At 45.1% G+C, this 109,181-nt stretch overlaps 9 protein-coding genes and 2 long non-coding RNA genes across 15 annotated transcripts; 5 read left to right on the forward strand and 6 right to left on the reverse strand.

Annotated features, from left to right (window-relative positions):
* Positions 5,548 to 6,861, reverse strand: LOC8076348 (basic 7S globulin). Its single transcript, XM_002451257.2, has one exon. The coding sequence runs from the start codon at positions 6,784 to 6,786 to the stop codon at positions 5,674 to 5,676; it is 1,113 nt and encodes a 370-aa protein (XP_002451302.1). The 5' UTR covers positions 6,787 to 6,861; the 3' UTR covers positions 5,548 to 5,673.
* Positions 10,582 to 12,030, reverse strand: LOC110435656. The gene is made up of 3 exons (XR_002453458.1): positions 11,920 to 12,030; positions 11,717 to 11,804; positions 10,582 to 10,661 (listed from the first exon to the last, which is right to left on the reverse strand). It is a non-coding gene; the product is annotated as an uncharacterized LOC110435656 (long non-coding RNA).
* Positions 21,572 to 23,085, reverse strand: LOC8086015 (myb-related protein MYBAS1). 3 transcript variants are annotated; one of them, XM_021460900.1, is made up of 3 exons: positions 22,798 to 23,085; positions 22,406 to 22,535; positions 21,572 to 22,279 (listed from the first exon to the last, which is right to left on the reverse strand). In XM_021460900.1, exons 1-3 carry the CDS (start codon positions 22,823 to 22,825, stop codon positions 21,799 to 21,801), a joined length of 639 nt encoding a protein of 212 aa, XP_021316575.1. In that variant the 5' UTR covers positions 22,826 to 23,085; the 3' UTR covers positions 21,572 to 21,798. The 3 variants fall into 3 exon arrangements, with proteins under 3 accessions (XP_021316575.1, XP_021316576.1, XP_021316574.1); XM_021460901.1 differs by having other exon boundaries at positions 22,705 to 23,084; XM_021460899.1 differs by having other exon boundaries at positions 22,406 to 23,085.
* LOC110435662 lies at positions 26,562 to 34,859 on the forward strand. Its single transcript, XR_002453469.1, has 3 exons — positions 26,562 to 26,868; positions 33,356 to 33,480; positions 33,621 to 34,859. It is a non-coding gene; the product is annotated as an uncharacterized LOC110435662 (long non-coding RNA).
* Positions 29,700 to 31,274, reverse strand: LOC8086016 (myb-related protein MYBAS1). The gene is made up of 3 exons (XM_021461486.1): positions 30,785 to 31,274; positions 30,529 to 30,658; positions 29,700 to 30,442 (listed from the first exon to the last, which is right to left on the reverse strand). Exons 1-3 carry the CDS (start codon positions 30,903 to 30,905, stop codon positions 30,007 to 30,009), a joined length of 687 nt encoding a protein of 228 aa, XP_021317161.1. The 5' UTR covers positions 30,906 to 31,274; the 3' UTR covers positions 29,700 to 30,006.
* On the reverse strand, positions 41,033 to 42,148 carry LOC8086017 (xylanase inhibitor protein 1). The gene has a single exon (XM_002451260.2). The coding sequence runs from the start codon at positions 42,078 to 42,080 to the stop codon at positions 41,184 to 41,186; it is 897 nt and encodes a 298-aa protein (XP_002451305.1). The 5' UTR covers positions 42,081 to 42,148; the 3' UTR covers positions 41,033 to 41,183.
* Positions 50,354 to 53,120, forward strand: LOC8086018. Its single transcript, XM_002449993.2, has 2 exons — positions 50,354 to 51,870; positions 52,958 to 53,120. Exons 1-2 carry the CDS (start codon positions 50,408 to 50,410, stop codon positions 53,016 to 53,018), a joined length of 1,524 nt encoding a protein of 507 aa, XP_002450038.1. The 5' UTR covers positions 50,354 to 50,407; the 3' UTR covers positions 53,019 to 53,120.
* On the forward strand, positions 62,654 to 65,713 carry LOC8076349. The gene is made up of 2 exons (XM_002449994.2): positions 62,654 to 64,247; positions 65,337 to 65,713. Exons 1-2 carry the CDS (start codon positions 62,767 to 62,769, stop codon positions 65,395 to 65,397), a joined length of 1,542 nt encoding a protein of 513 aa, XP_002450039.2. The 5' UTR covers positions 62,654 to 62,766; the 3' UTR covers positions 65,398 to 65,713.
* LOC8076350 lies at positions 75,902 to 78,747 on the forward strand. Of its 2 annotated transcripts, none has more exons than XM_021461843.1 (2): positions 75,902 to 77,519; positions 77,832 to 78,050. In XM_021461843.1, the coding sequence occupies exons 1-2, from the start codon at positions 76,039 to 76,041 to the stop codon at positions 77,851 to 77,853; spliced, it is 1,503 nt and encodes a 500-aa protein (XP_021317518.1). In that variant the 5' UTR covers positions 75,902 to 76,038; the 3' UTR covers positions 77,854 to 78,050. The 2 variants fall into 2 exon arrangements, with proteins under 2 accessions (XP_021317518.1, XP_002450040.2); XM_002449995.2 differs by lacking the exon at positions 77,832 to 78,050 and adding an exon at positions 78,218 to 78,747 and having other exon boundaries at positions 75,906 to 77,519.
* On the forward strand, positions 79,901 to 83,046 carry LOC8076351. 2 transcript variants are annotated; one of them, XM_021461845.1, is made up of 3 exons: positions 79,901 to 80,842; positions 80,933 to 81,323; positions 82,461 to 83,046. In XM_021461845.1, exons 1-3 carry the CDS (start codon positions 79,942 to 79,944, stop codon positions 82,534 to 82,536), a joined length of 1,368 nt encoding a protein of 455 aa, XP_021317520.1. In that variant the 5' UTR covers positions 79,901 to 79,941; the 3' UTR covers positions 82,537 to 83,046. The 2 variants fall into 2 exon arrangements, with proteins under 2 accessions (XP_021317520.1, XP_021317519.1); XM_021461844.1 differs by having other exon boundaries at positions 79,901 to 81,323.
* Positions 86,573 to 87,563, reverse strand: LOC110436021 (zinc finger protein ZAT5-like). The gene has a single exon (XM_021462193.1). The coding sequence runs from the start codon at positions 87,439 to 87,441 to the stop codon at positions 86,752 to 86,754; it is 690 nt and encodes a 229-aa protein (XP_021317868.1). The 5' UTR covers positions 87,442 to 87,563; the 3' UTR covers positions 86,573 to 86,751.

Genomic DNA, 109,181 nt, shown 5'->3' on the forward strand with positions numbered 1-109,181 from the left:
TTCTAATTAATGTAAGCTATCATTAATTAGTGTATAAATTGTGGCACCAGCTGGCCACTCAACATCTTGCATTTGTTGGGCCGATCAAAGTGATTTATGGGCTACTGAAGTGGAATTGGTCGGATAGAAACTTGATACATATCTAAATAAAAAGAGATGGGCCAAAAATCGTATATAATAATAGAATGGGCTTCCAAAAAGCAATGCCCTCTAACTGGTTTGGGCCATGAACAGGCCTTGTACTATATGGACTTTTTTTTATCTACCATGTCAGCACCTAGTCTAGCTACACACATGTTTTCTCAAAAGAAAAAAAAAACTAGTCTACACTTAAGATGCGTGGCACGGGTATCTTAAGAGACTACTTTTAGATCAATCCATTTTTATGACACGGGTATCTTAAGATGCGTGGCTCTCACAATCAATTATTAGGCACCAACATTTAGAATTGTTGCCTCTGTTCATAACCATTTTTGACATCTTAAGATGTTCACCTCTAGAAATTTATTACAAAGACTGGCGTTCTAAGGTGACAAACTTTGTTAAAAGAGTTTGACCTCTCGATGTGTGACATGTGCATTTACGCATATAGAGACATAGCAGATGTTAATGAAACTAGGGAGCATGTACAACCAACATATGGCATTACATGTGGCACGAAGACAAGCAGTTAGTTGGTTAGTCCGAAGTGGCACGTGGCACGTGAAACTTCCTCCCCTTGAGCACCGCCAATGATTGAACAAAAAAACAACTCAAAGATATCCTATATGATTTATAGAAACATCTGCTTTTATGAATGATGGCAGCACAATCTACAACTACATCTAAAAATGATCCATCTAGAGCCGCGTCTAGAAATACATGTCGCTGCTTCTCTACAAATGTCCTTATCTTTAGTGGTGGCTCTAGATGCAACCTCCTCTACAAATGAATGTCTATAGGCAGCTTCATGTTCAGCCTTTCTCTAAAAATAAGTGCCGCATAGTAAAATGCAAACCTTTTTAAACGAAGTAGGATGAAGACAAACTTCATACCAAAGTTGTATATCTTTGTAGTTAACTTTTTCATTTGAATTAATTTGGTTCTAGCAAACTCTGTTTGAAGTTGTCACATTTTCAAATTCAAAGTTTCCAAGTTTTCCAAATGACCTCGGATGCAGAAAAGACCAAAATAAAAGATATATATCTTGAAAACATATAAAACATCATAGTAATTTTTTAAATTTATAACAATCTATGCTGCCAAAATTTACATGGGGGTCCTCACATATTGAAATTTGAATCATTCAAATGACCTTGGGTGAAGAAACGACAAAAACCAAAGATGTTGACAACCTTTCTATTTAAAACCATTTGTCTAAAGCAAATTATGTTTGAATTTCTCACAACTGAAATTTAAAATTTTCAAATTACCTCGGTTGGAGAAACGATAAAAACAAGGTTGCAATACTGCATGATATCCACTACTACGTAAAACTTAATCGTGGTGAGCGTTTTGGATTAACCGAGGCGGGTATCACATCCGCCTCGGTTAAAAGTTCATGATTATTCATTCTTTACCGAGGCGGTCATATGCCCGACACAGTAAATCAAATAAAAAAAGAAAAAAAGAAAAAGGTTGTACCTAGCTCTAATTGGGCCTAGATCTGGGCCGCCGACGCCACCGGGGGAGCTCGGTCCACCACCATCTAGATGCTCGTTGTCGGTCAGAGATGCTAGCCGTCGCCTGGTTCATCCCTCCGCCCCTGGCTACTCGAAAGTTGGGGGAGGTGCCATCATGGACACGCCACTGGATCCAACGACATGTGAGTGAGAACGTGAGGGAGTACTGAGAGAAGAGAGACAGAGAGGGTGAGAGACATACTGTGGTGAGGATATGGACTGCAAATAGGATCCGCCCGCTTGTTGATAGGATCCGGACATGTCCAGCCTCGTCATCGCCAGATCTAGGCACCGTTAGACTCCTACTAGCCAGGTCCAGGCGCAGCGGTTGGTCTCCTCGCCGAATTTGAGTGCCAGGAGATGGGTTGCTGTTGGTGGCACACGGTTGGAGAGGTGATGGTGGTGGCGCTCGGAGTCAGAGAGGGAGTGGTGGCTTGTAGATATAGGAGCCTAGAGAAAGGCAGCAATGTCGATGGCTGGTTGAGAGAGGGAGAGGGAGCAAAAAATGGAGTCACGAGGGAGTGAGGGATGTGCGCTCTACTCAGTGTGGAGGGAGAGGGGCGGGCTCGAGGGGTGCGTGACTGTGGCTGTGGGGAGGGATGCTGTGGGGGCTAGGGTTTTGAGCGGTTATTATATACATGACCGAGTTTTGGGCTCAGTGGGCTTCCTGTAGGCTCGGTCATATTAACCGAGATGAGCCTTATAAGTGGCCAGCCTTGGAATATGGTAGCAATTTTGGAGATGGGCCTCCCATTAAAATATTTTAGGAGGCGGTTAATTTTTATAACGGTCTTTGTAAATTGATTTTGCAAGGCCTGTTTCGTTCAATAAAAATGACCATCTTGGTTAATTTCTAGCATTAGCCGAGACGGTTCAAATACCTGTCCGCCTCCGAGCCTCTTTGCCAAATGTCTAAATTGAAAATTTTTTTCTTTTGAATTTATTTAGGGTCCTCAATACTTATTTGAAAATTAAGTGAAGTGAATACGAGTAAATGAATATGCTTTATAGACACATGCAAGGCCATAGGTCGGTCAGTTTGAGTCCTACCTATTTGTCCGTGAAAAATCACGTGACTTAATGACTAGGTCTCCTTTTTGATTAAAAAATGCTATATTTTTGTTTGATTTATAGTTTCCCGAGATTGCTGGTAAACGATTTGTTAGAGTGACTATAATCTATATGCAGCAGCATCTACAAATCTATGTCTAGGTGCAGCTACTGTAGCCAGACACCTCTATAAATGGATGATCTGTGTAGCATACGACTGCCCAGCCAGCTCTATAGAGGACCTACAGCTGTCTCTGTAGAGCATTGACGGTAGTGTCTATAATTTAGTCGTAAACAACTCATATTTGATGTGGACCTGGCAGGATGGATATGGCCAAGCATAAGTCCACGTCGCCTTGTCCATATGTGCAAGCATATATTCAACGTAGGTGCAATCTCGCGTGCAAGCATGCGAGTCCAATCATAAAGCTAGTAATTACTGATATGAAACATATGGCTGCCCACCGAGAGATCCCTTTTCACAAGAGGCAACTACATTTATTTTAGGATACACTTGCTTAATCTCAGTTCCTAACCCCCTTTTAGTCCCCGGGACTATGAAATTGAGACTAAATGTCTCTTATTTTTTAATCCTGGTTTCTATAACCGGGACTAAAAGTTATTTATTAGGTGAAAAAAAATATGGGTATAGAAATTCAAACTCAAGACTTTCCACTGCAAGCCTCTTGCCATCTCAACTCCACCACATATCTGACTTAGATAAAATGCGCTTTTCTTTTAAATTCACTTTAAAGGCACCTAGTCCGGTTTGAGACATAAATCGAGACTAGAGATACCTTTACTATGCGTTCGTGTCTCAAACCAGAAATAAAACTTCCTGCACTGACATGTCTTGGTTTCCGTTACAACCAGAATTAAATGGTGGATTTAGTCTCAGTTTGTATTACAAATCAAGACTAAAGGTCTGAGTCCTCCCTTTAGTCACGGATGTAATTTTATACCGGGACTAGAAATGTTTTGGCTATGAATGAAAGGTCATTTCTTTACTAGTGATAAGTAGTATTAACGGAATATTTGGGTTAAAAATTGAAAATATAAATTATAAATAATTTTTAGGTTGTTGAATTTGGAAATATGAAACCATGTGAATAGATTTTTTTGAAAAATACTTATATATATATATACCACGTTCTGATAAATATTGTTATAAAAAAGTTAAAGTTAGGTTTTAGAAACCGTATCGCTGTCTTAAACGGCTTCTTTTATGGGTACCAAAGGAGTATTAGACAAAGACAGGACAATAGTTAGTGTTGAGATATTACGGATTGGGGTGATTAAAACAAATGGATGTATTTGGGTTTTAACTTATTGGATTGGATGCCATAAATCACCTTAGCTTTTCCATATGAAGTCCCATTTTGGTCGAAGTAGGGCCTTGTTTAGTTGGTGAAATGAAAAAAATTTCGGCCACTATAGCACTTTCGTTTGTTTGTGGTAAATATTATCTAATTATAGATTAACTAGCTTCAAAAGATTCATCACATGATTTACAGGAAAACTGTGTAATTAGTTTTTATTTTTGACTATATTTAATGTTTTATGTATGTGTCGCAAGATTCGATGTGACGAAAAATCTTGAAAAGTTTTTGGCATTTGGGTGAACTAAACAAGGCCCGCAAATTTTAATTTGGCATCTTACTATGACACACGTGGTGGGTAAATAACTAACCACACACACACTGAAATCATCGCTTTTGTGTTGACCACCGACGAGGGGATTCATCGAAAGAATAGACCACCGACAAGCAGATGGTGATCTTGCCGGCTGCCGACGTTAAGGGTTGTTTACTTATCTCTTCATGCTTCTTTAGAAAAAGAAAACAAAAGGTGATCTGTCCGGCTTGGGCAGCTCATGCAGTACGTCATGCTCAACCGCTGTCAAGATACATGCATGTGAGGCTTGGTTTAGTTTGTGAAAAAAAAACTTAAATATTAGTATTTAATCATAGACTAATTAAATTTATAAATTGGTCAAATAATATATATATATATATATGATAATTCCTTTTTACTCTCGGCAGTAGTTACTCATGTGCATATCTCTAGATTTAGGGCGTATATAGCTTGATAAAGTGTATGTAGACGAAGTATATGATTATACTAAACTCTCTAAAGTAGTATATATGTTAATTATGCATCCATACATAGAGTATGTGATTATACTTATTATATATACTACAGAAGTGATATTTTAGTAATATATTAAAAATATGAATTTCTTCAAAAAAAATTCACATGGTAAGATCTAAAGTATCTTAATAATAAGTATATGAATATACTCAAACTGATAAACAAGTATGAATACATACGTAATGTGGTTTATTGAAGATGAGAGTAATTACTTCCGGGAGTACGGAAAATAGAAATTACTTCGTACTCCCAGGAGTAGTTACTCCCGTAGCTATATCTCTAGATTTAGAGTGTATATGATCAAACGAAATGTATGTAAATGAAGTATATGATCATACCAGACCATCTAAGATAATATGTATGTTAAGTATGTATGCATATATAGAGTATGCGGTTATACTTATTATATATACTACAGTAGTAGTATTTTAGTAATATATTAAAAAGTATGGATTCCTTCAAAAAATTTGTTGTGTTACGATTTAGAATATCTTAATATGAGTATATAAACATATACCCAAACCAATAAACAAGTATTCGTCGAAAACTGTGTACTCCCATGCAACGTGGACGTATCTTTTCTATACAAGTACTGACGTGTCCAAAATGTTCAAACTGATCCGAGTCATACCTAGGAAGGTCAACCTGCCAAACTGATAGCTGTCTGGCACGATCTGTTGGAAGCTGGAACACTCCAATCAATTTATTAATTCCCATTTCATTCATTTATTTTTATTCTAGTGGTAATACACTGCAGCACAAGTTCTTATTACACTATACGAGTACAACTCAGCACCTTGCTGCTTCAACACTAGCCAGCAAGAGTGAAATTGAAGTTGCTGCACGAAAGCCCGACGGCATTGAGGAACGTGGTGAATCCGAGCTGCTTCTTCTCCACATCCAGCACCAGCAGATGGTTCTCGAGCTGGAACCCACCGATGACCGCCGCCGGCGCTTGTCCGGCCGCCGCCTTGACGAACCCGAGGCAGGCCGTGTTGCCGTTCACCTGCACCATGGAGTTGCCGCCGAGCACCGAGTAGTTCTGCCCACCCTGCAGCATCACGTCGATCTGCGGCACGGCGTAGCCCAGCCGCGTCGGCGGCAGCTTCGTCGAGTCGTAGCACCGCTCGAACGGCGCGACGGCGGCCACCCTCGACATCCACGGGAAGTTTGGCCCGGTCGCCGCCGCGTCGAACGCGTTCACGAAGGGCACGTACACGTCGGGCCGGAGAGATGTGTAGGGCGTCGTGGAGCTCAGCGCCACGACCAGCGAGGAGCCGCCGGCCGAGGAGGTGCCGACGCGACTCTGCTCCACGGCGATGCCGGTGGCGGAGACGAAGTACCCAGGGGAGCCGTTGAACCCTTGCAGCGACGCCGTGCCGGCCAGCATCGTGGTGAAGTCGCCACGGTCAGGGAAGACCAAGGGACCTCCGCCGAAGATGGCCACGCCGACGCTGTCGCCGGTCGTCGACTTGCCGTCGCTCGGGAGGCAGAGCGCGATCTTGTTGGCGACCTTCTGCGTGCGCGCCACCTGCGCCGGGAACGACTGGCTCGTCGACGGCGCGAGACCCGCGACGCCGACGGCACCGGCAGGGACCTTTGCCTGTGGCGTGCAGGAGGCCACGGCGGAGAAGGAGACCGGGAACAGCGGGTTCTGGCCGTCGGTGGCGTTCGCGGAGAGCGTGGTCACCGTGCCGTTCTTGGAGGTGCACGTCGTCAGCGAGATGACCGGGCTGGTGAGGTCGAGGAGCAGCGGGTGGCCGTCCTTGAGCGGCGCCGTGTAGAGGGAGGTGGACGCGTCCTTGGTGACGGCGGTGACAAGGGGCTTGCCGCCGGCGGCGGCGGCACTGGCTGCCGTGCATGGTGACGACGACGCCGAGATGCAGAGTGAGATGAGGACGAGGAAGGGTTTGGGGTTCCACATTTTTCTGCCGCTTGGTTTTGAGCAGCTTTGCTTGTTTGTTTGGTGCGGTTGCTGGTTTTATGCTACGAGGAGTAGTAATCTAGTGTGTATATATAGGGCCGTGCACGTGGACTTGTCATGCAAGTTCTAGATGGAATGTTGAATCGGTCCATATGAGGTTGCTTGAGAATCGGCCTCTTGCTGTTCTCCAAGTCATCTCCAGGAGATTAGAGTGCCACCATGCATTTTGAAGTCAGAGATGACGACTGCTCGACATGCTTAGCTTGTTCCCATTTAGCTGAATTTCACTTTTCATATGAAAAATAGTCCCTCTACTACTTCCTCCTTTCTAGATCTATCTATTGTATTAACACAGTTGTACAACCTTTTTTTTTATCACCGTCAGATTGGAAGGCTTCATCACCCTCAGTTTTTATCCTGTTCATTGGTTTTGCCAAAAAAAATTATCCTCGTTGGTGATAATTAGTGGTGAGAATGGAAGTTTACGACCACCGATTTGCTATACCAGTGGTGATAAGTTCATATCACCGCAGGCTTGAGTAACAAAATGGCAACTTGAGATCACCACTGGCCTTTAGTAACCAGTCGTGATGACAGGGACGCAACGCTAGTGCTGTGGAAACCATTGTCGCGCTCACGAGGACCTCCTTTGCACCAAGATGCCACACGGCAAGCCTTGGGCGCTTGCCACAACTCACTGAGATCCAGTGTACGTGCAACAGCACCGTGGGCTTCCATCACGAAGATTTGTTGTGTTAAGATTCAGAGGTTGTCAGTGCGCTCACGTCGGGTCACTGTCACCCTAGCTCACCCGCGTCGGCTTGTTGCCCTTCCTTAGCCACCATGCTAGGTGACTGCGCCAAGATCAAGAGACCGCATGGATGCGTTATCACTAGGGCATCGCCGTGCTGAGCTGTGCACATCAGCTCTTACTCGCCCCCAACACGGAGAGGAGAGGAAGATGAGTAGAGATGTCAACAGAGAATTCCCCGTTAGATTTCAAACATCCCCATCCCCATCCCCATCCCCGTGTGGGAGAAATTCCCCTTCAATGCATGTCCCTGCAAACGTTGTTGTGGATCATTTCTTCCACGTAAAAGTAGAGATCCTATCGAACATTTGCTTGATCAATTTAATCTCCGACATCGTTTGAAATTGAAGTCATTCTGGTTTTTCTAGTAGCTTTTACTATATATCTAGAGTAATATATATCTAGGTAAGTAGCAAACTTTTTGTACCTAGAAAATTTTGAACGACTTAAAATTTAAAATAGAGGGAATGCAAGATTTTTGGGATAGGGAGGAGATGAGAAAAACGGTGGAGATGCCTAAAATAAATTTTGTAGGAGTGTATTCAACTCAACTAGTCATGAAATTCCTGTCCCATCATTATATTATGCATGGGACAAAAACTAGGATATCGAATATCGAATACACCACTCCCTCTCACTAGAAAGGTGTATACATAGGAATTAGCATGAAGCAAGTGGAGCCGTAGGAGACGTGCAATGTGACAAAAGCAGGGCCCAGAATTTGACAACAAAGGCAATACGTCTTTGGGGTCATGCAACTGCGCACCACACAGGCAACCGCGCAGCAGCAAGAGGCGACAGCAGGCATCATCATGGAAAATGAAACTAACGGCCCAGCACTGCGCAACAACTAACCAAGGAATCAGGCGGCAGAAAGCAACGTAACGCGCACTAGAAAGAATGCACACGCAACGCAACATGCATATATGCACACGCGTCACGAGAGGGAGGCATAGGAGTGGAAAACAAGCCTTATCCAGCTGACTATTGAACTATATATCGCTGAAGTCTTATTTTCTCTATCAAACTCAAACCAGATATCTTGAATCAACCGACAACTAGAGCCTTGTGTAGTTTCACCTAAAATCTAAAAACTTTTTAAAATTTCTCATTACATTAAATCTTGCAGCACATACATGGAGCATTAAATATAGATAAAAAATAACTAATTACACAGTTTACCTGTAATTTGCGAGACGAATCTTTTGAGCCCAGTTAATCTATGATTGGATAATAATTATTAAATACGAACAAAAGTATTATAGTGTCTAAATCCAAAAAGTTTTTTGATCTTAAAATCTGTTTTAAATAGACATAAGAAGCCAATATCCAAATTTTTGTTCAAATGGGTAATATATGGTTGTATTTCTTACCATATCTATCGTTTTATCACATGTATTCATCATTGCTATTTATTCAAATTCTATTTTGCGCGCTTTAGTGAGTATTGTAATGCATATTGGGGACACATGAATAAATTCAACCCAAAATAGTCACTTGTAGTATAGTAACCAATACCACAGTACCTTAGAGTGACCTGTAATATTGTAACCCATACATTTATTTTGTATTCACTCCAGTGAGTATTATGAAGGACCGAAAATGACGACCAGAGGAGGAGTGAATGGGAGCCTCAAAAAACTTTCAAAACTTTTGGTCCTTGACTCGCAAACAACTCAAAACAAACACTTACCAAAGACGTGAGATACACATGCTAACAAGTAGCAAGATATCACACGTGAAGTCTTAGGCGCTACAGTACCTCGGACAGTTCGTGTCACACCCGGATTTAAGGAACAAAACCAGACTAGCTATATGTGTGCCCAGGAAGTCCACACATACAACAACAGAAAGGAACAGTATCAGAAACAATGTTATATAGCGAAAACATACTTATAATTAACACTTACATCAGAGTATCGCGGAACGGTAACTAATCTTCAGGCTCAATCTACACAGGGACGGCTGACTGGGGGTAACATATGCCTAGCACTTCTTGTATCTTGAGAACACCTTCATGATTCCATCGCTCTTCTGCTCGACTCTTACTAGTAAACTGAAGTGGTGGGAAATAGCAAGGGTGAGCACATATCGTACTCAACAAGTATAACCAGGGGTTCATGAGGCTCAAATAGCTGACACTGGCTTGACTGCATTTAGCTTTTAATAGTGGATAGCATGTTCATAATTAAATAGCAAATGTCAAGGTAGTAGAAATAATCCATTAATCACATGATCAAGTGTAAGCATAATTAACCCATAGCATAAACGATAATCAAATGAACATAACAACTTAATAAGCTCATCGTCGGCGCAGCAAGAACCCCCAAGGCCGCTCATAACCGTGAGCACGGCTAGTATACCAGTTTTACACTCTGCAGAGGTTGTACATCTTTACCCATGAGTCATGATTTACCCTTTCGCCCGAGGTAGCTAATCTCTTAACCCCCTTCCTAGGGAGGTCGGCAGGGATCACTATGAAGCCTTTCAAAAGTTCGTCTAACAAGTTAGGGCCGCAAGGTTTCCTTTGCGCGCAGATATAGAGCCCCCCTTCCGATGGCACAATGACTCGCAGCCTATACTCATACAGACAGAGGCCACACTATACCCAAAACGGTTCAGCCCCTCCGCTCTTTCGGGTAACCTCTAACCAGCTAGAAAAGTGCTTCATACTGAGCTAAAGCCAGAGCCATTATAGCCCTTATGGTTGCACTGTTGTCCCGGTGATCACTTACAGACAAGATCTCATATAGTTATTTGTCATTCTTTTATGTTCATTGCATAGCTATTAATCATCTTACAAGATCATGGATTATATCAAGCACTAGCACATCTATACCAAATGCATATCAAGTAGGTAGCAAGGAATACAGGTAACAATCATCTATGATTTTGCTAAGGTCGACAAGGTGATAGCATGCATATGATATATATATGTAGTTATAAGTGAATAGGTAACAAGGATGGTCCCAAGTTATACTTGCCTTAAACACTTGCTTAATCCTCACATCATCAGCTTTCTGTCATCATCTTCTGATCTTCAATGCCCACAAACAGTTCTCGTCTACTCGCATGAAGCACCACGCATAGGCAAACATACAAAGCAACAAATAAAAGAAACTAAGAACAACACACCAATCAAAAAAAGAAAGCCTTAAAAGAGAGCGCACTAAACGTTACGGGTCGATGCTAAGGTTATGAGAAACGCCGAAAGCAAAACTATCGTAATAAAGAAATGACTACCTGTAGTTTTGGATAATTTAAAAGAGACAACAATGATCTTAATATGTTTTATTTAAGAACAATCATGCGTAACCTACTAATTCAAATTAGTCAAATTATATTTTAATTTTAAAAACAGAGTAGAACTTATTATATTTTATTTATGAATATATCTATTATATAATCGATAATCATATTTTAAATATAGGCATGCAAGCATCATTTTAATCAAAGTAAACTTTAACTTTTTAAAGAATATGTGAGAACATCTATTCAAATTATACATGATACGTGTTGGAGATGATCATATGTTATTCATACATAATTTTATATCGTTTATGCCAGTTAAACTTTAACTTATAAAATTACGTAACATGTGAGCACTAAAATAAGTTTATGGTATATATCGTGATTGTCTAAGCAAAATATAATTAAAACATATTCAAGTTGCTATTAATTAAATTCATGCTCACATAATTACAAAGGATAGACAAACCCATATTATTTTAATTATAAAACTAACTATAAGGATATTGAGCAATTAAATATTTAGAAATATACAGAAAACATGTGACATGAAAAACACTAGCACTAACGCGTAGATTACATTGATATGAGTCTAATGCAACTTGAACAAACAAACTCAGAGTTAAAATAAGTATTTTATAGCTAAAACAAGCTAATGTATTTTTCTCTATATTTCTAGATTTGTTTTTCTAAAGGAAAACGGTGACAAAACTTATCCACGACATCACGTATTCATGGAGCAAAAAGAAATTCTAAATCTGATTTCTTTTACCACCGATTAACAAAAGTAATACATAAATGTTGATTTCTCACTCGATCCACGTGCACTGAAAATTCTGAAATTCACCCACAAACCACAGTCCTAATTACCTTGATCCATGTGTGTCGGTGAGAGTGAAAGCCAGAGAACGCAGCGCCGGGCAGCGGTAATCGGTAACAGCAGCATGGACTTCCACCTCTGCACAGTACCACCGATCAACACAGAGGACAACAGCTTCTGCAGTGCGCCGATTGATGAAACGGAGGAAATCGACGAGCAGATGAATTCGTCCAACAGCCGAAAAATACTGTACCCGATGACGACTGCGGTGGCCAGGATGGAGCAGGACGGCATGGCTCTAGGGGAGATTAGTCGGCACCGGCGGCGGCAGATACGATCTAGGGCAAAAGCAAGAGCCTGTTCTGTTGCAAGATATATATATATATATATATATATATATATATATATATATATATGCTAGAAGATATGGGCCGTTTTAAGATCAAAAAGGAGTTGGCTTCCTGGTCTCCCTACGATAAGACGTCGGACAAATTGAGCTGCGGTCGGATGGTGGGTTTCAGCCCAAATTAGCAAGAATTTTACACAAAGTAAAAGGGAGCTTTAACAAAAGCATGACAAACTCATGGGTGAATTGGAAGATGAATCCAAATAAAGTATTTAGAGCTCATGAAAAGATATCTAGGAGCATCTAGAAATTAGATTATGCTCAGAGTCAAGTGGAAATAAATTCCAGGAAAAATGCTGAAAATAATTCTTCATACGTTTTAATAGGTCGGTTCATGGAAGGTGTACCCAAAGGAATAATTTAAAATAGAATAAAGGGATATGGAAACTCTAAATAAAAAGATTAATGATCAAGAAAGAGAAGACTTGATTATATAGAAAAAAAAACTGGAGACACGCCGGATAGAGATCAACGACTTACTAAACGCGCTTATTAAAACTGCACCCGCTCACAACACAAAGTCAAGCGACAAGCAAGCATCATCTCACATCAACAAAAGCTCATCAAGTTAATTCAAAACAAATTTGAAAATTAACATTCTCCTATAACTAAATTTGCAGTGACTCCAAACTAAACTTGGTAAATTTTATCCAAATATCAAAAAATATATTTTTGTTAATGTTTTCTACGCACAGCCCAAAATCAAAAATTTTGGGGTGTGACAGTTCGCTACAGTACCTCACAAGGCAATAGGTGAGCTACCTTTAGGAGATCACCGCCCAATTTGAAGTCAATCAATGGGAAATCCAAAAGGGAAGGAAAAAAGGGGTTTCTTGAAACCTAGCCACGAAATCAACCCGATCTATGAGCTCATGAGGAATTGGTTGATTTCCTTCGGTGGAAAGGCTCAACTCATGTCATAGCTTAAGCCAACTCAAAAAGAATGAATCAAATCAGTCTCAAAACGACGAATCGAGGCAAGAACGAGAGGGGAGAGAGCAAGAACGCGAAGAACACAAACGCGATTCACAAAAGCATCTCGCAAATCGAATTCCGGAGGACACGAGGAGGTTAGGGCCTCCATTCTCGCAGCAAAAACGAGTTCATACACAATTCTCTCAAATTGTGGACCTCTCCCACTCAAGAAGACTAGAGGTGGAGGAAAAGCTAACTAAATGGTGGAAAACAGAAAATGGAAAGAGGTGAGATGGGTTGGGGCTACTATCTCTTATTTATAGGCCTATTACACATTTTCCATATGCCCCTGGATATTTTAGAGCAAACTAGCTAGCCATAGGGGTATTCTAGTCCAACTAGACAAAACCTACATCCGATGGCCACCGCGCCCTTCATGAGGTAGCTTTGCTTCGATGCAACCTCTGCCTCCACGTGTCGTCCATTTCTCCTTGGAACCTCCACCTAGGTTTTGAAGCCCAAACCCACGAACCCCCCGCGAGTAGAGTCCTCCATGCGCTTACCCCGCCACTCGACACGTGTCACTGTCATCCTCGACCGGCTAGCCCGCCAAGTCCTCCTGAGCCTCGCTCGACTCACACGTCCATCGTCTTGACTTGGTCAACACAGTCCCTCCGATGTAAACGTGCGCTCGTCGATGTCCTAGATGTCAGCCACCGCGGCTGGTCACCTGGCCTCCTAGTCCCTCGGTCCAAGCCTCACGTCCGTCCTTCACCACTCCAAGTCCATCGGCATGGCATGTCTCTACTTGACCACTGTCTCTGAGCTCCACATCTGCACACCACAAGCCAAGAGATATGTCGCACGACCCAACTCATGCCAATGGTTAGTCACCAACTTAACCTAGGTCGTGGATCACGTTGACAATCACTCATCACAAATCGAACCACAGGGCACATATCAACCTTGTGTTCGCATATTGTAATGCATATTTGACAGCATGAACAAATTCAACCCAAAAAATTTAAACTAGAAAGTTTTAAATCTATACAATTTTACTACAACTTTATTTTAGGTCATTTATCTATAATTTTTTTAAAAAAATATATTTTTAAAATTGTTAATATTAAGATAGAAATTTGAGGCCCTAACTTATTTCAAAAAGTAGTAAATCATAAAGTTTTAGATCTTTCTAAATAGTACAACTTTGATTGATCATTTTTTTCCAGCTGAGGTAATTTGAAAAACTCAAATTGATTCAAAATTATTTATACACGTGGCAGGTTAAGAAAACCGTCCATGTAAATACATCTCTATTGGGAATTTCCTTTAAGTCTATCGGTGGTAGTACAAATCTTTTATTTACACTGGCGGTTGTCTTAAACCTATATGCAATGTCTATATGCAATGTACATAGTTGACTTGAAATGGCGATTAGCTTAAGAAAATCCCTAGTAGAGATGTACTCCACTGGTTGATCTCGTCATGAGCACATGGTTTTATTTTTATTAACGCATATTCTTCAGGAACCACCAGTAAAAAGTCCTTAGCATCGACAGAAACCATTTATGTACATGTGATGATTACACACGGTATATTCTTTTAAAACTAAAAAGAACTTGAACATATATAACGACATTACAATAGCTGTTTGGATTATTGTATAGTATTTGGCTGCTTTGCCACAGTTTGACACAACTATCTAATGTGGCCCATATAAAATTTCATATGTTGGAGTGTTGTGTTGACCTGATGTTGCTTGAAGATACTGGCCTTATCTTGTGAAAGTCATCGTCTGGATATTAGAGTGCCACGATTCAAGTCAAAGATGGCCCCTGCATTAGGTATGGCATATTCCCCTTTTTTTTGTATTTGTTGGTTGGCAAAATAACCACGCTTCTCCATGTGTGCAATTATTATTTTCTTCCATCGCGACATGGCTAGAATTAAACATGGAATGTCGTTGTCAGCTTCTACATATGATTGAGATTTTTCAAATCACATCGCTCTACATGATTCCTGCTAATTGAAAGGAAATCTAGCTATGTCTTTATTAAAAAAAAGGAAAAAACTTGGAGGGCTTTAATTTGGTAGGTAAATGGTATGGATATTTTTTTTACTGATTGTCCTAAGGGCTTCAGTGTGCATACTATATAATCCATATCTAAATACTCAATTCACTTATATTTAATGTCGATATGCCCATGAATCTAAGGAATACTTTAACTATCTATCCATGTAGGTGTTTTTTTGGTTCAAAATATCAATATTAATCCTACCTTCTAAATTCTCTCGGTCCTTCTCAGGAAACTGGGAACTTCATTGACGGAAGGAGACCATTCCACGCACTAGCATAGAGTTTATTGCCGTCTCCATCAGGCCCGTACGCCAATTATTCCATGCATGTCCACGACGCACGAGTTAATCACAAAGTTTTAGCGTTGATCCGTTCCATCTGCCAACTCCCTTCTCCTGTAGCACATTATTATCAATCTCTTGTCACACTGCGCTATTAAGTTTCTGGTGAGACATACTTTTCCCATAATTTCTCCTCCATGTTCAGATAACATTACCGGAGTAGCAGGTGAGGTAGTTCGTCCATGGCAAGCTTGTCTTCCATTGCACCTTGCCAGCACCATACCTCTCTTCTGGCTCCATTTTCGAACCTCCCCGACCGTGCTGTCATCGTCGCCTCCAGTCATGGAAATGGTAGTGCGTCGTCGCGCATTTCGAGCGGTCGGTGGCGGTGGCCTTCAAGAATCATCCCGACGGCGGTCCGAGCTCGTGCACCACCGGCGACGATGGATAACAAGAACGGGATTGGGATCGCAGAGTTCTATAGGGGAAAGAACATTCTCGTCATAGGTGGAACTGGGTTCCTTGCAAAAGGTGACAAATAGGATGTTTTTTTTCACATTCGTCTTCAATGTTTTGAAGGACCCGAAACGGCGACAAAAGGGGGTGAATGGAAGCTTAAAAATTTCTTTCGAAATATTTAGCCACTATACCAAAATCACTCCAATCCCAGACGAAAATTTCGAAGTAAAAATATCCAGACCAACTCGTGACAAAAGTAAAAGAGTCCTTGCAAAGGTAGAAACCCAACGCAATAGACGGAATGCGATTTGGAACTCAAACGATCAAACAGCGCACAAAACAATACCCGCAGACTCCACTATAGTACCCGTGGACTGTCCGCTACAATATCCCCAATAGTCTGCTACACACGGACTGTCCGCTACAGTACTGCACTGCTCTAGGCCCATCGGTGCGGTACGTCTCTACTTGACCTTCTTCTCGCAGTCGACCACTGTCTTCGAGATCCACACATGCACACCACAAGCCAAGAGACATGTCGCACACATAGTTTTCGCCATGGTAATATTAGTCACCGACTCAACCTATTGATGAATCACATTGATAATCACTCATCATAAAACGAACTACAAAGGTACTTCTCGACATTGTGTTATCCTGGCGCCAAAGTATACCATTCTAAGCTTTGGAAGCGAGCGTCAACTAAATTATTTTTCCTATTTTCTTAATTTCGTTTGCCGAAGTTAGATCGTGTTTAGTTTGTGAAGAAAAAAATTTCGCGACACTATAGCACTTCCGTTTGTTTGTGGTAATTATTGTCCAACCATATCCTAACTAGGCTCAAAAGATTCGTCTTGTAAATTTCGACCAAACTGTACAATTAGTTTTTATTTTTGTCTATATTTAATATTCTATGCATGTGTCTAGAGATTCGATGTGATAAGAAATCTTGAAAATTTTTTGGATTTTGGAGTGGAAGTAAACAAGGCCTTACAACCACACATCAAGTGAGCTGACTATGAATGTCTTATCCTACTACGTTATCGTGTATTTTAATGTCACACCAAGCTATTGTTGTCCTTGGTATTATGTTGGTGTTACGCAATGTTTCAGTCAGAGTTTTGCAAGTCCTCCCTCCAAAATACGTATCATCAATGGTTTTTTTTTCGCAAACATGCAACGGCATATACCATTAAGTAGAAGTAAGAGTTGTTATAGAGGTAAACTATTGGCCTAGGACGCGAGCGGCACTACTATGGCCACACGGAGTTAATCAGGCAACAGTACTACTGAAATCGCGCGCTTTGCTTAGTGTCTATGATACTTGGCAAACGGCTAAAAACACTCGGCAAACTATTTGCTAAGTGTTAAGGTTTGCCGAATGTCTAGCACTAAGCAAACCATTAATTTGTCGTGTGCTTCTCTTTGCCGAGTGTTTCTCAGGTACATGTGCAGTCCAACACCATGCTGCACGAAGACAGCACGGTCAGCCTGGGCACATTTTCACCGAAAACCGAACACTGAACCGAACCGAACCGAAACCGAACCGAATAGTCGGTTTTTCGGTTCGGTGTCGGTTTTCGTTTCTATACTGTTCGGTGTTCGGTTTCGGCTTCGGTTTCGCTTTGACACCGAACCGAATACCCCGAAGAACCGAAATGTAGCCAAGCCACTAGCCAGCCAGGCCTTCGGCCTTCCCCAGTTCCTAGACTCGGCCCAGTAGCCCACCTTCTCAGTCTCTCACTCTCACTCTCGTCCGTCCTGCCGTCCCCATTCCCCAACTCTCTCCTCTCCTAACCCTAACTGAGGTGGCGGCGGCGGCGCCGTGCCGGCGCAACGCTCGGCGCACCCGCTCCCGGCACCCAGGCGCTCGACACACGCCACGCCCGCGCCCAGGGTCCCAGGCGCTCGGCGCAGGGCGCACCCACACGGCCACACCCAGGCGCTCGGCGCAGGGCGGCACACGGTGGCACCCAGGCGCTCGGTGGCTTCAGCGCATCCGCATGGCCGCACCCAGGCGCTCAGCGGCTTTGGCGCACCCGCATCTGCACCCAGGCGCGACGCGTACGAGTCTACATCTTGAGCATGTTTTCTTGCTGTTAAAGTGAAGGGCCGAATGGAGCTTGTTTTCTTTACTGTTTTTTATGCCTGATGGTGCTTTGTTTTCTATGTGTGTGGTTTCTGAACTGCAAGTCTAGAGTGCTCTAATAATTGAACTTTGTATGAATATATTCTATACTGTCTATTTGCATCTGTGTAATATTTATCATCGATTGGTACTTGATGTCAATGATATCAGTTCTGAATGCCTGTGCTCTGCTGTTTCTGGCATCAGTTTGTTCGGTTTCAAACCGAAAACCGAACTTTGTCGGTTTCTGGTATTTTTGCAAACCGATCGGCGCTCATTTTCTGAAAACCGAAGTTTAGAGAAACCGAATAAACCGAACCGAACCGTCGGTTTAAACGGAACGCCCAGGCCGACAGCACGGAGCTGATCCCCAGCGTCTACGCTCAGCAGCATGGAGGATTTCGTCAGGTACATGCAGTCCAACACCATTCTGCACGAAGACAGCACGGAGGGCATGTCATTGCAGCGAGCGCGCAGTCGTCTCCATGCCAAGGCCATGGAGGAGCAGATCATCCACCTCAGTGGCATCTACGAGCCGTACACTTTCTGGCAGGCCAGGTTTGACAGCACCAACACGAAGGCACTCTTCGACGAGATGTCAGTGCAGGAGATGGCAAGAGGTTCCACTTCGACATGAGGAGCGTCAACTGGATGGACTACATCACCAACATTCACATCCCAGGGCTCAGGAAACATGTCCTCAAGGAAAGACAACAGCAGAGGCGTCACAATGAACCCAACAGTAGCCGCTTCAGTTGAGGAGGGGTCATTTCATTTGTAGCAAATCTAAAACTATCCAACATTTAATTTTTAATTGTCGTTATAGCCGTTTCCTCTGAAATGTTGTGTTTGTTTTGTCTGGCATCAAACCACCCAGGAATATGAACCATCTTTTCCACAATTCGTCAAAGTTGGAGCTCACAAACATAATTATGTTTCATTTGACGTAGATCACTACCGTAGCCAAATAAAAGGCAACCACTATCGGACTATATCATTGCTGGTTGCTTTGGAACCGGTAGGTTTGTGGTTTCAACTGATAGTGCTAGTACAACAAGCAATGCATGATAGGGACAGCTGTTCAGGCTGATAGTGATAGGCTACTTTGGGAAAAAATGCATTGCTTTTTATTATGAGGCGGGATCAAGATGAACTTTACACCAAAATTAGTTCGGAGAGATCTAAACTCTATAGTTAACAACTCATTGATTTGAGACAGTTTATATCCAAATATTGAATATAAATTCTGGAATAATCAAATTTGAGATTGTCGACATTGTCGAATCAAGACAAAGTTGTAGTACTCAATAAGATCTACAACTTTATAGTTAACACATTTTTCATTTGAGATCGTTCAAAGTGTTAAATTTGCAATATAAGATCCGTAAATGTGTAGTTAAAGGTATACAACCGCTTCAAAAATAGTGTATTTTCAGAGGCGGTCATTTTTAATGTAACCACCTCCATAAATCAATTTCGAGGGTGGACAACTGTACGGCCCGATTCAGCAAATGTAGCTAAGCCCACTACAGGTCGGGGCAGCCCATGTTGGCCTGACTAGCCCGACTAGGAGGTCATAGTATATAATAGAATCGGAACCCTAGCCCACAACACACTCTGCTCTCAAACTCGTTCACCCCTCCCTCCTCTCATGTAGCTAATTAAGGAGGCGGGTGCATCTTTCCTCTCCCTCACCTCAGCAGCACATCTCTCTTCTCAACCTCACCTACGGTGGCCCGGCCTTCCCTAGGGCAAGGCAGGGGTGCGGGCTTAGTGACACACAGTCTCGCAGGCTTCGCGGCGGATGGTGGTGCGGAGCGGCCTCCTCCGAAGGCCTCTCAAGCACGCAGCCTCCTCCGACAGGTCTACTCTAGTGAACATGCAGGCACGGTCACGGATCTCCTCCTCTAGGGCTCAGACGTCACTGTGGCCTCCTCCAACGGGTCCGCCGACAGCGCGGCGCTCCGACGAATCCAGGCATGGAGCTCCAATTGTAGTGATGGCGCACTCCTAGGATCCCTCTCGGCAGTGGCCGAGGAGCGCTTCACCTCGAGGATAGGAGGCGGATCTAGGGGGGGCGTGCAGATCCACGAGAGGAGGTGGCGCATGCGGATCTAGGGGCGAAACCCCTCGAGGATAGAAAGCCAGAAACCCTCCCCCTTTATATAGGGGAGCCTGTGACGGTTTCGCTGCCCGAGACCCAACGGCTACCGGCGACCGCCGCGGCACGTGGTTCTAGGGGCAAAACCGTCGCATCAATGTAGCGCAATCACAGTGAACGATTAAGGAAAGCAAGTAACGGACAATATGTCGCATCATCGCAAACTGCTCTTTTACCGGAAAACTAAAGATAAACTCAAACGGCCACACTTGCGCACCAGGGGGAGGGCGAGACCTCTGCTGACTGTCAAGGGGGAAGGTCCAAGCTTTTAAGCACGTGGCCCGCAGGTGTGGCCCCACACTCAAAGGGGGGAAAATTGTTGGGGATTCGACCGTGCCCTCCCCCCGGCTGCTTTGGAAGTAATAATCACCACAACTCGATCGCGGTGGCCAAGCCTTCGTACCCCTAACCTTCGTACAACAGGACACGAAGGTTCCGACAAAAAGTTAACATTGATGTAATTTGACTTTATGAGGCAGGTGTGCGAGAATCGACCCGACGTATAGGACCCCTAGAAGCGGGCACCGATCCTTCGGCCAGTGTAAGACGAAGGACATGGAGCCCCTGATGGAGGCAAGGAAGAGAACCTCGAGTGGTGGGCGCTGATCCTTCGGCAGCTGGTCGGCGAAGGACCCGCGATCCTCGGCGGAGGCAATGCGAAGGTCCGGGCTGTGTTAGGGTTTGGAGTTCTGGCAATCCGGCTTGTAAAGTGTTCATGATAGGAATTACTCAAGTTCGCATCTGAACTCTGCGTGCACTGGGCTGTCATATCTAGTACATAATCTTGCTTGTTAGTTGGTGCCCACAAGATCAGAATCATACATAGGTGCTTACTACAATGCAACTATGCAAGTATATATCTTACACCTGAATGGATGTACATGTTCCAGCAACCAGACCTGCTGGGATCGGAGTCGGACCAATGATGTGCATCCATCCATGTACCAAGAACTCTATTGGATCTGATCTCAAGAATAAACTGTGTATATTTGAGTGGAGAAATTATTAGTACGTAATAGGCAGAGCCATGTAGTTTACACGGAGTAAATGATTCTGAGTTCTGACTTTGCTTCACAAGTATTGTAAATTCCAGATTGTTGGGAATTAACACTGCATTGCAAATTCCAGATTGTTGGGAATTAACACTGCATTATTCCAGATTGTTTCATCAAAGCAGAGCTTCAGAGAACAGAGGTCGTTGATTCAGAAAAATGGGCCTTTGGGCCTCGATTGCAAGGAAGAGGATCCACTCGTCCCAGCGGGCGGCGGCCGTCGACGATGCAGGGGCAGGGCGCTGCCGATGACGACGACGAAGAGGTGAGGAGACACCACGTCCCTTTCTTTCCTGGGATATGCTACTTATATAGCTTCATTAGCGTCTCGTTTGTTTCTCCTGCAGTACGAGTGAATTAACCTTCTGTTGTTATTGTTGTTTTATTTTTTGATTTTGAATATCTGAATAATATTTGCAAATCATATAATATATAATGCTGTTATAGTGTTACTTCATGGTGAAAATAACCACAGATTCACGACAAATACATCTTGCACACTATATGCCACAAACTGACAGTCAGACACACTGTTTTTCGCACAGCGTAGTTGCATACACTTTTTTTTCGAGGAATCAACAGGGTGCTATAATATAAGAACTTCAATAAATGACGGACGGGCCGGGGGTATGTAGAGTTGCAGACTTATTCATTCACGATTCAGCGCAGTCAAATTGTGGAGCCAACATCCTTATTTCTTCAGCATCCATGTTCCAGAACACCTCAGGGCATTGATCATCCCACATGGCAGCTGTTGTTGCCGGAGTGCACAAGGGAACAATACTGCTGCATGTTTTCTCGTCTGCTTGATGAATGACCTGCGGCAAGGCAGGCGCCTGCAGTGGTGTCTCCATCTCCCTCCAAATCTGATCCATGACGAATCCATCGTCGACAGTCCGTGTGCTCTCAAGGGCACTACCTATGATGCAGCTACTGAAATTATTGTGAGTGTCACCACAGCTCATCACATCGACTGGAGAATTACTGTCAAGGAGGCAGGACGTGTATGTCGTCAGTGACGAAGGTGACATGCTCGTCTCCCTCTCTTGCGCTTTCATTCTCATGCGTGTCTTCCAGTAGTTCTTGATGTCGTTGTCGGTGCGGCCCGGCAGCCTCCGGGCTATCCTAGACCAACTTCACATGCATCGATCGAAAAATCTCAGTGTGAGTAGTTCCAGCTTCACCTAATTAAATTTCCGTGACTGAGGAACGAAACTGAAGTCTTGAAAATTGTTAATTATTGGGACGATCGAAACAAACCTGTTACCCCAGCGAGAATGGAGCTCGATGACAAGCCGTTCCTCTTGCTGCGACAAGCGTCCATGCTTGCGGCTAGGGTGGAGGTAGTTCACCCACCGCATGCGGCAGCTCTTGCCCGACCGGTTGAGGCCTGTATGAGCATGAGCATACACAGAGAGCGTGAAGCAACTACTGTGAACTTGTGAAGTGTGAAGAGGGTTGTTCTTGTTCAGACACATGCATGGTATACGTGTTGCTGTTTAATTGATTGCTAGCTTAATCTGTTGAAGGATTTCAAATATATAAAATAGAGTAGCTACCTAATTTGCTGTAGTTCCACAACCACCCCTCAAACCTGAGACCTGGGCAATGGAGTCCCAGCGGCGGTCACCGAGAAGGCGGACAGTACATACCAGTTGCATGTCCTCCTCCTCTGTCCATGGCCCCTTGCGCATCTCCTCTCTCACTGTCACCATGCTAACTTTGCTTGCTTCAAGTCCTTCAACCTTGTATTCCAGTTTCAGCGGTGGTCACTGAGAAGGGGAACCAGTCTGGCTGCTCTTCTTTCCCTTTGTGGATGTGGATTAACGCTCCAGTTTCAGATGGTTTACATCTTTGATGAACAAGGTCCAGCTTGATAGGAGTTGTGTACTTGTGTTAAGGAGAAGGAAGCCTTATTACCTGTGTATATATATGGGGCTGCAGGTGGCTTTTGCCACTACTCATTTATAGTAAGACACTCTCAATTTAATAATAAATAAAATAAACGAGGAAGCACTTGCAATGGCTGTCATTTAGAGAATCCCAGATAGCCTCATCTTATCATCATTGTGGGCTCAGAGTTGGTAAAAAGTTGGCTACCCTTGGTGTCAAGTCTTTAGTGGATACTAGTGCTGGATTTATGTATTATTTATACCTATAGCACTTCAAATACCTTTAACTTGTCCCATCATTATTTTGCCTTCTTGCAGATGCTCTCACTGAACATGATTTGATCCCACGCCACACATTGTAAACCCACAGCAGGGGGTTGCTCGTGCTCATCACTGTATTAACACAAAACCTCAGCCCTAAGGGGCCAGAGATGTTTTCCCCTGGTGAAAGTGACGTTGTAAAAATGCTTTTTTTTGTAGCAGTGCCAGGAGGGAGCAAGACAATGTACATATATCCTTGTAGTAGCTAGGCTAGACCAAAATCCATGAGAAACCAAGGATGGGAAACCAAGGGAAAGCTTCACCTTTAATTTTCTTATCTTCTTGCCAACACAAAAGGAGGGATTAACCTTATTGACCCATGGGCGAAAGCATTAGCATATCTTCCCCATAAGCATTGGGAAATGGCTTCCTTGACAAGAGACTAGCTACTAGTTATTAGGAAGTGGAGATACGGTAATGATATCTACAATATCTGTAATCTAGATTTTCTAATCAATAGTCACTATTAGAGTCTTATATATAATCTAAGGAGATCAAAACATGACCTATCACTGGCTACCTTGTATAAATCGTATCATCATTAATTTATGCCTGCATTGTTGCATGGAGAAGAAAGCTTTGAAATGACTGGTCTCTAGGGCATTGGTAGGCCTTCAAAAAGCAGGATAGACCTAATTTCTCCACTCCTACAGAAATATCTGATTTGATTTTGAAAGGTTCCCTTAATTAGCATAAAGTTGAGTATATACCATTTTCTCGCATGAGGCACATGGAACGTGGGGAGGCCATCAACCTGTAGTTGTTAGTGTTGGTGTTGCAAGTCCACCTTTGTGTGTGTGGGACGGCACTTTACAAATTTGTTATCTTGGCATCTATCCCTGCATGCTTTTGGAAACTTCAATCCTTTGTCTATTTTTTCGTGCTACTACTTCTCAGACCAATCAAGCCACCTTGAGCTTGCATGTAAAATACACCAGAGCTTGAGCTTGAAGACTGGCCCTGAAAGCAAATCTGAAAGGATGATAATATAAATGATGTATATATGGCCCTTATCGTGCAGTGAAGAATTAGCGTGTGAAATTTTATTTATGCCAAGAGAAACGAATTTACTGGGGCAGATATATATAAAGAAAAATATAAGAATGATGTATACACTTAAGATGCGTGCCAACTACATATATAGGCATGATATGAACGTTTTTTGCGAAAAAAAAACGAATGGATATGAGGAATTATTCTGTACACGTTTGGGAGGAACAGCAGGAGAAAGGGGATGCAGCAGTTGAAAACAGGTTCACATTGGCAGGCCTCAAACGCTCGGGGTCTATGGGCCATGGGCCGTTAATACTACACATCATCTGTGCGAATTTTAGGGGCTACATTGCCAAGTAGGATAGACGGATCTTTTAGGGGCTAAAAAATAAAAACTTTTTAAAATTTCTCGTCACATCGAATCTTACGGTACATACATAGAACATTAAATATAAATAAAAACAAAAACTAACTATACAATTTACTGTAAATCGTGAGACGGATCTTTTAAACCTAGTTACTCCATGATTAAATAATATTTGTCAAATAAAAACGAAAATACTACAATGTCAAAATCTAAAAACTCAAGGCTATAGTTAAGCAGGCCAAAGGCCATTACATTAAGTACAGACCTCCTACTGACGGCTGATGAAATGTATTTATTTAGTCATTTATTTAATTATTGATTTACTGTGATCTTTTATTGGAGACGGTTGTGAAAATCGTCTCGATTAATACCATTTATCCGCCATGGTTAAATTTTTTTAAGTAGTGTTTGCAGAAACCAAATAAAATTGGTTTTATTTTTTTTAATAATAGTCTGACTTATTATGTATTTTATAATTTTAAGATGGTTTGATCATATTCAAAAAATAATAAAAAGCTAGTAATAATTTTGAATTGGGAATCCTAAACTATTTTCAAATTTATTGACACCGTTTTCTCTCTCTTTATTGTTCTTTGTGGGTGCTTGTCACCTCGCTCGTGTCGTTCGTCATCGTGCACTGCCAATGTTCAACAAGGAACCAGAGCTATTGGCAGGCCACGTGGCTACAGTCGTGTGAGCTCGTTCGCTTATTTTATCAGCTGTATTTTTCTATTAGTTAGTAGTATTTTTCTCTCACAATAAATTAGCCAACGGTAATTTTAGCCATGACTTTTCAGATCAGCAAACATGCTATGCCCTGTGGTCTGGCGACGCTTTGTCATGCGATTGTGCAAACTAGAATAAAACTTAATTATACAAAATATTTGATAATATTTTGAAAAATTATCTATATTTTTTTTAAAGTTCAATTAACCTCCTAAACTATTATGAAAGTCTGATTTATATCTCTCATACCTTACGTGGCGTCACGTAACAATGACTGACGTAGAGGCATGTGAGCAAAAACCATACATTGAGGTAAATCTGATGATTTCAAGAGTTGAGAAGTCTAAAAACTTGGTTTTCTAGTTCAGAGAGGCAAATCGGACCTACACAATAGTATATAGAGATGAGAAAATTTTTCAAAAGAAAAAAGGAAAAAGTTTATATTTCCTTCCTCAACTTTCACGAAAGTTTGTTTTTCCTCCCTCAGTTCCAAAACCGGAAAAACCACCTCCTCAACTTTTCAAATTGTGCATTTTACCTTCCTGGAGCGGTTTCAAAAGCGGTTCTGGTACAGTGAATGGTGATTTTGCTACAAACGGTGGTTTTGTATTTTTATTTTTTAATTATTTCGGTTGAATCTTTGAAAAATCATAGTAAATCATATAAAAATCATAAAAATAGAAAATCTATTTTTTTGGACTCCACAAAAGTAGATGTACATAGTAAACATATAATATGGTATGCTTTAGTATAAAATTTTTTCTATAAATGTTTTGTATTTTTTTTTATTTTGCTGAATCTGTGAAAAATCAGAGTAAATCATATGAAAAAGAAAAAAAAAATCTAATTTTGTTGGTCTCCACATGAGTATATATACACAATGAACATATAATATGACTATGCTTTAGTACGACAAAATAATTATAGAAGTTATAGCTATGAATTATTTAAATTAATTATAGAAAAATATAGATATAAAGGTACAACAAAAAATTTGTAGTGCGTAGATATGCTCAAAAGTAAAAGAAAAAATGCACTCGGCATAACTGAAATGGGCCTTGGGCCTCCTGTTATATCGGACATATATTTCATTACTTGGGCCGACCCGTCGCCTCGCCGTTCTTCCATCATCTCCTTTCCCTTCGGCTACAGTAGAAGTGTAGAACAGGGCGGCCGAACGGCGATTCGGCCGGCTTCCGGCGTCGATTTCGTCGTCGTCGGTACCTTCTCCCCGTCTTCGACCAGCACGGCGCCGGCAAGCAGGGTGTCGATTCCTCTACCAGGTTTCCAGATCATCTTGTTGCGACATTGAATAAAATCACTCCATTTCTCCAGAAGAAAAAAAAAAGCCCAGTCATTCTGCTTACCAGTCGTGCTCGCCGCCGCCGGCAATGCAGGGCAACGACAATGCGAGAAGCTATAAGGTCCGTTCCAATGGCACCCGACTTCCCTTTGCAGATACTAATACATTTCTTTTCGCGCGCGTTAGTGCTTGAATGAATTCTCCTTTGCAATCGCGGTCATTAGTCCCAAGTCGTCCTGCTGCAGATCTAGAATCCGGTGCGTATCTTTGTGTCCTGCACTGCACTAGGACTAGGAGGTAGACTAGTTTTCAGCGGCAGGCAATGTTAGGGTGTGATATGAGGTGGAGGGAGGTAGGAGGTTTACCTAACAAACCAAATGGGCGATGGTGTTTCTGTTTAGGTTCTGCTACGGGAGTAGTGAGTAGTATTCAAATGCCTTGCTAATATTTTTGCTGGATGTTGTTAGTCTGTTTGGTCATACCTAATGTAGCATGAATTCCCTCCCAAGGTGCTTACAAGTGGAGGTGTGATTAGGTATAGGGCGCCAAACATGTGGTACCACAGCGAATTATCCATTGACTTTTGGCTTTCTTTTTTCTGCGAGTTAAGCTTTGGCTGTGAACAATTACAGAAAACACCAAATCTGTTTAGTGTGCAGAATTCCAGTTTATGTATTTCAGAGGGCACGTATGATTTTCTTCTTTTTTAGTAAATGGTGTGTAGAGAAAGCGAGCGTATTCTTGATTATATAAGTTTCGCATAAACCCACTCCTTCACCTTCCAGATATTTTTTTCTTGACGTCACAGTACTTCCTTTGGACCATTAAGCTATTAGTATATGCAAATGCTTACCGAACTATTTTAGGTATTAGGGAACATGATAACAACTTTTTCTAGACGACTCAAAGGTTCAGAGATTGATTACAAGATTAACCAACTACAGTTCTAGTATGCTCCATTTGGTTTTAGTTTCAGATAGTGTGTGCTGACATTGGGCTGTCGAAGTATCTGGTGTATCAACTGCTCTACTCTATAGCATCTATTTGACTTGTTCAGCCCTATACTGTGGCAGGACAGAAGTTTCTTTGGACAATTTCAATAGTGAGGTGCCTTCTGGTTATTGCAGCCTTGTATTCGGGGATGCTTATGTTTGATTTCTTATTCAGGACTCTTACCCATGTCTCATTGCCATGCAAAATGCATCTGATTTTGGATCATTTATGGATAATAGTTTGCTTCGTCTTAGTTTCCTCATTGGATTTTGAGTTTGTTAATACACCTGAGTAAATGGCGAGTTAATAGTGCTTTTCAAAATATAACATGCTGCCTCATAAATTCTTAGTTTCCGAATGGGCATACAGATTTCAAATTTTTTGTATCATAATCTTGTGATCTTATTCTTTTTCTGTTGCTGGCTTCTCTGTAAACTTGTTTTCTTTTAATAAAATTCCTGTAGGGATGCAAATCCCTCCAGTTCCATCAAAAAAAAAAATGTTGTGATCTTCTGGTACTTTGATTTCCTCTCTGATCTAAAAGAATCATAATTGCATCACACAGTGGAAACTTTCTTGTCTTGTTGTTAGATAAGTAAAACACCATGGCCATAATCTGCTACTCTGCTTTATATTGGCTGTCTTTTGCTGAGTTGTTTTCCATTTGCGAATTCACTATATATGTAGATGTAGGTAGCCCCAACATGTGTCCTTTTCCTTTTTGCAACTTGCATTATTTAATTTAACAGAAGAAAAAGGAAAGAAACTTTTAATTCTTATCCGTATCAAAGCTTTTCTCCAAGTTGTATGCCGTGGAGTAAAAGAGAGCAGCGATGGCTGAGTCTTTGTGGTCCATGCACTACCTTATTGCTCAATTAGAACAAAATCTTAGCTTAATTATTTGCAGCAGCAGTTTCAACAAGTAGTTGGCTATCAAGGTCTCAAGTGCAGATCACTTATCAACAATTTTTATTTACCTTATCACACATAAAATTTCTTATTTGTTGCGTGCATTACCTGCAACTTCTTCCTCGTCTTATTGGTTAGTGTCATTTAACTTTATTATTAAATACTAATGCAAACCAGCTTTGTAACTATTGAGAGACGAAATGACAGCTCACTCACTCTTGCACTGAACCTGCAAGTTCTGTTCTGTTCACTTGTACTGACACATCTACAGTAGTCCAAAAGTTCTCACGAATATTGGCCTGGAAAAAGCTAATGGTAGTGCATCCCATGCAAGAAGTCAGTGGGTTTTCCTTGTCACTGATGTTTCTGGCCTGTTTCAGAACTTACCTATGGACAAGCTGCGTACGTGTACCAAGATCTCTATTGGAACTGAACTTGAGAATAAACAGGCTGTTATTCCTGCTCTTTATTACAAATAACTTGTGGATTTATTTCTGTTAGACAGGCTATTAGTGGCCTAACTAGGTTTAAGCTGTGGTTGGGCATAGGCCCATGCACATAGGGTTGCTGCTGCCTATAGCTCTGCATGCACATGTATCCTGTTCTTGGTAATCATCAATCTAATCCCACACAATATTTCTTGCTTACATTTCTGTTTGACATGCTGTAAACTAAGTTTTTGTCTATCTTGGGCTCTATTTTATTGGACGAATATATCTCTCTCTCCCTCTCTCTCTCTCTCTCTCTCTCTCTCTCTCTCTCTCTCTATTATTTTTCCTGAATCCAGATACAGTTTTATCTGGAACTAGTTTTTTTTTTTTTTTTTTTTTTTGGGGGGGGGGGGGGTACCCATTTAGAACTGGGCTCAAGTTTGGTGAAATCAGAAAATTGTTTGTCTAATAGAAATATTTCATCATGATTAAAATCTGCCTTTATTTTATCCTTAGAAATATAACTTTAATGTAATATTCAATTTGCATCAAATTCATATTCTATTGAATAATAACTGCAAACCAGATTATGCTGCTATTTGTTCGGCGCAATAACAACAGAGATAAATAAGTACATGATGCATATAGAGCGTCCTTGTATTGCACACTATTCCACAAACTGATACAAACTATTTTGCACACTAATAGATACATACATCATAAGCATACCTCCAGTATCACTGTATATTTTAAAATACTGAAACCCATACTAATGCAAGCATAGCTAGGAAGTACAAGTACTGCAAATCTGCTAGGCAGATAGCCGAGTGGCCTGACCAATATAGATGTATTCCTTCAGCTTTCAATAGTGAGGGCCTTATTTACCATAACCAAATAAGCCAACATCAAGGTTTCTTCATCTTCTATCACATCATGATTTCTTGATCTTCCATCTTCCAGAATACCTCAGGATATTTGTAGTCCCACATAGCAGATGATGGTAGATGACAGGGGATACTGCTGCATGTCTTCTCTTTCCCTTCAGCAATACCCAGCAAGGCAGGTGCCTGAGGTGCCTCAATCTCCTTCCATATCTGGTCCATGGGATATCCATCCATGACACTCTGTGTGTTCTCGAGGGCGCTGGTGACGCAGCCACCATTGTGAGTGTCACCACTGCTCATCCCAATGACTGGAACAGTGTCAAGATGGCAGGCTTGGTATGTCAGTGAGGAGCATGAGGATGAAGGTGATGACATGCTCATCTTCCTCTCCTGTGCTTTCTTTCTCATGTGTGTTCTCCAGTAGTTCTTGATCTCGTTGTCTGTACGCCCTGGCAGCCTCCGTGCTATCCTAGACCACCTACATATGGAGAGTTTGAGTGAGTTTTGTCTTCACCTAAATTTAGTAACTGAGAAAAGTTACTCTAGAAAAACTTCAGACCAAACCTGTTCCCCCACCGAGCATGGAGCTCAATAATAAGGCGTTCTTCTTGTGGTGACATGCGGCCATGCTTGAGGCCAGGATGAAGGTAGTTCACCCACCGCAGGCGGCAGCTCTTTCCTGTCCTGTTGAGGCCTGCATGAACATAGAGAACGTATAGTATGAAGAGGGCTGGTTAGACAGGAAGACATTTATGTTTGCGACTTTGCGCTAAGAATAGCAAAATAGCTACCTAAGTTGTAGTTTCCCAACCCCTCAAACCTGAGACTTGGGCAATGAAGTCCCAACGACGGTCACCAAAGAGGCGGACAGTGCATACCAGTTGCATGTCCTCCTGCTCTGTCCATGGCCCTTTACGCATCTCCTCTCTCACAGTCACCATGTTACTACCACACTAACGTTGCTCGCTTCTACCTTGGATAGGTTGGGAACCAGTCTTGGTGTTCTTCTTCCTCTGTGTGCTTGTCGGCTCCAGTTTCAGGTTTAGATCCTTGATGAACTCCAGCCTGATAGGAAGAACTCCAGCCTGATAGTTTCAGGTTTAGGGAGAAGAAGCCACTATGTCTTATGCTTCGTACTGAATTGTTGTCTTCAGCCACTCATTTATAGGCAACAGGAGAAGCTCTTCCCCCTCAAGAAATAAATAAAATAGGAAGCAGTTGTGTGGTCACATGACTTAGTGCATGTGATTTTAGAGAATCCTATAGGTCCTATCATCACTGGGGCTGTGTGTACTCAGACTTAGCTAAGAAATTTTGCTTCCCCTGGTTATTGCTTTGAGTAACGTATTATAGCAGCGAATGGTCAAGTCTACTTTGTTTATAGTGGATTCAGAATACATGTAACACTTATCTCCTATCTGTTAGCTTTGTGGGTTGACTCCAATCATTTTGACATAAAACAATAAAAATGTTTCTTTTCTTTATACGAAAGAAATATGGTGTAACAATATTTTTTTGTTATGCTTCACCCCAAAAAGGGAGAAACTTCTGTGCCTATCTTTATTATGTTGATTTAGTACGCTCTTAGCATTATTACCTTTAGCATCTTATTCTTTGATAAGAGGAATAGACGCCTGACTTTGAAGTCTGAAGTGGATACTGGTGCTTGCTTTAGGTAACCCATAACGAGGACATGATTTATACCTGCACTTCATGTATGTCAACAATGTCCAATCATTTTTTATTTTCCTTTTCTAGATGCTTCATGGGTATTATAAATGGGTCGCTGTAGGGTTTTCCTAGAAATTGAAAAAAAAAATTGTACCCCTGCTCTTCACTGAACCTTTTACCCAGTGAGATATGACAGTTGATTGACCATATAGAAATTCTTAATGCTGATCCATAATTTGCTTGCTACATACATGCATTCAGAGACAAACCGTGTTTCAAGTGCAGCAAACTTTTTAGGAACTGTCGCCTATTTCCTTTCCCCTGGAAGTGAAAAACATTTGCTTTTCTGTCAGCTGTTGTCATTGGCACAGAGAACTCCATCCTGTTTTCTCATGTCAGCCATTATCCTAAGCATAGCAAAAAATCTCAGTCATAAACACACCTTCAATAGAAACAACACTTAAATTCACAAAACGCATATTCTTCCACTGAGGGTGCCTTGTAAAAAGAAGTTATTTCGGTATTAGTTGAGTGGAACCACATAAAAGTAACCTTTGTGTGTCTGTATCAAGTACTAGAATGACTTGTGCCATTACGCAGAGCTTTCCTGATTTAGTGGTGGTACTGTTGAAAGCATATCTGCAGTGTTTCAGATGTATAAAATGTGTTTTTTATCGATTTTTTTTTCTTATAATTGAAGGCAGAATATGCTTAGGTATGCTGGCCGATATAGCAGACGCCAAGTGGTTTTGATCATTTGTTTCTTAAATTGTGCTTCCTTTTCTTGGTTCAGCATCATCAGAAATTGGCATTATTTGTCGCATGGCACATGTTGACTGATAAGTGAGCGAGATGAATGATGGATCTTTCTAAGCTCCTGACTATCATTGTATCACTCATTGCTATCTTTTGTATATCATTTATGGGTGCATGGATATTAAATGACAGGTTTCTAGACAGTGGGGCCCTGAGAAATTTTTTATCTTCAAGACCTAACTTCTCCATTGCCATAGAATTAGTTGTTTTGATCTTGAAAGGTTCCCTTAGCACAACGTTAGTCATGAGGCTGACCCGGATGGAGGGGAGAAAGGCATGGAAGGAGCTCTGATGTGGATGCCACCAACCTACATCCTGTGTTGCAGTCCACTTTGTGGTGGGGACGGCTTCACCAACTTGTTATCTTGGCATCTATCCTGCTTTTGGAAGGCTCCCTGTACAATGAACACTGCTATATTCCACTAATGGAGAGCCCAATCGTCATTTTGCCATTGCTCTGTTTGTTTGTTAGTCTTTTGTGCTTCTTTAATCTGTCTATATGTCGGTTGCTGTAGTCTCTGACTGCTACCAAGAGCTCATCATTCTCGTTCCCTGGCTGTGGCAGGATGTACTACTGACTTTAGGACTGATCAGTCATCATCACTGTGATGAAACCTTTTATTCTGTTTCCATATCCACGAGTGCATGGCCTAAGTCAGGTCCTTTTCTCAGATACGTGATTTTGGAATTCTTTCTGACTCTCCATCATGTAGTAGTTAGTACTTAATGTGCATAGAATAGAAGCCCAATAAAGTTATATAATATTTATGCTTGATTTCATATTTTCGCGTGCAAGTATGGCACCATTAGTTTCTGACATGTCTGAAACTTGAAATTATGGTGGAACTAAATCTTCCAAAACTGTATCTTTTACTGAAAGGATTTGTTTTATGCATATGTGCAGAATCAGCAGCTGTCAATCACCTTAAGCATGAACAGTCTGATGATAATTTTCATCGTATGGTGATGGAGACCAGCACAAGCTGATGAATCAGCCAGTTTTCTCGAGGAAATAGGCTGACGAGTACCGTAAGTCTTCAGATCCTTTACGTCTGAATTTTTAATTTCTCGATAAGATGGTAGAAAAATCGGTGCTTCTTACCGCTAGCGTGAGCCCCAGACTCTCTATTAGTGTGCACTAACCTCAGCCATGATGTGGATGCCTGCAGGCCGACGAGCCAACCGATTCTCCCAAAAGCATATGGTGATAAGGAACACCGAATTTCACAGGTGATCCTGGTCCCGGCAGCGGACGCCAACTGCAATGCAGATGAGAGCGACAGCACCACCCAGTCTCGCATGATTTGGTCTCACTACACACTAACACTAGGTGGAGAGGAGCCCAGGGTGGCAAATAAGGATGAGCTATCAAAAGCAGCGTCCACTGGGAAGCTGATGGACAGAAAACTAAGCTTGCTTTGGCCTGCTGTGGCCTGTGAGGTTAGCACACAGTGAGCTCATGATAACACTTGTCCTGCCGTGGGGCTTAGTGGAGGTCAGTTGATGCGCTCTATCTATTGTTGACGTAAATGCTGGGCCATTAGCAGACGACCGTTGAGCGGATGCATGATTGCGTTCGGCTTGTGGCTGCATTTTTGACATGTCAATGCTGGTGAACAGTAAACTATATGTGTGTGTATTTGATTTGTTTGAGATGACCAGTCCTCTTAGTTTGTTTTATAGGTACGGTCCGATATTTTTGTGAATAGTGGAGTCCGATGCAGGCTCAAGAGTCAGCCATTACCTACCAGATCGACCCTGACATGGAACATTTTCTTAAGTTTGAGGCCCGTGATAAGCTAGGTGATCGATCATCCTTTTCCTGTTGTGGCTTGTTTTCGCTTTCAGTTGCCTCTCATATGCAGCCAGCTTGATTCACATTGTTCTGTTTCATTGGTGATGACCGAAAGGTGATAGATGCTGCAAAGAACAGAGTTTTTTACCTCGGTTTGTATGTTGCGTGTGGCGAATGTTGCCATTTAGCATCGATGAATCTGCACACCTGTACATTGTATACTTAGCAGCTGCTGGTTTTGGAGATCTCTCTCATGTCAAGGAGTAGGACACGACACCGATTCCTACAAATGGCTCTCATATTTTCAATGCTGCAGACAGTTAGAAATATATGTTATCAACGGATCATTTGTGTCTTGGTGTTGGTTGCGTCGAGCTTGAGCTTGCTTGGCACTACTCATGGAGTCATGGTGAACTGGATAATCTTGGTAAGCTGTGTGTGATGCTCGGTTTTCAGGAATAACTGTAGGTTAGGGCCAGGGGTATCTTCTTGTTTTTGGATATGTGTGCGCCTTGCATCTAGAAAGGTACTGTAAACTGAACACTCAGAATTGCTATGTAATTAATGAGATTTTTGATATATGGAATAAAGTTTGATGATGAGGTAAGATCAATTTCGTTTCTCTGAATAAAATGAAAAATACAACATCATGCATAGGTGATTTTCTGTGTAATATATAATACTACCACTGTCCCATATACCAAAAACTCTACGTTATATTGTTATCCCAAGTCAAATTATCTTAATTTTACAAGTCAAATTATCTTAATTGTACCAAGTTTATTAGAAAAAATACCTAGCAAATAAATATAATTAGATTTATTATAGAATATATTTTTGTACTATATTTATTTGGTGCCATAAAGTTGACAAACTTCTACATATTCGGGTTAAAGTTAAAATAGTAACTTAGGATAAAAGTAGAAGGGCATATTCTTTGGCACGGAGGCAGTAGGCTATATCTACGCGCACCTTCATTTTAACCAGCTTTTAACAGTCGAAATTCTTAAAATGATAATATTTGAAGGTCTGTACAAGTTGAGATAAAGATACAAACAATTTGGGCCTTGGCCTAACAAATCCACACAGAAGTGCGACCTAGGCAATCCAGCTTTGGAAGATCTAGGTAATCCAGCTTTCTAATAATTGGGCCCAACAAATCAACATTGTTGGGCTCCACTAAGTGGGGAAAATCATCCTAACTGTGGGGTTGGGAAGACGATGTCAGCTACCTATTTTTATACTATCTATATTTTGCTTTTAATTCCAGCAGCACTACTAAATCAGACTACCTAGATTAATCCTAGCAGAGAATGATGTGTGGTCCTATGTGTCTTCCTCTTCCTTGTCTCTCTATCATAGACGAACTTGGCCATGGCGGGGAGGGGGAGAGGCGTGTCCGACAGGGTCACACAGCAGTGTCGCGATGATGGTGGGGAGACGCGCCTGCGAGGAGGTGTGCATTGGATGGGGAGGGCTGCTAGAGTCGCACGAGAACCTCACGGCCATGGCAGGAAGGGTGCCGTCATGCATCGGTGCAGGGAAAGGTGGGGATGCCAGGTGGCTCACGCGGAGATGGTGGTGTGAGGGCTCACCAGAGATAGGAGGGGATGATGAGGGAGGTCCAAGGAAGAAGTAGCATGTGGGCGGCGGCCGGATCCAGCGATGGCTTGCTTTCGAGTGCCTGCGGAAGGAAAAAGTCGATGGAAATTTTAGGTAGTCATTTTTGGTGGACCAACAGATATAGGTAGTGGGAGAGAAAATTGGTTAGGCCAACAGGTAGTCGGATAGGTAGCCTGTTGGAGACGTTTTTTTACCTTCACTATCCAAATAGGATAGGTAGTGAGTTTAGGTAGCCTGCTAAAGATGTTGTGAGTAGTCCTTTGTCGCCATGGCCAGTCGTGAAGTTCAGCCTATTCTTCCTTTAACGACTCTAACACATAGTAGCCCTGTTCCCATCCTCGTTTCCGGAACGGGAACGAACAAGATAACTTTAGATATCATTTTATAAAGTGAACAAGAACATTCGCGTTTTCGAAACGTAGACGTTTCTGAAACGTGAAATATGAAAATGAGAACGTGGGTCATGTTTTTTTTTCTCAGGCTACTAAGCTCCCGCAACCCCTCGCACTCTGCCTCACAACCTAATTATAATTATGTTTTTCTACACTTTTTTTTCAAAGTGTGGTAATTACATTTGATTAGGGTATGTATATAATTTTTTATTAGCATTGGTCTTTTCACTAATGCTCTAGAAAGTATATATATTCTGAGATGGAGGGAGTAATTGTAATTGTGACCCGACGAGTCCCGGAGTGCCTGCAGTAGTAGCAGGTTGCCTATATTTGTTCATAAAATGTTTAAAAGGTAACTAAATTTGTTGGCTGAAATTTATATACGTCAATTTGAGTCAAATAATCCTGCCGCTGTGAAATTGCAAAATAGGAGTACTAGAGGTGTGGGCATTAAATGCAAACTTCTAACATGCAGAGCATACTTGCAACAGAGATTGACTTAGATCTTGTTTAGTTTTTTGGTGAAAAGTTTTTAGGTGCTATAGCACCTCTATTTGTATTTGATAATTATTGTTCAACCATAGATTAACTAGATTCAAAAGATTCGTCTCGCAAATTACATGTAAACTGTATAATTAATTATTTTTTATCTATATTTAATGCTACATGCATGTGTCATAAGATTTGATGTGATGAAAAATCTTGAAAAGTTTTAAGATTTTGGGTGTAACTGAACAAGGCCTTACTCTGTTGCATTGGGGGTTCCGGTAATATGTAGATTTTTAATCTAATTTTCTTCCTTGATATTTGACCCATTCACAAACTGTATATGGACTTCCGAGAGCCATACAATAATACATAGTAACATAAAATGCGTGTCATGTCAACCATGCTGTTTCATCCTTTTTAGTCTGTTCAAAGACAAAAAAAAGCACTCATCTTTTTCAGCAACATTCGAAATACTTCCTTCGGATTGCAATAGAACTATTACACTTTTTCTTTTGTTCTGACAACACCCTTGACATGTGTTTCATTAGGAAGGAATAGAACTATTACTCTAACAACTACATTTATATCACATTAGATTCATACTTTTTTATGACAGTTTATTTATGTACTCCCTCTATACCAAGATTAGTTGACGTTTAGGACATAATTGTGCTTACCAAGGAGTTATTAATTAGATAATATTTTTCTCTATCTAACCCTATTAAATAGGATATAGGGTGCACCTTATTTGAGGAAACTACTCGACTTAGACGGTTAGTGCAGTGAGGTGTTAGGATGGTGAGTAGGGTTTGACTCTTGTTGGCCTCATATTTTTGCGGTCGTTTTGGTTTTGCGTTTTGGTTTTGCTTGCATGACCGGCGCTCACGTTCGGCTAGCTGGTCACTGGCCATTGGCTGGGCGTGGGGCTGGTCGCTGGCCATTGGCTCGGCGCGTGGCGAGCGCTACACGGGAGGTGAAGGGCAATTGCGTCCTAAAAAATAGCAGGCAGCTTTTGCAAAAATAGGCCTTAAGTTCAAAACATCAACTAATCTAAGTATGGAGGGAGTACTTTGATTTGGAACCCAACTCAAGGTCTACAATAATTTTTTTTGGCTAGCAAGGCCTCTCAAAATGCACACAGCACTACCAATACCACACAACGTGGTATTTTTGACTCCGTGTACTTTTGAATAATCGTGCACCCCTTCCAAGAGCCGCACATTCCTGCTCGGCTCGTCGGTGCCACCCCGCCTAGGCCACTCACTGACACGTATCCTCCTCCCTCGTCCTCTCCTACCCTGGCTGCTCCTCCCCCAACAACTAAGCACGGATATGGCTGCCTCTCCATCACCGTCGGTGGCCTCATGTACCCCAACACCTTCCTCCTCCCCCACCTAGGCGTCTCCTTCCCTCACACGGCGACGTCGTCCATCCACCTAAGGGTGCTCAAGCCTGACGTGCCTCCTCTACCTAGGCGCGCCCTTCCCCATCCTTGGCCGCGGCCATGGGTGGCCTTCCCATGGTGGATCTATGGAGCAGTGGCCTCCCCATGGTGTATCCGTGGAGCATGATGTAGATCCAGCGGCGTGGTGGTCTCCTCCACCCAGAAGGCAATGACGACCCATCCCCCATCCATGGAGGCGGCTCGATCTACACCCCGATGATGCCCCCAATCCCATGTGATTTTGGGGTGTTGCAACAGTCTATTTTGAGATGTTGTAACATATGTTTCTGAATGTTGCAACTATTGATTTTGAGATGTTGCAACATCCATTTTTCTGTATGTTGCAGTAGTAGTGTTTGAGATGTTGCAATAGCTTTTGTGATCTTGCATCAGGTTTTTCCGATGTTGCAATGGATTTGTTGCAACATGTATTTTTTTGATGTTGCAGTAGTAGTGCTTGTAATGTTGCAATACTTTTTTTGTTGTTGCAGCAGATTCGCCACGATGCTGTGGTAGTATTGCTTGAGTTGCCGTAGCCCTTTTTCTGTTGTTGCATCAATTTTTTTTTCTGATGTTGCAGTGAATGTTTTTTATTGTTGTAGTAGACATTTGTTTTGTTGGTGTAGTTCATATTTTTGTTTGTGGAATTATATGTTCTTTCACTGTTGTAATAACTTTTTTCGTTTGTTGTAGAAGTGTTTTTGTTTTACTAGATGTTCTTTCAATTTTGCAATAGCTTTTTTTTGTTGTTGCGGCTGGTGGAAGGGCTATGGGAGGCGAGCTGGTCATGGGCGAAGGTGCTAGGGTCGACTAGGGGTAGGTAGATCCGTGTGCATGGGGGCAGAGGAATGGTGGGCGGCTAGGTTCTTTTTCGTCTTTCTATTTTACGTTGAGGAGGAAGGGTGAGCGACAGGTTCTTTTTCTTTTCTTTTCTTTTCTGTTTTTATGTGCAGGAGGTACCATCATCCATCGAAACATCACGATCCGACGCTAAACATAGGTGCTAGCAACTCCGATCTAGTTTCCATCCCCTCGAAAAAACAAATCTAGTTTCTAGATGGAAAAGTCCACATTACTTCCCTCAACTTTCGTGAAAGTCTGATTTTTCTCACTGAATTCCAAATCAAGGAAAAACACCTGCTTCAACTTTTTAAAATCATTCACCTTACCTCTCAGCTTGGTTATAAGTAGTTTTAAAGTCGTTTTGTCCTTTTCTTCTTGGTTTATTTTGGCCAAATCTTTAAAAAATCATAGAAAAATCATAAAATGGAAAATCTAGTTTTGTTGGACTCCACATGAGTAGATCTACATAAAGAACATATAATATGGTTTGCTTTAGTATAATTTTTTCTATAGCTTTAAATATATACTTTTATGTAATTAAATGGAATAATTATAGCTGCAGTTTTCTTTGGTTCAATTGTGATAAATTTTTTTAGGGGTGTGCTAATTATTATATGATTGAACTGCAGTAAAATTTTCATACTCATTTGATCATGTATTAGCATAGTTATAGTTTTATTTGTATTTAACAAGCATAAACCTAAATAAAATCTATAACTAAGTTATGCATGATCCAATGAATATGAACTTTTTACTATAATTTAAACATACAATAATTAGCCCACCATAAAAATTTTACAACAATTGGACCATCGAACTGTATTTATGAATTATCCTATTTAATTTTAGAGAAACATAATTCTAAAGCTATAACAAAAATTGTGTACTAAAGTATACCATATTTTATATTCATTGTGTAGATCTACTCAAGTAGAGTCTAATAAAATTAGATTTTTTATTTTATGATTTACTATGATTTTTTAAATATTCAGCCAAAATATATATATAAAAAAAGACAAAACCGCTTATAATAGAGCCAGAGAGGTAAGATGAACAATTTTAAAGTTTGAGAGAGTTATTTTGCCTGGTTTTAAAGTTAAAGGAGAAAATGTGGACTTTCGTGAAAGTTGAGAAAGATAACGTGGACTTTTTTTCCTTCCAGATCGGCCTCGGCTGCGCTTGGACTCCATCTCAGATGCAAGAGGTAAAAAAAATCAGAAGTTGGGCTGGGCTCCGGCTCCCCTTTGTGCGAACGCAGATGGGCTGCCCCCCATCTCCCGGGTTTGTGTGGGTATGTGGTTATATGCTGTATTTGTCTTATGACATAATATATGACTTGAGGGAGTAGTAGAAAATGGATGCCTCACCTATATTAGTATATGCCTCCAAACGTTTGTACAACTACGGTACCGTGGTGTGGTGCGTATACCGTGTACTTCTTCCATATATGATTTAGAAGTTGTTTTGGATAAGATTTGTGTTATATATTGAGAGTATACATTATTAATAGCTTTTAAATTATTGAGTTTGCAAATATAAAAATTGAAAAAGTTTCATAAAAGTATATATATATATATCATTTTTCCTTTTTATAAAAAAAGAGGTCAAAGTTAGGTTTTGGTTTTTTTTTCATCTGAGTTAATTTGAATAATTCAACAAAAATTGATTTTTAGTGCAGGACTGCACTATTTGCACTCTGCCTTAAGCACGACACTGATCCATAGAGATGTGTGAAGACCAGGAACATCTTTCTAACCGAGAAACTCGAAGCCAAGATCTCTGACTTTGAGGCCTTTTGTTCAGTTCCGAAATTTTTTGGGTTTTGGGTGCTATAACATTTTCGTTTTTATTTGATAATTATTGTCCAATCATGATCTAAGTAGGCTTAAAAAGATTCATCTCGCGATTTACAGGTAAACTGTGCAATTAGCTTTTGTTTTTGTCTATATTTAATGCTTCATGTATATGCCGCAAGATTCGATGTGACAGAAAATCTTAAAAAAGTTTTTGTTTTTGTTGTAAACTAAACAAGGCCTGACTTGTCCTTAAAAAAAAAGAAGATCTCTGACTTGGGGCTCGCAAGGGCCATCAGCAGCCAAGGAAAAACACACACCGTACCATCACCGGCACGCTGAGTTGTGTACTCTCAAACCCAGCTCTTGATGCTGCCGCTGTAGTTGCTGCGCTTGTCGAAGTACCTATCCCAGACCATCACGCCGCCGTAGTTGGCCGCCGTCTGCGCCACGGGGAGCACCGTCCTCCGCAGCGCCCCAGGCTCCGTGAACCCACTCCTAGCCGCCTGCGGCGACGCCGGCAAGCCGACGTAGAACTTGGTGAACGGGTACGCCGCCGTCCACTTGCGCCACTCCACGGCGCTGAACCCGGCGGCGCAGTCCGGATCGTCGTAGAACCTGACATGGACGCGCTCAAAGATGCCCGTGTCGAGCGCCTCCTTGACGCGGGCGTCAGGGAACCCGCAGCGCGGCGTCGCCGTGAGGTGCAGCAGCTTGCCGTCGCCGGCGCGGATGTTGTGCTTGGCGAGCTCCAGCGCCAGCGTGCTGTAGTGCTCGGCGGGGGTGGCGTGGTCCAGGAACATGTCGACGCCGTCCAGCCACGCGTCGCCGAACGGCCGGCGGCGGGTGTCGTCGTTAAGGCTGCCGCCGAAGTAGGTGTTCCAGAGGTGGTCGAAGAGCGCCAGCGCCGACGCGTTGGTGGGGAGGGAGTAGGCGCCGCCGAAGCCGCCGATGGAGATGGAGACGGGGACGCCCAGGAACTGGCACCGCTTGATGGCCGCGCCCATGCCGGCGGTCGAGTGGCCGGATAGGTCCAGGTGGTAGTGGTAGTAGCTGCCGCCGTAGACGTCGAGGAAGGACATGATGACCATGCTGTACAGGCCGGAGTCGCAGGCTTCTCGGAGTGAGCCCTCGTCCTTGTGCCGCCCCCAGAACACCGTCACCTGCCCGGTCTTCCCCTGCGCGGCGGCCGGGGCGGCGGCGAGGAGGCTGATGATCGCGACGGAGAGAAGCGCCGCCGCGAACCCCATTGCTTGCAGCTGAGTTTGCTTCTTGCTCCGGCAGATGGCCTGAACAGGAAAGTGTGTGGTGGTGTGGAAACCCGGGTTGCAGCAAGGTGTATATATGGAGAGACCGAATCGGAAAGACTTGCTGATGCAGCCATTGTTGACTGGTGTAATAAGAATAATCAGCTGGTCTTGTTTAGTTCTCGTCCACACTTTTCACCCGTTCTATCGATATTTGGATATATACATAGAACATTAAATATAGTTTAATTAGTCTATGATTAAACAGTTTAATTAGTCTATGATTAAATAGTAATTGATATAATTATATATGTTATAGTTCACAATCCAAGAGGTTGAAACTTGAAAGAGACATGAGTGCAACGAACCGTCCATGGCCACCCAACGTTGACCAGCAGTTGAGCCTTCTCTACAGTTCGGTCGTCGTTGCACGTTGACCACGCAATCGACAAGGTGACTGCAAAATATATGGGCCCACTCATTTTTCCATGCATCTCGTCGAGCGTTGGAGTTAAATAAAAAACTCCGTAAGTTTGCCCATTAAATACATTTAAATTTGAATTTAAGTACACAGTTATTCATGAACGTAGTTTTTTTTTCTAAAGACATATGCTCTCACAATATGGATCATAAGATTCGCAATGAGATTTGTGTCCAGCTAGGAACAATAGAAAATTGTCTCTTCTTACTGGACACGACGAATGTCATTGCAAATCTTGTCGTCCACATTGTGAGGGCATGTTCCCTCACGAGCAAAATTTACTTTACCAAATATTCACACCCACACCCACACATTCACACTACCACATGGGCACACGCTCACACTTACCCCTATTTCATATCAAAATTATGATTTTATCTCAGTTTTTTAACTTTATGAATTTATCCCTATGTTTTCAAAATGAAGCACCACTTTGCCCTTGTTTCGTGGTCTTATCCTAATGGTGTTAACTTTGTATAATTGGACAGAAAAAAATCCCATATGATTTTGCCTCTCGTTCTTAGGAGTATTTGTGATTTCACCCCTAATTTGGTAATACGTTTATATTGCATTTTGGCAAAAATGGTTACATTTGGTCAAATATATTGGACACAATTTGTAATTATTTTATTTAATATTAGAAAAATATTCAAAATTTTGATAGCACCTTAGCAAAATTTATGTAGTCTATGTGTTTGGTTAGGAGAACATATCCATCCAAAAACTTTTGTTTGATTGAAGGTATTGGATGGATGGAATAAAGGCTACTCTTTTCACACTATTGCCTGTCGTCAATTATATGTCTTACCAATCATACATGGGCCTATGTGTCATCTTCTCCCTAATTACTATTTTTTCCTTTTTTTGACCATGCCTATTATCTTCTTCATGGGAAGCAGAAGAGAATCACAAGGGAGCACCGCCACCCGTTCATAGTCGTGTTCCCTATTGGTGGACCTGTAGCTAGGAAAAAGAAAATAAGGGTCTATTTGGTAGTACTCCTTTCTGGCTCCGACATTTTCGGAGGAGCCCTACCAAACATGCATGTGAAATTCAAAAAAGAAGTCACTCCTAAGAACGTGGATTAGAGACATATATCTGCGGCATCCATGCTTCACCTCCCTGCATGCATTTCGTGGAATATGTCCAGCTTTGGAGCGCTCTCAGACACATCCAACTACATCTTGATAGGGAGGATAGCATCAGCTGAAATTTTAAGCTGGATGGAAAATTCACAATAGGATTGGCCTACCACGTGCAATTTGTTGGTGCAACACTGACAAATTTCAAACAACCATCTGGAAAGTCTGGACGCCACCAAAATGTAAAATCTTTGCATGGCTCGCCATCTAAAATAGAATCTAGACCGCTGATAGGCTACAAGCATGGAGATGACCGAATAATGGAATGTGCCCCTTGTGCAGGCACAATCAAGAATCTAGCGTCCATCTATTATAAGACTGTCGCTACACTAAGCGTATCTGCGAGGGCATTGCAATATAGTTGGGCAATGAGCAGCTGCGACCATCCACATGCTTGCTAGGAGACTCAGTACAATCTTAGTGGGACAACATAGATCGCACACCTTTGACGGCAAGACGAGGTCTCCGATCCATCATCATTCTTGTCTGTTGGGAGGTGTGGAAAGAAAGAAATGCAAGAATTTCGAGCACAAGGAATCTGCGCCAACGCAACTCCTCCAAAAAAATCAAGGATGATGAAGTGGGCCTATGGTCAATGGCGGAAGCAAAGCACGTCTCTAACCTTTTATTACACGCTTAATGTAACCACCTTGAAATGAGGTTTTTAGAGCTCTGGCTCCCCTGTATATGTTTGTATAGTGTCATTCTTGGCTTCCGCCTTTTTAATACAATAGGTAGCTCTCCTACCGGTTCCGTTTAAAAAAAAAAAGAGAAGTAGTCTTCACACAAACACACAAATGCATCATTATATTTTATTTGTTACTTCATTCATTATATTTCATCGATGGATGCAGACCCTTTCAATATGGACAGCAGCACTTCCATGGCTTAACAGATTTATCGCAGAAACCACCATTCTTAGCAGGGAAGTTGTACTCTTGGCAAACTTTGCCGCAGTGAAATGGCGTGCAGTATTGAGGATCGTATGGAAAGCAGAACGGTGGCCGCAACCCGGGGGGAACAACACCTGCAAAAAGATGCTCGATCCGTTATATAGTCGTTCGGTTATATAGTTGATCTCTCAAATTAAATCTCTACAAAATAATAATAATATCAAGTAAAAAACATATGGGCGATTTCTTTGGTACGTCAAATTTTATATAGTAGCTTAGACTAGTTAAAGATCCCTTAATAAATAGAGCGACGATTGTAGGAATAAATAGTCCGCTTAAGTTGGCTGTTGGGCAAATTTATGATCTAGGATTAGAATTTGCTACATAAAGTCCCCATGGGATGGATTAGGAATGAAAATGGTACGGATATTTTTCGACCGTATTCGAGACCGAATTCGTTTAGAGAGGTTCAGATCTGTCCGTATCTGAGTCCGAATGTTTAACATCCGATACTGTATCCGTATCCGAATACTTAAATCATATATTTATGATGTCGATATCCAATCATATCTTATCCAACATGATTGATATTATCCGTATTCGAATCCGAATCTGACCAGAAATATGAAAACAAATATTATATCGATGATATCCGTCTGTATCCGATCTGTTTTCATCTGTAGGATGGATGCTTCTATGATACTAGGTCAGGTCGGATGCGACCTTATTCTAGAAGTTGTTTTTTTTAAAAAAAATAATTATCTTATAAACATGCATGTGTGCCACAACGGTACATATATACCATATATATACAGTTACCTAAAAGGTTTGTGGCTAGATATTTATTCAAACAGCACGTCATTCTTTCAAATTTTTCTTGGGATTAGACTTCATGTCACACCCAGACGTTCTCTGGTCCAACTCGTACGGCACATGAGGCCTACAGATTTATTCAATGGTCGTGTGATGCTTTACAATCTGTGTTTTTGGAATCCCATTGTTGCTCGATCACTCATACGGAATCAGGAGGGAGTGACTGAGTGAGGAACCAAGACTCTATCCTTTATTTAATTAATTTTAATAGATATAGATAGGATAGGAAGATATAGATATAAATATAAATATAGATATAGATATAAATATAAATATAGATATAGATATAAGACATTGAGCTGCATAGTAATGGGCCGAAGGAAGAATTTTGAGGCCAAGCCAATTTTAAATTATTGTCTTAATTCTACTAGTCTTAGAGCACTGTTTTAAATACTTGTGAATAAATATTTGTGCCCAACAATGATGTGTAATTCTCGTAAAAAAGGTTGTAGACCATATTTAACCGGTTTAGGTGGGCTAAGGATTTTTCTCCTATTGCAACACAACCGCCATATTTACTATAGTATAAATCAAACTAAGCAAATCAAACACTCCTAAGATATACACATACCTTTTGCTTGGCAGGATGGCGAAATGATTACAACCACCACGAAAAAGCATGTCGTCAATGACACGAAGGTCTTTGTCCAATTGCTGTTGACAGCCATCAGGAAGCTATGAGAGAGAATGCCTGCTATCAGTCACCTAGTGCTCCTTTTTAGGGAAGAGAAAACGAATGTTTTCTTGGAACAAAGCCCCCTTATGTGTCTCAATGTGCAGGTGTTTATATAGAGGTAATAAGGCCTAGCAAACCTCACATTAGTGCATGCTATATATCCTCAAGATATATCCAGATCTTATCATTTAATACTCCAATTAATAATGTTTAGATATCCAATTCATATGCTTTTATATCTGTGCTCCATCTCCATCATTAGTTTCCTTTTCCTCCCTTCATATCAGTATTTTTTTGCTACTATACATTTATTTTAATTTTCTAGCTAATCAATATCTTCAGGCATTTCATGTCTCCCACCACTAGAGACGAAGCCAATGGTGGACCCCATCTACCGTTGTCGGGGCAGTGGAGCCCCAAATGTTCTCCTTCTAATTTTAGACACAGATATAAAATATAGGGTGGGCTAAGACCTTTATTTTCTATCTGTATTTTGTGAATTTCATCGTTGATCAATTTTTTTAATATAAGATTACTTCAAGCTACTGTTTTTCTATTGTGAGGGGTTATGATATAGAGCTAAGTTGATGTAGCAATTTTGTTTAACCCCCTTAAATTTTTTCTGGCTTCGTCTCTGCCTACCACCACCACCACAAACGCATACCACATACTACAAAAGTTTGCGAGTTGGGCAGGGCTGAGCGGGGCTAGAGGTATACGACGTCCAACACGGGCCCCTAAGCAAGTTTGCACAGTTGTGGGTCTATAGGGTCCTAAATTTCAAATCTTTACAACCCAAGTTTTATATGTCCTTGTTTAGATCCATTCTTCCAAAAAGTACTCATTTCTCTAAAAGTTTTGGTTTTTTGGATGTATCTAAGTCTGGACAACAGGACAGGACCAGAACATTTGGGCCCGGCATGTCGTCCTTGGAGATTTGTTAAGCCAAAGTGGTCTACAATCTTTGATGATTTGGTGCGTGGGGGGACCCTGGATATTTAGCATGTTGTTATGTAGCCTGGGTATTTGGTTAATTCCGGTAAATCTGTTATCAAGAACTTCGGCTTTGACAAATTAACCGAATTTGTTTCAAACTAATAACCAAAAAAGAGTCGGTTTCGGTTAATCATTTAACCAAAATACATATCATACATCCACAGGAGATAATACCAACAACATAATTGTATTGAAAAGAACCTAACAAGAACTGCATCATGTAATGGTACAGCAAAAAAAAGCGGCAAAGGATACTTGTAGCAAAAAAAAATGTCTCATACAAATATGTTTGAATATGCAAATGGACAAAATTTTACTGTTTAATATAATAGTCACAATGAATTTGGGTTCAAACTGTCAATGCCAACTCAAAAATTTTGGTTAACCGGTTTTTCATGTTAAATCAGTTCAGTTCGGTTTATAAATTTCGTTGAAAATTTTGCCCACCATTAGCCCTCTATGATTCTTGCGTTGACGTCATGTCCCCGACCGCTTTGTCCCTAATCAAGGGGCACATCCATTCCGACAATTGTCGAAACAAATAAAGAAAACTTCAAATTTTCGCAATCTTATGGCTGGTCAAGAAATGGATTAATGACAAGTGGGATAGTAGTGTACATGGACTCACATCTTTGTGAATTTTCTAGCAAATGTAATATTATTACAAAATAAAAAGAGCACGTACTTTTGCCAGTATTTTATATGGTATCTTTACAAGTCTAGACCGGTGCTATGTGATACCTCTATCTGTAATCTGTAAAAATAAAGACTGGCTAGCTAGCTGCAGAGTTTTTCATGCATGGTTAAAGATGTACGGCCTTGTTTAGTTTCTAATTTTTTCTGTCAGGTATTATATCACTTTCGTTTTTATTTGATAATTATTATCTAATTATGGACTAACTAGGTTTAAAAAAATCATCTCGTGATTTACAGGTAAACTGTATGATTAGTTTTTTTCGTTTATAATTAATGTTCCGTACATATATCAAAAGATTCATTGTGACCAGAAATCTTGAAAAGTTTTTCGTTTTAGGATAAACGAATATACTAGAGTAGTGGAAGAAGCCACTTTTGCAAAATGCCAACGCATGCTTTTCATTTGCAACGAAGAACAAGACAAGCACGGGTGAAAGTAGACAAGTAGTAGCGTACACTTGGAATCGTCCCCACTAGCTACAGTAGTGAAGCATGCATGTCCGAGAGTGGAGCAGCGTCCACGGCGCTTTCATACGAATTGAAACCAAACTAATCTCTCGTAGTACGTGCATAGGAACCATTAAAAAGCATTTCGTGTCCACATGAAGCAACTTGGAAATGAAAATTGTACCATGCATTTCATGGCAAACCTCGCGTGCATTTTTTTCATCAGAAAGAAAAAAAGATCCCACTTCTAATCCTCTTTGATTTGTGCAGCTTGTTTCCGCAGGAAAATCACCACGTGTGATCAGAGTTCACCCTAAGGGGCTGTTTGGAACGCAGAAATTAAAAACACAGAAATAGGAAAAAATGTAGGAATAAGATGAATATATAGTTGTAAAACAGAGAAAAGAAAAATATAGGAAATAAATAAGAAGGATGATAAACAAGAGATGGGAGTGGAGTTTTGCGTTCCTGTGAAATTGCAAAGAAGCTACATTGTTCCATAGGAAAGGAAAGCTTACTTTCCAGTGTTCCAAACGCTCTAATGTCCTTCTGTTCCTGAGTTTTTCTTTCCTTCAATTTTCCTACGAATATCCTTTGTTCCAAACGACTCCTAAAATCCAAAAACTTTTCAAAGTTCACATCACATCAAATCTTGCAGCACATGCATAAAGCATTAAATAAAGATAAAAAATAACTAAGGCCTTGTTTAGTTGCTCATCCAAAATTTTTTCATCCATCAAATCAAATCTTTGGACACATACAAGGAGCATTAAATGTAGACAAAAACAAAAACTAATTGCACGGTTTGGTTGTAAACCGCGAAACGAATCTTTTAAGCCTAATTAGCCCATGATTAGTCATAACTACTACAGTAACCCACATGTGCTAATGATGGATTAATTAGGCTTAATAAATTCGTCTCACAGTTTCTAGGCGAGCTATGTAATTTGTTTTTTATTAGTCTATGTTTAGTACTTCAAATATACGCCAACATATTTGATGTGACACCCTAAAACTTTCCGTGTTGGATCTAAACAAGGCCTAATAATATAGTTTGACTATAATTTACGAGACAAAATTTTTAAGCTTAGTTAGTCTACAGTTAAATAATAATTATCAAATGTTATTACAATGTCAAAATCTAAAAAAGATTTAGTACTTTAAATATTTAGTCTATTAACATACAATTCATCTATATACGCTATTTGTTTTATCACCTATTCCTCTATAATGTAATCAAATATTCTATTATTATTTTTTATTAGCTTAGCGATTGCTTATTAAATCTAATACAATAAAATAACATGCAAGTTAAATTCATATATATGTATACCCAATATACTGAATACCAAATAGTAATGCTATGTATATAACGATTTATATTTAAGAAAATCCTGCAGTAACGCGCAGAGAATCCACCTAGTTTTTTATAATAGTACAACACATATGACTATCTTATTTCCATTACAACGCACGAGCATTTACCTAATATATTTCTTAAATATCTTTAGTTGTTTGGAAATTTAGGTTGGATCTTTGGTAGTGCGTAAAGATTATAATATCTCCATTACACCTCATGTTTAGCTTCCATCAAGCTTATTATTTGTTCATATTGCAACGTACGGAAAAGTCTATATAGTAGAGTTGATGAGTCTGATGCCGCACTCTCTATGGTTGTGTTAATTTCACAAACTTTGTTTTTTTAGATTAAATGTCACTTAAATATCGGTATTTAATTTTACAGTATTGTTATCTTACCGTGTGATCCATGTGCTTTTAGTATAAAAAGTTAGTTGTTCTGTAGCAATGCACGGACATACTACCTAGTATGTACTTATTTTGGAAGAAGAGAGTATAACCAAGGTCTGAATTTCCTTTGGTAAATACTGATATAAATTTCGTCGAGAAGGAAAATATGTGCTTATTTTGGAAGGAGATAATATAACCAAGGTCAGAATTTTAGAGGTGCTTCAGTTTGATTTTGAGTTTTCTTGAACAACAATAGGAGCTGAAATGCAGAACTCGGGAGGGTAGAGCTGTCATTTCGCGGGAGTTTTTTATCTTGTCGTGATCCACCTTCCCCAATCCCTAGTCCCTACCCCATCGCTCCCAGACGAAACCCTGACATGGAAGAAGCAGAGAACGGCGTGAGGAAGCTACCTCCTTCTCCGACGACGGAGAACGGCGTGAGGAACCGCTCCCCGACGCGCGACCCTGGCAACGGCAGGAGGAAGCTATCTCCGTCTCCGACGAGGTCGTCCGCCCCGGAGCAGAGGAAGCCCTCTGCCTCGCCTCCGCCGCCGCGCGTCCCCAAGTGGCTGATCCTCGACCGCATCGTCCACCGGAGCAGCAGGAGGCATTGCGGGGTCGTCAAGGACGACGCCACGGCCTCGGCGCTGGCCCAAGACTGCGCCGGCCGCCCCGTCCGCGCCTCCCTCAGGATCGCCGACCCTCCCGCGGTCTCCCGTCTCTACCTCCACCTGACTGGCAGGCCGGCGATCAGCTACCGGGAGCCCACGGCCATCGCCGCCCACCGCAACTCCATTCTCTTCCGGCTGACTGCCCCCTTCGAGGATCCTATGTGGTGGCACGACCGCTTCTCCTTCCCCATCGACTACTTCGTCTACTCCTGCCGCTCATCTTCACCGCCTTCACTCACCCTGCTTCCACCCTGCTTCGACGGTGGCCACATCAACCCCCAGCTTGATAAGCTCTGCACACCATATCGGCGACAGCGACAGCGCACCATGTTGCCTGAAGATATGGGTATCCTCTGCCATGGCGACCAAGGCGAGTTCACGGTGGCAGAACTCTTGTTTTCCAAGCCCTATGAGATTGAGCTATGCCTGCTGCACAATCCACCTCCTGCAGGATCTTCAATGGAATGGAAGGTTAAGAAGGTGCAGATCCCTCCTGACATGAAGATAAGCACCTACTCGTGGATGACTGACGCCGTCTTCCCCATTGGTACATGCTTGTGCTGGGTCGACAACTACCAGGGCATGCTGGCCATTGATGTCCTCACTGACAGCAACAGCAACCCAGATCATCAGCAATGGCTCCGTTACATCCCTCTGCCTAAAAACGCTTTGAAGTCTCAGCGCCTGTACAAGGATGCAGGCGAACCTGATCCGTTGCGCTCTGTCTGTGTCACTAATACTGGCATCATTAAGCTTGTCTGTATTCTTACCGAATGTCCTCCTTTCACCTTAAAAGCATGGACTTTGGATGACATCCATGAAGGCAGATGGACAATGGATCTCAGCAACACCATGGGAGCAGAGGAGTTCTTCTGTCTTCTTGGCACTGGCCACAGTTGCCTTCCACAGGTACAGCCAAGTTTTCCTTTGGTTAGCTTGGTTGATCCAGATGTTATCTGCTTCCTGCTCAAGGACAAGGACCGTGGCCTTTTCTGGATGATTGATGTCAACATCAAGTACAAGAAGCTGCTGTCAAGCGCCCTCTATATCAGTGAACAGGAAGAAGAAGATGGATACCCCCCTAAAAGGGGCCGCAGGAACAATTTCTTTGGTCATTGCTTCATCCGCAGCAAGTTCTCCTCTTACTTGAGTGAGAATGCCATCACAAGGTAATATTTTTGTATTCCTTTCTGTGTTTATTACCTCGGCGCTGTGGGATCTTTCGTGTACCACTTCTCAGTCTGAAAGTTGTTACTAGTTATATTGTTTTTTTAGCTGTGCATTTTAAAACATAAGGAGAACTCATTATGTGTAATCTGTATGACTATCAATTATCATATCAAAATATCTCCATGATCTTTCTGCAGTTAAATGACTAGCCAGTGTGTTAACAGTCGATTGCTGTGTTGAAACATAACCACATTTATCTGCTAAAGCATGATTGCATTATCAAACTTACGCTGATCTGCCAAACATTCTTACTTTGAAGCCAATGCAACACTATTCTGTAAGAGAACCAACAGAATTGCTGTCAGTTCTCAGATTTTGTTTCATCTTGAGGAGGCCAACAACGCGTGCTCATCTTGAACTCAAGTGAGAGAATCCTGGACGCCCATTAGTGTTCACCCTTTTTCAGATTCAGGATCAGTCAGTAGGCTTTTCGTAATTGTTTGGGATCCTAACCAAACCAGAAGAACCCATATAAAAAACTTAACCTGCCCCAGTCAAGTAACACCTATTAGACCAACTCAACCTTCCCAAACAAAATGCACACTATATACTGTCTAGGCTCTGTGTTTTAATTCTCATCAGGAAACCATCGTCATACACTTGATAAAAAAGGCTTTTATTTCTTTCATTTAGCGAGTTTATTTCTCATCAAGGATTCAGTTTTATACTTATGATGATATAACAAAGAAACATAGTACGTAAATCAATTTACTATCCTAAGGATTAGCTAGGGTGAGTTATACAATATAGCTGCTAGTTGTCATGGATCAGGAATGTCTGGTGACAGAAGAAACTTGTTAGAAAGCTCTGAGTGACCAAGACTCTGCAAAACTGTTAGTCATGCTCCTAAGGAGTTTGTGATAGGCAAGGTCTTCTTCGTTGGATTGTTGTATATGCGTTCCTGTTTAACAGAAATGGCGAAAATTGATTTTATACCCACTAACTCAACCACTTTTAGTTTTCTACTCTTCTCATTTACTGAAGTCAGGAATGTTGATTGTAATCACTTCGCTTTCTTTCATGCAGTCGGGACCTAAGTGAAAAGATGCAGAAGACAAAAGAGGGTAGAGTGACGCAGAAGAGTTGACTGGAAGCATAATTGCAGAAGAGGGTAGTTATTTGACAAATACTGTCCAATCATAAACTAACTAGGATCAAAAGATTCGTCTCGTGATTTACAGACAAACTGTGTAATTAGTTTTTGTTTTCGTCTATATTTAATGCTTCATGCATGTGCCGCAAGATTCGATGTGACGGGGAATCTTGAAAAATTTTTGGATTTCGATGTAAACTAAACAAGGCCTTACTAGATGCACTGGCAGCAGTGACAATGCAGTTGGAGGATGGGCATCCTCTTTTTTTTTAACGCAAATGGCAGGAGTTCTAAGTCTCAAATAACGAGAAAGAGTTTTATATACATGAATACAGGATGTGGCTAGATTAGAAACCATAGGGCATTGGACATCATGCTAAGAGTTTCTCCAACAGTTATGCAATTGGAATTTGCTATTTGTTGGAGTGTGTCAAAAGGAAAAATAAGTTCATCTCTAAGTGTTGGGCATTTTTGACTTGGCATTTCTGTCCGGGAATCTTTCATCTTCGCGGAAATTTTCTCGCGCGTCGCACGGGCGCTTTCTTTTTCGCGCGCAATTCCTTCGCCTGTCGCGCATTCCTTCGCCGCGATCGATCTCCGTGATCAATTCGACGCGGCAGCAGGGCGTGGACTTCGACGTCTTCCTCACGGCGGTGAACTCTAACAAGATGACGACGTTGTGGTACAGGAGCGGCACGGTGAAGATGCGGTGATGGATCTCCTAGCCTCGCGTCGCTGTAAGAAAAGGAGACGGCGATTGCACGAAGAAAGAAGGTGGCGCGCGAAGAAAGGAGGCGGCACGCGGGGAAAGAAAAGAGTCGCGCGCCGGGAGGACTCGTCTCACGGGAAACTACAGCGACGTGGGGGGTACGGGGACGACAAGGAGTCCAAGATTCTCGGGATATCAAAATTGCCAAGCCATTGTGCCTATGCAAAAATGTCAAGTTTGGTCCATCAAATGTCAAATTTGCCAAAATGCATAAGTCAAATGCAAAACTGTTGGAGAGCAATTTTTATGGTTTTTGGTAAATTTCAAGAATGCAAAGTCCAATTGCATAACTGTTGGAGATACTTTAGTTCCCAAAAAATTTTGCAAAATTTTTCAAATTCCCCGTCACATCGAATCTTTAGACACATGCATGGAGTATTAAATATAGACGAAAATAAAAACTAATTACATAGTTTGGTCGGAATTGACGAGATGAATCTTTTGAGTCTAGTTAGTCTATAATTGGGCAATATTTGTCAAATATAAACGAAAATGCTATAGTGTTACTTTCTCAAAATGTTTTATGTTTTGGAACTAAACAAGGCGTAACAAGCCGGAAAAAAGGTTGCACAGGGTGTGCTTTTTTGGCGACGCCATTGAATGCTCACTTGTGATCTTTGGGGACTGAGCCTAATAAGGTTTGCTCCCACAATTCTTCGAGTATGGTGAAGTTAGCGTGTTCCCATGAAGTGGTTTGGCTGTGGATCGTGATTTGTCTGACGTGAGTATCTTGGATGCAGATCCACAAGGAGATTTTGCTTCTATTTACTTATCGTGTGTGTCTACCAAATGATGTTTGTTCTAAATCGACGATAGGTGACTAGGAATTTTAGCCATGTACACTACTGGAATGGTAGCTTTGCCGTGCACATGGCAAAAAAAAAACGGCAAAGGACGCTTTGCCGAGTGTCCTTTATCAGGTACTCGGTAAAGAGTTTACGGAGTACCGCTTCGACACTCGGCAAAGCAATGTGTTGCCGTGACGAAAGGAGCTACCGTTAGCATTTAGTTTGCCGAATGTCACACACACACATTATATATATATATATATATATATATATATATATATATATATATATATATATATATATATTATTCTACACCGCAAGTCAAAACTGAGTAGAAAAGATACTGAGCAGTACTGGAGAGTGTTCAGTATCAACTTGCCCAACACTCAGGACCACAAAATACTGAACAATACTGAAATACGAATACTGAATGATACTGAATTTTGCTCAGTATAACAGTTTGGTGTAGAATAGTATTCTACACCTAGGGTGTAGAATAGCACTTGTATATATATATATGAATAATACTGAAATACGAATACTGAGTGATACTGAATTTTGCTCAGTATAACAGTTTGGTATAGAATAGTATTCTACACCTAGGGTGTAGAATAGCTAGAGTGTGAAGATTTGTATAAACCAAAGTTTTGAATGCCAGATCCTCTGTACTCCCTTAAGGTTGCGAATGGGGCCCATATCCATGATGGCCGAGATCTTTTTGGGGTTGGCCTCAATCCCCCGATCAGAGACAATGAACCCGAGAAGCATGCCTCGGGGAACTCCGAAAATGCACTTCTCGGGGTTCAGTTTGATTCCCTTGGCTCTAAGGCATTGGAAAGTTTTGTCTAGGTCGGCTACAAGGTTGCTAGCTTTCCTAGATTTAACTACAATGTCATCTACGTATGCCTCTACAGTTCTACCTATGAGGTCTCCAAAGACCTGGAGCATACATCGCTGGTATGTAGCCCCCGCGTTTTTGAGGCCGAACAGCATGGTGACGTAGCAAAACATTCCAAAGGGGGTTATGAAAGAGGTTGCTAGCTGGTCGGATTCTTTCATCTTAATTTGGTGGTAGCCAGAGTATGCATCAAGAAAAGATAAAGTTTCACATCCCATGGTAGTGTCAACTATTTGATCGATACGAGGTAATGGAAAAGGATTCTTGGGACATGCTTTATTCAAACTAGTATAGTCTACACACATCCTCCATTTCCCATTTTTCTTTCTGACTAGTACAGGGTTAGCTAACCACTCAAGATGGAATACCTCCTTGATGAACCCGACCGCCAGCAGCTTGTGGATCTCCTCCCTAACGGCCCTGCGCTTCTCCTCATCGAATCGGTGCAGGCGTTGCTTCACGGGCTTGGAGCCGGCTCGGATGTCCAAAGAGTGCTCGGTGACTTCCCTCGGTATGCCAGGCATGTCTGAGGGACTCCACACAAACACGTCAGCGTTTGCGCAGAGAAAGTCGACGAGCACCACTTCCTATTTCGGGTCGAGGCTAGAGCTAACCCTCAACGCCTTGCCCTCCGAGGCCTCAGGGTCGAGGAAGACGAGCTTGGTCTCTTCCGGTGGCTCGAAGCTCCCGGCATGGCGCTTGGGGTCGGGAATGTCCCGAACGAGGCTGTCGAGGCTGGCGACCAGGGACGCTGTCTCCACAATGGCCTCAGCCTGCTCGATGCACTTGATGTCGCACTGATAAGCGTGCTGGCTCGTCGTGCTGATGGTGATGACGCCATTGGGGCCCGACATCTTGAGCTTGAGGTAGGTGTAGTTGGGGATGACCATGAACTTGGCGTAGCATGGTCTCCCGAGGATCGCGTGATATGTTCCAGGGAACCCTACGACGTCGAAAGTGAGGACCTCCCGTCTGAAGTTGTCGGAGGTCCCGAAGCAAATGGGCAGATCGATCTACCCGAGGTGGTGTGCTCGATGCCGAGGCACCACTCCATGGAATGGTGATGCATCATTCCTGAGCCAAGACTTGTTGATCACCATGAGGCTCTGGGTCTCGGTGTAAAGGATGTTGAGGCCGCTGCCTCCGTCCATCAGCACCTTGGTGATGCATGTCTTGGCGATGATGGGGTCGACGATGAGCAGATAGCTCCTCGAGTTCAGGATCTGATCCGGGTGGTCGCTGTGATCGAACGTGATGGCATTCTCCGACCACTTGAGGTAGGCCGGAGTGGCCATGCTAACCATGTAGACCTCTCGGAGCTCGTGCTTCCTTTAGCTCGCGGTGAGGTGGGCTGTGCATCCTCCAAAGATCAGGAAACAGTTCCTAACCTTAGGGAAGCCTTCCCCCTCGGTGTCATCATCCTTGTCATGGGTGGCTCCTCTACATTCTCATTGGGGGGAGTGACGGAGTAGAAGTGGCGGTGCACTCCTCTAGGGTGTGCTTGGTGGGACCCCTATGATAGGGGCATGGCTTCTTGAACATCTCGTCGAAGAGGCAGGGTGCAGTAGGGGGTCGCTTAGCGTTCTTGCGATCCACCATAGCGAAAAGGCGTCCTGCCGACCCTACTTTCCCTTCCGACCCTTCTTCTTCTTCTTGGGGTCTCGGGAAGCTGAGGCCTTGGTGGCCTCTTCCTTTTCCTTCCCCTTGGCATTTTCGTTGGAGAAGATCGCCCCAACTACCTCTTCTCTAGAGGCGAAGTTGGTGGTGATGTTGAGTAGCTGGCTGGTGCTCGTGGGGGTCTTGCGTTCCAGCTCGTGCACCAACTCCTTGCAAGTGGTGCCGGCGATGAACGCCCCAATGACGTCGGAGTCTGTGACATTGGGGAGCTCGGTGCACCTGGAGAAACGCCTGATGAAGTCTCAGAGAGACTCGTTAGGCTTCTGGCGGTAGCTCCTGAGATCCCAGGAGTTGCCAAGGCGCACGTATGTGCCCTGGAAGTTCCTAACGAAGATCTTAACTAGGTCGGCCCAATCATGGAACAATTGCTCGGGAAGATGCTCGAGCCAGGCCCTAGCCAAGTCGGCTAGGTGCCGTGGTAAGTTGCGGCTGATGAGCAGGTCATCCTCTACCCCGCGCAGCTGGCATGCCAGGCGGTAGTCCACGAGCCAGAGCTCGGGGCTCGTTTCCCCTGAGTACTTGGTGAGGTTGGCCGGTTGTCAAAACCGAGCTAGGAACTTGGCCTTGCGAATCGTCTCACTAAAGACGCGCAGGCTCGGAGGCTCAAGCGACGCGCTACGATCGTGCTCGGGGTCGTACCTCCCACCTCAATGCAGGTGGTATCGTCGAGACTCGGCCTCGTCCCTATCACGGTGTCGGGCCTCAAGGGTGGCCCGGGCGTCCACATTGGTTCCGACGTGCTCGAGGATAGATGGGGCTCGGACGCCCCCCTAAGGGGTAGGGGGCGTGGGACTTGGTACTGAGGGATCCCTCTCTTGTGGGGGTCATCCCCTAGGCCATCCTGCCCATGAATCATGGTGCTGCGACGCAAAACACTCTACGTTTTGCACCATGGCTTGCTCCAGGAGCCCACGGAGCCCATGGCACACTCTTCTCCCCTCGGGGGTCGATGGTTCAGGCATCGCCCTGAGAAGGAGTGCAGCGGCCATGACATTCTGGCTGGTTGTGCTGAAGACGGGGGATCTTCCCCTAGCATCCTCGATGATGTGTCGGTTGACGTCGCGAGCGCGATGTCGGGCTGCTCCTCCGTCCCCCTGGTGAACTGGTCCTGCTCCAGGGTTTCGCATAGCTGGCGTAAGCGTACACATTCCTCCTCGAGTTTGGCTTCGAGCTCGTTGAGCTGCTCGAGGTCAGGGCATCGAGGTCCTGCTGGCGCTGACGCGGCGGCTCGAGCCCCAAGGCGATCCACTAGAGCTGCGTCGGGTGGGGGAGTCATGTCCCGACGTTGAGCAGGTCCCGCGCCGTCTTGATTGGCTAGGGCTGCTCCGGCTTTCTCGAGATGGAAACACTCCCGGGTAGGATCATAATCGTCCCCGTCGGAGTCTGAGTAACCAAGACAATAGTTACTCGCTTCGAGGAAGCACAGTAAAGTCTTCGGATCACCGGTTCTAGAGAAATCAGCACTAGCCCACATGTCCTCATCTGAGGTGATCTCCTCATGATAGGAGGACGCGGGTGGGGTGGCAATGAGATCAAGGGTAGACCTCAGATGGTGGCCCAAGAGATCCGCATACACACTTAGCGAAGTGCTTATGGAGGAGGCGTAGGTCGCGGCTGCGTTCTTAAGCCCATAAGGGAGCATGAAAGGCGCAGTCATGGGCCCTCCCACTATCACCTCAGGCTCTAAAGGCAACGAGGGAGGGAGTCACGAAGTCGAGGCTGCCGAGTCCTTCCTCTTGGTAGGGAGCGGGGGCTATGCTCTGCTTGTCGGCTGAGGTGGAACAGGGGGTCGCGCCATCCCCCTGCTAGGCGTTGGGGCGGAGCTTGCAGCTCCGTGAGGCTTTCCCCTAGCCTGTCGCAGGCCAGAGGCGTGGGTGATCTGATGAGGAACATGCTGGGGGAGGGACTGGAGCGTCCTGGCCTCAAAAACGGGGTCAGGGATCCTGGACCACTGTCGCCCACGCTAGGCTCCCCCTGCATGGTGTCCCGAGCGTCTCCCATGCACTGGCTGGGGCGAGGGAAGCTCAGGACGAGGCTCGACGTCATCACGAGGTGGGAGTAGGACCATGTCATAGCCAGAGCCAAGGGACATGAACTCCAAACTCCCAAACCTCATGATGGTGTCGAGGCGAAGTGGGTGAAAATTGTCCGACATTCGGGTTTTCCCTGGAGGAAAAGGTGTGACACGCAGAAGGCCCCTACCTGGCGCGCCAACTGTCGGCGTCTGGACTCAGGGTCCAGGCACTAATGAGTAATAAGTCTACGTGCCCCTTAACCCGGATGGTGATGCAAGAGAAACACAGGGGGTTTATACTAGTTCGGGCAACGATGCCCTACGTCTAGTGAGGGGGTCGGAACCTATATTGCCTTACACCCGAAAGTGCTTGTAATAGGGGGGTACAAGCTTGCTATGAGAGAGGGAGTACGTCCTAGGTCTCAGCTTGGAGGGTGTGAGTGTGAGCGTGTTCTGAGTTCTAGAGTGTTTGGTCGTGTCCCTTCCTTTCGTGGGGTGCCCGACCTCCCCTTTTATAGCAACAAGGGGGGCAGGGCTGTTACATGTGTAAGTTTGGTCATCTACTCTTGATACGCAAGGGAGTTACGACGTCGGTACTGTGGAGATCGGTCGCCACGTCCTTGCGGTAGTGGCAGCGGCATGGTCGTCCCTATTGGTGGCGTCGCTGAACCCTATTTGGATCGTGGCAATCCCATCCCAAGGCCTTGTGCTCTGTCCTGTGCCAGTAGAACAGTAATCACCCGGTCATGGTGACAGTGGTGCGAGTTAACACCTCCAATCCCTCTCGCTGTCGTGTCGTACCCACAGTGACATGGGTAAGGCGTCACAGGGACGAGAGTTGTTGGAATAGTGGGCGTCGTGTCCTGCCACGGCATGGGAGGAAGCTTGGCATGCATCACGTCAGTATGATCGTCGTGTGCGAGAAGCCTGGCGCCGAGGCCGGAGCTCAGGCAAGGCGTTGATTGCGCTCGAGGCCGGGGCTCAGGGAAGACGTTGATTGCGCTCGAGGCCGGGGCTCGGGCGAGGCGTTGATTGCGCTCGAGGCCGGAGCTCAGGCGAGACGTTGATTTCGCACGAGGCCGGAGCTCGGGCGAGGCGTTGATTGTGCTCGAGGCCGGGGCTCGAGCGAGGCATTGATTTCGCTCGAGGCCGGGGTCAGACGAGACGTTGGTTGTGAGTGAGACCAGGGCTCGGACGAGTCACTTGTTCGAGGGGAGATATGTTCCTATAGATCTTAGTTCCTTTTTTGCTGCTTTTTACCTCTTGTTTAGGGTATCCTATTTAGTGGTACCCAACAAATATCCTTTGTTCCAAACGGCTCCTAAAATCCAAAAACTTTTCAAGGTTCACATCAAATCAAATCTTGCGACACATGCATAAAGCATTAAATAAAGATAAAAAATAACTAAGGCCTTGTTTAGTTGCTCATCCAAAAAAATTTCATCCATCACATCGAATTTTTGGACACATGCAAGAAGCATTAAATGTAGGCAAAAATAAAAACTAATTGCACGATTTGGTTGTAAATCACAAAACGGATCTTTTAAGCCTAATTAGCCCATGATTAGCCATAATTACTGCAGTAACCCATATATACTAATGATGGATTATTTAGGCTTAATAAATTTGTCTCACAGTTTCCAAGTGAGCTATGTAATTTGTTTTTTTATTAGTCTATGTTTAGAGTTGATGAGTGTGATGTCGTGCTCTCTATGTTTGTGTTAATTTCACAAACTTTGTATTTTAGATTAAATGTCATTTAAATATCGGTATTTAATTTTATAGTATTGTCATCTTATCGTGCAATCCATGTGCTTTTAGTAAAAAATTAGTTGTTCCGTAGCAACGCACGGGCATACTACCTAGGATGTACTTATTTTGGAAGAAGAGAGTATAACCAAGGTTTGAATTTCCTTTTGTAAATACTGATATAAATTTAGACGAGAAGGAAAATATGTGCTTATTGTGGAAGGAGATAATATAACCAAGGTCTCAATTTTGGAAAAAGTCTACATCAACCTCTAAACTATAGGGTGGTGTCTACTTTACCCCTAAACTATGAAACGGTCTAATTTATCCCCTGAACTATTCGAACCGTTCAAATCACCCCTTGAGCGGTTTTTGATGGCGGTTTTGCTACACTAACTATGGTTTTGCTATAGTAACAGTGGTTTTGACTTTCTTTTTCCTATTTGTTTTCGCTGAATCTTTAAAAAATCATAAAATAGAAAATCTAATTTTGTTGGACTCCACATGAGTAGATCTACACAATAAATATATAATATGGTATAGTTTAGTACAAATTTCGTACTCATTTGATCATATATAACTTAGTTATAGATTTATTCAGGTTTATGCTTGTTAAATATAAATAAATCTATAACTAAGTTATACATGATTCGATGAGTATGAAATATTTACTATAGTTCAAGCATAGAATAATTAGTCCACCATAAAAATTTGACTACAACTGGACCATAGAAGCTGCAGCTATGAATTATTCCAATTAATTACAGATAAAATTTGATTTTTCTAACTAATTTAAAGCTACAGAAAAATTTTATATTAAATTATATTATATTATATATTCATTGCGTAGATCTACTCATGAGGAATCCAACAAAATTAGATTTTCTATTTTATGATTTTTCTATGATTTACTATGATTTTTTAAAAATTATATGAAAACAAATAGGAAAAAAGAAAAGCTAAAACCACTGTCACTGTAGCAAAACTATAGTTATCGTAGCAAAACCGCAGTCAAAAACCGCCCAAAGATGATTCGAACGGTTTTAAATAGTTCAGAAATAAATTAGACCGTTTGGAAGGTAGAGTAGACACCCCCTATAGTTTAGGGGTAATGTAGAAGAACGCTTCAGTTTGATTTTGAGGCCTTGTTTACTTGCAAAATATTTTGCAAAATGTGAATATTACCAATTTTGTTTGTATTTGACAAATATTGTTCAATTATGAACTAACTAGGCTTAAAAGATTCGTCTCGTCAATTTCGACCAAACTGTCTAATTAGTTTTTATTTTCGTCTATATTTAATACTTCATGCATACGTCTAAAGATTCGATGTGACGGGGAATCTGGAAAATTTTGCAAAATTTTTTGGAAACTAAGAGTTTTCTTGAACAACTTGTTTAGTTCCAAATTTTTTTGCAAAATCGACACTGTAGCACTTTTGTTTGTATTTGACAAATATTGTTCAATCATCGACTAACTAGGCTCAAAAAATTCGTCTCGTCAATTCCGACCAAAGTGTACAATTAGTTTTTATTTTCGTCTATATTTTATACTACATGCATGCGTCTAAAGATTCGATGTGATGGAGAATTAAAAAATTTTGCAAATTTTTTTTAACTAAACAAGGCCTTGGAGCCGAAATGCAGAACTCGAGAGGGTAGAGCTGTCATTTCGCATGTGTGGGTGGAGTGACCTTGGAGTTTTTTTTTTTTTTTTTTACTGTCGTGATCCACTTTCCCCAATCCCTATCAATCCATCCATCCCGCCGCCAGACGAAACACTTTCACCAATCCCTACCCATCTCATCCCTGCTGCTTGCCGTCGATCTCCACTGCTTCGACGGCACCATGGAGAACTGCTCTCCGACGCGCGCCTCCAGCAACGGCGTGGGCAAGCTACCTCCTTCTCCGACGAGGGAGAACGGCGTGACGAACCGTTCCCCGACGCGCGACCCTGGCAACGGCAGGAGGAAGCTATCTCCGTCTCCGACGAGGTCGTCCGACCCGGAGCAGAGGAAGCCCTCTGCCTCGCCTCCGCCGCCGCGCGTCCCCAAGTGGCTGATCCTCGACCGCATCGTCCACCGGAGCAGCAGGAGGCATTGCGGGGTCGTCAAAGACGACGCCACGGCCTCGGCGCTGGCCCAAGACTGCGCCGCCCGCCCTGTCCGCGCCTCCCTCAGGATCGCCGACCCTCCCGCAGTCTCCCGTCTCTACCTCCACCTGACTGGCAGGCCGGCGATCAGCTTCCAGGAGCCCACCGCCATCGCCGCCCACCGCAACTCCATTCTCTTCCGGCTTACTGCCCCCTTCGAGGATCCTATGTGGTGGCACGACCGCTTCTCCTTCCCCATCGACTACTTCGTCTACTCCTGCCGCTCATCTTCACCGCCTTCACTCACCCTGCTTCCACCCTGCTTCGACGGTGGCCACATCAACCCCCAGCTTGATAAGCTCTGCACACCATATCGGCGACAGCGACAGCGCACCATGTTGCCTGAAGATATGGGTATCCTCTGCCATGGCGACCAAGGCGAGTTCACGGTGGCAGAACTCTTGTTTTCCAAGCCCTATGAGATTGAGCTATGCCTGCTGCACAATCCACCTCCTGCAGGATCTTCAATGGAATGGAAGGTTAAGAAGGTGCAGATCCCTCCTGACACGAAGATAAGCACCTACTCGTGGATGACTGACGCCGTCTTCCCCATTGGTACATGCTTGTGCTGGGTCGACAACTACCAGGGCATGCTGGCCATTGATGTCCTCACTGACAGCAACAGCAACCCAGATCATCAGCAATGCCTCCGTTGCATCCCTCTGCCTAAAAAAGCTTTGAAGTCTCAGCGCCTGTACAAGGATGCAGGCGAACCTGATCCGTTGCGCTCTGTTTGTGTCACTGACACTGGCATCATTAAGCTCGTCTGTATTCTTACCGAATGTCCTACTTTCACCATAAAAGCATGGACTTTGGATGACATCCATGAAGGCAGATGGACAATGGATCTCAGCAACACCATGGGAGCAGAGGAGTTCTTCCGTCTTCTTGGGACTGGCCACAGTTGCCTTCCACAGGTACAGCCAAGTTTTCCTTTGGTTAGCTTGGTTGATCCAGATGTTATCTGCTTCCTGCTCAAGGACAAGGACCGTGGCCTTTTCTGGATGATTTATGTCAACATGAAGTACAAGAAGCTGCTGTCAAGCGCCCTCTATATCAGTGAACAGGAAGAAGAAGATGGATACCCCCCTAAAAGGGGCCGCAGGAACAATTTCTTTGGTCATTGCTTCATCCGCAGCAAGTTCTCCTCTTACTTGAGTGAGAATGCCATCACAAGGTAATATTTTTGTATTCCTTTCTGTGTTTATTACCTCTGCGCTGTGGGATCTTTCATGTACCACTTCTCAGTCTGAAAGTTGTTACTAGTTATATTGTTTTTTTAGCTGTGCATTTTAAAACATAAGGAGAACTCATTATGTGTAATCTGTATGACTATCAATTATCATATCAAAATATCTCCATGATCTTTCTGCAGTTAAATGACTAGCCAATGTGTTAACTGTCGATTGTTGTGTTGAAACATAACCACATTTATCTGCTAAAGCATGATTGCATTATCAAACTTACGCTGATCTGCCAAACATTCTTACTTTGAAGCCAATGCAACACTATGCTGTAAGAGAACCAACAGAATTGCTGTCAGTTCTCAGATTTTGTTTCATCTTGAGGAGGCCAACAACGCGTGCTCATCTTGAACTCAAGTGATAGAATCCTGGACGCCCATTAGTGTTCACCCTTTTTCAGATTCAGGATCAGTCAGTAGGCTTTTCGTAATTGTTTGGGAACCTAACCAAAACCAGAAGAACCCATATAAAAAACTTAACCTGCCCCAGTCAAGTAACACCTATTAGACCAACTCAACCTTCCCAAACAAAATGCACACTATATACTGTCTAGGCCTCTGTGTTTTAATTCTCATCAGGAAACCATCGTCATACACTTGATAAAAAAGGCTTTTATTTCTTTCATTCAGCGAGTTTATTTCTCATCAAGGATTCAGTTTTATACTTATGATGATATAACAAAGAAACATAGTACGTAAATCAATTTACTATCCTAAGGATTAGCTAGGGTGAGTTATACAATATAGCTGCTAGTTGTCATGGATCAGGAATGTCTGGTGACAGAAGAAACTTGTTAGAAAGCTCTGAGTGACCAAGACTCTGCAAAACTGTTAGTCATGCTCCTAAGGAGTTTGTGATAGGCAAGGTCTTCTTCGTTGGATTGTTGTATATGCGTTCCTGTTTAACAGAAATGGCGAAAATTGATTTTATACCCACTAACTCAACCACTTTTAGTTTTCTACTCTTCTCATTTACTGAAGTCAGGAATGTTGATTGTAATCACTTCGCTTTCTTTCATGCAGTCGGGACCTAAGTGAAAAGATGCAGAAGACAAAAGAGGCTAGAGTGACGCAGAAGAGTTGACTGGAAGCATAATTGTAGTGATTTACTAGATGCACTGGCAGCAGTGACAATGCAGAATGTCGGAGGATGGGCATCCTCTTTTCTTTTAACGCAAATGGCAGGAGTTCTAAGTTTCAAATAACGAGAAAGAGTTTTATATACATGAATACAGGATGTGGCTACATTAGAAACCATAGGGCATTGGACATCATGCTAAGAGCATCTCTAACAGCATCTCCAACAGTTATGCAATTAGAATTTGCTATTTGTTGGAGTTTGTCAAGTCCCTAAACCTTTTGCCAAAGGAAAAAATAAGTTTATCTTCAAGTGTTTGACATTTTTGACTTGGCATTTCTGTCTGGGAATCTTTCATCTTCGCAGGAAATTTTCTCGCGCGTCGCACAGGCGCTTTCTTTTTCGCGTGCAATTCCTTCGCCCATCGCGCGTTCCTTCGCCGCGATCGATCTCCGTGATCAACTCGACGTGGCAGCAGCGCGGACGTCTTCCTCACGGCGGTGAACCCCAACAAGATGACGGTGTTGTGGTACAGGAGCGGCACGGTGAAGATGCGGTGATGGATCTCCTAGCCTCACGTCGCTGCAAGAAAAGGAGACGGCGATTGCACGAAGAAAGAAGGTGGCGCGCGAAGAAAGGAGGCCGCACGCGGGGAAAGAAAAGAGTCACGCGCGGGGAGGACTCGTCTCACGGGAAACTACCGTGACGTGGGGGTACGGGCACGACAAGGAGTCCAAGATTCTCGGGATATCAAAATTGCCAAGCCATTGTGCCTATGCAAAAATGTCAAGTTTGGTCCATCAAATGCCAAGTTTGCCAAAATGCATAAGTCAAATGCAAAACTGTTGGAGAGCAATTTTTAAGGTTTTTGGCAAATTTCAAGAATGCAAAGTCCAATTGCATAACTGTTGGAGATACTTTAGTTCCCAAAAAATTTTGCAAAATTTTTCAAATTCTCCGTCACATCGAATCTTTAGACACATGCATGGAGTATTAAATATAGACGAAAATAAAAACTAATTACACAGTTTGGTCGGAATTGACGAGATGAATCTTTTAAGTCTAGTTAGTCTATGATTGGGCAATATTTATCAAATACAAACGAAAATGCTATAGTGTCGATTTCTTGGAACTAAACAAGGCGTAACAAGGCGCAAAAAAGGTTGCACAGGGTGTGCTTTTTTGGCGACGCCATTGAATGCTCACTTGTGATCTTTGGGGACTGAGCCTAAGGGCGTCCGCAATGGTGTTCAAATTGCTAGCTATTTGATCTCTAGGAAGAATGTTATTGGCTCTCAATGGCAATTTGCAAATAGCTAGCTTAGGAAGTCACTAGCTATTAGGAAGTTGCTAGCTATTGTAGAGAGTATTGTGAGAGAGTTATTTCTAGAAGATCGTGCTAGATTAGCTATTTATGAGTCGCTAGCTATTTGATCTCTCTCCTCGATAGCCAATGAAAGTGCTACTTTTTTATTATTTTTATACATCATCTCGCTAGCTATTTGTAAAGTGCTATTAAGAGCCAATAGAATTCCTCCTAGCTAGCTATTTGATAACCATTGCGGATGACCTAATAAGGTTTGCTCCCACAATTCTTCGAGCATGGTGAAGTTAGCGTGTTCCCATGAAGTGGTTTGGCTGTGGATCGTGATTTGTCTCACGTGAGTATCTTGGATGCAGATCCACAAGGAGATTTTGCTTCTTTTTACTTATCGTGTGTGTCTACCAAATGGTGTTTGTTCTAAATCAACGATAGGTGACTAGGAATTTTAGCCATGTACACTACTGGAATAGGTAGCTTTGCCGAGTGCCCTAGACACTCGGCAAAGTGCACATGGCAAAAAAAACGGCAAAGGACGCTTTGCCGAGTGTCCTTTGTCGGATACTCGGCAAAGAGTTTACCGAGTATCGTTTCGACACTCGGCAAAGCAATATGTTGCCGTGACAGAAGGAGCTACTTAGCATTCAGTTTGCCGAATGTCTCACACACATATATATATATATATATATATATATATATATATATATATATGGCTAGCTACGGAATATGATATTTTATAGCTAGCCCATCCGACCGAGCCAATCTCGCTAGAATGCATCTCTCTCCCGCATGGCTGAGCTTGCGGCCGGTTCCACAACCCAATATCCAATAATTAATCACGTTGATTTCTCCGGTCTCCACAATCCAACAACGACACCTCGCCCGCATCCGCCCACCCCCGAACACATCGGGATTTCTCCCCCACACCTCGCCCGCGTCCGCCCGCAACCCACCGAGCACATCGGCGCCGGAGCTCCCCCCTCTCATCCGCCGAATCGGCACCGTGGGCGCAACGCCACCCCACTTGGCGTAGCCCTCCCCCGGCCGGGCACCTCTCCCTGTTGCAGCAGTGGCTCCTCCACCTTCCCGGCGAGGCGGCAACTACTTCACCTTCCTGGTGGCGTCGGTGGCCGGCCCTCCGCCTCCCCGCCCTGATCTGCGTCCCCACGGGCGCAGTGGCACGACCAACCGGCGGGCAAGGTGGCCCCTAGCCGTGCGTGGCTTCCCATCCCCAACCAGCGGTGGATGGGGCTTGAGGTGACGGCATGGCTCGCCCCGCACCCCACGGCAGCTCCTTCCCCGGTGACGGCGGAGCGTCCGTCCTCTCATCCGGTGCCATTGTGGAGTTCATGTTCTACTCATGTTTTCTAAAAATCAACCTTACCAGATTACACAATTTTGGTTCATATTCAGATTCAGGAATCCTGTTAGTTCTTTCGGTGTGCATGGTTTTAGCAATTTTATTAATAGTCCCAGAACCAATATTCTAAATGATACTGTATTTTAGATCAAGCACAATACATGCTCCTGTTCATGCTACTTTATTATTGTAACTTTGTTTGTCGTAAATCAGAGAGATATTTACGATATTTTTTTGCCTGAATTAGAGTCACAAGTCTAGGAAGACCATCGATTTCTTATGGTAATTTCTTGATTAATTATTCATCAGTCACTTAGTTAATTCCATTTGTCTGATTAGCCACCTGGGTTTTGGTAGCTGTTTGTGACTCCCGTAGGTTGAAATATTGTTTATTATTATAGATCTATTGGCCACATTAGCTAGAGTGTGAAGGTTTGTAGATCCTATTGATTTTAGGTTGTGTTAGCTGGCTGTATAAACCAAAGTTTTGAATGCCAGATCCTCTGTACTCCCTTAAGGTTGCGAATGGGGCCCATATCCATGATGGCCGAGATCTTTTCGGGGTTGGCCTCAATCCCCCGCTCAGAGACAATGAACCCGAGAAGCATGTCTCGGGGAACTCCGAAAATGCACTTCTCGGGGTTCAGTTTGATTCCCTTGGCTCTAAGGCATTGGAAAGTTTTGTCTAGGTCGGCTACAAGGTTGCTAGCTTTCCTAGATTTAACTACAATGTCATCTACGTATGCCTCTACAGTTCTGCCTATGAGGTCTCCAAAGACCTGGAGCATACATCGCTGGTATGTAGCCCCCGCGTTTTTGAGGCCGAACAGCATGGTGACGTAGCAAAACATTCCAAAGGGGGTTATGAAAGAGGTTGCTAGCTGGTCGGATTCTTTCATCTTAATTTGGTGGTAGCCAGAGTATGCATCAAGAAAAGATAAAGTTTCACATCCCATGGTAGTGTCAACTATTTGATCGATACGAGGTAATGGAAAAGGATTCTTGGGACTTGCTTTATTCAAACTAGTATAGTCTACACACATCCTCCATTTCCCATTTTTCTTTCTGACTAGTACAGGGTTAGCTAACCACTCAAGATGGAATACCTCCTTGATGAACCCGACCGCCAGCAGCTTGTGGATCTCCTCCCTAATGGCCCAGCGCTTCTCCTCATCGAATCGGTGCAGGCGTTGCTTCACGGGCTTGGAGCCGGCTCGGATGTCCAAAGAGTGCTCGGTGACTTCCCTCGGTATGCTAGGCATGTCCGAGGGACTCCACACAAACACGGCAGTGTTTGCGCAGAGAAAGTCGACGAGCACCACTTCCTATTTGGGGTCGAGGCTAGAGTTAACCCTCAACGCCTTGCCCTCCGAGGCCTCAGGGTCGAGGAAGACGAGCTTGGTCTCTTCCGATGGCTCGAAGCTCCCGGCATGGCGCTTGGGGTCGGGAATGTCCTGAGCGAGGCTGGCGACCAGGGACGCTGTCTCCACAATGGCCTCAGCCTGCTCGATGCACTTGATGTCGCACTGATAAGCGTACTGGCTCGTCGTGCTGATGGTGATGACGCCATTGGGGCCCGACATCTTGAGCTTGAGGTAGGTGTAGTTGGGCATGAACTTGGCGTAGCATGGTCTCCCGAGGATCGCGTGATATGTTCCAGGGAACCCTACGACGTCGAAAGTGAGGGCCTCCCATCTGAAGTTGTCGGAGGTCCCGAAGCAAATGGGCAGATCGATCTACCCGAGGTGGTGTGCTCGATGCCCAGGCACCACTCCATGGAATGGTGATGCATCATTCCTGAGCCAAGACTTGTTGATCACCATGAGGCTCAGGGTCTCGATGTAAAGGATGTTGAGGCCGCTGCCTCCGTCCATCAGCACCTTGGTGAGGCATGTCTTGGCGATGATGGGGTCGACGATGAGCAGATAGCTCCTGGAGTTTAGGATCTGATCCGGGTGGTCGCTGTGATCGAACGTGATGGCATTCTCCGACCACTTGAGGTAGGCCGGAGTGGCCATGCTAACCATGCAGACCTCTCGGAGCTCGTGCTTCCTTTAGCTCGCGGTGAGGTGGGCTGTGCATCCTCCAAAGATCAGGAAACAGTTCCTAACCTTAGGGAAGCCTTCCCCCTCGGTGTCATCATCCTTGTCATGGGTGGCTCCTCTACATTCTCATTGGGGGGAGTGACGGAGTAGAAGTGGCGGTGCACTCCTCTAGGGTGTGCTTGGTGGGACCCCTATGATAGGGTCATGGCTTCTTTAACATCTCGTCGAAGAGGCCGGGTGCAGCAGGGGGTCGCTTAGCGTTCTTGCGATCCACCATAGCGAAAAGGCGTCCTGCCGACCCTACTTTCCCTTCCGACCCTTCTTCTTCTTGGGGTCTCGGGAAGCTGAGGCCTTGGTGGCCTCTTCCTTTTCCTTCCCCTTGGCCTTGTCGTTGGAGAAGATCGCCCCAACTACCTCTTCTCTGGAGGCAAAGTTGGTGGTGATGTTGAGTAGCTGGCTGGTGCTCGTGGGGGTCTTGCGTTCGAGCTCGTGCACCAACTCCTTGCAAGTGGTGCCGGCGATGAACGCCCTAATGACGTCGGAGTCTGTGACAATGGGGAGCTCGGTGCACCTGGAGAAACGCCTGATGAAGTCTCAGAGAGACTCGTTAGGCTTCTGGCGGTAGCTCCTGAGATCCCAGGAGTTGCCAGGGCGCACGTATGTGCCCTGGAAGTTCCTAACGAAGATCTTAACTAGGTCGGCCCAGTCATGGATCAATCGCTCGGGAAGATGCTCGAGCCAAGCCCTAGCCGAGTCGGCCAGGTGCAGTGGTAAGTTGCGGCTGATGAGCAGGTCATCCTCTACCCCGCGCAGCTGGCATGCCAGGTGGTAGTCCACGAGCCAGAGCTCGAGGCTCGTTTCCTCTGAGTACTTGGTGAGGTTGGCCGGTTGTCAAAACCGAGCTAGGAACTTGGCCTTGCGAATCGTCTCACTAAAGACGTGCAGGCTCGGAGGCTCAAGCGACGCGCTACGATCGTGCTCGGGGTCGTACCTCCCACCTCGATGCAGGTGGTATCGTCGAGACTCGGCCTCGTTCCTATCACGGTGTCGGGCCTCAAGGGTGGCCCGGGCGTCCACATTGGCTCCGACGTGCTCGAGGACAGATGGGGCTCGGACGCCCCCCTAAGGGGTAGGGGGCGTGGGACTTGGTACTGAGGGATCCCTCTCTGGTGGGGGTCATCCCCCAGGCCATCCTGCCCATGAATCATGGTGCTGCGACGCAAAACACTCTACGTTTTGCACCATGGCTTGCTCTAGGAGCCCACGGAGCCCATGACACACTCTTCTCCCCTCGGGGGTCGATGGTTCAGGCATCACCCTGAGAAGGAGTGCAGCGGCCATGACATTCTAGCTGGCTGTGGTGAAGACGGGGGATCTTCCCCTAGCATCCTCGATGATGTGTCGGTTGACATCGCGAGCGCGATGTCGGGCTGCTCCTCCGTCCCCCTGGCGAACTGGTCCTGCTCTAGGGTTTCGCATAGCTGGCGTAAGCGTACACATTCCTCCTCGAGTTTGGCTTCGAGCTCGTTGAGCTGCTCGAGGTCAGGGCATCGAGGCCCTGCTGGCGCTGACGCGGCGGCTCGAGCCCCAAGGCGATCCACTAGAGCTGCGTCGGGTGGGGGAGTCGTGTCCCGACGTTGAGCAGGTCCCGCGCCGTCTTGATTGGCTAGGGCTGCTCCGGCTTTCTCGAGATGGAAACACTCCCGGGTAGGATCATAATCGTCCCCGTCGGAGTCTGAGTAACCAAGACAATAGTTACTCGCTTCGAGGAAGCGTAGTAAAGTCTTCGAATCACCGGTTCTAGAGAAATCAACACTAGCCCACACGTCCTCATCTGAGGTGATCTCCTCATGATAGGAGGACGCGGGTGGGGTGGCAATGAGATCAAGGGTAGACCTCAGATGGTGGCCCAAGAGATCCACATACGCACTTAGCGAAGTGCTTATGGAGGAGGCGTAGGTCGCGGCTGCGTTCTTAAGCCCATAAGGGAGCATGAAAGGCGCAGTCATGGGCCCTCCCACTATCACCTCAGGCTCTAAAGGCAACGAGGGAGGGAGTCACGAAGTCGAGGCTGCCGAGTCCTTCCTCTTGGTAGGGAGCAGGGGCTATGCTCTCCTTGTCGGCTGAGGTGGAACAGGGGGTCGCGCCATCCCCTGCTAGGCCTTGGGGCAGAGCTTGCAGCTCCGTGAGGCTTTCCCCTAGCCTGTCGCAGGCCAGAGGCGTGGGTGATCTGATGAGGAACATGCTGGGGGAGGGACTGGAGCGTCCTGGCCTCAAAAACGGGGTCAGGGATCCTGGACCACTGTCGCCCACGCTAGGCTCCCCCTGCATGGTGTCCCGAGCGTCTCCCATGCACCGGCTGGGGCGAGGGAAGCTCAAGACGAGGCTCGACGTCATCACAAGGTGGGAGGAGGACCATGTCATAGCCAGAGCTAAGGGACATGAACTCCAAACTCCCAAACCTCATGATGGTGTCGAGGCGAAGTGGGTGAAAATTGTCCGACATTCGGGTTTTCCCTGGAGGAAAAGGTGTGACACGCAGAAGGCCCCTACCTGGCGCGCCAACTGTCGGCGTCTGGACTCAGGGTCCAGGCACTAATGAGTAATAAGTCTACGTGCCCCTTAACCCGGATGGTGATGCAAGAGAAACACAGGGGGTTTATACTAGTTCGGGCAACGATGCCCTACGTCTAGTGAGGGGGTCGGAACCTATATTGCCTTACACCCAAAAGTGCTTGTAGTAGGGGGGTACAAGCTTGCTATGAGAGAGGGAGTACGTCCTAGGTCTCAGCTTGGAGGGTGTGAGTGTGAGCGTGTTCTGAGTTCTAGAGTGTTTAGCCGTGTCCCTTCCTTTCGTGGGGTGCCCGACCTCCCCTTTTATAGCAACAAGGGGGGCAGGGCTTTTACATGTGTAAGTTTGGTCATCTACTCTTGATACACAAGGGAGTTACGACGTCGGTACTGTGGAGATCTGTCGCCACGTCCTTGCGGTAGTGGCAGCGGCATGGTCGTCCCTATTGGTGGCGTCGCTGAACCCTGTTTGGATCGTGGCAATCCCGTCCCAAGGCCTTGTGCTCTGTCCTGTGCCAGTAGAACAGTAATCACCCGGTCATGGTGACAGTGGTGCGAGTTAACACCTCCAATCCCTCTCGCTGTCGTGTCGTACCTACAGTGACATGGGTAAGGCGTCACAGGGACGAGATTTGTTGGAATAGTGGGCGTCGTGTCCTGCCACGGCATGGGAGGAAGCTTGACATGCGTCACGTCAGTATGATCGCCGTGTGCGAGAAGCCTGGCGCCGAGGCCGGAGCTCAGGCAAGGCGTTGATTGCGCTCGAGGCCTGGGCTCGGGCGAGGCGTTGATTGCGCTCGAGGCCGGAGCTCAGGCGAGACATTGATTTCGCACGAGGCCGGAGCTCGGGCGAGGCGTTGATTGTGCTCCAGGCCGGGGCTCGAGCGAGGCGTTGATTTCGCTCGAGGCCGGGGTCAGACGAGGCGTTGGTTGTGAGTGAGACCAGGGCTCGGACGAGTCGCTTGTTCGAGGGGAGATATGTTCCTATAGATCTTAGTTCCTTTTTTGCTGCTTTTTACCTCTTGTTTAGGGTATCCTATTTAGTGGTACCCAACAAATATCTTTTGTTCCAAACGACTCCTAAAATCCAAAAACTTTTCAAGGTTCACATCAAATCAAATCTTGCGACACATGCATAAAGCATTAAATAAAGATAAAAAATAACTAAGGCCTTGTTTAGTTGCTCATCCAAAAAATTTTCATCCATCACATCGATTTTTTGACACATGCAAGAAGCATTAAATGTAGGCAAAAACAAAAACTAATTGCACGGTTTGGTTGTAAATCACGAAACGAATCTTTTAAGCCTAATTAGCCCATGATTAGCCATAATTACTGCAGTAACCCATATATACTAACGATGGATTAATTAGGTTTAATAAATTCGTCTCACAGTTTCCAAGCGAGCTATGTAATTTGTTTTTTTATTAGTCTATGTTTAGAGCTGATGAGTGTGATGTCGTGCTCTCTATGTTTGTGTTAATTTCACAAACTTTGTATTTTAGATTAAATGTCATTTAAATATCGGTATTTAATTTTATAGTATTGTCATCTTATCGTGCAATCCATGTGCTTTTAGTAAAAAAATTAGTTGTTCTGTAGCAACGCACGGGCATATTACCTAGGATGTACTTATTTTGGAAGAAGAGAGTATAACCAAGGTCTGAATTTCCTTTTGTAAATACTGATATAAATTTAGTCGAGAAGGAAAATATGTGCTTATTGTGGAAGGAGATAATATAACCAAGGTCTCAATTTTGGAAAAAGTCTACATCAACCTCTAAACTATAGGGTGGTATCTACTTTACCCCCAAACTATGAAACGGTCTAATTTATCCCCTGAACTATTCGAACCGTTCAAACCACCCCTTGAGCGGTTTTTGATGGCGGTTTTGCTACACTAACTATGGTTTAGCTATAGTAATAGTGGTTTTGACTTTCTTTTTCCTATTTGTTTTCGCTGAATCTTTAAAAAATCATAAAATAGAAAATCTAATTTTGTTGGACTCCACATGAGTAGATCTACACAATAAATATATAATATGGTATAGTTTAGTACAAATTTCGTACTCATTTGATCATATATAACTTAGTTATAGATTTATTCAGGTTTATGCTTGTTAAATATAAATAAATCTATAACTAAGTTATACATGATCCAATGAGTATGAAATATTTACTATAGTTCAAGCATAGAATAATGAGTCCACCATAAAAATTTGACCACAACTGGATCATAGAAGCTGTAGCTATGAATTATTCCAATTAATTACAGATAAAATTTGAACTTTTCTAACTAATTTAAAGCTACAGAAAAAATTTATACTAAATTATATTATATTATATATTCATTGCGTAGATCTACTCATGAGGAATCCAACAAAATTAGATTTTCTATTTTATGATTTTTCTGTGATTTACTATGATTTTTTAAAAATTATATGAAAACAAATAGGAAAAAAGAAAAGCTAAAACCACTATCACTGTAGCAAAACTATAGTACCGTAGCAAAACCCAAAAACCGCCCAAAATGATTCGAACGGTTTTAAATAGTTCAGAAATAAATTAGACCGTTTGGAAGGTAGAGTAGACACCTCCTATAGTTTAGGGGTAATGTAGAAGAACGCTTCAGTTTGATTTTGAGGACTTGTTTACTTGCAAAATATTTTGCAAAATATGAATAGTACCAATTTTGTTTGTATTTGACAAATATTGTCTAATTATGGACTAACTAGGCTCAAAAGATTCGTCTCGTCAATTTCGACCAAACTGTGTAATTAGTTTTTATTTTCGTCTATATTTAATACTTCATACATACGTCTAAAGATTCGATGTGACGGGGAATCTGGAAAATTTTGCAAATTTTTTTGGAAACTAAGAGTTTTCTTGAACAACTTGTTTAGTTCTAAATTTTTTTGCAAAATCGACACTGTAGCACTTTTGTTTGTATTTGACAAATATTGTTCAATCATCGACTAACTAGACTCAAAAAATTCGTCTCGTCAATTCCGACAAAAGTGTGCGATTAGTTTTTATTTTCGTCTATATTTTATACTCCATGCATGCGTCTAAAGATTCGATGTGATGGAGAATCTAAAAAATTTTGCAAATTTTTTTTTAACTAAACAAGGCCTTGGAGCCGAAATGCAGAACTCGAGAGGGTAGAGCTGTCATTTCGCATGTGTGGGTGGAGTGACCTTGGAGTTTTTTTTTTTTTTTTTACTGTCGTGATCCACTTTCCCCAATCCCTATCAATCCATCCATCCCGCCGCCAGACGAAACACTTTCACCAATCCCTACCCATCTCATCCCTGCTGCTTGCCGTCGATCTCCACTGCTTCGACGGCACCATGGAGAACTGCTCTCCGACGCGCGCCTCCAGCAACGGCGTGGGCAAGCTACCTCCTTCTCCGACGAGGGAGAACGGCGTGACGAACCGTTCCCCGACGCGCGACCCTGGCAACGGCAGGAGGAAGCTATCTCCGTCTCCGACGAGGTCGTCCGACCCGGAGCAGAGGAAGCCCTCTGCCTCGCCTCCGCCGCCGCGCGTCCCCAAGTGGCTGATCCTCGACCGCATCGTCCACCGGAGCAGCAGGAGGCATTGCGGGGTCGTCAAAGACGACGCCACGGCCTCGGCGCTGGCCCAAGACTGCGCCGCCCGCCCTGTCCGCGCCTCCCTCAGGATCGCCGACCCTCCCGCAGTCTCCCGTCTCTACCTCCACCTGACTGGCAGGCCGGCGATCAGCTTCCAGGAGCCCACCGCCATCGCCGCCCACCGCAACTCCATTCTCTTCCGGCTTACTGCCCCCTTCGAGGATCCTATGTGGTGGCACGACCGCTACTCCTTCCCCATTGACTACTTCGTCTACTCCTGCCGCTCCTCTTCACCGCCTTCACTCACTCTGCTTCCCCCCTGCTTCGACGATGGCCACATCAACCCCCAGCTTGATAAGCTCTGCACACCACATCGGCGACAGCAACAGCGCACCATGTCGCCCGAAGATATGGGTATCCTCTGCCATGGCGACGAAGGCGAGTTCACGGTGGCAGAACTCACGTTTTCCAAGCGCTATGAGATTGAGCTATGCCTGCTGCACAATCCACCTCCTGCAGGATCTTCAATGGAATGGAATGTTAAGAAGGTGCAGATCCCTCCTGACACCAAGATAAGCACCTACTTGTGGATGACTGACGCCGTCTTCCCCATTGGTTCATGCTTGTGCTGGGTCGACAACTACCAGGGCATGCTGGCCATTGATGTCCTCACTGACAGCAACAGCAACCCAGATCATCAGCAATGCCTCCGTTACATCCCTCTGCCTAAAAAAGCTTTGAAGTCTCAGCGCCTGTACAAGGATGCAGGCGAACCTGATCCGTTGCGCTCTGTCTGTGTCACTGACACTGGCATCATTAAGCTCGTCTGTATTCTTATCGAATGTCCTCCTTTCACCATAAAAGCATGGACTTTGGATGACATCCATGAAGGCAGATGGACAATGGATCTCAGCAACACCATGGGAGCAGAGGAGTTCTTCTGTCTTCTTGGCACTGGCCATAGTTGCCTTCCACAGGTACAGCCAAGTTTTCCTTTGGTTAGCTTGGTTGATCCAGATGTTATCTGTTTCCTGCTTGAGGACGAGGACCGTGGCCTTTTCTGGATGATTGATGTCAACATGAAGAACAAGAAGCTGCTGTCAAGCGCCCTCTATATCAGTGAAGAGGAAGAAGAAGATGGATACCCCCCTAAAAGAGGCCGCAGGAACAATTTCTTTGGTCATTGCTTCATCCGCAGCAAGTTCTCCTCTTACTTGAGTGAGAATGCCATCACAAGGTAATATTTTTGTATTCCTTTCTGTGTTTATCTCTTTCTTGTACCACTTCTCACTTTCTCAGTCTTAAAGCTGTTGCTAGCTATATTGCATTTTTAGCTGTGCATTTTAAAACATAAAGATAACTCATTATGTGTATAGTGTGACTAGTCAGTTATCATATCAAAATATCGCCATGATTTCTTGTGCTCAGTTAAATGACTCTCCAACTGTTAACAGTGGGTTGATGTGTTGAACATAACCAGATTTATCTGTTAAATCATGATTTTATCATCAAACTTTAACCTGGTCTGCCAAATATTCTTATTTTGAAGCCAATGCAACACTATGCAGTAAGAGAACCAACAGAAATGCTGTCAGTTCTTCAGATTTTGTTTCACTACGGTTCTGTCAAACATGAGGAGGCTATGCCCATAACTTGAGTTCTACCATTGCTGCCAGCAGTCATGGATCAGGAATTTCTGGTGTCAGAAAACTCAAGTGACCATGACTCTAAGAAACAGTTAGTCGTGCTCCTAAGGAGTTTGTGATAGGCAAGGCCTTATTATTTGTCGGATTCTTGCATACTCCATTACCTTTTTAATAAAAAGATGAACATTGGTTTTCTACTCCCCAACTCAACCAGTTTAAGTTTCTACTCTTCTTATGTACTGAATTCAGGAATGCTGATTGTAGTGTTGACTTTGCTTTTTTCATGCAGCCGGGACCTAAGTGAAAAGGTGCAGAAGACAAAAGAGGATAGAGTGATGCAGCAGAAGAGTCGACTAGAAGCCCAATTGGAGTGATTTACTGGATGCATCGGCAGTGCAGTGTGTTGGAGCAAGATATGGGCATCCTCCGCCATGGAGACAATGGCGCGGCGTTGTCGAGGTGGGGCAACTCATGTTTTCTGAGATGATGAGTTTGAGCTCTGCCTACTGCACCATCTATCTCGTGTCTGGCATTTCAACCAAATGGAGTAAGGAAAGTGCAGATCCCTTTTGACATGAAGATAAACACCTACTCATGGATGACTAACGATGTCGAAGTGCCCATCTGCCAATGCTTAACGGTTGGCCCGTTCAAGACTATAAATCCTCGACGGTTTTAGAATTATACTATTATGTGATAAATTAGAATCCTAATTGATCTGATGTCCCACATGTGAGCCAAACTTGCACACGAGCTTATATGTTACATTTATTTGATGTTGTTCAAAATTTGATCTGGTCTTTGTTTTCATGGCGGTCATACTTGAATTTCCCTTGCGCTCTACCCTTGGTGTCGATCCATGAGGATTGGATGCAAGGATGTTTTTCTTGGTGGTTTTCATAGTTTTCTTATGTGTTTTGAATCCTCAGGGATATTCGGTTTTGTGGTAGTGATAGGGGCATCACCAATGGCCAGATAGTAACCTTGCTTGGGTTCGAATTGTGGTAAAAATAGAGCAACATGGCAAAATAACATGCAAGAGGTTGAACTCTAGATTTGAAAGTAAAAGATAGGATAAGCTCTATGTTTTGTGTATGAGCATGTTTGCTTTTGCTGTCGTAAAATGAAATTGGGCAACTATTATCGAACAATTGTATCCACTAAAGCTTATAATATGGATATATTTGAACTTGTTTTTAACGTGGATACTAAATGGATATATTACAATTCGTTGTTCAATATTTTTTATACACCTATATTCGCATTTAAAAAATATGAAATATCTGATGTTTGTCTGTATTCACGAAGAAGAAGGTATAATGAATCGACTTAAAAGTTTTCTCTTCTAATTACTGAATTTTTAGTATTACTAATGATACACTAAAAGTATTTAATAGTGTATCTATAAATATCATTAAGTATCAATTTAATATTGTTAATGATACATAAAGGTTAAATTATTTTTAGTAATTTTCTAATTTAGTTTAAACCTAATATATTTGTTGTTGTAAATAATTTTAATACTTCAGTTTATTATTTATTGATGTAAATTATTTCATATGATTTATAACTCTATGATAAATATTACATAAGTAATTATTTATTGATTGAAATTAAAATATCTATTGATAACTATATTACTTTTTATGAGCTATCTTTTCTATATTATATACCTATATAATTTAATTTCTACTTGTGTAAAACTTTTATAATAAATACAAAAATATTGATAAAGCAAGACGACTACTCCCTCCGACACCATAAAGCAAGTTATTTTGAGGTTGTTTTAAGTCAAATATTTAAACTCTAACTAAAAATAAATTCTTTTAGATTATTAGAAGTGTACGTTGATTTTATGAAATTAGTAGTAACATAATATTCATGCATGTAGAATTTAAAGATATGTACTTTAAGTTAAATTGAGTAAATATCTATATATATAAATAGAAATCTAAATTTAAGACATCCGCTTTGCATTCGCGTTCGCATCGCTGCGGCGGCCGGCATGCGGGCATGGATGAAGCGGAGAACGGCGGCGGAGTTAGGAAGCTATCACCTTCTCCGACGAGGTCCCCCGGCCCGGAGCAGAGGAAGCCCTCTGCCTCGCCTCCGCCGCCTCGCGTCCCCAAGTGGCTGATCCTCGACCGCATCGTCCACCGCAGCAGCAGGAGGCGTTGCGGTGTCGTCGAAGACGACGCCACGGCGTCAGCGCTCGCCCACGACTGCGTCGGCCGCCCCATCCGCGCCTCCCTAAGGATCGCCGACCCGCCCGCGGTCTCCCGTCTCTACCTCCACTGGAAGGGCAGGCCCGCGATCGATTTCGCGGAGCCCGCCGCCCACCGCAACTCCATCCTCTTCCGGATGCGTGTCCCCTTCGAGGATCCTATGTGGTGGAGCAGCATCGGCTCCTTCCCCGTCGACTACTTCGTCTACTCCTCCAGCTCGTCGTCGTCGTCACCGGCAACCCTGACTCTGCTTCCCCCTTGCTTCGACGGCGGCCACACCGACCCCAACTCCGATAAGTTCTTCCAACCTTACCGGATCCAGCAGCAGCGCATCATGTTGGACAAACACATGGGCATCCTGTGCCACGGTGACCAAGGCGGCGAGTTCACGGTGGCAGATCTCACGCATCGTTTCCGCACCGAGGTCCACCTCTGCCTGCTGCACCATCCTCCAATTCAGTGTCAGTGGAGCATTAAGAGGCTGCAGATCCCTCCAGACATGAAGATCAACATCTCCTCCTGGAGGAATGACGTTGTCGTGCCCATTGGCAGACGCTTGTGCTGGGTCGACTACTACCAGGGCATGCTGCTCATTGATGTCCTCAGCGACCCAGATCAGCAGCAGTTGCTCCAGTTCATTCCACTGCCTTCTCAGGCTTTGAAGTATCGCCGCCCGTACAAGGACGCAGGTGAACCTGACCCATTGCGGTGTGTTTGTGTCACTGACTCTGGCATCATTAAGCTCGTCTGTATTCTTACCAAAGAGCCTCCTTCTCCAGATCCCTTCACCATAACAACATGGATTTTGCATAACGTCCACCGAGGTGAATGGAGGAAGGATGTTGACACCATAATGGGTGCCACGGAGTTCTTCAGTCTTACTGGCATTGCCCACAGTTGCCTTGCACATGTGCAGCCAAGTTTTCCTATGGTGAGCTTAGTTGATCCAGATGTCTTCTGCTTCCTGCTGGAAGATGAGGACCATAGCCTTTTCTGGATGATTGAGGTGAACATGAGGAACAAGAAGCTGCAGTCAAGTGCCCTCTATATCAATGAAGAAGAAGAAGAAGAAGGATACCCCCCTAAAAGGGGCCGCAGGAACAATTTCTTTGGTCATAACTTCATCCGCAGCAGTTTCACCTGTTTCTTGAGTGAGAATGCCATCACAAGGTAATATTATGTCTCTTGCTATTGCATCTTTGTTTGTACCACGCTGCAGGGGAGTATCGTTGTGTTTAGCAGCGTCTAGTTTACATTTAAAAACTTGAGTACGACATGATGGTGTAGGTGGCCAGGTATTTAATTAGCATATGCAATTTCTGTGCTAAGTTAAATAAGTAGCCAATCTGGTACCAGTGAGTTGACATGTTGAGATATGAACAGATTATTCAGCTAAAATCGCATGGTCAAACTGTAACCTAAGCTTGTCATGGTTTAAAGTAATCGATGCAATACTATGCATTAAGCCATTAATAAGTTAACGAACAAGTGTTGTTCCGTGCAGACTTTGTTTAATCATGACTCCAATTTATGTTCACCTGTTTTTGTTCTATGGTCAGAAAGCCGATATTAGACTGGGATCCTAACCAAAACCAGAGCAACCAGTATAAAACAATGTGCGTCCCTCACCCAATTTGCTCTATACATTACAAACCAACTCTACGTACCAAAGCCAAGCAACATGTGCTGTATGATATTGACATGTTTACTTTCCTATGAACAAACCATCTTGATTTCCATACTGTTTCTGATAGCAAAATCTTTTAGCTAGTTCACCAACACATATAAAGAGGAAACATGATAGGTAAATAGTGGGGGCTAGGGAGGCTACGCCCATAGTTGAAATTCTACCACGGCTATTGGTAATCAGGATCAAGAATGTATAGAATGAAGAAACCTTGTCAGAAATCTGCAGTGGCCATGACTTTGAAAAACATTCAGTCATGCTCCTAAGGTGATTATTACGTACATTACTCTATAACATAATGGTGTGTGTAGGCGGCTTCCCCAACTGAGCTTCCTTGTTCGGTTAATGGCGGGAGTTGAAAGTATGGATACAGTTATGAGATCAAAGCATCTCAGTAATGTCAAAAGTTATATAATTGCATATCTATAACAAGTTGTTCTCTATAATTAAATGAAGATGCTACTACTTGATTTGTTAATTGTACTTGTACATAGTAAAATAATATATTATCAAGAAATGGAATGTACAAATTATCTAACTGGGCTTGTTTTCTACTCTTTATCTGATGTATACAAGTATGGAACACTGATTGCCTTGTGACTCTGCTTTGTTTTGTGCAGTTGGGAGCTAAGTGAAAAGATGCAGGAGGCAAAAAAGGAGAGAGTGATGCAGAAAATTGGTCGGAAGCAAAATTGAAGTGATTTTACTCAATGGATGACAACACATTTTGAAGACTTGTGTTGTCTGTCTCGTGAGGACTCAGCGATGGATGACAGCACATTTTGAAGACTCGTGTTGTCTGTCTCGTCAGGATGAGGTCGAGGTCTGGATGCAGCTGCAGGCTGTGAAAACCCTGAACGTGCGGCTGCTTGGGGCTGCTGCCATGAAGTAATAAAAACCTAAAACCCAAATGCTTGACCATCAAACTATCAATACTTAACAAATTTGACCATTTAGCTGGTTTCAACAGTTATTTGCATTTTCTGAAAGTAATAAAAACTAGTTCATTGTCAAAAAAAAATCATAACTAACTCATTTTAAACCAGGAAAAATTATAGACCAACACCATTTTTTTCTAAAAATATAACCCATCTATTGATGCTCTACTTGGAGTTATTATTATTTTATTTTTTATTCCTATTACTTGTGTTTTATTGCTTGTAATCATGTTTGTTAATTACTGATTTAAATAATCATTTTGCACTATATCATACCTAAAATTGACCAAGAGAATCCAAAGCCAAGACTATGAGTAAATAGAAGATCAGGAAGATAGCATCAACCTCACAGGTGCCATGCTCTACCGCAGGTGCCATGCTCTACCACATATAGCAAATATGCCATCTTTCATGGGCTTTTGACGATTTATTGGCCCAGACTCAAATGGATCGGAATTTTCCAAACAGTCAGAGAAGAATGCTTGATCATTATCACTCTACTATGTTTTATAATTTACATAAAAATGTTGGTTAAGTTAATTATTTGGGATAACTTGGTTTGAGATGTAACTCTTCGGTGGCAGCTAGAAGGCCTGTGCTATATGTACTTGTGGACAAGAAAATTTTAGCTGATACAAGTGGTGCCTAAGTTTGAATATGATCATAAAAGAACACCAATATTTATGACCAATTAAGTGCAATTAGAATCATCTTCGAATATATTTATACATGAAGTCAATTAAGATAGTTTGACTTAAGAAAAACTATAAATGGTCACTGCAAGAGCTTGGGCCTTCTATGACAAATTGATTGTGACAATTACAGTCTTTTTCTTGTCATTGTACCCCTTCTATGACATAATGGTGACGATACGACTCTGGTCATAGAAGGTGGGTCACAATACCCATTCTGTGACTAACAGACCCTATCTACATTTGTTTGTGAAAAGGAGCATGAAGATCCTTCACTACTCCATAATCGACATTCACTCTTAGTGCCATCACTGTCGGATTTTAGTGAACGACACTTCGGTGTCGATTCTAGGATTCAAAATTAGAAAAGGATTGAGGGTGGCCAAGAACTAGCAGTGAAGGTCCACATCACTGCCAATTTGTACATGGCTGGAACCGACAGTGAGTGGAAGGTGACATATCACTGCCGGTTCTAGCTAAGAGCCTAAGTACAAAAAGGTATCATTCTCTCCTCCCTCATCTCTCCCATCCTGAGCACACCCATCCAGAAGGCACGCGTTTTCCCCACTCCCTCCATTATTGCGACCGCTCTTCACCATGAAGCTCTTGGATTTTTAAGCATGGGCATGATCTTCTTGCTTTAAGGTTAGTAACAAGTATCTACTCTTTTGATTTTGTTGCTTTACCGTTGTTTTAAAGGATACATTGCTTGATTCTTATTCTAGTTATTTCTCCATTTTATAGAGCAATTTCCAATTGGATTTTGTGGAAGCCATCCAAGAAATTTGTGACGAATCTATCATCCATATGGTGGTGCCATTGAACCCATTTAAATTCCTAGCTAATTACATGGTGGTTTTGATGATTGTTAGTATGTGATGCTATAATTAGTTCTTGTAAGGAGTAGAGTAGATTCTTTTACAATTCTGATGAGCAAATTAATCCATGTGTCACCTTCCAACACATTGTTTAGAGCTAGTTGTTCATGATTAAGTCTCCAATTTTAGTTTTTTAAATTGGTTTCTCTATTTTTATATGGCATGGAGTAGAATAGTTGTTCTTGATTAGTGTACAATAAATGTTTTTTATGGGCTAGGATTTCCATCTAAGTGGGGCTACCAATTTCAATTTTTCAATAATTAGTGTAGAATAATTTTTTCTAAAACATGGTGAATAAATTAAATTAGTGTACAATAAATTGTACTTTTGAGCTATAGTTGTTCATGAAGCCCTACTTGTTAATAATTTCTCTGTATTTACTCTCCCCATTTTTATGTTGCATAAAGTCTATATAGTTCCTGAACGGACATACGGTACATGGATGGCGTCGGCAAGTTTCTCGCCGCTGCCAAAGCTGATGTTGGGTATGGAAACCCTGTATTCTGCCATGCAAAGATTGCAAGAATCAAAGAAAATGAGGTAGAATTGAGCCTATATGAATGCACTTGATTACCAAGGAGTTCATGCCAAACTATATGATATGGAGTATGCATGAGGAGGTTGGTGAGAAAACAATGATGATGTGACCATGCCTGATGTAGCCCAACACAAGGCTATTACTAATTAATGAGGAAACCGGTGTCAACACGCAACATGTGGCTACCATTAATGATGTGTATAGGAATACATTAGCTGACGACTCCGAGCATGATGATAACATTTCTCAGCTGCTACATACTGTAGAGAGCGGACTTCTTAGTGAAAGACAGTTGAGAAAGCTAGAGATAGTGAGAAAAGATGGCGAAACACATTGGTTAAGGATTGTCTGGTTAGCAAACTAGAAGCTGATATCATGCTAAGAGGTCAAAATTTGTTAGTGAAGGGGGGTTTTGAACCGACAGTGAATGTCAGATTTGGGATAGTGCTTATATGCGCAGTCATGCCCGTACTGACAAGTGAACTCCATCCTACCTATTTATGTCGCTCCAAGTTTCAATTTGGTACTCAAAATTGAACTTTTGTAAATTTAACATTTTGCATAATTTGCTACAAATGCCACCAATCCAATATCTTGCCACATGTGTTGAGCAGCGGTCGAGAACACTTGGGTGACCTCAAGGTTGGTGTTGAGCAGCGATAAATTGGAGACATTGACTTTTTACCTTTAGCCTTAGGACCTCCTCCACCCACCGGACGCCAATGCCTATCCGCATATGATGCCACCACCTTCCCTACCCCCATATATTGATGGGGCATGGATCCTCATCCAAGCCCATGTCGTCGCCAGGCTGATGGAGGCTTTAGGCATTGTTGTTAGGTTCTACCATGATGAGAAAGAAAAAGAGAGACAAGAAAAAAACAAACCTCGTGTGTCTTACTAGATGCGACTTAAGGATATTTTTGTCTATCCCTAATTACCTAACATAATTTCATACTAGCCTAAAAAGACATGGCTGAAATATTGTTCACTGATTTATTATGGAAAAACACCGTTTGTTGGCAGAAAAAGTACAGCTTATAAGACAAGTGAACAAGCGCCAATAGTGTTATATAAGGTGCCAAAAAATGAATCGAATGTCACCTAAGGAAACTTTTATCTTCCCATGCTGAATAAGGAAGCACCTTAATTAACTTCAGGTGCTAAATTAGAGATTTCTTTGACTAGAGACTGTTTGAGTACACCTTGATTTTTCCATAGCAATCCATGTTCATAATTTTCTACTATGTATATTCATTATAAAACTTATCAGAGAATTATGAACTCAACTCTAAATTAGTATGTCGTACCTAAATAATTATCATATTTTATGAATGAAAGCACATCTCTATATACGTATAGATTAAATTTTCTCACCATCGTAGGCCATGCATGTGGATCATGGATATATTTTTATATATATCATAAGAATCATATTCTAATTTTTTATCTCTGTTATTTCTCCCCTTGAAGGGAAACCTTGATGGAAAATGAAAATTATGATTATACAATTCTTTACAATTTCATTCAAGTGCATATATACTCTCTTGTTATGAGTTATGAATATCTACAAGCGACGAAGTTGCTATTGAACTATCCAGGTATATATATAATAAAATAATAATTATTGATGTTATATATACCTTGTATCAAGCATATATAAATAATCTATACTAGTACCTCATTATTATATGCTGTTTAGACCATCCATACATACAATGGTCACATCATTTAGACATGCTGCACCTTTTTTTTTAACTCTAAACATGTTGTATCTAACACTAGTATCCTTTCTTTTTTTGAACATATCTAACACTAGTACCTGACACACTACACGAACATTTTTTTATATATCTCTTGAACACTACACGAACAGGTTGAGAAGCTGCAGGGAGGAGGAAGCGGAGGTGGGCCTTCCATGCACGATGATCTGCGTAAGGTCCACATCACCAGAACCCACGCTGTCAGCCCGGCCCAGACGGTGCCTCCTCATGTGCCCACCAAGGGCCTGCCCCGTGGAGAAGCCCAGCCCACACGTGGCGCACGCGTGGACCAGCACCGCCTTTGATGACTGCGGCGGCTTCTTGGTCGCCGCCGGCCGCCTGAGGTGGCTGGTCCGGTGGCCGCCCAGCGCCTGGAACGTCGGGAACCGCCGCCCGCACGTCTGGCACTCGAACACGTCGTCCACCTGCAGGCCCCGGCGCCGGCGGCGACGACGACGGCGCTTGATCAGCTTGAGTGGTGGCGGCGGCGCTATGCCGGTGCCGGTACCGGTACCGGTAGCAGCAGCAGCTTGATCGTCCTGGATACTGCAGCTGGTGCTGGGACTGGAAGTTGAAGACGATGAACGACACGACAGGGAGAGGGAGAGTAGGACGTGGCATGCTGCCCGTCGTCGTCGTCGCTGGTCCTCTTCTTCTTCTTCGTCGACGACATGGATGTCGTCGTCGTCTTCTCCGTGATGAGGGACATCGACTACGATGGCGCTGCCGCGGCTGATGGCGTCGTCGTCGTCGTCGTCGCCGTCTCTGGCACGCTTTATTCTGCTGCTCATCACAGAAGTTTAATTTGTGCGTGCGTGCTCGATCGGATGTCTCGTGTATATGTAGAGTGTGTGTGGCATGCATGGACTGAAGTTGCATGCTTGTTGCTTGGGCTCGATCTATATATATAGCCAGTTGCTTCGTTCAATTCAGATGTTGTGTGCGATCGAATGAAATGATGGAGTCATGCATGGATATGTTCGAGAATTCCGTCTAGACTAAGCTAGACGAGACTCGACGATGACGCGGTGCGTGCCGTGTCCACGACTCCATGTAGGTGTCCACTAGACCACTAGTAGTTTCACTTACTTCACTCCGTGTATTACCAGCAGCGGCAAGACACAAGCTAGCTAACGATAACATCGCACTTTGTCGGTTTAATTATTTGTTTTTATTATTATATTTGCATTGCTTATTAATGAATTACTTACTCCGTTATTAAAGTACTCCGATGATATACTATACAGTGCCTTGCCAAGCAAGGAATAATCCTGCTTTAATTTATTATATTAGGATATATATAAGTGGGGCAACTTAGTGCTCAAGCTATCGTAGTCCTGTTGTCTTCTCGATCGATGAAGAACAACTTACAGTCTAACTAGTATATATGGTGTACTTATTTAGTCTAGCTAATGACATCAGCACTGGCTTTAATTTCCTATTCTATGCGTATCATCAATGCATGTTACCTGAGAACTGACAGGAACACGCGCTGGAGTAAGGTGTCTAGATAGCTTCGGCAAAGCGCACGTCTTTGACTTCTTTTGCCCTAGATATAATTTCCATATATATATATATATATATGGAAATTTCTTTGTATACGTACGTGTAGTTACTCTTATCTTCAATAAACTACATTGTGTATATATTCATACTTGTTTATCGGTTTGAGTATGTTTATATACTCATATTAAGATACTCTAGATCTTACCACGCGAAAATTTTTCAAAAAAAACTATATTTTAAATATATTACTAAAATGGCACTACTATATTATATACAATAAGTATAACCATATACTCTATGTATGCATACATACTTCACATACATATCACTCTAGATGGTCTAGTATGATCATATACTTTGTCTATATATATATATATATATATATATATATATATATATATATAGGATGCCAAACATTAATATTGACTAATGCATATTACATAGTTACATGTCAACACACTAGTGGGAAAAGAGCACATGGAAGAATCCACCTAACTCTAGCTAGCTAGGTAATGTCCAAATTAACGACAACGACTGATCTCATAAACAAGTTAATTAATCTAAGGCCTAATTTGAAAATTCCAATCCCTCTGGGACGATCCTAGACTTTTCCCTGGATAAGTAATCCATAGGATATCATTTTATTTATTATTCTAGTTTTTAGTGGCGAGTATTCTATCTCTGGGTTTTGCTCCCCTTTACTTCCAAAGGAGCCCCTGACTCAACATATGCTAGCATGTGTGTATTTCTAACGTTCTACTTATGTTCTTTTTGGAATCCAATTTCCATTAGTAAGAAATATTCTAGTCATGGTCTTGTAAAATAAATTAATTAATAAATATATCTTATGTTCTTAACGCATATTCTTATCTTGGTCATTGTCCTTAATCGTGGAATCAGCATCGTTTATCACCACAAAATATCACGACAAACGAAGCTGCTCGGAACTTTGGTTGCCAAGCATATACAACTTACTCACATTACAGTCTATATGAAGTTTCATGGAAACTCACCTTCCTTTGCTCTGTCTCCTGATTAACAAATGGGTCGCATCATGTCAGAGCAAAGCGCCTGCTATCACTGTTGCTATATGTGTCTTAATTTTCAAGAAGACACTTGGACCTTTTGGGATTCATTTCAATGACTTTTCCGCTCTCTTCAAATCCAAATATATAAGGCATGGAGACCTGTAGCTGCCACTCTCTTGATTTCTTTAAAAAATGGTTTAAAAAAACGGTAATCATATCCGGGCACATAGTGGTAAATAACCATATACTCTCTCTGTCTCTAAATGAATCAATTTCTAAAATCCACACAAGTCAAACTATCCTAAGTTTGTGAACCGATCATAGATTAGTTGGTTAGGCTTAAAACTTGCTCATCCGAATTCAAGTCCTCGACTTGACACGGATGCTTGCATTTTCATGTATTTATTTTAGGACTCAATAGCGTTATGCTTTTAGTGGTACGCGATATCTCCGTTGATAGTGAGGCACTAGTGGTGACTTCGTGAATCTCAGATCTGCCGGCTCGGTCCTTCGGAGTTGCTTATAAAAGTAGGAAACAATATCAACATCTATGACATAAAATAAGCATATTATGAAAACTTATTCTATGTTATACTAATTTGAAATCTTCACTGGTGTTTCTAAAAGGTCGATCAAAGTTTAAAAAAAATTGATTTAAGACAACTCTAAAATTTATTTATTCAAAGATAGAGGGCACATATATCTGGCAGAGGTGTCTGTAAGCCGGGTAGGGAAACGGTTGTGTCAAGTGGGCCCGTGGCACATGCATGCATCATGCTTACTAGCAGCTGAGGCCTTATTTAGATGCACCTAAAAACCCAAAACATTATAAGATTCTACATCACATCAAATCTTGCGGCACATGCATGAAACATTAAATATAGATAAAAAAGATAACTAATTGCACAGTTTACATGTAAATTACAAGACTAATCTTTTAAGCCTAGTTACTCCATAATTGGATAATGTTTGTCAAATAAAAATAGAAATGCTCAAAATCTAAAAAAAAATTAGATCTAAACAATGTTTGTCAAATAAAAACAGAAAATGCTCAAAGCAGAGGCACCGTAGCGGCGGGGTGGGGCGGCCGCCCCAGCTACCTGCACGCTTGCACCAGACTCCGGAACCTCCATTTATTCCTTATCTCCGGCCTCCCGTCTCAGACTCTTAGGCTGCCGAGCGCTGGTGACCCTCGACGAGACCAGGACGACTTGATGAGAAAGCGGCTGGCATGTTCAGCTGTTCTTGGCTCAACCCACTAGCCCAGCAGCAGGCTAAGAGCCCACATGAAGGCCCAACTGTTTGTCCAACTGATGTCTGGTAAAATCTCCAATCTCCATCGGCAGCTTCTCGGCGTTGTGGCAACTACCAATGCCCGCTGGAGCCTTGAGCGGCCCAGCGCATGGAGCAACAGCGAGCCCGTAGCGGCAGCAGGCACGAGCAGTAGCAGCGTTGCAGATCGCACAGGAGGCAGCGGCCCTTCAGCAGCCGGCCAGGGCAGGGAGTTGCAAGCAGGACCGTAGCGGCAGACCGGCAAAGCGGTTATGGATTGAGGACAGGAGGACAACTTGTGCTACTTATCCTTTTTTCCCATATTTCAATAATTTGTGTGATTGTATGTTTTTTTGTCAGATTTGTGTGATCGTAATAGATGAATGCAGTGTGATTTTGTTCATCTAATTTTTGGTTTAGTTTGTCGTTAGAATTCGCCCCACCTAAAAAAAATTTCTGGCTCCGTCATTGCCTGAGTCTGAGTGTTTTGCTGGCCTCGTTCGTTCGTTGACCTCGCAGGGTCAAGGTCAAGTCAAGCTCGGTATACACGTTGCCGAAGACCTGCAGCCAATGCTGTGCTGACACGTGGCCATATATGCTGTGCTTTTTCAGAATGGATGATTTTTGTTAGTACTTTGCTTATACAGTGGCACGCGGCTGTGCGTACGTAAGATTCAGGCGTGTAATGCCAGCGTAAGTGTGGTTACGACACATGCATGCATGCATGGCATGGCTCTTGATTCGGCCGTTTGTTTTGCTCCGAGTAGATAGATTAGGGCTTTGTTTAGTTTCTCAAAAATTTTGCAAAATTTTTCAGATTCTCCGTTACATCGAATCTTTAGACGTATGCATGAAGTATTAAATATAGATGAAAATAAAAACTAATTACACAGTTTGATCGAAATTGACGAGACGAATCTTTTGAGCCTAATTAGTCTATAATTGGACAATAATTGTCAAATACAAACAAAAGTGCTACTATTCACATTTTGCAAAAATTTTTGGAAGTAAACAAGGCCTAGATATTATATTGCTGGTCGGTAGTTTATTATTACCACCTCACTGACTCACTCTTTCCCTCTGCGTTTTCTTCTACCGTACCTTCTTTTTTTCCTTCTAGCTTTCTTTTTTTTTCCATTTCAAATATGTTTAAAACTTGTAAGGGAGATTTAAGCCTTGTTTGGTCGGTTGGGAACGTCTCTTAGTCGGACGTTTTTTTCGACAATTTATATAACGTTGAAATGCATGGTTCCATGCTAGAAACCGTCTTGAATGGTGTTGGGTACCATAATAAGGGATACCCAAATCAGAGCAACGAAAAACGCGAAGAAACATACTGATTACAATCATCAGGGCCTCGGACGCAAGTTCCGACTCGCCCGACCCCTCAGGGTCTTGATCGCAAGTTCCGACTCGCCCGACCCCTTAGGGTCTCGGACGCAAGTTCCGACTCGCCCGACCCCTCAGGGTCTCGAACGTAAGTTCCGACTCGCCCGAACCCTCAGGGTCTCGGACGCAAGTTCCGACTCGCCTGACCCCTCAGGGTCTTGGACGCAAGCTCCGTTTCACCCGATCCCGTCCAGGCTCGGGCGCCGGACCCCACTCCACCTGGGCAACAAGATTTCCCCCGACATGACGGATGTGACGGCCCCCATAACGCGGCAGGGCAAGGCGACGACTGTTTCAACCACCCCGATCACTGTGGCCTTACCTCTGTCACTATATACCCTTACCCCTGTTCACTGTAGCACACTACCGCACAGTAGAAAGGGAATGGGTGAGGTAAATCAGTACCACTGTTTGCGGTCATTTCCCACTGTTGACAGGATATGCAGCAGTACCGGCGATCCGACCCCCGCGACCCCTACAGGGTTCGGTAACCCTCTACAGGAGTAGCCATGCCGTCAACCATCCCACAAGGACGAGATGGACCAGCCTTAACAGGGTCGGGACTGTGGTTTCACCATTCAACAAAAGAAATCTACCCTTGTAAAAACCTGTCTTCCCCTTGAGACTATAAAAGGGGAGCCAGGGTTCACAACTGGACAGGTCCAGAACACACATACACAACACTCTTTCACAGAGCAACAGCCCACACTCTGTCCACACCAAGTCGAGACCTGGGACTTAACCCTCTCTCGCAACCAGCTTGTATCCCCTACTGCAAGCACCTTTGGGTGCAGGGTTATACAGAATCCACCGCTACACTGGACGTAGGGCATTCTTAGCCCGAACCAGTATAAACCCTCTGTGTCTCACTTGCATCACCATCCAAGCTTGGTCAGTCATGCAGATTTATACTTGTTAGTGCCTAGATTGCGAGTCTAGACGCCGACAGTTGGCGCGCCAGGTAGGGGCCTTCTGCGTGACGCTTACCAGTCCCTACTGGGGAGGTTTGGATGGCAGACGGATTTCGCCCGCTCCGTCGTGGCACCATCATGACGTTCGGGAGTTTGGAGTTCATGTCCCTCGGTTCCGGCTACGACATGATCCTCCTCCCGCCACGTGACAACGTCGAACCTAGCCCCGAGCCGATCCCACCACACTCAGTGCGTGGGAGACGTTCGGGACACCATGCGGGGGGCTCACGAAGGGGGCGTCAAAGATCTAGGATCTCCGACCCCACCACTGAGGCCAGGGTCCGTCCGGTCCTCCCCCCGCATATTCCTCATCAGGTTGCCCGCTCCTCCGGCCCGACCGGCGCTAGAGGAAAGGCTCGCGAGGCATCAAGCTCCACTCCCAGGATCAATAGAGGGTCATCGCGGCCACCCGTCCCACCCCGTTCGAAGGGGAAGGCACGACCCGCGCCCGTCCCCCGCAAGGGGGCAAGGGGGCAAGGGGGCCTCGACGTCCCGTCCTCCTCCACCTGCGGATGAAGTAGCAGCCGCGGCATCTCCCGAGTTACCTTTTGGGCTCAGGAATGCCGCTGCTACCTACGCCTCCTCCGTAAGCACTTCATTAAGTGCGCACGCAGAACTTCCCGGGCACCACTTGAGGTCTATGCTGGACCTCGTCTCCACACCTCCCGTCAAATCCTACCCAGAGGACCTCACCTCGGGCAACGACGAGTGGGTTGGCGCTGATTTCTCTGGGTGTGGCGACCCGGAGACCTTCATGCGTTTCTTGGAAGCCAGCAACTATTGTCTCGGCTACTCCGACTCCGACGACGAAAGCTACGACCCGTCACGAGAGTGCTTCAACTTAGAAGTCGGAGGCACGCCGCATAGCGCCCAGGGGGATGCAGGGCCCTCTAGGCAAGAGGACGCAACTCCACCTCCCAATCCAACTCCCGGAACCAATCCCGGAGCCCGTGGGGTAGCATCTGCCCCCCCTGGGGGACGCCATCCTGACCTCGCACAGCTCGATGAGCTAGAGGCCAGGCTCGAAGAAGAACGCACACGCCTCCGCCAACTCCGCGAGGCCCTGGTCCGAGAGCCGTCCGGCCGTGGAGATGGGGGTGAAGCCAGACGTCGCGCCCGTGACGTCAACCGTCGCATTGTTGCGGACCAAGGGGAAGACGCCCCAGTCTTCAGCACGGCCAGCCAGAATGTGATGGCCGCCGCGCTCCTCCTCAGGGCAATGCCCGAGCCTTCGACTCTTGAGGGAAGGAGAGTGCGCCAGGGGCTACGTGGCCTCCTGGAGCATGCTGTGGTGCAGAACGCGGAAAGCTGTGCTTCACAATCCCATAGCACGAGACGTCATGGGGAACGCCCCCCTCCTAACAAGGCACCAACAGTACAGGGTCTGCCACCCTCTAACCCACAAGGAGGCAACAGGGCCCCGTCAGTTCACGAGCGCGTCGGAGCCGACGCGGACGTACGGGCCACCCTTGAGGCCAGGCGACGTGACAGGGACGAGGCCGAGTCCCGACGATACCGACCGCGCCGAGGCGGGAGGTACGACCCCGATCACGACCGAAGCACGTCACCAGAGCCCCCGGGTCCCCGCGTCTTCAGCGAGGCCATACACAAGGCCAAGTTCCCGGCGCGATTCCGACAGCCCGCCAACCTCGCCAAGTACTCAGGGGAAATGAACCCTGAACTCTGGCTGGCAGACTACCGCTTAGCATGCCAGCTGGGCGGCGCGGATGACGACCTGCTCATCATCCGCAACCTCCCCCTCCACCTGGCCGATGCGGCCAGGGCATGGCTCGAGCACCTCCCTGAGCGCATGATCCATGACTGGGCTAACCTGGTCAGAATCTTTGTCGGGAACTTCCAGGGCACATACGTGCACCCTGGGAACTCCTAGGATCTCAGGAGCTGCCGGCAGAAGCCTGACGAGTCCCTCCGTGACTTCATCAGGCGATTCTCCAAACAGTGTACCGAGCTCCCCAACATCACGGACTCCGACGTGATCGGAGCCTTCATTTCTGGTACCACCTGCAAGGAGTTGGTACACGAGCTCGGACGCAAGACCCCCATGAGCACTAGCCAGCTGCTCGACATCGCCACCAACTTTGCCTCAGGCGAAGAGGCAGTCGGCGCCATCTTCTCCGACGGCGCAGCCAAAGGGAAACAGAAGGCCGAGGCCACCGAGGCCTCGGGATCACGCGACCCCAAGAAAAAGAAGAAGGGCCGCAAGGGGCGGCAGGGTCAGTCGGACGACAACCTGGTCGCCGCGGCAGATCGCAAGAACCCCAAGTGGGCCCCTGCTGGCCCCGGTCGCTTCGACGAAATGTTGAAGAAGTCGTGCCCCTATCATAGGGGGCCAACCAAACACACCCTTGAGGAGTGCACCGTCCTCCGCCGGTACTATACCGACATCATCGCCAAGGAGAGTGCCGAAGAGCCTCCCAAGCACGACGACCCCGAGGGGGAGGTTTTCCCCAAGATCAAGAACTGCCTTCTGATCTTTGGGGGACGAGCGGCTCGCCTCACTGCGAGTCAGAGGAAGCGCGAACTTCGAGAAGTCTGCGCAGTCAGCACGGCAACGCCATCGTACCTCAAATGGTCCGAAAGCGCGATCACGTTCGACAGACAGGATCACCCGGATCGGATTCCCAATCCCGGGAGCTATCCTCTGATCGTCGACCCCATCATCGCCGAGACCCGTCTCACTAAGGTGCTGATGGACGGAGGCAGCGGCCTCAACATCCTCTACGCCGAGACTCTGGCCCTCATGGGGATCAGCAAGTCCCGGCTAAGGAACGACACCGCACCATTCCACGGAGTGGTGCCGGGGCATCGTGCCCATCCCCTCGGACAGATCGACCTGTCCGTCTGCTTCGGGACCCCTGACAATTTCAGACGAGAGTTCCTCACTTTTGATGTGGTCGGGTTCCCAGGGACCTACCACGCGATCCTGGGACGACCGTGCTACGCCAAGTTCATGGCCGTCCCCAACTACACTTACCTCAAGCTCAAGATGCCAGGGCCAAAGGGCATCATCACCGTCAGCACGACCAGCCAACACGCCTACCAGTGCGACGTCGAGTGCGTCGAGCAGGCCGAGGCTCTGGCGGAATCTCTTGCCATCCTTACTGGCCTCGGCGACTGCGACCAGGACGTCCCCGACCCCAAACGCCACGCCGGGAGCTTCGAACCGGCGGAGGAAACCAAGCTAGTGTTTCTCGACCCCGGCACCTCTGGAGGCAAGGCGTTGAGAATCAGCTCCAGCCTCGACCCCAAATAGGAAGTGGTGCTCGTCGACTTTCTCCGCGCAAACGCCGATATATTTGCGTGGAGTCCCTCGGACATGCCTGGCATACCGAGGGAAGTCGCCGAGCACTCCTTGGACATCCGAGCCGTTTCCAAACCCGTAAAGCAACGCCTGCGTCGATTCGACGAGGAGAAGCGCCGGGCCGTCGGGGAGGAGATTCACAAGCTGCTGGCGGCCGGATTCATCAAGGAAGTATTCCATCCCGAGTGGTTAGCCAACCCCGTACTAGTTAAAAAGAAAAATGGGAAGTGGAGGATGTGTGTAGACTACACTAGTTTAAATAAAGCATGTCCAAAGAATCCCTTTCCATTGCCTCGTATCGATCAAATAATTGACTCCACCGCGGGATGTGAAATTTTATCCTTTCTTGATGCTTACTCCGGCTACCACCAAATCAAGATGAAAGAGTCCGACCAGCTCGCGACTTCGTTCATCACCCCTTTTGGAATGTATTGCTACGTAACCATGCCTTTCGGCCTCAAGAACGCGGGGGCTACATATCAACGGTGTATGCTCCAGGTTTTTGGGAACCTTATAGGCAAAACGGTGGAGGCATACGTAGACGACATCGTCGTCAAGTCCAGGAAAGTGAGCAGCCTGGTTGCCGACCTGGAAGAAACATTCCGATGCCTCAGGGCAAAGGGGATCTGACTCAACCCCAAAAAGTGTGTTTTCGGGGTCCCCCGAGGCATGCTCCTTGGGTTTATCGTGTCTGAGCGAGGGATCGAGGCCAATCCAGAAAAGGTCTCGGCCATCGCGAATATGGGCCCCATCCGTAACCTAAAGGGAGTACAGAGGGTGATGGGATGTCTTGCCTCCCTAAGCCGTTTCATTTCCCGCCTCGGAGAAAAAGGGCTGCCTCTGTATAGGTTACTTAGGAAATCTGAGCACTTTTCCTGGACCCCTGAGGCCCAGGAAGCCCTTGACAAGCTCAAGGCTCTGCTCACCAACCCTCCCATCCTGGTGCCCCCCGCCGAGGGGGAGCCACTTCTTCTCTACATCGCAGCCACTGATCAGGTGGCCAGCGCAGCAATCGTGGTTGAGAGGAAGGAAGAAGGGCACGCCCTGCCGGTCCAAAGGCCGGTGTACTTCGTCAGTGAAGTGCTCTCCGACACAAAGACCCGATTCCCCCAGATTCAAAAGCTGCTCTACGCAGTGGTGTTGGCCCGACGCAAGCTCCGCCATTACTTTGAATCTCACCCGGTCTCAGTGATCTCATCTTTCCCTCTGGGAGAAGTGATTCAGAACCGACAGGCCAACGGAAGGATTGCTAAATGGGCCATAGAGCTCATGGGCGACGGAATCACTTATGAGCCTCGGAAGGCCATAAAGTCCCAAGTACTGGCGGATTTCGTGGCAGAATGGATCGGGACTCAGCTCCCACCGTCTCAAATCCAGCACGAGTGCTGGACCATGTACTTCGACGGGTCCTTGATGAAAACCGGTGCCGGCGCGGGCCTCGTCTTCATCTCACCTCTCGGGGTAAGGATGCGATACGCGATCCGACTCCATTTCCCTGCTTCAAATAATGCAGCAGAGTACGAGGCCCTGGTTAACGGTCTCCACATCGCGATCGAGCTTGGGATCAAACGGCTCGACGCCCGAGGCGACTCCAGACTCATCATCGATCAAGTCATGAAAGAGTCTAGCTGCCACGACCCCAAGATGGACACGTACTGCAAAACGGTCCGACGCCTGGAAGAAAAGTTCGACGGCCTCGAGCTTAACCACATGTTAAGAAAGCATAATGAGGCCGCCGACGCGCTCGCCAAAATGGCATCCGAGCGGGCCACGGTCCCCCCGGATGTTTTCGTCAGCGACCTCTACAAGCCCTCCATCGACTGCAGGGACGACGTGGGGTCGGACGAACCCCCAAGCGAACAAAGTTCCGACCCCAAAGACACAGCCGCATCGGAGCAGGGTGTCATGCACATCGAGCCAGAGCCACCTGCGCCCGACGACTCGCCCGACTGGCGATACCCCTTACTTCAACGCCTGGCCGACGGCACTTTGCCCATGGACCAGGCTGAAGCAAGGCGTGTGGCTCGTCGTGCTAAGACCTTTGTTCTCCTTGATGGGGAGATGTACAAGCGAAGCCCCTCGGGCGTCCTCATGCGATGCATCCCGCGTCAAGAGGGGGTCAAGCTCTTACAGGACGTTCACTCGGGGGCTTGTGGCCATCACGCCGCGCCTCGGACGCTGGTAGGAAATGCCTTCCGATAAGGCTTCTACTGGCCCACCGCCGTAGCCGACGCCATAGACATCGTCAGATCCTGTAAAGGATGCCAGTTCTACGCTCGGCAGACACATTTGCCCGCTCAGGCCCTGCAAACGATCCCCATCACCTGGCCTTTCGCTGTCTGGGGCCTCGACCTGGTCGGGCCTCTGCAGAAAGCGCCTGGGGGCTTCACCCACTTGCTTGTCGCAATCGACAAGTTCTCTAAGTGGATTGAAGTCCGACCCATTACAAGGATCAAGGCCGAGCAAGCCGTGTTGTTCTTCACAGACATCATCCATCGATTTGGAGTACCGAACTCCATAATCACCGACAACGGCACACAGTTCACCGGGCGAAAGTTCTTGCAGTTCTGCGACCGACACCACATACGTGTGGACTGGGCGGCAGTGGCTCACCCCAAGACCAATGGTCAAGTGGAGCGTGCCAACGGTATGATCCTCCAAGGTTTGAAGCCCCAGATTTTTAACCGACTGAATAAGTTCGGAAAAAGGTGGCTCAAAGAGCTACCAGCCGTAGTCTGGAGCCTTAGAACCTCCCGAAGCCGAGCCACAGGCTTCACCCCATTCTTCATGATCTACGGGTTGGAGGCTGTCCTCCCCACTGATCTGGAGTACGGGTCCCCAAGGGTACAGGCCTACGACGAAAATAGCGGCAAGACGTTCCAAGAAGACGCGCTGGACCAGCTGGATGAAGCCAGGGACGTAGCCCTCTTACACTCTGCCAAATACCAGCAGGCCCTCCGCCGATACCACGCACGACGAATGCGAGGCCGAGCCTTTCAAGTCGGCGACTTGGTGCTGAGGCTCAGACAGAGCAACAAGGGTCGTCACAAGCTCACACCCCCCTGGGAAGGACCGTTCGTCATCGCCGAGGTTCTCCGACCAGGCACCTACAAGCTCGCCAATGAAGCCGGGGAGGTCTTCAAAAACGCATGGAACATAGAACAGCTACGTCGTTTTTTCCCTTAGAACTTTGTAAAAATTTCTTTGTTCATCCATTACCTTCAAGGAATAAATCAAAGTTTAAGTTATCAGAGAACTTCGGACCTACCAAGTAGAGTCCGAACCTCCCTCGGGGGCTACATGGGGGGAACCCCCTATGTCATCTCCCCTTATGCCGTCTCCGAATCTTATTCCTTTTTTCGCGCAAAGTTAAAAGAACTCCGACCCAAGGGCTTCCTCCTCCGTCCTAAAAAGACTCAAGAAGCCCGAATCCGTCCCCCAAATCTTAAGGCATGGGTCCGAGGTAGGATCTGCGCTCACGAGCAAAGACCGCCTCAACTCACCTTAGATTCGGGAACGAATTCGGGCTTCCAAAGAGTTACTAAGGAAAAAGGAAAAGCACTTAGACTCGGGGACTCTGGCCTGCGCGATAGCTCTAAGTAGCTCACCCGACCCCGCGCTGCCGAGGTCGGATCGGTATAAAGAAAAAGGAAATAAGATACTTAGGAAAAATGCTCAAAAAAGAGCAGTTATATTCACATTCGACATTAACATTACATATGTATTACAAGGCCCACCGGCCTCAACACCTACAAAATGAAAAGAAACCTAAAGGCCATGTTGCCCTGTCTACTCAGGTCCTTGAGCGCCAAGGGGCGAAAGCTCCACCTCGTCATCGAAGAAGGTGGCCAAGGCATCTCCGGGGACAGCCACAGCGTCCTCAAGCCTCTGCACCTCCTCCTGGGCCTCTGTCTCATCATCCGGGAGAACATAGCCCTCACAGACTTTCGACAAATCAATGCCGGCATAGTGAGAACTCACCACCGCCAGGGTTTCTTCACCCCGGCGTGGAGCGCCTCCTTCATCCTCTCCCCGGCCCGGGAGTAAAGGGCTTCGACCCGACTCCGCAGCGACGACCCCGACGCCGGTACCCCGAGCCCCTCACACGCCGAGGTGACCACGGCCTCAAGAGCCGAGCGGTCTGAAGTCTCGGCGTCAAGGGACCTTTACAAAGCCTCGGCGGCAGAGGACGTCTCGACCACCTTCCCCTCCAGTTCTGATCAAAAAACGGAATAAGAAACGGGAAGTCAGGAAAAGCTAACTAAAAAAGTATAAAGGAGTCCAGGGTAAAAGGCGCAAGTCTTACCCTCGGCACGCTTCTCGTGCTCCGCCGAGCTCTGATGCCAGCGGGCCACCTCGCTCAGAGCTCCGAACAGGTCGGTCAGAGCTTGGTTCAAGGCGAGGTCTTTTTCGGCGAGCAAAGCTTCAAGCCGAGCGACCTCACTCTTGTACCCCTCAGCCGCCGCCTTCTGCGCCGCGGACTCTTGCGTGAGGGCCCCGATCCTCTCCTCCAGGGGGGCGACCTTGTCTCGGGCCTCCCGAGCCTCGGTGGCCAGCGCTGAGCACTTCTGCCGAAGGTCGGCAGAAATCTCGCACTCCTTCGCGAGCTCCCCCTCAGCCGCCTCCCTGGCAGCCCTCTCCTTCTCAAAGGACGCCCAAGCATCCTTCTCCCGACGGAGAAATACCGATTTCTCCTGGGAGGTGGCCTTGAGCGCCTGCAGGATCAGAGGTCACACAGGGGGTTAGTACTGCAAAGGTAAGCACAAAACTGTTTTACAACATGGGAAAAAATCTCACCTGAGCCAAATTAAACATCTCGCGGCCCACGAGCTGAGTAGCTCGGTTGAGGGCCTCGACGCCGGCGCGCCCACACGCATCCAGACCCTGCCAGAGATAATTCTCTGACGGGTCATCCAGAACGAATCTGGCTCCTCCCTCGGCATCGCCAAGGTTGGGCCAGATCATGGGACTCTTGCCCCATCCAGCTTCCTCCTCCCTCCCCGCCGCTGGGGCCTCGGGCGCTGCACTGGACGCCACGATGGCTCGGCTTTCCTCAGCGTGCGCAGGCCTGGCCGCACCTCCGAGGTCAGCATCCTCCGGCCCTTGGGGCTTCGGCGCCTCCGCGTCTTGCCCCTGGTGGCGCCCCGCCTCTTCGTAGCCTGGAGGCGGCGGCGACGCAGGCCGAGCCGACCCAGGAGTCGACTGAGCCCCCCTCTTCACAGCCTTCAGGGGGGCCAGCGCCACTGAGGGAGCTTTTTGCTTACGGCTAGGGGAACAAAGTCAAGTCAGAAGAAAGAGAAAAACAAAAAATCGACAGAAGAATCAGGAGTCCCATCTTTACCTCGCCCGGGGAGCAGATTTCTTATAGGAGCCCGGGGCTCCTTGCGAATCTCCCACAGCGCCAGGGGCCGGCGGACGGACCCCCGCCTCGACTGCCGACAGCGCAGGGGGCGTTGGGATGGCCTCGACCTGCGACACCTCCGCGGGGGTACCGGCTCCCGTCCCGGACGCTGGGTTAGGCTCGGCCGGACCCTCCGGCGCCACAGATTGAGGGGCCCCCTCGGGCTCGGCCTCCGACGCCTTCTCCCTCTCTTAGAGGCCCGCGGGGGCCGAATCCTCACGAGGGGCGCTGTCCTCGTCGTCCACAACGATGTGGGGGACGAGCTGCCCGCCCTCCGGCGCCTGGGTCCCCTCGAGGGTCTCCGACCCACCTTGGGCCTTTGACCCCTCCGGGGCCTCGAACCCCCCGGCAGGGGGGACTGCGTCGTCCTCCTCCATCAGCTCGTCGAGCCAGTCGACGTCGCCACCCCCGCCCTCTATCTCCGAGACTGAAGTCTCAGGAGACGGAGGCGGGGCGAGACCCGCCTTCTCGGCTTCACGGCGGTTCTTGGAGGCGGTCTCCCGCCTCTCCACCCTTCGCGCCGCTTTAGCTTTTTTGCCTTCCTTGACCTTCTTTTGTTCTTCGTTCCGGGCCCGATTCTTGGCCCGGATCTCTTTGTCCTCCGGGATAGGGGGTGGGGAGTCCTTGACGGCCCCGATCCCCTGTGGAGCAGGCAGATCAACAGGGAGACAAGCGAAAGAAAAGACGGAAGCAAAAGATCAAAATAAAGAACACCTTCTTACCAAAGAAATATAGCCCTTTTCAGGACGCATCGGCACCACCTGAGAGTTCTTCAACTCCGAATGTGTGGTCTTCTCTACCCGGGCGGTGATGTCCGTAGCCGATATTGGCTCGGCCAACATCTTCGTCCCTTCCCAAGGGGCGTCCCGGGTCATCCCGTACATGGGCACCCGGCGCTGCGCCAGCGGAAGTAGGCTCCTCTTATGGAACGCTATTGCCACCGTGGCCGCAGTGACTCGGGCCTCCCGCAACTTCTGGAGTCCCGCAAGAAGCGGGCTGAGCTTCTTCTGCTCCTCGGCCGGAGCACCCCACGCCCACTTCATGGGGGCCTCCGTCACCATCTTTCCGGAATACTTCGGCAGAAGACCACCGTCATTCCGGAGGTAGAACCACGCGCTCTGCCACCCCCGGTTTGACGATGGCATCATGCTCCAGATATACAGTCCGGACCGTTGTTGGCGAAGCTGCAGCGTGCAGCCGCCGGCCCGCAGGGGGATCTTCTCCTTCCCCACATAGCGGGCCGACATCTCCGCCTTGAAGAGGTGGAGCCAGAGATTCCAGTTGACCGGAACCCCCAGGAACCCCTCGCAGACCGTGGTGAAGACGGCAGCCTGCATCACTGAGTTTGGGTTCAGGTTATGTAACTCCACCTCGTAGTGGTGGAGGATGGCCCTGATCAGGCGGCCGGCCGGAACTTCGAACCCCCGGTCTAGGAACGACAGGAAGCACACCACATAGCCCGGCGGCGGGTTTGGCTCCCTGTCGTTCGCCGAGGGAACGATCCACTCCGGGAACCCGACGTCCTTGAGAGGACGGAGGATCCCAGCCTTCACGCGTGCCTCCAGCGCGGACTTGGTCACATTGCTGGGCGGCCACGCCTCAACGCCGGCCATGGCTTCAGGACGAAGTGGAGAGTCTGCGCGGTGGAGGTGAAAGGCTTGGCGGCGCGATGAGGAGCAGGAGGCAAAGGCTTGGCGGCGCGATGAGGAGTAGGAGGCAAAGGCTTGGCGGCGCAGGGGCGAGAGAAGAGAAATCGAGCCCCCAGCAGCCGCTTTTATAGAAGGGGAGAGCCACGACCACGCCCCTACGAAAAAGGTCAAGCGGGGAAAGAGCAACCGTCGCCCACTCAGGTGAAAAACTCGAAGCGCCAACCCCCTCCGATTCCCGCGCCCGCCGCACGCACGCATTAAATTCGCAGGCGAAACGTCCCGTCCAAACCGGGGCGAGACGGCACAGCCGTTTCGAGTCCCCACGCGCCGCGCCTCAAAAGGAGTGCCCTGAAAAGTTATGACAGGGCAGTCCCTTCCAAGAGACGCGGCGCCCGACCCCCCGCTGACCAAGCGCCGCATGAAGGTCTCCGTCGGGCGTCAGATTCCGTCTCGCCCGACCCCGACGCGAAAGGACGAGTCCGAAGAGAGCCTTTCCAGGCCCAAAATCCCCAGGCCATGGCCACCTACGTTCCAGAGGTTGCGAGACTGACCTGCAACACAGGTTCGAACAGTCGCCTTAGGATAACTGAGAGAGGGATGACTGGAGATGAGCACAATAGAGGCCAAGGTCCGAACCCTACAGGGAGTCGGCGCATCTTTGCAAGTCATATCCGAGACCCATGCGGGTGTCACGAGAGTGGGATCCCATCGAGGGAGGCATCGAGCCCTCGGGACCTAACGAACGGTTCCGACATCCACCATGACTGCCCTCGGGTACTTTTTGAGATGTGCCCATAAGGCCACTAGCCGACCCCTATCGAACGGGGCTCGGACATCCACTCGGACCTACCCGCCTGTAGCTCCCGGGAAGCGTCGTCACTCGCCTAACGAGGGTAGTACGGCATGACCCACCCCTCCTCCGAGCGAAAGGAAGAATGAGGGACGTAATTACAAGACGAGAAAGAACCTGATCGACCCTCGCGGGGAAAGGGCTCGGGGGCTTCCTCGCACCATGGGAACAGGCACTACGTGTAAAGAACACGCAACCTGTCCCATAAACACTCCAGACTAAAAGTGTCAAGGGGTGAAAGCCTTTGAAGGAATAACACCATTCCTCCAAAAGGCTCGGGGGCTACACCCGGCGGGTGCGCTCGCGCGCACCCCCCGGCAACAGTAAAAGGCTCCGAGTCAACTACAGACCCCGGGGAAGGAACCTCTAAAGAGGTAAACCTACCCCTTCAGAGGCTCGGGGGCTACTGTTGGGTACCATAATAAGGGATACCCAAATCACAGCAACGAAAAACGCGAAGAAACATACTGATTACAATCATCAGGGCCTCGGACGCAAGTTCCGACTCGCCCGACCCCTCAGGGTCTCGGACGTAAGTTCCGACTCGCCCGACCCCTTAGGGTCTCGGACGCAAGTTCCGACTCGCCCGACCCCTCAGGGTCTCGGACGCAAGCTCCGTTTCACCCGATCCCGTCCAGGCTCGGGCGCCGGACCCCACTCCACCTGGGCAACAAGATTTCCCCCGACATGACGGATGTGACGGCCCCCATAACGCGGCAGGGCAAGGCGACGACTGTTTCAACCACCCCGATCACTGTGGCCTTACCTCTGTCACTATATACCCTTACCCCTGTTCACTGTAGCACACTACCGCACAGTAGAAAGGGAATGGGTGAGGTAAATCAGTACCACTGTTTGCGGTCATTTCCCACTGTTGACAGGATATGCAGCAGTACCGGCGATCCGACCCCCGCGACCCCTACAGGGTTCGGTAACCCTCTACAGGAGTAGCCATGCCGTCAACCATCCCACAAGGACGAGATGGACCAGCCTTAACAGGGTCGGGACTGTGGTTTCACCATTCAACAAAAGAAATCTACCCTTGTAAAAACCTGTCTTCCCCTTGAGACTATAAAAGGGGAGCCTGGGTTCACAACTGGACAGGTCCAGAACACACATACATAACACTCTTTCACAGAGCAACAGCCCGCACTCTGTCCACACCAAGCCGAGACCTGGGACTTAACCCTCTCTCGCAACCAGCTTGTATCCCCTACTGCAAGCACCTTTGGGTGCAAGGTTATACAGAATCCACCGCTACACTGGACGTAGGGCATTCTTAGCCCGAACCAGTATAAACCCTCTGTGTCTCACTTGCATCACCATCCAAGCTTGGTCAGTCATGCAGATTTATACTTGTTAGTGCCTAGATTGCGAGTCTAGACGCCGACAAATGGGTAAAGTTTTCTTTGCCCTTGAGGGCATATGTCCTCACTCTCCTACCCATTGGATTCGTTTTGAGAAATGTGCAAACACATATCTCAATGCGAAACTGCTTTGAGATGTGTATTTACACACTTCTCAAAGCGAATCCAATGGATAGAAGAGTGAGGGCGTATGCCTTTAAGGGTAAAAAAACTGCGTTCGTCTGGAATGGGGCTAACTGAATAGTTCTTAGGCCTTTCGCAGTCGCAGACCCAACAACCAAGAATAGGCGCCGGGCTTCACATGTTGCAGTGTGGTGCAGCTTGTGGCATCACTAGTAGAGCCCACCAGATATAGTAAAAAAAATTCAATCAAGAATGGTAAAGGACATTAGATCGGTGATTGGCAGGAAAGACGCATGAGTTTTCACTTGTTTAATCGGCAGGCACACGGGTGCTTCTACATGCATCGCTCTCCGTTTTTTTTTATAAATGATGTATATTTGTAAATGATGCATTTGTTGGGACGATTTCCTGACCGCCACTATAAATTTATTTGTAAGAGCGGTTGGTAATGTTAACCGCCACTATAAATATATTTGTAAAGTCAGTCTCAATGTATAGTTTTATGGTATAGTTACCAAGTAAACTAGCTAACCGAACCACATGAGTTTCATGGGGATGAAATTCCTCTCTCATCTCATGAAACTCCTTCATTTAATGACCCTATCAAGTCAGCAATTTTGCTTATGTGACACTTTATTTAATGTGCATGACACTCTCATGAAATATGCATTGAAACTAGCCTAAGGGTGGTTGTAGAACTAACCGTCCCTATTGTTTATATTTGTAAGGGTGGTTCAATCAAGAACTACCCCTGCATCTCTATAGTGAATTTTTAGAAAAAAAATTAAATAATATATATTCAAAACGGACCACACAACATGTATACATATAAGCATATATAATTTAAATTCAAATCTGATCACCACATGTATATATATATGTAACCACAAACACAAGATCATTATATACACCATCATTAGAAGTCAAATTCACAAGTCCATCATTATTACATAGTCAAAATTCACAAGTCCAAACCGTTTCACAAGTTATCAACAGCCTAGAGCTAGCCTTTCAGTCTCACAAAGGTGTTGGTATTGAGGATTACTACCTATGGCAGAAACATGTATGTTTCCACAACAGATACAAATAGTTTGTTACAATTGAGTACTCCATATATCTTTCAACATTGCAGAACATGGCAAATCGAACTGGGTCTTAGGGGTTCTTCCAGTAGGGCCTGGCTAAATCCATCCATGGCTGCACATATAGGGATATATACATGTTTATACAATAATACACTACTAGAAATAGAGGCTTTGCCGAGTGCCTGAGACACTCAACAAAGCTCAATATGCACTCAGTAAAGGCTTTGTCGAGTGCTGCACTTGTTAAAGACACTCGGTAAAAGAATTAATGGAAAAGACCTCTTTGCCGAGTGCCATTTATCAGTGGCAAAGGCTTTACCAAGTGCCGCGTCAGCACTCGGCAAAGAAAAGCGGTCGTCATGGCACCGGTTGAGATGACGATGACTTTGTCGAGTGTCCTCTGGTTGGGCACTCGGTAAAGATTTTTTTCTTTTTTTTTCAAAATTTCTTTGCCAAGTGTCGCTTGGCAGGACACTCGACAAAGGTTTTTTTCTTTTTTTTCGAAATTTCTTTATCGAGTATCCCTGGGAGGGCACTCAACAAAGATTTTTTTTAATTTTCTTTGCCAAGTGTCCCCTGGCGTGGCACTCGGCAAAGTTTTTTTTTATTTGTTTTGAATTTCTTTGTCGAGTGTCCCATATCCGAGCACTCGGCAAAAAAATTGAATTTGTTTGCCAAGTGTTATGGTTATGACACTCAGCAAAGTTGACGATTTTCTCAGCTTTGCCGAGTGTGTTATATTGGGCTTTGCAACATTCGGAGATGTTCTGGTTTGTAAGCATTGTACGTGATAATGTGCACCAAATTTTCACAATTTTTATCATAGCCTCTACATATGATATAACAATGTCTCCACAAGTATTGTGATTTTCGGAATTCGTTTAAATTTTATAAAATTTTAAAACACTTTGCCCGCAAGTTTTCTCTCATGTTTCGTGAACAAGTTGTCAAAAATTTCCATCCAGTTCGTGGATACGGCCTCACACGACACTCAATAACATGAATATTATTTTTTTAATCATTAGATTTCATTATCCGATGCACGTGCACTTCAAAATTGTAATTTTGGAAAGAATTCAATGAAATAAAATTAAGTCAAGAAATATAGCAAAAAGCCGCAAAAGTGCACCAAGTTTGAATATATAGTTGCAGGGAGAGAGCACTCCACAAAGAAATTATTAAAAAAAAGAAAAAAAACTTTGCGAGTGTCTAACAGCGGGCACTCGGTAAAGTTTGACGGTGAGTGACCGCTGTCACCTACGGCCGTCTTTGCCGAGGGCTGGGCTTTGCCGAGGGCCTAACACTCGGCAAAGCTTTCTTTTGCCGAGTGCTTTTCTTTGTCGAGTGCGGCACTTGGCAAAGAGAAGATTTGCCGATTGGTCGACATTTGCCACTCGGCAAAGCCTCTGACACTCGGCAAAGACTCCATTTTCAGTAGTTATAGATACAAATAGTCTATTGCAATTAAGTACTCCATATGTATTTGTTCCTGAGTATACGACGAACTGGACATCATTATGGTTATTACTAATGTACAGCGTGTAGTATGATAATAAATTATGAGATTGCTATATCAAAGAAAGAGGATTTGATTACATGAAATCTATAAACATTATACACTATTTATGAAGGTGGTTGTGAGGCGTTTTGGAATTGTTTTAAGAGACAGGCAACACTTTCAAACGCCTCGGTTGATGCCTAGATTAATCAAGGCAGTCATTTTTATATTAATAAATCAATTAACCGCGACAGGCAACGTAAAAACCACCTCGGTTAGTGAGATATTAGCCGAGGCGGTTTTTATAATACAACCACCTCGGCTAACACATTGACCATAGAGGATTTTTATAAGTCCTGCCTCTTAAAATACTGAAGCCCAAATGGCCCAAACAAGACCCAATAATCATCTATGATATAAATAAACGAACTTAGGGATTATTGCTTCACTCACCCATTCCTCTCCTCAGCCAACCAAGCCTCTCTGTCTCCCTCCTAGCGCCTCTCTCCCTCGGTCCCTCCCACCACGCCCCTCCCCTCTCCTAGAGGCAAGCAGCACGGGCGACGCGGCGGCCATAGCAAGCTTGGTGTCGGAGGCCACGCACACCCTTGGTGGCAGAGGAGGCACAAGCGCCCTTGGTGGTGGAGGAGGCGCTCACGCCCTTGGTGTCGAAGGCCATACGCGCGCAGGGCCCTAGTGGAGGCCATGCGGTGTTCACCCTCCCTCTATGCACGGAGCACGGGGCTGGCAACGTACACCCTCTCTCCCTGCACAAGGCACACCTCGCACCCCTCCATCTCCCGTGCACGGTAGCGCAACAACAACGATGGCGCAACGACAACGGTGGCGCAACGACGACGGTGGCGCAACGACGACGGTGGCGTGATGGAGCAGGCGACCGCGAATCTGGCCTCGAGGCACGAGGATCCGGTGGTGCTCTTCGTCATCTCATGTCAGGAGAGGAAGGAGCTGGCGGCGGCGCTCATCGTCATGCCAGTGGGGGACGTACCTTAGCGGGTCCAGCAGGCGGCGCGTGGATGGGCTCGTCGAGCCCTTATATGGGCTCAATA

The sequence above is a fragment of the Sorghum bicolor genome, chromosome 5, assembly GCF_000003195.3.
Source record: "Sorghum bicolor cultivar BTx623 chromosome 5, Sorghum_bicolor_NCBIv3, whole genome shotgun sequence".
Taxonomy (NCBI): domain Eukaryota; kingdom Viridiplantae; phylum Streptophyta; class Magnoliopsida; order Poales; family Poaceae; genus Sorghum; species Sorghum bicolor.

Coding starts and splice junctions, on each gene's coding strand:
- LOC110436021 (XM_021462193.1), bottom strand. CDS start 87,441: ATGAGCAGCAGAATAAAGCGTGCCAGAGACGGCGACGACGACGACGAC.
- LOC8086016 (XM_021461486.1), bottom strand. CDS start 30,905: ATGGTGACTGTGAGAGAGGAGATGCGTAAAGGGCCATGGACAGAGCAG. Junction 30,659..30,784: donor CTTCATTGCCCAAGTCTCAG/GTTTGAGGGGTT, acceptor ATGTTCATGCAG/GCCTCAACAGGACAGGAAAG. Junction 30,443..30,528: donor CATGCTCGGTGGGGGAACAG/GTTTGGTCTGAA, acceptor CTCCATATGTAG/GTGGTCTAGGATAGCACGGA.
- LOC8086015 (XM_021460899.1), bottom strand. CDS start 22,623: ATGTGTCTGAACAAGAACAACCCTCTTCACACTTCACAAGTTCACAGT. Junction 22,280..22,405: donor CATTCTCGCTGGGGTAACAG/GTTTGTTTCGAT, acceptor ATGCATGTGAAG/TTGGTCTAGGATAGCCCGGA.
- LOC8076351 (XM_021461844.1), top strand. CDS start 79,942: ATGGATGAAGCGGAGAACGGCGGCGGAGTTAGGAAGCTATCACCTTCT. Junction 81,324..82,460: donor AGTGAGAATGCCATCACAAG/GTAATATTATGT, acceptor TGTTTTGTGCAG/TTGGGAGCTAAGTGAAAAGA.
- LOC8076349 (XM_002449994.2), top strand. CDS start 62,767: ATGGAGAACTGCTCTCCGACGCGCGCCTCCAGCAACGGCGTGGGCAAG. Junction 64,248..65,336: donor AGTGAGAATGCCATCACAAG/GTAATATTTTTG, acceptor TCTTTCATGCAG/TCGGGACCTAAGTGAAAAGA.
- LOC8076348 (XM_002451257.2), bottom strand. CDS start 6,786: ATGTGGAACCCCAAACCCTTCCTCGTCCTCATCTCACTCTGCATCTCG.
- LOC8076350 (XM_002449995.2), top strand. CDS start 76,039: ATGGAGAACTGCTCTCCGACGCGCGCCTCCAGCAACGGCGTGGGCAAG. Junction 77,520..78,217: donor AGTGAGAATGCCATCACAAG/GTAATATTTTTG, acceptor TTTTTCATGCAG/CCGGGACCTAAGTGAAAAGG.
- LOC8086017 (XM_002451260.2), bottom strand. CDS start 42,080: ATGGGGTTCGCGGCGGCGCTTCTCTCCGTCGCGATCATCAGCCTCCTC.
- LOC8086018 (XM_002449993.2), top strand. CDS start 50,408: ATGGAAGAAGCAGAGAACGGCGTGAGGAAGCTACCTCCTTCTCCGACG. Junction 51,871..52,957: donor AGTGAGAATGCCATCACAAG/GTAATATTTTTG, acceptor TCTTTCATGCAG/TCGGGACCTAAGTGAAAAGA.